A 144,179-nucleotide genomic window follows, 5' to 3' on the forward strand; every position below is an offset into this window, starting at 1 on the left:
CTTAAAGCTACAAGAAGCCTCCCCAAGAAGAAATCAACCGGTCGGCCAGCAGTGAGGGAAGAAACGGTTGACCACGTGTGGGCGAGTTTCGCACGTAGCGCACAGAATTCGACGAACAGAGGAAAGGGGAGCTGAACACACCACAGCCGTCAGTTCAGAAGAGTAGAAGAAAACGACTGACGCTGAAGCCTCACCATTTGCCATTTCTCTCGTTGACCAAGTCTGACGCTCTGAATTTTCGGCGCATTTGCAACACCTTATGGAAGAGGATGGGTTTTGTGATAAACTTGTCTTGAGAGATGAAGTAACGCGTTTTTACATCTACATCTACATTTATACTCCGCAAGCCACCCAACGGTGTGTGGCGGAGGGCACCTTACGTGCCACTGTCATTACCTCCCTTTCCTGTTCCAGTCGCGTATGGTTCGTGGGAAGAACGACTGCCGGAAAGCCTCCGTGCGCGCTCGAATATCTCTAATTTTACGTTCGTGATCTCCTCGGGAGGTTTAAGTAGGGGGAAGCAATATATTCGATACCTCATCCAGAAACGCACCCTCTCGAAACCTGGACAGCAAGCTACACCGCGATGCAGAGCGCCTCTCTTGCAGAGTCTGCCACTTGAGTTTACTAAACATCTCCGTAACGCTATCACGCTTACCAAATAACCCTGTGACGATACGCGCCGCTCTTCTTTGGATCTTCTCTATCTCCTCCGTCAACCCGACCTGGCACGGATCCCACACTGATGAGCAATACTCAAGTATAGGCCGAACGAGTGTTTTGTAAGCCACCTCCTTTGTTGATGGACTACATTTTCTAAGGACTCTCCCAATGAATCTCAACCTGGTACCCGCCTTACCAACAATTAATTTTATATGATCATTCCATTTCAAATCGTTCCGTACGCATACTCCCTGCACCAAGTACCTATCCGCTGCAGATCTTCCTGCATTTCGCTGCAATTTTTCTAATGCTGTAACTTCTCTGTATGCTACAGCATCATCTGCGAAAAGCCGCATGGAACTTCCGACATTATCTACTAGGTCATTTATATAAATTGTGAAAAGCAATGGTCCCATAACACTCCCCTGTGGTACGCCAGAGGTTACTTTAACGTCTGTAAACGTCTCTCCATTGAGAACTACATGCTGTGTTCTATTTGCTAAAAACTCTTCAATCCAGCCACACAGCTGGTCTGATATTCCGTAGGCTCTTACTTTGTTTATCAGGCACCAGTGCGGAACTGCATCGAACGCCTTCCGGAAGTCAAGGAAAATTGCATCTACCTGGGAGCCTGTATGTAATATTTTGTGGGTCTCATGAACAAATAAAGCGAGTTGGGTCTCACACGATTGCTGTTTCCAGAATCAATGTTGATTCCTACAGAATAGATTCTGGGCTTCCAGAAATGACACGATACGCGAACAAACAACATGTTCTAAAATTCAAGGGCACAGACAGATAATTCCCACACTACCGTGCAGCACATTCGAGATTCATCAAAACTTAATGTGTTCAGTGCTGCCTCACGGTTTAAAGTTTGCGCCAAATATACAGCACTTGTAATGTCAAAAACAACTTTTTGAGTTTTTCTGTGTATGAGAAAAATACTGTGACACTATTTCAAATATTACACCTATAGAAGACCTGTGAAATCGCTTCACTCATTTACATACTGAAGAGCCAAAGAAATTGGTACACCTGCCTTATATCGTGTGGGGCCCCGACGAGCACTCAGAACTGCCGCAACACGACCTGGCATTGACTCGACTAATGTCTAAAGTAGTGCTGGATGGAACTCACACCATGAATCCTGCAGGGCTGTCCATAAATCCGTAAGAATATTAGAGGCGCTGGAGATCTCTTCTGAACAGAACGTTGCAAGGCATCCCAGATATAATCAATAATGTACACGCCTGGGCAGTTTGGTGGCCAGCGGAAGTGTTTAATGATAATTAAATAGACACCCTAGCTGCAAACAGGCGTTGATATACTTCACTGGGGACATGTTGAAAATGTGTGCCCCAACCGGGACTCGAACCCGGGTCCCCTGCTTACATGGCAGATGCTCTATCCATCTGAGCCACCGAGGGCACAGAGGATAGTGCGTCTGCAGGGACTTATCCCTTGCACGCTCCCGGTGAGATCCACATTCCCAACATGTCCACACCACTACATTCGTGGTGCGCCTAATAGATGTTTAAACTCAGAAGGGTGTCGCTGGAGCCACTATATAGCAATTCTGGGCGTGTGGGATGTCGCTTTGTCCTGCTGGAATTTCCCAAGTCCGTCGGAATACACAATGGACATGCATGGATGGTGATCAGACAGGATGCTTACGTACTTGTCACCTGTCAGAGTCGTATCTAGACGTATCAGGGATCCCATATCACTCCAACTGCCCATACCGTACACCGTTACAGAGCCTCCACCACCTTCAACAGTCCCGTGCCATGGATTCATGACGTTGTCTCCATACCCGTGCAAATCCATCTGCTCGATTCAATATGAAACGAGACTCGTCGGAACATGTAACATGTTTCCAGTCATCAACAGTCCAATGTCGGTGTTGTCGGGCCCAGGCGAGGTGTAAAGCTTCGTGCGTGCAGTCGTCAAGGATACGCGAATGGTCCCTCGGCTGCAAAGCCCCTTTTTGATTATGCTCTGTTGAATGGTTCGCACGCTCACACTTGTTGATGCCCAGCGTTGAAATCTGCAGCAGTTTGCGTAAGAGTTACAGTTCTATCACGCTGAACGATTCTCTTCAGTCGTCGTTAGTCCCGCTCTTGCATGATCTTTTTTCCGGCAGAATTGATTTGGAGATTTGATGTTTTACTGGTTTCCTGCTATTCATGGTACACTCGTGAAAAGGTTGTAAGGGAAAATCCTCACTTCATCGTTACTTTGGAGATGCTATGCCGCATTGCTCGTGCGCCGACTATAACACGACGTTCAGACTCCCTTAAATCTTGATAACCTGCCATTGTAGCAGCAGTAACCGATCGAACAACTGCGCCAGGCACTTGTTCTCTTATATAGACGTTGCCGACCCCATTGCCGCGTTCTGTCTGTTTACAAGTCTCTGTATTTGAATACGAATGCCTATACCAATTTGTTTGGCACTTCAGTGTAACACTGGTCGAGAAGGATATCTTCACAAGAAAGATGATTAGTGATTCCAGTGCACCTTGGTATACTGAATTCAAGAATGTAGTCAGAATTTTTCCTTCAGACACTGTTTTTTGGTGATAGCTCCTTCTTAATGTTTCATTCTATCGTTGTCTTTGACCTATCATAGGAACCTGTATCTCATATATAGCGGTTTTATTCCTGCTATATTAAAGGAAATGATATGTAATAAATATCATGCCAAAGGACCAAACGACAAGCCTGGGCAGGTTAATGCATGTTTTGACAGAGGCAGACATATGCAGACATGTTAATCTGGCATTGCGGCGTGTCAGTATTGAGCTAACTGTGAGCGTTCTGGCATGAATAACACTAGTGGAATATTATTTGCTTCCTCTCTGTGTAGAATGTGTTGCGTATGTTCTCTTTTAGTGTTTTGTTGTTTCGTCATGCCAAGAAAGTGTGTAAATGATGCAGACAACTTCTGTTATATTTTTGGTGAGCTGACCTTCAAGTCTCAAAGGCGACACTTAATGCGACTTGTGGAAGAGTATTATGAACTTTACTTTGACTGGATAAGAGCTGGGCCCAAATGCATGCTGTGTTTCGGGTAGGTGTGAAACAGGACAGTAAATTTGTAATACTCCACATAATATCAGTAAACACGTGTAGCAAATATTTCATTTATTCTGGTAGATGATAGAAGGATAATGAATGTAAGCATATGAATTGTTCTTCCAGAGCCTATGTGTCCAAAAGTGGCTAATATGCTACTTGCAGTTCCCATGATTTGGAGGAAAGCGACGGATCATCTAACGGACTGTTATTTTTTTAACAAATATTAAAGCAGTCACATGAAAAACGTGCAGTTAAGTATCCGAATCTACCATCTATAATGCGGCCTGTCTTACGCAATGAAGAGTTCCCTGTACTAGTACATGCAGATACGATCTTAATCTATAACTCTGATTCTGACCTACCTCAAATTGAAAACATTCAGATGAACATAAAAATCATCCTACATGTGAAGGCAGCAAGTTTTCATCAGAACCATACCGTCGGAGCCAACAAAATCTTCACGACCTGATGCAGGACTGAAACCTGTCTAAACAGCAAGCTGAAGTTCTAACTTCCAAATTCAAAGGCTGGAATCTACTCCAAGACGATGTACAAGTATGTAGTTATCGCTGCCACCATAGCGGTTTCAAAGAGTGCTTCACTGAAGAAAATGATATTCGTCTCGCAATGAAAGTTGTTCTGTTATGGTAACTCCTGGGTGTCATCACTGGCGAGATGAGTGTTCGTACACCTAAGGCTTGCTGCTACATATTGTCAATGACCTTTCATCAATACCTGTAATGCATACTGCATGAAACTAGTTTTGGAAAAATCCATTATGAAAATATAAATCGAATATATGTGGTGATATAAAGGTCATTGCTTTATTGCTCGGTTTACAACATGGGTTCACCAAGTTTTTGCTGTTTCTTGTGCTATTGGGAAAGAAGGGATAAGAAGTCTAATTACGTTAGAAAATCATGACCTAAAAGTCAATCTTCAATCTCTGGCCAGAATGATGTATCACATGCCCCCTTACTGAATCCTGAAAAAATATATTTACCTCTATTGCACATTAAATTAGGAGTAACGAAAAATTCCGTCGAAGCTATGGATAAACTTTCTGATGGATTCTTGTATATGAAATCGAAATTACCCAAAATCAGTGATGCTAAACTGAAAGGGGAATTTTTGTAGGATCACAAATATGGTCATTAATGGCTGATGAACATTTTGAAGAGCTGTTAAATCCACTGGAAAAAGTAGCCGGCAGTCTTTCAAAAATGTATGCTGCAATTTCGTTGGGAACGATGAAGCAGGAAATTATAGTGACATAGTGGCTGTTCTTCTGTACTTTTGTAAAGCCACGAAAATATTGGGGCTGTCAATGATGAACACGGTGAGCAGTTATAATGCGTTAATTCTGAAGTAATCAGATTAGAAAATGTTATCGTTGTAAAGCAATTTCCGTCTGACATACTTGATTTTCTACTTCCCTCTCCACCTTCCCTCCTCCAAACTGCGATCTTCTGAGCTGTATATATCAATGTATGTTTCTTTAACTGAGAGTAATACCCATATTTGCTTAAACCATATGTCACGTTATTTTATGTTCTACAACTAATGCCCTTAGTGTAATATTGAGCCGGCCGGAGTGGCCGTGCGGTTCTAGGCGCTACAGTCTGGAACCGGGTGACCGCTACGGTCGCAGGTTCGAATCCTGCCTCGGGCATGGATGTGTGTGATGTCCTTAGGTTAGTTACGTTTAAGTAGTTCTAGGGGACTGATCACCACAGCAGTTAAGTCCCATAGTGCTCAGAGCCATTTGAACCATTTGAATTTGTAATATTGACAGGTTTTGCAGCAGAAATGCGGGTGAATCTGAGTTTGTGCAGGTGAATAATCGGCTTCTACGATGTCTTACCAACAATTAGTGTCATAGGGTAGCATGGAGAGCTGCATCAAACCAGTCCCAGGACTGAAGACCACAACAACAACAACGATGTCTGTTTAGTCACTATTACGGCTGTCTCACTGAGACCGCTACGAGTTGCACTCGTTATTCAGAACCCGCCTGCTTTGCTAATTTACAGAGTCCGATTTGCTAGTGCGAAAAATTTTGGCGTCTTTGAAAGATTCGAAGCCGACACTTTCGTGAAAATAAGTAACCAAGTCAGTTATTTATTCAACTTATAATATTTCGTGCATAATTAACATCTCTGTTCATCGTCTGTTTAACTCACCAGTCTGTTTAATTGCCAATATATATATGTGTGGTGTCACCGCTAGACACCACACTTGCTAGGTGGTAGCTTCTAAATCGGCCGCGGTCCGTTAGTATACGTCGGACCCGCGTGTCGCCACTGTCAGTGAAAGCAGACCGAGCGCCACCACACGGCAGGTCTAGAGAGACGTCCTAGCACTCGCCCCAGTTGTACAGCCGACGTAGCTAGCAACAGACACTGACGAAGACTCTCTCATTTGCCGAGAAGATAGTTAGCATAGCCTTCAGCTAAGTCAATTGCTACGACCTAGCAAGGCGCCGTATTCAATTGCTATAATACTTCTGTATCATCAAGAGCGATGTTCTACAATTATGAATTAAAGTTAAGTATTCCAGAAGCTACGTACTTTTCTTTATAGCATTCATTACGTATCCTGTTCCAGACCTTACGCCATCCTGCGTGAGCTTATAGCGTGCATTTCGGCTTCCTCAAACAACACGGTGTTGGCACTTCTGCCGACACTTCAATATGGTTTGTTGGTTTTTAGTTGTAAACGTGGCTTTTACATGTACATCTACATTTATACTCAGCGACCCACCCAACGGTGTGTGGCGGAGGGCACTTCACGTGCCACTGTCATTACCTCCCTTTCCTGTTCCAGTCGCGTATGGTTCGCGGGAAGAACGACTGCCGGAAAGCCTCCGTGCGCATTCGAATCTCTCTATTTTTATATTCGTGATCTCCTCGGGAGGTATAAGTAGGGGGAAGCAATATATTCGATACCTCATCCAGAAACGTACCCTCTCGAAACCTGGACAGCAAGCTACACCGCGATGCAGAGCGCCTCTCTTGCAGAGTCTGCCACTTGAGTTTATTAAACATCTCCGTAACGCTATCACGCTTACCAAATAACCCTGTGACGAAACGCGCCGCTCTTCTTTGGATCTTCTCTATCTCCTCTGTCAACCCGACCTGGTACGGATCCCACACTGATGAACAATACTCAAGTATAGGCCGAACGAGTGTTTTGTAAGCCACCTCCTTTGTTGATGGACTACATTTTCTAAGGACTCTCCCAATGAATCTCAACCTGGCACCCACCTTACCAACAATTAATTTTATATGATCGTTCCACTTCAAATCGTTCGGTATGCATACTCCCAGATATTTTACAGAAGTAACTGCTACCAGTGTTTGTTCCGCTATCATATAATCATACAATACAGGATCCTTCTTTCTATGTATTCGCAATACATTACATTTGTCTATGTTAAGGGTCAGTTGCCACGCCCTGCACCAACTGCCTACCCGCTGCAGATCTTCCTGCATTTCGCTGCAATTTTCTAATGCTGCAACTTCTCTGTATGCTACAGTATCATCCGCGAAAAGCGGCATGGACCATCCGACACTATCTACTCGGTCATTTATATATATTGTGAAAAGTAATGGTCCCATAACACGCCCCTGTGGCACGCCAGAGGTTACTTTAACGTCTGTAGACGTCTGTCCATTGAGAACAATATGCTGTGTTCTGTTTGCTAAAAACTCTTCAATCCAGCCACACAGCTGGTTTGATATTCCGCAGCCTCTTACCTTGTTTATCAGGCGACAGTGCGGAACTGTATCGAACGCCTTCCGGAAGTCAAGGAAAATGGCATCTACCGGGGAGCCTGTATGTAATATTTTGTGGGTCTCATGAACAAATAAAGCGAGTTGGGTCTCACACGATCGCTATTTCCGGAATCCATGTTGATTCCTACAGAGTAGATTCTGGGTTTGCAGAAATGACACGATACACGAGCAAAAAACCTGTTCTAAAATTCTACAACAGATCGATGTCAGAGATATAGGTCTATAGTTTTGCGCATCTGCTCGACGACCCTTCTTGAAGACTGGGACTACCTGTGCTCTCTTCCCATCATTTGGAACCTTCCGTTCGTCTAGAGATTTGCGGTACACGGCTGTTAGAAGGGGGGCAAGTTCTTTCGCGTACTCTGTGTAGAATCGAATTGGTATGCCAAAAGGGCCAATGGAGTTCCCTCTGTTGAGTGATTTCAGTTGCTTTTCTATTCCTTGGACATTTATTTCGATGTCAGCCATTTTTTCGTTTGTGCGAGGATTTAGAGAAGGAACTGCAGTGCGGTCTTCCTCTGTGAAACAGCTTTGGAAAAAGGTGTTTAGTATTTCAGCTTTACGCATGTCATCTTCTGTTTCAATGCCATCATCATCCCAGAGTGTCTGGATATGCTGTTTCGAGCCACTTACTGATTTAACGTAAGACCAGAACTGCCTAGGATTTTCTGTCAAGTCGGTACATAGAATTTTACTTTCGAATTCACTGAACAGTAACTTAGGTATTTGAATCACTTTTATAGGTCTTACGTAATTAAACGTTACTTTATAAGGTCGTGGATTAAATGTTTAGGCACATTTATGCTCAAAATTTGATTATTTCACGCACAGCCTGAATGGAAGACAAGGATGAAGTGACAGCACCTCGGCATACAAGTGGTAGTGTAGGCAGTTATTCTGATAATGACACGTAGGTATCAGATACGTACTTTCCCCGTAGTGGTCTGGCCCGTTACACCCTCAGCTGCCACCTTTGGGCCGAGAGCATAGACTCGGGTGATCCGGTGAGGATGTGGGCCCGTGGGACAGTGTGGACGTCCACCTCTAGCTGCGCACTGGTGGGTGTGGCGCGGGGCTGCCCCAAAGAAGTCCTGGGTAGTGGCCGCGGGGGCTTCCCCCTGCTGACACTGCTGCTGGCTGTCATAGTGCTCATGGTGGCAGAGGAGCGCGCGCCCTGGCGTGGCACCGTCAGGGCCGCAGCACCTGCTGGTCAGAACAACGGGGTGGTGAGGATGGGTTCACATCCACAACACCTCCTTCCCTCCGCAAGTCCCTACTAGTAAACTTTTACTGTAACTGAAGAGGTTGACTCCAAAACAATGGTAAGACACAAGTTAGTTATTTTCAAAATTTCAATAAAATCTTATAAATACACTCCTGGAAATGGAAAAAAGAACACATTGACACCGGTGTGTCAGACCCACCATACTTGCTCCGGACACTGCGAGAGGGCTGTACAAGCAATGATCACACGCACGGCACAGCGGACACACCAGGAACCGCGGTGTTGGCCGTCGAATGGCGCTAGCTGCGCAGCATTTGTGCACCGCCGCCGTCAGTGTCAGCCAGTTTGCCGTGGCATACGGAGCTCCATCGCAGTCTTTAACACTGGTAGCATGCCGCGACAGCGTGGACGTGAACCGTATGTGCAGTTGACGGACTTTGAGCGAGGGCGTATAGTGGGCATGCGGGAGGCCGGGTGGACGTACCGCCGAATTGCTCAACACGTGGGGCGTGAGGTCTCCACAGTACATCGATGTTGTCGCCAGTGGTCGGCGGAAGGTGCACGTGCCCGTCGACCTAGGACCGGACCGCAGCGACGCACGGATGCACGCCAAGACCGTAGGATCCTACGCAGTGCCGTAGGGGACCGCACCGCCACTTCCCAGCAAATTAGGGACACTGTTGCTCCTGGGGTATCGGCGAGGACCATTCGCAACCGTCTCCATGAAGCTGGGCTACGGTCCCGCACACCGTTAGGCCGTCTTCCGCTCACGCCCCAACATCGTGCAGCCCGCCTCCAGTGGTGTCGCGACAGGCGTGAATGGAGGGACGAATGGAGACGTGTCGTCTTCAGCGATGAGAGTCGCTTCTGCCATGGTGCCAATGATGGTCGTATGCGTGTTTGGCGCCGTGCAGGTGAGCGCCACAATCAGGACTGCATACGACCGAGGCACACAGGGCCAACACCCGGCATAATGGTGTGGGGAGCGATCTCCTACACTGGCCGTACACCACTGGTGATCGTCGAGGGGACACTGAATAGTGCACGGTACATCCAAACCGTCATCGAACCCATCGTTGTACCATTCCTAGACCGGCAAGGGAACTTGCTGTTCCAACAGGACAATGCACGTCCGCATGTATCCCGTGCCACCCAACGTGCTCTACAAGGTGTAAGTCAACTACCCTGGCCAGCAAGATCTCCGGATCTGTCCCCCATTGAGCATGTTTGGGACTGGATGAAGCGTCGTCTCACGCGGTCTGCACGTCCAGCACGAACGCTGGTCCAACTGAGGCGCCAGGTGGAAATGGCATGGCAAGCCGTTCCACAGGACTACATCCAGCATCTCTACGATCGTCTCCATGGGAGAATAGCAGCCTGCATTGCTGCGAAAGGTGGATATACACTGTACTAGTGCCGACATTGTGCATGCTCTGTTGCCTGTGTCTATGTGCCTGTGGTTCTGTCAGTGTGATCAAGTGATGTATCTGACCCCAGGAATGTGTCAATAAAGTTTCCCCTTCCTGGGACAATGAATTCACGGTGTTCTTATTTCAATTTCCAGGAGTGTAAAATGGTGATTTTTTTATTCATATAAAACATTGTTTACAAATATTTATAGAATAGCGACATATTTTTGAAACTGTAAATTCTATCCAGTATTTAATTTTTAAAAGTACATCAGTGGGTACTTCGATTGTATACTTGCAACCTGAGTGCATAAACTTACCACTATTTCATTCTGGGCATTTAATGAAACTTTACTGGGAAACCTCACAAAAACACAAACTGAAAAGACATTGTAAGTAAGGTTCCAGAATCAGTGCGTAAAACATCTATTGACTGTCACGACAGCTGATTTGGAAGATTTCCATGTTCAGGTACCTGTGTGTTCAAAGTTTGAAATTTACAGCATGTTATACCTCTATAGGAATTGTAGAGCTAATTTTTTATACGTGAAAAATTTCATACGTTATTGAGGTATAATTGAAATTACAATCATAATTTTCACTGTCACGAATTACACAAACAACTATGTTGTAATTAAGTGTTTCATATTTCTAAATTATGTAAATAAAAGGCAGACTTATATCTATGTTGTCCTGGGATACATATAACAGGGTGTGACTGTATCTGTTACCTATTTTCGTTATATTTCACACGAAATTCAAAATATCGATATCAAGTCGATTTTGTGCTGCTTTAAACTATGTAGCGTAATATTTTAGTATAATATTGTAGCTATTTTCTGTAATATTTTCGACAGATCACACCATAGATATTTTATATTTGCATATTAACAGACTGTGGTCAGAGATGATTATACCTTTTCTTTCCTTTTTATTGGCTTCTAGCATACAATCTTTTTAGCCATCACAAATAAATGTACTGACACACATAACAAGGTAACATTTTTTCTTCGTCATTGTTGTTGTTGTGGTCTTCAGTCCTGAGACTGGTTTGATGCAGCTCTCCATGCTACTCTATCCTGTGCAAGCTTCTTCATCTCCCAGTACCTACTGCAACCTACATCCTTCTGAATCTGCTTAGTGTATTGATCTCTTGGTCTCCCTCTACGATTTTTACCCTCCACGCTGCCCTCCAATGCTAAATTTGTGATCCCTTGATGCCTCAAAACATGTCCTACCAACCGATCCCTTCTTCTAGTCAAGTTGTGCCACAAACTTCTCTTCTCCCCAATCCTATTCTTCGTCATACATACTGTTTAGGGCATACATTCATATATTTTCAGATGAAAATTATGGTTACTAAGTAAAAGTGATTATACCATTATGTATATGAAGTACGTGTATCCTATCCTTGGTTATGTCAACGCTGATCTGACGTATGAATAACATCTTCTGTGACTGTTCCTACCACGTTTGATGCGAAATTCAGTAGATTATGGTGTCTCGTTGATCTTATGCAGTTAGGTTCCACACAGCATAGCGTGATATTTTAGTGTAAAATCGTAAAATATTTAGGGTAATTTATGGCAGTTGATACCACAGATGCATTACATTTGCGTGAGAACAGACTTTGGTCAGAGATGAAGATGTCTTTAGCCATCTCTGGCACGTGCATCCACTCTTTCTCTCTGCGCTCACGGTTAGCACACCATACGATGTTAGCACCAGATACGATGGGAAAGGCTTGGTCGTGGCACCAAGATACGACACCTTAAGATGGGCTTATAACAGTCCGAAACCAGTCGTGTTCTAAATAAAGGATTCTTAGAACTGTAGCCCTGTTTTCAACCTCTGCTATCAAGAGAAAATAAAAGTGACTGCGTATGAGTAGGGCTCACGCACACAAGGTTATGTACAAACTTAATTACGTGTACAGACACTTCATCCATCCCAGAAATCGAGAATCTCGATTATTTTTGCCTTTTAGCGACATTACTATTGGCAAGATGTCGGTCCTGAGAATTTCAAGACTTTCGGAAATGTTTTACGTTTGAAGTCTAATCACAAAAGATAAAAGAAATATTTTTTCATGTGATATAATGGCAAATTAAGAATTTTCTAATTTTTTTCCTTTACTTGTACTGTTAAACATTGTTTCTTGCCGAATTTCATGATTCTAAGTCTACTGAAAGCATCCTTTGAGTGAGTACTCTATAATGAGTGGGGCTGCGAGTGTAAAAATATGTGACATAAATGACGGTATCTAATGATTGCACTGACTTAGAAGCTTTAATTTTTGACGCCGGCAAGGGACCATAGGCCGTAGCGTGTCACATAAATTTCACCTCGGTAGGTCTACGCGTTCCTGAGAAAAAGGGCTTTTAATTTTGTGGTAGAAATTACATGTTGAGAGTAAGAAAGCAATAACACAATATAATTATCACCTATCTTTTGAGGGAGAATCCATTATTAATATGAAGAAAAAGTAAATTATAGTAATTCAAAAATATTTCTGCACAGTTTTCGCGCAAACAGTAATTTCTGTCCTTATCAACAGCTGAGTACTGTTTTTGCATACTTGATTATTAACTCAGGGCTGGAAACTATTTCTGGAAATTAGCAGTCCCACCCTTCCTAGCCATTTTCGTGTCCCTATTAAAATTATTATTTCTGTCATACACCTCAAATGCTATGTGTTGTAAATTCTTAACTACAGAGCCACGCACTGATGTTCCCAACAAAAAGAGATCTTTTTCTTCTTTTTAGGTAAAAGTGATTGCGACCCTCTAAGTACCTTCTCATTTAAATCCCCTCCTTGTTGCAGTATTCAATATTTGTTGATATTAATAACCTTAAAACCGGAAGAAAGAGTTTTGATTCGGTCCACATACAGAGTCCCCACAGAATACCAAGGCAAGTAGATGCGCAGCTGGCGGGACACACGGGCGTGTGGAGACCATTAGTGGTGGGGAATGCTGGCAGGGACTGCAGGGTAAATGCTGAGCACTCGAAGGGAAGTGTCGTTCTAAATTGAAGCCTAAGCTCACATTTTTTATAAATATTAAGTAGAGCCCCTCAATGCCCACACTTGCGTGATGACCATTCAAAGAGATCTGTCACCGCTGCTTCGGTTAGTATCTAAAAAGAACTCCTCTCAAAATGGAGCAAAAGCAGCGATTTATTTTCGCCTGGCTTGTTAACCAGCTGCAACTTTCAGAGAAGCGTCATGAGTGGTGAATTTTGAGTAAAACATACATGTTCCTCTTGTTGCCATGTTAAAATTTACTGCTCTTGCCAAAACACAACGGAGTTTACACACTGTCACCTCACTATCATGTACACACGTGAGAGTATTCTGGAACAGTGGTTAATTATGTTCGTTAAGTGAGGAACTGAGGAAAAGTAAGAACAGTAGCTCATAAAGAAAAGCACATCCTTAGTACAAAAATAAACGTATAATATCTTCGCTTGTGTTGTACCTAAACCCATGGCACTTCTTGATTCACCAGCCATTAAAAAATTACATTCTTTCACCGAAAAAGTCTGTAGTTCATGGAATAACATGGTAGATAATGAATTTTTACATAATAACCATATGGTAGAATACTCTGCTCTTTGTGTGCTATCATTTGCCGAAATGTAACTTCAATACCTTAAACCGTTTATGAAATATGAAGAATGTTGTGGATACTTCACTCTGGTTTTATCGCTAGCGCGCGCGATCGCAAATGAATGTATTACATTAGATTCATTTTGCTGAAGATAGGTGGCAGGTAAAGATCTCCAACCGAGTCTAAAGAAAAATTCAATATTTTACACATTATGGAAACTGCACCAAACGCAAAGTCATAGCGACTCCAATTTTTCATTGCAAACTTTTTCGAATTTCGTGCAATGTTGTACTTCAATGCAAATTAATAACAACTTGACAATTAATGACATGATGGGCACATCATCATAAAGCCGACATATAAACCAATAAGTAACGCAAAAACGAAATTTTTTCTCTGAATACTTTCTCTAAAATCATTTGAGGGAGATTTCATGGCGTGCGGCTCTATTCTGTCGTCGCCGACCGGACGAAGGGGGCGAACACTTGTTGGCCTATCCTTCTGAGCAAACGAACGAACTCGCCCAGTGCTTCGGACGAGAATTGGCCTCTGCGCATCGGTCACAGTATCCTGCACGGAGTCTACTCCCCACGCACTCCCCGTAGTGCCTGCCTCGACGCCATTCCACACATGTTATTCTCAGTTGGCTACAGTCTCCAATGAAGCAGGTGTCACATTGCAGTTTGTTACAAAGCAGGCTCTCTTTAAACAAAATTATGTTATAAAGTCTAGTCTGTTGCATAAACTTTTAATAATTACATGAAATGAGAACTTACGTAGAGCTGAGAGTCGCAAAGGAATACAAACTGCGACTGCGATGTGATATCTTGGTTCCTTCAAATGCCTACGTGTAACTGAGGCGTTTCAAATGACACCATTGTGCAGTTTTCTTATGGGCATGCAAACTGAAATGCCTGTTGTGCCCACATTGGTCAGTATGCCCACCCTTTCCACCCACCCTTTCCATACAATTACTGGCTGAGAAAATACTGAATAACAACAACAGTCTTCTGATGAACAAAAGAAATGAGTCAGGGCTGTAGCCTATCCACCATATCATCCAGTCTCATCAGGGGTTACTCAGTAAAGGAACCAAAAACAAATTTGGACAGGTAATTAAAGTTCAAGGAGAAGAAATAAAAATTGTAAGGTTTGCCAATCACAATGTAATTTTATCACAGGATGAGGAAGATAAGCTGAAAGGAATGGATAGTGTCATGAAAGGAGATGATGAGACGAACACGAACAAAAGTAAAGCAAAGTAGAATATAATCAGGTGATGGTATGCAAGAAAATTATAATAAAAGCCTTCAGCCTTCAACAGCTCTCTCTTCAGTATCCTCAACCAGCCGAACATTACCTGCAACTGAACAGCTACCTTCAGCCAGCACAACAGAATTATTAAAACAGGTATCACAACTTTCTGCCACATCAAAGCAAATTGCTTCATAATCCAGTCATAAAACCCAAAATTTAGAGAACAGGCAGAAAAGAACAATAAAAAAAAGACAAACTAAAGAAATAAAAATGTCAAGGCACTAGAAAGATTTTGAAGACAAAGGCAAATATTCAGTGTCTCTGTGAAGAAGATTGTGGAAAGGAGACTGAATACAGTATATTGGAGAAATTACAATACCTAGGTATTACAATTACGAACAACTTAAATTGGAAAGAACACATAGAAAATGTTGTGGGGAAGGCTAACCAAAGGCTGGACACTTAGAAAATGTAACAGACCGACTAAGAAGACTGCCTACACTACGCTTGTCCATCCTCTTTTAGAATACTGCTGCGTTGTATGGGATCCTTACCAGATAGGACTGACGGAGTGCATCGAAAAAGTTCAAAGAAAGGCAGCACGTTTTGCATTATCGCGAAATATGGGAGAGAGTGTCACAGAAATGAAGGATTTGAGCTGGAAATCATTAAGAGAAAGGCGTTTTTCGTTGCGACGGAATCTTCTCACGAAATTCCAATCACCATCTTTCTCCTCCGAATGCGAAAATATTTTGTTGACACCGATATACATAGGGAGAAACGATCACCACTATAAAATAAGGGAAATCAGAGCTCGTATGGAAAGATATAGGTGTTCGTTCTTTCCGCGCGCTATACGAGATTGGAATAATAGAGAATTGTGAAGGTGGTTCGATGAACCCTCTGCCAGGCACTTAATTGTGATTTGCAGAGTATCCATGTAGATGTAGATGTAGATGTAGATGTAGATGTAGAAATTTTTGAAGACTAGATTCAGTGCTATGAATGTGAAAACAGGCCCACAGAGGTCCTGTGTATATAAATTCTTCAGATATTTATTTCCACTGCGATGTTTGTAAGGCTGAGAAGTAACATTATGTCCAAAGGGCTACACACCATATTTGTGTTGCCAAAAAACTGCTGCCAGAGTACTAATATAATTCATTAAAATTATTTATGACTGCTAAGTTCTTAATCAGTTGATTAAAGTAAAAACACAGTATTTCTTTATTGTATTCTTATTTGCAATTTATTTAAATACCTGGGCTGTCTAGCCTTCCCCTAATTTACTGTCAATATTTGATCTGTATTCAGTGAAATCTGCACAGAATAATATTTTGTGGTAAAATAATAGAAAACAGTTGGGTTCTAAACATTGAGCTTAGGCTTATGTTCTGCTTTTCCAGTTGGCTTCTATGTGTAATGTCTCTTTGGGGCTGATTGTCACAAAACTTCAGTGATGTTTGTCACTTGTCAGTCTATCCCAGCAGGGCTTTCAGTAGTTTTTCATGATTGTTTGAGATAAAGAAGATGAGAACACATAAGAAAGACAAACCAAAGAGGAGCTGCCCCACACATCATGGTTGCAGCAGTAAGGAGGATAAAAAAGATGAGAGTATGAATCTGTAAAGTTGTGGCTGACTATGAAATCAGTTACCACTTACTGAACTTCAACAAGATATTATAAGGCAATTTCCTAAGATGAAATGGATAATGAAAAGAGAGCAAACAGCAGTTGGAAGGTCAAACCATTTTCTGATTAGTATGTTATTTTCTGAATACATTGGGAAGGAATTAAAGCAATGTGTTCTTCTAGCAGCTGAAGTTTACTACAGTTTTACACCAAGAGAAACCAAAACTTTGGCTTTTGGTCTTTATGTATATAAATTTTGACAGGCAAATGGTTCTTCCAGACATGGTTGGTTTACAGGTTTCATAATGAATGTGATGAGTGTCTTTTTAAAAACGAAAAGCAACCTACCAGTTTAATAAAGGTTTCTACCTTCAAACAAACAAATGTAATTTTTGTTTTTCAATAGCTGGCAGCAATTCTCAGAAGACATTATTTCCAACTCATGAAATTTGGAACCTGAAATCGGTGTTACTTCAGTGCAGAGATGAGATGGCACTGTTACTCATAAATTATATGTACAAATCAGTGGAATAGTTTCTGCTGCTGAAAGGGATACTCTCTACTCTAGTGTCATTGGTTTCTGCTCTGTCTGCTTGTGTAAACCAGATTCTTTCATTTTTTGTGTGTCCAAGAGTCAAATACCGCACGCATCTTATGAATACTATAAGCGCCAGCTTTGGAGGAACTCTAAATAAATCTCAGTCGACGCAAAAAGACAATTTTATCTTTTTAAATCATTTCACGAACGCACATAAAGCACACCAGAAAACAGATGACCACCTCTTCATGATTATCATGGAACCAATCTTGGCATGGAAGGACTCAATTTTGTTAGATCCAGTAGCATCATCATGTTATTGTCCACCTCCCTCACCCTGTATTTGGGGTGTTCAAGAAATTTTTCCAACCTTATTTGTGATGATTGGGTGATGAACCAGCCATGTAGAACAATGGCAATTTACAATATACCACAAATCATGTTTCATGCATATGCTCTTGCAGTGATTCTGTGTAATATTTCTTCAGGATTTCAGTATACAGGAATATATCCATTGACTGGAGAACTACTCACAGATGTGGACTTTGCACTATGTTATGTGACTGAAGCAGCTTACAAAGCAACTTACAGGGCAACCAAATAAACAGATTCCAGAATTTTGAGACAATTCAGTTCAACCTCAAACTTGCACAAATGAATTAATCCCTTTAGCAAAAACTGGCAATAGAAAAATACAGGAAGAAATAACTACTAAAAGAAAGATAAAGCTTTATTTTTAATTGGTTAATCTGCTAAATTGTCTAAGATAAGTATTGAAAGTGAAACTAAAAATATAAATGTAATATCTATCTAGGAGAACAACACAAAGCAGCGAGAATGCAAAAAATGTTAAGGGAAATAAAGAGAAGAAGCAACGAAAGATTTCCCGTAGTGAGGAAGAGGATGATGGCGACCAGTTTTTTAGTGGGTCTCTAAGGTAAAATGGTTTAAGTGTATATAACGCAACAAGTGGGCTCATTGTTTTCATATTTGTGGTCAAAAGAACTTTTATGCATGTGATAACTGTGAGAGTACACTCAAAAGTGACTGAACCACTAAGTGATATTTGTTAAATATGTCACAAAAACTTGCTCCTTAGGAGCCAAAAGCTGCTATGGCACTGAACTAGTGAGAAAATGTAGTTACAGGTACATACTATGAGGCGCATGTATGACAATAGGGGGAACTGTAAACACTTCCTCAACAAAAATGAAAAATCAAATTGTACAACCTCCTATGGTCAACCCAGCCAGTCTCCAGATACTAATCCAGTAGAAACCACTGAACACAGACGCTGTTGGAATCACATTATGGAAAGGAAGGGTGCAACCTAAAATATAGTTTTTACAGAAAGACCCTGTCACTGTTCGTTTGTACCAAACGGGTGAAGTTGTTGCCTTTGCACACCAACATCCTTCAGAGTGCAGGCATCATGACTGTCCTTTGGCTTCTCTTTTCTCTCTGGTTCTACTATTCATTCACAAGTGATACCAAACAATAGATCCAGTAACTTGCTGCTTTGCAACAGATGAGAATCAGGGGTCCTTTCACATGGGACCAACCTACTGTAATATGTCATGCACTTTCTGTATTGATATGCAATAGAATTGTGAGGGCGCAAGTGGGGTGCCAGGAGTATATTGCATTTATTTGAGCCATGCAGAGAAGTTATATCAACAGTCAGTGTAGACATTCCGTGCTGCTAATGGCATCCACCCACTGTTTCTTTTACACATTATAAATTAGAATGTGAAACAACTTGAGAACCCATTTCTTCATTCATCTTAAGCTCATTTGTTCTCAGTACTTTTTAATCTTAACTGACTGCATTGTAACTATTCAGTTATGATATTCTGAAGATATAATAAAATATGACGTCTTATGTGTGTTCTTATCGAGTAATATAAAGTGAGCCATGATCCCTATTCTAAAGACTGAGTTTTAATATCATCTTCTGCTATATATGAAAATATGCAAATAGCCTTCACCTATTCAAATATAATTCAATTAACGAGCCTTCAGCTCTATTTGAATTTTATTTATTTATTTTTTATTTGTTCAAATTTTTCCTTTTATCTGGTGTCCACCACTAACACTAAAATTAATTTATCCGATTGTTTTTCATGACACAAATTGTAAGCTGCATTCCTTATGAAATGTGACAGCCAAAGATTATTTGCACTATTGTGAGGTTTAACGTTATTAGCACCAAATACGATGGGAAAGGCAGATTGGAGCTATAAATTTGGCATCCATTTAAGGATTTATTTTAAAAAAGATTTTGACATTAATTGTTTTATTCTAACATCAATTCATTTTCTGTTGTACACAATTGATGCAAGTATTTCTCTAGTGGGAAGCAGGAAAGAAATTCTAAAAAACACAAAGAACTGTTAAGTTCAAGCTGTGGCTCAGCAGACAACATCACAAAAATACAATTACACCTTTTCAGTTGTTTTCTGAATCAAACAATAGAAAGCCTCACTGTTCAATGCAGTGCAGTTATTTTTTTAAAGCTGTGCACAGACAAATTCAATACATCTACATGGACACTCTGCAAATCACATTTAAGTGCCTGGCAGAGGGTTCCTCGAACCATGTATAGAAATCTCTACTATTTCAGTCTCGTATAGCGTACAGAAAGAACAAACACCTATATCTTTCCATACAATCTCTTATTTCCCTTATTTTATCGTGGTGATTGTTTCTCCCTGTGTAGGTCGGTGTCAACAAAATATTTTCGCATTCGGAGGAAAAACTTGGTGATTGGAATTTAGTGAGAAGATCTGCCGCCACAAAAAGCTCCTTTGTTTTAATGATGTCCATCCCAAATCCTGTATCGTTTCAGTGACACTCTCTCCCCTATTTCGTGATAATACAAAACGTGCTGCCCTTCTTTGAACTTTTTCGATGTACTCCATCAATTCTATCTGGTTAAGATCCCTCACCGTGCAGCAGCATTCTAAAAGAGGACAGACAAGCATGGTGTAGGCAGTCTCCTTAGTAGATGTGTTACATTTTCTAAGTGTCCTGCCAATAAAACGTAATCTTTGGTTAGCCTTCCCCACAACATTTTCTTTCTGTTTCTTCCAACTTATATTGTTCATAATAGTAATTCCTAGGTATTTAGTTGAATTTACGGCCTTTAGATTTGACTAATTTGTTGTGTAACTGAAGTTTAACGGATTTTTTTAGCACACATGTGGAAGACCTCACACTTTTCCTCATTTAGGGTCAATTGCCAATTTTCGCAACATACCAATATATTTTCTAAATAGTTTTGCAATATGTTTTGGTTCTTTTGATGACTTTATTAGTCGATAAACGACAGCGTCATCTGCAAACAACCTAAGATGGCTGCTCAGATTGTGTTCCAAATCGTTTACATAGATAAGAGCTGCAAAGGGCCTATAACACTACCTTGGGGAATGCCAGAAATCACTTCTCTTTAACTCGATGACTTTACATCAGTTACTACGAACTGTGTCCTCTCTGACAGGAAATCATGAATCCAGTCACATAACAGAGACGATATTCCATACGCACGCAACTTCACTACAAGCTGCTCATGTGGTACAATGTCAAAACACTTCCAGGAATTCAGAAATGGGGAGTCAATCTGAAATCCCTTGTCCGTGGCACTCACCATTTAATGCAAGTAAAGAGCTAGTTGCATTTCACAAGAACGATGTTTTCTAAATCCAATTTGTCTGTACGTCAATGGACCGTTTTGTTTGAGGTAATTCATAATGTTTGGACACAATATAGGTTCCAAAATCCTACTGCATATCGACGTTAACGATATGGGCTTGTAATTTAGTGGATTTCTCCTACTAGCTTTCTTGAATATTGGTGTAACCTGACCTACTTTCCAGTTTTTGGGTACGGATCTTCTGTCCAACAGTTGTATATAATTGTTAAGTATGGAGATATTGCATTGGCATACTCTGAAAGGAACCTAACTGGAATACAGTCTGGACCAGAAGACTTGCGTTTATTAAGTAATTTAAGCTGCTTCACTGCTCCAAGGACGTCTGATTCTACATTACTCATGTTGATTCGAACACAACATGTATCAAGGGGGCAGTGACATATTTTGCGGATATGAAGTTACAAGAAAAGCTAATTATGCTTCGCCAATTCCACTCTTTTATTCTGAACAAAAATGTGCATTTAATCATGTTCATAAAAGCAATCCAAGGAGTTAACCCATGTTTGTGGATGAATGCACAAGAAATTATTGATATGTAGTGCTAGAGGAGAATGCCAAAGATGAGATGGGTAGATTGGACGACTAATGAAGAGACAGCAGATCAAATTGAGGACAAAATAAATGTATAGCATAACTTTACTAAAAGAACGGATGAGCTGATGGTGTACTTCATGAGGAATCAAGGAATGTGAATTTGGTAAATGAGGGAACAGGTAGATGGCAAAAATTGGTGAGGGAGACCAATGTTTGACTACAGTAAGCAGGTTAAGTGAATTTAGATTGCAATAGCAACTACAAGGTAAAGAGACTCGTGGAGGTAGAACTATCATAGAGAGCTGCATCAAACCAGTCTTCAGACTGATTACCACACAATCAACAATAATTAGTTTAATTCTGTCTATTTCTGACAGTGTCATCACCATGACTACTATTTTCGTGAAAACAAACAGTGAACAGTCAACAACCATGATTTTGTTGCAGCAGTGGGGTGTTGCTTGGCCTATCCATAAGATAGTGTAAGTCTGCTCCCTCGTTACCTACAGAGGAAGCAAGCTCCCCATAAAATTATAAAAATTTATCCCAACCAATGTCACGCATCAGGAACGTCTTATTGAATGAAAACTGTTAGGAGTACTCCAATCAAGCATAAAAGTACAGATACCACACCACACATGAATATATCAATCAATGGAATACATAACTACGAAGGAAACTAGCAATAATTTGTTTTTGCATCATAAAACATCGAATAAATGGATTACCCTCTGAAATAAGTATATAAATAATTAATATGTGGACAAAAGGGTTATACTTCTGAAATCTAGCCTTGGCACAAGTTGATGGACACATGAAAGCAGAACGTGGAACAGGTATCATGGTTATGTCCAGTGACTGTGAGAATGGTCAGTAGTTACAGAAATAAAATGTAAACATAAGAATAAATACCAGAATGGCTGATGGAAGCAAGTTAGGAACGTTAAAACGGTTCAGTTAAACAATGATGAAAGTTAAATTGTCTTACATCCTCAATTTCGTGACTGCCATGCCACCTCATTCTGAATCCAGGTCGCCCTCTTTAGTCGGGTCCAATACAGAGACATCCTTTTGTGCAGTATCTCAGCAGCAGCGTACACTCGCCTACCATTACGTGGCAGCATGTGCCAGTTAACTTAATTCTCTGAAACCAGCCTGTTTCTGCCAGTGTAAGAGTCTCTCTGGACAACTGCAGCAAACTTCGACAGTTTCAGGCGATAATAAATTTGTAAATAAGTTTATAAAACACCTACTCTGGCTTATTTTGTTATGGTTAGCCAATAATGTTTTCTACCACTATGTCACAGACCCTACCCAACTCTAGAGCTTACATGCAGACATGTGTAGGTAAGTGCACCTTCTACAGAAATAATTACTAGGATTTTAAATGAACTTTATTTCGTGGAATGGCCACAGAAGCTTGACTGCTATGGTGTCTACATAGGCATATTATCTTTAGAAAAGGTCTCCCTCAGTCATCTCACACAGTAGAGTTTTACAGCACATGGACCACCCCAAGCCACCCACTATGTTGAGATGTGACATGGAAAACAGCAGCTCCTACCTGCTCAGGCAGACAGCTTTCAGACCTGAACACGTTTATGACCCTTCCTGGTCCTTATAAGTAAACTTGCATGTTATGTGAGCCAGCTGGTAAGGGCTCTTCGAGGTTGCAGAAAATAACAGTTCCCCCCTTAATGTAATAAAGAGAGAAAGAGAAGACGTATTTAGCTGAGCAGTCATTGAGAGTACTGAATACTGTCTGAAGTTATGATGCAGCGTCAAAATATTGAGTAAGCTGAGTATCAGGATGTGCATATTACATTATGAATATATGTTGCATGACAGTTTGGAGACAAACTGGGACTTAGCACAATGCACGACCCATATGATTAATTTTGAGTTCTATGACACCAGTTCTACATCTTTGTTTGAAACAGGTTACCACTGGTTGTATTAAGGGTAGATAGGTGCAAGGTGATAAAATAATGCGCCAAAAATTATGACCACCTGCTTAACAGCTTGTTTCTCCATTTTTGGAACTAAATACATCACTGATTCTGCAACTGCACAGTGTAGCCGCCCGGTCTGGGGCGCCTTGCCATGGTTCGCACGGCATCCCCCATGGGATGTTCGTGTCCTCCCTCGGGCTTGAGTGTGTGTATTGACCTTATCGTAAGTTAGTATAATTTAAATTAAGTAGTGTGTAAGCCTAGGGACCAATGACCTCAGCAGTTTCGTCACATTGGAATTTAAACTCTCTCCTCCTGAACAGGCCATGAAGGCCCAAAGGGACCGACCGGCCGCCGTGTCATCCTCAGGCCACAAGCGTCACTGGATGCGGATATGGAGGGGCATGTGGTCAGCACACCGCTCTCCCGGCCGTATGTCAATTTCCGAGAGCGGAGGCGCTACTTCTGAATCAAGTAGCTCCTCAGTTTGCCTCACAAGGGCTGAGTGCAGCCCACCTGCCAACAGTGCTTGTCAGACTGGATGGTCACCCATGCAAGTACTAGCCCAGCCCGACAGCGCTTAACTTCGGTGTTCTGACGGGAACCGGTGTTACCACTGCAGCAAGGCCGTTGGCCCATTGGAACTTACCACCACTAATTGGTTCTGCATATCAGGTATCCGACAGTTTATTGGTAAGTATGTGAAGGTATGTGGCATTAGATGTCTATGCACAGATCATTTGATTCATGCAAATAACGAGCGCTGATTTTGCGTATGCAGTGATGGCACCCAGTAGCGGCCAAGGTGGGTACCATAGGATTAACAACAGGCGAATTTGATCGCCGAGATATCGACGTGAGTTCACTATAATACCTGTCAAACAACAGTAGCAAATCTCTGTTTCCGAAACATGGGAAACTCTACTCCTGAAAAGTGACATGGCCGTCGGGGAAGATATGACGAGATGCAGGTGGTTCACAGCTGTCAACGTGTCTTCGATTACGACCGCAGTTCGCATTCAAGTAAGGAGGATGTCTCCCACAGCACAATACAGCTCCCACCAGCCAGCGTCCCTGGTGCACTGCACGTTTCGGGCCGCCGTTCACCTCGATGATGGCGTTTGTGGTGACGCCCATTGATTTAGTGCAGGAAACATGTGATACAACTCAAGAGTCGACACGTTTCCATTGATCGACAGTCGAATTCCAATTGTCCCGTGCCCACGACAATGTCGTGGGGTCAACAAGTGAACACATAGGGGTGGTCTGCTGTGGAGTTCCATGTTCAACAATGTACTATAAACGGTGTGCTCCGAAATACTCGTGCATGCACCAAAATTATGTTCTCTCTATCCTACTTTACATAGCAGACAAGCCTCTGAACCCCACGTTCTGTGAAGAGTCATGGACGTAGAACCATTTGGCCCTTTTTCACTGTCTTTCTACCTCTTTCCTTAGATGCTCACGACACATGAACATCCGACCATTGTGGTGTGCGTACTGTAAGGCCTTCGGTACACACACCATTAGATTATTTGAGTTGTCGCTCTAGCGAAGTAAGAGAGTGTCAGCAATATGTCTCGTGGTCTTAGCAGCTCGTGGTCGTGGCCCGGGTTCCCGGGTTCGATTCCCGGCGGGGTCAGGGATTTTCTCTGCCTCGTGATGACTGGGTGTTGTGTGATGTCCTTAGGTTAGTTAGGTTTAAGTAATTCTAAGTTCTAGGGAACTGATGACCAAGTCCCATAGTGCTCAGAGCCATTTGAACCATTTTTTTCGTGGTCTTATCGTGGCGTGTTTATCTTCTGCCACTAGGTCAGACGATAGAAATGCCACTTGCACGCTTAGAGTAGCAGATTGACGGTGACCAACTTTAAACAGAACTTGATTAATTTTCACACACATTTATTAAAATAATAAAAAGCATAGATATTACGTAACTTGATTCTCGATGCTGTTTACAATTGACAATCTGAAGTTCCTTTGGTATTGGTACGTTACTCTTATTCTCACATATCTCTGATACCTGACAAAGTGTCTATACATTTCTCTTCATGGCTATGTACAGGAATATGGTAATCTTATTAGGCGCAGACTGAAACTTGACTATAGACTGGTACAGACTAATGCAGACTCGTACAGACTGGTGCAGATGGTACAGACAAATGCGGACTGACTAATCGGTCTGTACACTCGTTATAATACCTCATGCATTCAGGTATCACTGTGCGAGTGTAATCCGTGAGGAGAAAAGGTTCTACGTTAGCAGCAATCTCATTGGCTGCGTTACATATTAATACGCGGATCGGCGGAAGCAGAATTTGGTCCGTCTCTAAGGCAGCGCCATCTCGTAGTGCGGAGACGGACGAGCGCTGCGCCTGCGCTGTTGTGCTTAGTGGGGCGCGCTCTATTGCGAAAGTTGTGTACGCGCTGTCTACGCGGAACTATGTACACAACAACCATCTTCTCCATTTTCGAGATACTCTGTGTAATAATAATCTGCCCTTTATGAAATTCGCTTATCTCAATGGATTTCCTCATTTGTAGCCCATATCTTGATTAGGGCAATCCCCCGTCTATGTCTGCTCAGCTTACATACTTTTGTTACGCACGTGCCTGCAATCCCATCATGCAGCATGTAACACGGTGATGGGCAGTGATCATAATGTTTTGGTTTATGGGTGCACTTTGTATCGCACTGGAGCTATAATGTCTACAAAAGTAGGAGAAGACAAAATTACTTACTGTTTCAAGCAATGGATACATAGTGTTAGGTACAGCATGTAATTATGTGCATACAAACAGTTTTAACATGTTGGACTCGCATTAAGGAGTTTTTGATAAAAAACAAATAATTATTTTTATTTCAATTTAACCATCCGAGAGCTAGGTCTAGAAATCTGCAGCCAAGACCGTCACAGAGTCGAAGAAGACTTTGGTTGGGAGTCTCTGCCAGCTGCTGTGGCCAAACGGGTCTAGGCGCTTCAGTCTGGAACCGCGCGACCGCCACAGCCGCAGTTTCGAATACTGCCTCGGGCATGGATGTGTGTCATGTCTTTAGATTAGTTAGGTTGGGCATGGATGTGTGTCATGTCTTTAGATTAGTTAGGTTTAAGTAGTTCTAAGTTCTAGGGGACTGTGACCTCGGATGTAAAGTCCCATAGTGAAATTGTTCAAATGTGTGTGAAATCTTATGGGACTTAACTGCTAAGGTCATCAGTCCCTAAGCTTACACACGACTTAACCTAAATTATCCTAAGGACAAACAAACACACCCATGCCCGAGGGAGGACTCGAACCTCTGCTGGGACCAGCTGCACAGTCCATGACTGCAGCACCTGAGACCACTCGGCTAATCCCGCGTGTTGGTCCCATAGTCTTCAGAGCCATTTGAACCATTTGAGTCTCTCTACTCGGCTCCAGAGCAAAGGAACCTGATCAACACTGGCAACAATGCAGCAAATTGCGAGCTCTGCTTGCACCCTGAGTGCAAGGTTAGCAGTCTTCACCACCTTCATGGGTCGCCTGTACGATCACCTCAGAACACATGCAAGAGGCGTCGTGAGCGAACGTGAGCCACAATATGCACACAACTGCACCAGGCACGCTCGGTAGCCGCAGGAAAGGCTGCCTCCACATCTCTGATGAGGCCCTCCTAAGCAGACATATTGAGTGCACATTGGCTTTCTTTCAAGCCCTGAAAGCTGTCTGTCTAGGGGGCTCCATGATGTGTCTAACAGTGGAGGTCCCAGGAGCTAGTTTACACCAGCCCCCGTTTGCCTGCTTGGACCCTGCTGAAGGAATGGCCATCTGTCCACTCTCAGGGTGAATGGGCAAGACCAGGTGACCAGTCTCCACATTGGGCCTCAGCCTCGAGTGACACGAATGCTAATGCTTTAACACCCCCCATGGCTGCGAGGACAGATTGCCATGTCAGGTGCACCAGGAGGTGCCTCGGAAGCAGAGCCTGTCGTCAAAACAAGCAACACCTGAGGTGTCCTATTCTGATGCACCAGTTTCTGCGCCACCACTACACCCCAAGGTTGCAGCCTGAAGATGACTGACTGTAGCTCCCCCTGTCGGAGGTTTGAGTCCTCCCTCAGGAATGAGTTAGTTTAAGTTAGATTAAGTAGTGTGTAAGACTAGGGACCGACGACCGCAGCAGTTTGGTCCCACAGCAACTTACAACCACTGACCATAGCCAAAAGCGCATTCTGTTGTTCGCAAAGTGCAGCAAGCTCGTCCTGCCTCTGGACACAGTGTGCACACATCCTAGTCATCCTAGAAATACTAACTGAAGAAGAAAACTATAGAAGTAAACAGAATTCTAGGTATGAAACTTGATACCCTGCTGATGTGCCACCAATGGACACATATGCGCTACTGTGTTATGTAGTGGCTGTTCGGTGAGCAAAAACTGTGCTATTCACTGAACGTATTTACACTTTCAAAATGGCGTGATTAAACCTCTTAATCAGAAGAACACACACGAAATTTAATAAATACACTACGATGAAAAACACAGAAAAGGATGAACACTTAATTTGCCACTGTGTAGTAGTATAGCAGCTGCGCGCTGCAGTCTGAATGCTGTGTTCGGTGAGGACAGGACAATCAACAGAGGCACCTTGGTCTCCTAGCCACTTTGATCTCCCGATCTCTCTCCAGCTGTGGCGCAAATTGGAGGGTCAGATCTACATCTACATCTACATCCGTAATCTGCAAGCCACCTGACGATGTGTGGCGGAGGGTATCTTGAGTACCTCTATCGGTTCTTCCTTCTATTCCAGTCTCGTACTGTTCGTGGAAAGAAAGATTGTCGGTATGCCTCTGTGTTGCTCTAATCTCTCTGATTTTATCCTCATGGTCTCTTCGCGAGATATACGTAGGAGGGAGCCATATACTGCTTGACTCCTCGATGAAGGTATGTTCTCGAAACTTTAACAAAAGACCGTACCAAGCTACTGTGCGTCTCTCCTGCAGAGTCTTCCACTGGAGTTGATCTATCATCTCCGTAACACTTTCGCGATTACTAAATTATCCTGTAATGAACCACGCTGCTCTCCATTGGATCTTCTCTATCTCTTCTATCAACCATATCTGGTACGGATCCCACACTGGTGAACAGTACTCAAGCAGTGGGCGAACAAGTGTACTGTAACCTACTTCCTTTGTTTTCGGATTGCATTTCCTTAGGATTCTTCCAATGAATTTCAGTCTGGCATCTGCTTTACCGACGATTAATTTTATATGGTCATTCCATCTTAAATCTCTCCTAATACCTACTGCCAGATAATTTATGGAATTAACTGCTTCAAGCTGCTGACCTGCCACATTGTAGCTAAATGATAAGGGATCTTTCTTTCTATGTATTCGCAGCACATTACACTTGTCTACATTGAGATTCAATTGCCATTCCCTGCACCATGCGTCAATTCATTGCAGATCCTCCTGCATTTCTGTACAATTTTCCATTGCTACAACCTCTCCATATACTACAGCATCATCCGCAAAAAGCCTCAGTGTACTTCCGATGTTATCCACAAGGTCATTTATATATACTGTGAATAGCAACGGTCCTACGACACTCCCCTGCGGCACACCTGAAATCACTCTTACTTCGGAAGACTTCTCTCCATTGAGAATGACATGCTGCGTTCTGTTATCTAGGAACTCTTCAATCCAATCACACAATTGGTCTGATAGGCCATATGCTCTTACTTTGTTCATTAAACGACTGTGGGGAACTGTATCAAACGCCGTGCGGAAATCAAGAAACACGGCATCTACCCGTGAACCCGTGTCTACAGCCGTCTGAGTCTCGTGGACGATTAGCGCTAGCTGGGTTTCACACGATCGTCTTTTTCGAAACCCGTGATGATTCCTACAGAGTAGATTCCTAGTCTCCAGAAAAGTCATTATACTCGAACAAAATACGTGTTCCAAAATTCTACAACTGATCGACGTTAGAGATACAGGTCTATAGTTCTCCACATCTGTTCGACGTCCCTTCTTGAAAACGGGGATGACCTGTGCCATTTCCAATCTACGATGTTCTAGAGACCTACGGTACACCGCGTACTCTGTGTAAAATCGAACTGGTATCCCATCAGGTCCAGCGGCCTTTCCTTTCTATCCCTCTCTTGTCTATTATGTAGACAAATAATCATCAAACACTGGGAAAGCTGCAGTGTATCATTGCTACTGACCCTCAGGCAGGACTGCTAGGTGTGTCTCACTGTCTGGTAAACCGAGCACAATGCTGGAACGACATCACTAGTGGCCACTGCCAGCATCTTCTGTGATGTTCATTAACAAGGATCACTCCTGCATCATGGTCACTGTACATACTTTCCTGGTTATTTTCAGGCTGCCTACTCTGTACTACTGATGCGCCCTTTTAGTTTATTGGACACTTTGAAAAATGATTTTACTGGATTGCAGTTGTTTTGATGACTGATGAATGAGGAAACATTCTGGGAAACACACGGCCAGACGTCTCACCTGATTCCCTGCTGAGTCGCAGTGGGTGGCGCTGTAGTGAGTGAACTCCCCCGGAGCCAGCCCTCGGTTCTTCTGGCGGTTTCACCCATGGCAGGCCACCTGGAGGGTACGTGGAACACTCAGACGTCTCCCCCTCCCAGTGAGCGTGCTGGCCCAGGTGGGCGGCTGGCAGCTCCCCACCACGAGGTGGACTCTCACGCTGTATGGGTGTGACGAACCCCGTGGGCACCGGTACCACATCCTCGTATTCGTGCTCTTCAGCACTGGTCCTGCTCCGTCCGAGGCTCCAAAAAGGTCTGAAGTGGTGGTGGCTGGCACGTGGGGGCACAAGCTTCGCACCCTGGGGAATGCGCTGCAGCTCTCCAGCCCCCACCTGTAGGCCACACTACTACTTCAGTCGTCTGCATGCTTTTGTGGTCCTTGTCGCTGAAGGGAAAACCTTCTAGGTAGTTAGGCCAAGTCGTGCTGCTCTTTTGTTTCTTGCTATACAACTGACGTTTCGGCCTCTCTGCAGGGGTTGCCTTCAGGATCTGCTGGTGTTCCACATTAGCTCATGTGGAATTGAATTTCTTCTTAGACAATCGATGTTTGAGTCCTCTGCTGGGATCTTGTTGGGAATCTCCTGCTGTTCTTCATTAAGAGCTGAAGATCCTGAAGATGACCAGAGCTGAGAGGGGGAAACGTCGACTAAGTAGGAATAAAAAGACCAGCATTATGTGGGCCAACATCGAAGAAGGTTTTACCTCCAATGCTGCCAGCAATTTCTGTGAAGTATCAACACTTAATGTGCAGGGTGGCTATAAATAAACTTTTGCTACTTGAGCCAGTGTGCAAGGGGCATTCAAATGAAACTCGGTCACTGAAGTAACAGTAACGATTTTATTAACTCAAAAAAGTAGTTATACTAAAATGTAGACTTTCACGGCCGGAAATGTCATGTCCATTATAATTATCCATGCTGTTATGCTGTGGTCAGTTGATGAATTCTGTGTTAATTCCCAACGTTTCGTCCCCGTCTGCAGGAGATATCTTCAAGTGGGTCTCTAGCTCGATGGAAGTTCCAACACACCCACTGGCTCGCTACTGACTGAGTCAGCTACAGATCCCCTTGGATATGTCTCCCACAGACGGGTTCAAATGGCTCTGAGCACTATGGGACTTAACTTCTGAGGTCATCAGTCCCCTAGAACTTAGAACTACTTAAACCTAACTAACCTAAGGACATCACACACAGCCATGCCTGAGACTGTAGCGCCTATAACCGCTCGGCCACCCTGGCCAGCCCACAGACGGGGACGAAACGTTGGGAATTAACACAGAATTCATCAACCGAAAACGGTATAACAGCCATGATAATTATAATGGACACAAATGTATTTATACACAGGACACATACTCAAAAGTAATCGCCAAAAATGTTGGTGCAATGATCCCATTGAGACACTATCCGGTCAATTCCATCCTTGAAGAAGCTAGTAGGCTGCTGTCGGATCCAGGGATCCAGGCGTGGATCCAGCCACACACTTCGTCGTCCATTGCGAATCGATGTCTGTGAATAGCTTGTTTCAGAGGTCCAAACACATGAAAGTCACACTGTGAAAGGTCAGGACTGTACAGTGTATGTTCCAACGTTTTGCATCGGAACTGCTGCAATGTCGTCTTCACCGCATTGGCTGTGTGTGGGCTGGCATTATCGTGATGGAGGATATCACCATTGGACAACATGCCTCGTCGTTTCGACTTTATGGATCCTCTAAGGTCCTGTAAAGTGGCTTGATAACGCTGGACAGTGATTGTGGTTCCCCATTCCAGGAACTCGACAAGCAGTGGGCCTTTGTGGTCAAAAAAGAAGGACGTGATGACCTTACCAGAACTGGTGTGTATGGCTTTTAATTTCTTTGGAGGTGGAGAAGTCGCATGTTTCAACTGCTTGCTCTGGCGCTTTCCGGTTCAAAATGGTGACACCATGTTTCGCCACCTGTGACAGAAAGCCGTATTCCTCCTCACAATAACGTTGCAGATGATTCCAAGACAGCGCCAATCGAGTATTACACTGTTCGTCTGTCAGTTGGTGGGGAACCCTCTGTGCACAGATTTTTCGAAAGTTCAAGCGTTGATGCACTATGGTGTGGGCGGTCCCCACGCTAATACCCAGTATCCGATGGGTCTCGTCCACGGTTGTCCAAGACAAAACCATTCACTTCCACAACCATTTCCGGTGTGATGACACGATGAGCCTGTTCAGGAAGAGCATCGTCTTCCAGTGGCTGGCGCCCCTCAAGGAATCGTCTGCGCCATTCCACAGCACTTGAACGACGCAGACCGTCCTCACCGCACACAGCCGTCATCTGTCGATACATTTCCCAGCGTCCGACTCCCCCCGCCGCCAAAAATCGAATCACTCCTCGTCGTTCCTGCTTACTCGCCTACATGTACGGTAGTGGACGATAACTTCTCTTTGGTGTGAAACCACATTGGCGCTATGCAACATCAAATGGTGCAGAGGTGTCAGTCTCTCAACCAATAGATGGCTCCACCATACCCGCAGTTACGTGTAAGGGAAAGGTAGACGCACTGAGCGAGGTGGCGCAGTGGTTAGACACTGGACTCGCATTCGGGAGAACGACGGTTCAATCCCGCGTCTGGCCATCCTGATTTAGGTTTTTCGTGTTTTCTCTTAATCGCTCCAGGCAAATGCCAGGATGGTTCCTTTGAAAGGGCACGGCCGACTTCCATCCCCATCCTTCTCTAATCCAATGAGAACGATGACCTCGCTGTCTGATCTCCTTCCCAAAAACAACCCCAACCCGTAGACGCACTGACCAAGTTTCATTTGAATGAACCTCATAGATGGCAAACTATTTACTGTGTGGATATCCAACTTTATTGGAATGATGTTCAGACTGTGTGCTGCAGGATTTTTTTGTTAGTAGCGATAATGTCGGGACTTGCCATTATGCACCAGTACTGGTATGGTGACGTAGGGCTTCAACACACGAGTGTCAGTGTACATTACAGTTACATACACTAAACATGGGTCTGGACAAGATGAGCAGGTCCTTACTCATAAAGCAGTCTCATCAAAGCAACCGCAATGGTGCTGTTGCTCTTCTGGGGTATCGACGCAACAAAGGAATACGGAGACGTCCTCTTTGTACTCTGGGCTTGGAAAACATGATTTGGAAGTTAGAATCAACTGGCGATTTCCGACTAGCTCCTGGGAGAAGCTGACAGTCAATTGCTTAAAGAATTGTTGAAGACGCTACGGTTGTCAGGGGTGAGTGAGCTGCACGCAATGTGCAATCTTGAAACACTGTACACGCTGTGTCTCTTTCTTCTTTCAGTGCCTTTCCGGTTCGGATGTTGGTAATCATGATGGCTATTCTTCTCTTGCTCGTAACGACACGCAATAGTTCTGTTGAAGACATATCGAACCAATTTCTAAGGTTGTCAAACCAAGACATTCATCTTGTTTCAGAACATATTTTACTGTAGTTTCTCTCATGAACAATTTTTTGTAGTAAATCATATCTATTTGTATTCTTCATTATATGTCCTAGATACTGCAACTTTCGGCATTTCACTACCTTTATTAATTCAGGTGTTGTGTTCACTATTCTCAAAACTTCTACGTTTGGCACCCTCTGGATTCAAGGTGTTCTCACGATCCGCCCATAAAACCAAAATTCAAAGGCGTCCAGCTTCTTCTCCATGTTTTTATTTAAGGTTCATGTCACTACTTCGTGTAGGACAGAATATACACAGCCGTGTAAAAGTCTGAGTTTTGTCCTCATACTTAGGTTATGGCATTTGAAGACAGCACTTCTCGCTTTCCCGATGCGACTATTGATTTCTTCTGAGTTACCCCAATTTCCATTTATTATGGTTCGAAAGTACGTATATTGTTGGATGTAAGGTCCGGCAGTTATGCAAAACACCGTTTTTTCCAAGTTCCCAAACATGTTTCAGCACCTCTGTGTCATCATCAGTGGATTTCTGTTTTATTTAATCTCTAATGTGAACATTTTTACTAAATGATTACGAAATTACGGGAATATACACTCCTGGAAATGGAAAAAAGAACACATTGACACCGGTGTGTCAGACCCACCATACTTGCTCCGGACACTGCGAGAGGCCTGTACAAGCAATGATCACACGCACGGCACAGCGGACAAACCAGGAACCGCGGTGTTGGCCGTCGAATGGCGCTAGCTGCGCAGCATTTGTGCACCGCCGCCGTCAGTGTCAGCCAGTTTGCCGTGGCATACGGAGCTCCATCGCAGTCTTTAACACTGGTAGCATGCCGCGACAGCGTGGACGTGAACCGTATGTGCAGTTGACGGACTTTGAGCGAGGGCGTATAGTGGGCATGCGGGAGGCCGGGTGGACGTACCGCCGAATTGCTCAACACGTGGGGCGTGAGGTCTCCACAGTACATCGATGTTGTCGCCAGTGGTCGGCGGAAGGTGCACGTGCCCGTCGACCTGGGACCGGACCGCAGCGACGCACGGATGCACGCCAAGACCGTAGGATCCTACGCAGTGCCGTATGGGACCGCACCGCCACTTCCCAGCAAATTAGGGACACTGTTGCTCCTGGGGTATCGCCGAGGACCATTCGCAACCGTCTCCATGAAGCTGGGCTACGGTCCCGCACACCGTTAGGCCATCTTCCGCTCACGCCCCAACATCGTGCAACCCGCCTCCAGTGGTGTCGCGACAGGCGTGAATGGAGGGACGAATGGAGACGTGTCGTCTTCAGCGATGAGAGTCGCTTCTGCCTTGGTGCCAATGATGGTCGTATGCGTGTTTGGCGCCGTGCAGGTGAGCGCCACAATCAGGACTGCATACGACCGAGGCACACAGGGCCAACACCCGGCATCATGGTGTGGGGAGCGATCTCCTACACTGGCCGTACACCACTGGTGATCGTCGAGGGGACACTGAATAGTGCACGGTACATCCAAACCGTCATCGAACCCATCGTTCTACCATTCCTAGACCGGCAAGGGAACTTGCTGTTCCAACAGGACAATGCACGTCCGCATGTATCCCGTGCCACCCAACGTGCTCTAGAAGGTGTAAGTCAACTACCCTGGCCAGCAAGATCTCCGGATCTGTCCCCATTGAGCATGTTTGGGACTGGATGAAGCGTCGTCTCACGCGGTCTGCACGTCCGGCACGAACGCTGGTTCAACTGAGGCGCCAGGTGGAAATGGCATGGCAAGCCGTTCCACAGGACTACATCCAGCATCTCTACGATCGTCTCCATGGGAGAATAGCAGCCTGCATTGCTGCGAAAGGTGGATATACACTGTACTAGTGCCGACATTGTGCATGCTCTGTTGCCTGTGTCTATGTGCCTGTGGTTCTGTCAGTGTGATCATGTGATGTATCTGACCCCAGGAATGTGTCAATAAAGTTTCCCCTTCCTGGGACAATGAATTCACGGTGTTCTTATTTCAATTTCCAGGAGTGTAGTTCAAACAACAATTTGTTCCGTTTAGTTAATATGTTTACACTCGGTCTGCATAGTTTTTCTGGACGACTCGTGTATTATTTATTACAGGTAGCTTGTCATTTGTAACCAAACGGTGTTGATGAGCAATTTTGTTGGGAGTTAACCTATGCTTTAAACGCAATTTAGTTTGTCGCGTTATTTCGCGCCCATATTCGTTTTTACTTACGTTTTTGTGTGGGAAGCCCTTGTTTCTCAGAATCCTGATGAGGTTTTGTGAAGCACACGCAAATACAGGGTGTTTCAAAAATGACCGGTATATTTGAAACGGCAATAAAAACTAAACGAGCAGCGATAGAAATACACCGTTTGTTGCAATATGCTTGGGACAACAGTACATTTTCAGGCAGACAAACTTTCGAAATTACAGTAGTTACAATTTTCAACAACAGATGGCGCTGCGGTCTGGGAAACTCTATAGTACGATATTTTCCACATATCCACCATGCGTAGCAATAATATGGCGTAGTCTCTGAATGAAATTACCCGAAACCTTTGACAACGTGTCTGGCGGAATGGCTTCACATGCAGATGAGATGTACTGCTTCAGCTGTTCAATTGTTTCTGGATTCTGGCGGTACACCTGGTCTTTCAAGTGTCCCCACAGAGAGAAGTCACAGGGGTTCATGTCTGGCGAATAGGGAGGCCAATCCACGCCGCCTCCTGTATGTTTCGGATAGCCCAAAGCGATCACACGATCATCGAAATATTCATTCAGGAAATTAAAGACGTCGGCCGTGCGATGTGGCCGGGCACCATATTGCATAAACCACGAGGTGTTCGCAGTGTCGTCTAAGGCAGTTTGTACCGCCACAAATTCACGAAGAATGTCTAGATAGCGTGATGCAGTAATCGTTTCGGATCTGAAAAATGGGCCAATGATTCCTTTGGAAGAAATGGCGGCCCAGACCAGTACTTTTTGATGATGCAGGGACGATGGGACTGCAACATGGGGCTTTTCGGTTCCCCATATGCGCCAGTTCTGTTTATTGACGAAGCCGTCCAGGTAAAAATAAGCTTCGTCAGTAAACCAAATGCTGCCCACATGCATATCGCCGTCATCAATCCTGTGCACTATATCGTTAGCGAAAGTCTCTTGTGCAGCAATGGTAGCGGCGCTGAGGGGTTGCCGCGTTTGAATTTTGTATGGATAGAGGTGTAAACTCTGGCGCATGAGACGATACGTGGACGTTGGCGTCATTTGGACCGCAGCTGCAACACGGCGAACGGAAACCCGAGGCCGCTGTTGGATCACCTGCTGCACTAGCTGCGCGTTGCCCTCTGTGGTTGCCGTACGCGGTCGCCCTACCTTTCCAGCACGTTCATCCGTCACGTTCCCAGTCAGTTGACATTTTTCAAACAGATCCTTTATTGTATCGCTTTTCGGTCCTTTGGTTACATTAAACCTCCGTTGAAAACTTCGTCTTGTTGCAACAACACTGTGTTCTAGGCGGTGGAATTCCAACACCAGAAAAATCCTCTGTTCTAAGGAATAAACCATGTTGTCTACAGCACACTTGCACGTTGTGAACAGCACACGCTTACAGCAGAAAGACGACGTACAGAATGGCGCACCCACAGACTGCGTTGTCTTCTATATCTTTCCCATCACTTTCAGCGCCATCTGTTGTTGAAAATTGTAACTACTGTAATTTCGAAAGTTTGTCCGCCTGAAAATGTACTGTTGTCCCAAGCATATTGCAACAAACGGTGTATTTCTATCGCTGCTCGTTTAGTTTTTATTGCCGTTTCAAATATACCGGTCATTTTTGAAACACCCTGTATAACACATATTTTCCAAAATATGGTAGTAAAAGCACTGCACTTCACCAAAACACACTGCAGTCGTGATTGTTGTGTGTCCCAGCCCAGTCAGTGTTCATTTGTTCACCAGTTAGCGCTAAATTTGAAATTTGTTTACAAACACAAAAACACACACACATATACATATATATACATATGTGTGTGTATGTGTGTGTGTGTGTGTGTGTGTGTCTGTGTGTGTACGCTTCTTAGCTGTTTGTGTTGTCTTTTACGTGGTGTTCCTTTACTTTAGTGTGTAAAATGGTGTGACCTTGCATAGTGCAGTGTATTCATTGTTTAAGAACGTGGAAAAAACGGTGTTATGCGTAACTGGCGGACCTTACATCCAACAATTTTAACTCCTAACGCGAAAAACGCAAGGAGCTGCAAATCCAAATGATGGGGATGTATATTGTTTTACCCTTTCTATAGTTCTTTGGATTATGACTAACTTTACTCTTGTAATATTTTCGTTATTTACGACCATGAGTTTTGTTCTTGTGGTGTTTATTTCAAGCCCATACTGACTGCTGACTCTTACAATTCTACCCATTAGTAATTGTAACCCCTTGATAGTGTCAGCAACTACAATAGTATCATCAGCCTGTCACATGTTGTTTAATCTTATTCCGTTTATGACAATTCCTTGTTCTACTTCTTCCAGGGATTCTCTGAATATGAATTGTGAGTATATATTAAACAGTATGGATGACAAGATACATCCATGTCTTACTCCTCTGAGAATGTTGACTGCATCGGTGTGTTCTCCATCAAGACACAACGCCATTGTTTTCTAGTACAGGTTCTTGATGATTCTTTTCCATTTCTCCATTCCAATATTTCTCAAAATCTCCATCAATCTGTAGTGTTTTACTGTATCAAGTGACACTGTGTCACTACAGAGAAATATTCCATGGTCCACCATTCGAAAAATGCCGAGAACAATTGTGAAATGGTATCTCTAGTGCGGTTCCAGGCTGTCGTGGATGTAGATGATCATCAGATTGAGCAATGTTTGTAGGTTTGTAACATGGAACGTAAGCATGGTACACAAGCTTAAGAAATGTTACCTTATGATGTGGAAACTAAAAGTGTTTCTTCCAATGGTTTATTCGTTATTTCTCTTCTGTGTGTCATTGCAAATTCTTCCACAAAGTTCCATTGCCCTATGAACACACTTTTTCGTAGGGGGTCTTCAAGTAGCGAAAGTTTAATTATAATTTTCCTGAATTAAGTGCAGAATACGAAGAGTATGTCAAAGAGCACATGCATTCTTTTAAACAAAACTTTTATGGGAAAATAGAAGTAACAACATTTCTGTAATCTCTTTTAACATCTACGCCCTTGATCTATGTACATGTACGTCGACACTCCACAACCAACTGTTAAGTGTGTGGTAGAGGATACTTCCTATTGTACCACTTATGGTGGCTTCTTTCCATTCCATTCGCCATTCCAGTGCTCCCAATCCATACTGAAGGGGTATATAGGGTGTTGTACTGTAGAGCATGTCCATAAATTAAGTATATATTTTGTAGAAATACATACTCTATGAGCAGGTTGTATACGGTAGATCACTGCAAGTACATTTAACATATTTTGTGTGTACCTTATTGCCTGATATCACCTATTAATATCATGCTAACAATTAAACCTGTGTTTCATTGTTTACAGTATGAACGTGCATGAAATTTACCATAGAAAAGGTGGCTATTGTGACGTGGAGGCAATAGAAGTCATCATACGATGACATTCGTATATCACCGCAAATTCCATCACAACGGTCCCACTGATAAAAAACCCACACACTGGTAAACAAGTTCAGGAGCACTAAATTGCTGGCAAGGGAGACCAAACAATGACGTTAGTCAACCTCCAAAGAAAAGATTCAAGCCATCAGGACATCCTTTGTAAGGAGTCCAAAATTAGTGTGGCTTCTGTGAGTGAAAATGAACATACCACATTCGACTGTACACAATGTGTTAAGGTTTACCCTTCAGAAAGGATGTACCACTTGCACGTTCTCCACAATCTGCATGAAGAAGACTTTGCAGAGTGTGTAGCCATCAACCTGCTCATTGCACATGGATGATGATGACGATGATGATGTTTGGTTTGTGGGGCACTCAACTGCACGGTCATCACCGCCTGTACAAAGTCTCACTTTTACACAGTCCAATTTTTTTCACAGTCCAATCAAGCCACTCTCACAACGATGATGATGATGAAGTCCACAGGCAGAGAAAATACCCAATCAAGCCGGGAATCGAACCCGGGACCCTGTGATCCAGCAGCAACGCTAGCCACTACACCCCGAGCTGCAGACATTGCACATGGAGAGCGCAACATCCTGAATCACGTGTTATTCAGCGATGAAGAGACTTTCCACTTTTGTGGAAAGGTTAACAGGCATAACAGCATTATCTGTGCTAACACACCACCAGTGGTAAATATTGATGTCATGCAAGACTCTCCTAAGGTTAATGTTTGGATGGTCCTCACGTGTGACAAGGTTTACTGAAAGTTTTTCTTTGCTGAAAAAACCATAAATGGAGCAGGGTACCTAGACATGCTCATAAATGTTCTGCTGCCACAGCCTATCCAGGATGGGTGTAGGGATACTGTTTACTTTCAGCTAAATGGGACAGCATGTCATTATGCTATAGATGTTCACAGATTTCTGAGTTCGCATTTGCCTGCGAGATGGGTTGGATATGCAGGTCCTTTGGGGTGGGCAATACATTCCCTGATCTTACGCTGTTGGACTTTTTTGTGTGGGGTTTTATCAAAGGGCATGTGCTCACCTGGCACATCGCCACACTTCAGGAGCTCATGAACTGCATTGCACAAGCTGCTCGTGCCATAGCACCAGAATTGTTTCAGAAGGTGTTTCGCAACACTGCTAAAAATGGGAAGTGTGTCATGACATTGATAGTAAACATGTTGTAGGTAATCACTTATGAACTGATACCATAGCATCATTCCAAATACCATCAGTGTTTTTAGAAAATAGATATTTAATTTCTGGACACCCAGTACATCTAGATTCCTCACTTAGAGCTTGTTCTTGAATTTCGTACACAGGTTTTTAAGAAGATAGTTTGCGTCTTGAGTGTGTGTGTGTGTTGGGGTTTATGGGCGCTCAACATCGAGGTCATCAGCGCCCTGACACACATGAAAAGGAACGAATGTGGAGAGACCTAATAAAACTGAAAAAACACACTCAAAGAAAGCAGAAAAAGAGGGAAAATACTACTGCGTCTTGAGGTGTCCGTCAGTGCAGTTCTGTCAGCATGTGTGTGACACACTTTCATGGGCCAAACAAACCTGTGACGGTTCATACTGCCCTTCTCTGTATACGCTCAATATCCCATGTTAGTCATGTCTGGAATGGTTCCCACACATTTAAGAAATATTCTAGGATGGTTCAGGCTAGTGATTTGTGAGGAATGTCCTCTGTAGACTGGTTTTATTTCCCTAGTATTTTACCAATAAAAAATGAGCGTATGGCATTGGTGGCCGGGAGACCTCTCGCGGGGCAGTTCAGCTGCCGCTCCACAAGTTCTTTAACGCCACTATGGCGACTTGCGAGTGAATGAGGGTGAAATGATGATGAAAGACACACAACACCCAGTCATCTCGAGGCAGAGAAAATCCCTGACCCTACCGGGAATCAAACCGGGGACCCCGTGCACGGGAAGCGAGAACGCTACCACAAGACCACGAGCTGCGGACATTTTACCAACGAGTCAAAGTCTTTCACCAGCTTTACCTAGAGCTAAGCTTAAGTGTTCTATTGCATATCCCTACAAATTTACATACACTCCTACAAATTTACACATAACTTTCAAACTATTGCCCACAAGAACATGAAACACACATATTAACATGGATCTCATGAGCAACACGTATCTCCTCAACTGCTGTGGCTACACATTCTGTGTTAATGACCAAATAGACGTCGTATCCTCACAACACTTATGTATTTCTCTGAATCTGTGCAGATTCGTTCTGAGGTTCTTGGTTTCATCATAAAACATCGTAATTTTAAAGCTTAAGATACTCTCTAGCATGCTTCAACAGTGCCTCATTTACTCTGTAATAGCACACTCCTAGGCAAGAGGGCTCGATACCATGAGAGGAACACATGCCACGTTATGCTGGTGCAGCACTATGCTACAGTACTGAGTCAGCATTGCTGTCCACCTTCCGGTCAGTGCCTATCTCGATACGAAAACCACGCACACTTCAGCCTGTGGAGTACGTGACATGTATGGCGATACTAAACTCCTCCTGAACAGGCCATGAAGGCCCAACGTTACTGACCGGCCGCCGTGTCATCCTCAGCTCATAGGCGTCACTGGACGCAGATATGGAGGGTCATGTGGTCAACACACCACTCTCCCGGCCGAATGTCAGTTTACGACACCAGAGCCGTTACTTCAAGCAACTCCTCAGTTTTGCCTCACATGGGGCTGAGTGCATCCGGCTTGCCTCAGCACTCGGCAGACCAGATCGTTACCCATCCAAGTGCTAGCCCAGCCCGACAGCGCTTAACTTCGGTGATATGATGGGAACTGGCGTTACGACGTATATGACAATACCACCACATATAACCCAATTACGGCCATATAAATACTACCATCCAACCAGGCAGGCCATCAAAGCATTAAGTCATGCAGTTGGTGTCTGTCCATGTGTCAGCCTACCGAGCAAGAACGCTACTGCTCCACTATATTTCCTACAAGGCTGTCTGCTGGGAGTCCAGCCACAGCACTGATGGGCTGAGAGTTGAAATGAGGCCCTTCTGGCCACTGGGTGTAGGCAGCCCCAGATGCTGCTAGCTAGGCACTGGACTGGAATTTGCTCCCTCAAACGTCTTTGCCTTGTGTCACACACCATGGGTGGGGCAGATTGCAAACCCATCATGCATTCAACTGCACTGTGCCACTCTGCCTTATCAGCTCCTGATGTAGCTCGGCTGCCAGAACTGTTTACTATGCAAGGTCGCACTTCACCTCGTAGTAGTTGCAGGTGTCTTCATGACAGACCCTTGCCGCTGAGGTCTGTGGGTCAGACCACCTTCTGGCGCCCAACAGATGTGGGCTTCTACAGCTAATACGAACTATTGGAAAGTAATAAAGAACTAGTTTTGTCTCCTCTGACCCACCACACTTATCAAATCAGTGCTGCCTCACCACGTTCTCCGCAGAGGGCACAGAAGCAAATATCCAGCACATGAATTGTTCATCTCACTCCACAAGGTGTGGTGATTAGGAAGAGCATATGGACTGCCTGATTAGACGCTCAAAGGACAGAGAGAGACTGTGTGGACAGGTGAACCATGGTATGCATTTGTCAGTGCTGATGGCAAGTTCCAGATATGTCAGAAACCACATGGGATGACAGAACTCACATACCACCAGGGACCATTTTATGGCAGATGGTAGCCTGATATGGAGGATTATTAAGTGGGATAAATTGACCACTTCCATCTCTGTCAGTCTCTGGCAAACGGGATAAAAGCCTATATCAAGTCATATGCTACTGTTTCTTCACTTATAGAACTGCACATGCACCTGCCCTATGCATGATTTATAGTAGACTGATTTGGAGAAGAGTCGACAGATATTATCATGCGTTGTGTTTGCTTATATCGGTTTTGCTTTTATTGAGCACTTCTGGGACACATTAAGTGAGAATTGCATGTCTTCTACCCTGTCGCAGATCTCTATGAGTTGCGAGCAGTGCTTCAAGGTTCCCTTGCCAATTATGGTGACTTCACAACAGTGGTAGAGTCTTGCAAAGTCTTCTATGCAACCAAATTTCTCGTGAGGTTCTTTGCATCTTGAACTCATCATTTCTTTTTGGTACGGATACAATTATGACATTTTAATGATGAAAAGAGGGGAAACTTATTTTAAGTCAAAAATGTAAAATTCTCCAATCAGAACTACAAAAAAATCTAATGTTCCCTGACTACAATATCAGCGATGCACAACTAGATTCTGTCAAGTCACAGAAACACCTGGGTGTAAGTACCTGTAGGGATTCTTTTTGGTACGGATACAATTATGACATTTTAATGATGAAAAGAGGGGAAACTTATTTTAAGTCAAAAATGTAAAATTCTCCAATCAGAACTACAAAAAAATCTAATGTTCCCTGACTACAATATCAGCGATGCACAACTAGATTCTGTCAAGTCACAGAAACACCTGGGTGTAAGTACCTGTAGGGATACAAAATGGAAAGATCACATGTGGCCAGCCATTGGTAAAGCAGAAGGCAGGCTTCAATTCATTGACATAATATAAGAGAAACAATATCACTTATCGTGGCGCCAGTGATGTCTGCTGGAGGTAGGATGCTTCGAAGAGCTGTGGGCAAATCGATGACAGTTAAAACGTTTGTCCTGTAGGACGTCCTGTATTGAGGTTCAAAGACTCCTGTAAATGAGATATGGAGAGCTTTGGAATCGACACAAACAGATGGGAGGCATGGGCTAGCATGAGACCAGAGTGGCGCGATGATATATCATCTGGAATGTCGAAGCATGATGAAGGCTTGTCAGACAGATTAAGGCAGAAAAAGCTTCGCAATGCTACCACTGCTCCTGCCTCAGCAGCCAGATACACTTGTGACAATTGCGGCAAGAGATGCCGTGCAGCAATTGGCTTGACAAGTCATATGAAAAAATGCAATCCATAAACACACAGACACTGCAACAATCATTTACCAAGATGTCGTGGCCAATATATATAGTACTTTATCACAAAAGACTCTTGCCCACATCTGGAAGGTGCTGATAGGTGTGCATCGAATACATAGGCCATAGCACATGGTGTAGGCCCCAGGTATAGCGGACAGTCGCTATGCCCAACTCGGCACTGCAGCGAGACAAGCTTGAGACACTGGCTCAGCTATGAACCAGGCGTCTTAGCCAGGTCTATCTGCAGGTGTGGCCTGCTGGCAAATAGAAGCAGAGTGTAGCGGCAGAAGCATTTGCGTACGAATTCAGACTTTCATCTTTCTGGGAGAGTCTGGCTCTGGCAGATGTCCCACGGCTGAGTAGCTAGGAGGCCCTCACTTTGACACGGCCCATCAGCACTGTTGTTGGACGTGAAGGCAGATAGTGCTGTAAGGATGCCATGTGAACAATTTGGGCCCCATAGCGGAAACCCACACTACAGAAGATGTCAACTTGTTGACCCTCTCACTCTATCCCAACCTGGCCAGATGGTCCGTATTTATACACACAGGGATAGCTTGTTGAGGAGTGGCCACACCAGATGTTACATGTACCACTTGCCACTAGGCAGCTGAAGCCTCCCAGTTTCCTACAACTTCATCTGTCACTGACCAGATGAATGAAGTTGCAGTATGACAGGAAACTATACGATCCCAGAGACCTTTTCAAATCTCAGAAATCTATAATGTATGTTAATGGATGTATGCAGACTCAAGCGACGAATGAAAACTTGTACCAAGGTTACAGTAAGCTGGGAGGTTTCAGCAGCATTGTATCAAGTGGTGTATGTGACTCCTGTGGCAGGTAGGAAGGTGATGTGCCGGAATATTGTGACAGCATGTTCCGACAAGTAGTGCGATTATAGCAACAGGCTATTGTGTTGACTGGAGCTGATACACAGTATACAGAGGAGTTTGCATACAAAACTCATGGGCAACACACCCTAGAACATAGTTCAAATGTGTGAGACCTGTACCTGGTTGGTCTGACAGCAGATATTGAACTGATACAGAGAAGGACAGCATGAATCATCACATGTTTATTTAAGCCTTTGGAGAGTGTGACTGTGTTCATGAAAGACCCGAATTGAAATATGATTGAACATAGACAGCATCTATCCCAGGAATGCCTCTTACGATGTTTCACGAAACAAACTAGAACTTCATAAATATAATAAAAACTCCTAGGTATTGCTCCCATGATACTGAAAAAACAAGAATTGATTTATTACAGTGCTGAGACATGCATTCCAGCTACTGTTCTTCCCATAGGCCATATGTGAATGGAATGAGAAGAGACCCTATTATGTGGTGCAGTGAGAAGTACCCTTTACCGTACACCTGAGAGTGGTTTTTCAGAGTATAGCCACAGTCTAACATAACAGTCGCAACACTTCGCCTCGATTTTGTTGTCTACAGCGACAGCAGCGCCCCAAGCGGCCAGTAACTGTGAGTTCGGCGCGAATAGTGGTTGTTTATTTTGATATCTATAATGATTTTTACAGGCGGGAGCGTTTGAAGCGTAATAAATTGCAGGAACAACAGGAAGAAGACACCACAGCTGTCTTTTTTAGGTTTCCTAAGGATCCTGAGAGGTACATACCATGTTACTAAACTTTATCGTCAGGATTCACTTGCAAACTACATGTGTATTAATGTTTCGTTTTATGAGCAGAAAATGGCTAGTTAATAGCAGACGAGAAGACGTTATGAAATAAGACCCAGTTTACCTGTATAATAATATTAGGTTTTGTTCGCTACATTTCGAACAAAACCAGTTCATGAACGCAGACAATAATAAACTCGTGTGGAATGCAGTAAGTACCCACACTGTTTGACATGCCAAATAAGCCACCTCAAGTGATGATGAAGAGGAAACTGCCACAAAGATTCGACAATCCATCTAAAGCTGTAACACAGTCATATTACACAGAAGCAGCCGGATCAACTCTCCATTTATCAGTGCCAGATTCGCGTGAATCGTCAACACAGACAAGAGGTTAGATTAAGTGCAGTTATTCTCGTGTCTTACAAAAGCGTAATGTTTGGTATGTATTTCATTCATTTCTGTTGTTAGTCACTTAATTTTCCTTGCTTCGTTCGTGTGATGACATTATTTCGTTAGCTCCTTGTTCACTGACGGATTGTTCGAAAATTATTCAAATATTTGGTTTTGCGTGAAATGTAATGTAGTCAGCTCATTATAATGTTTTCGGCATATTTCTCCCACTACTTGGCAGTTGCTTGTCCCACTTAGAATAATATAAAGATGAAGGGTGTACTTGTGGCAACAGCCGACGACAATGACAAACACAGTAGGCCTACAGAACGATAAATGACTGTCGATCGCTTTTGCGTGTAGAGGTACATGTATGTGCTTCTTACGTGTGAATCTGTGTGTTTATATTCTTTTGATATCAACGTGGTAAGCTGCAGTTCTATCCAACATCACAAGTGTTTCTTCACGAATGTGTTGCAGCTTGCCAATCGATTCACGGTTTTTGTCCATGCTTGCGCCTATTTTAGAATCATTTTTAGAAACATATATGCCTTCTGATTGACAGATGTGAAAATTACCGAATTATCAGTTTAATAAGTCACGGCTGCAAAATACTAACGCGAATTCTTTACAGACGAATGGAAAAACTGGTAGAATCTGACCTTGGGGAAGATCAGTTTGGATTCCGTAGAAATATGGGAACACGTGAGGCAATACTGACCCTACGACTTATTTTAGAAGCTAGATTAAGAAAAGGCAAACCTACGTTTCTAGCATTTGTAGACTTAGAGAAAACTTTTGACAATGTTGACTGCAATACTCTCTTTCAAATTCTGAAGGTGGCAGGGGTAAAATACAGGGAGCGAAAGGCTATTTACAGTTTGTACAGAAACCAGATGGCAGTTATAAGAGTCGAGGGACATGAAAGGGAAGCAGTGGTTGGGAAGGGAGCAAAATAACTGATGATGGTCGAAGTAGAGAGGATATAAAATGTAGACTGGCAATGGTAAGGAAAGCGTTTCTGAAGAAGAGAAATTTGTTAACATCGAGTATAGATTTAAGTGACAGGAAGTCGTTTCTGAAAGTATTTGTATGGAGTGCAGCCATGTAAAAGTGAAACGTGGACGATAACTAGTTTGGACAAGAAGAGAATAGAAACTTTCGAAATGTGGTGCTACAGAAGAATGCTGAAGATTAGATGGGTAGATCACATAACTAATGAGGAGGTACTGAATAGGATTGGGGAGAAGAGGAGTTTGTGGCACAACTTGACTAGAAGAAGGGATCAGTTGGTAGGACATGTTCTGAGGCATCAAGTGGTCACCAATTTACTATTGGAGGGCACTGTGGAGGGTAAAAATCATAGAGGGAGACTAAGAGATGAATACACTAAGCAGATTCAGAGGGATGTAGGCTGCAGTACGTACTGGGAGATGAAGAAGCTTGCACAGGATAGAGTAGCGTGGAGAGCTGCATCAAACCAGTCTCAGGACTGAGGACCACAACAACAATGCCTTCTGATACTGCACAAACCCTTGGAGGTAAGAAAATAACTCAAATATTTCGTAAATTACGTAGGAAATTGATGCAAAACAAACATTATGCTTACGACACGACTGACGTTCACCATACTCGCCGCTTGGAGCGCTAGTGTCGCTCGATCTGTCAAATGGTAACAAGTGAGTGTCGCGACTGTCACGTTAGGCTGTGGTATAGCTGTAGTTGGTGACGCAGGATCAGAGCACAAATACCTCCCAGTTACGACGCGCCGGTGTGGCCTCACGTAGGCTTCTGTCCCCCTCTCTCCCCAGCGGGAGGCCGGCCCTCTGGGATGGCCCAGCTGGACGCCTGGATCCCCTGGCCGCCCTCTCCAGGCTGTCAGACTCTGGAGAGCTGCCGCAAGAGGACTGCGGTGTGGACGTGGCGACCGGCTCAGCACAAAACACCTGCGTCCCGTCTGTCGGCTGACCGGGGAACGGCTGTGTCCCAGTCAGTGGTGGACTTCCTGCATGTAGCTGGTGACTCTGAGTACCACAAGCCCAGACAGTCAGCAAAATGGATCAGCGACGTAAACACAGCTTGCGCCATTCAGATTACCACATACATTTTGCATCGTTTGGCACACACAAATGGAACTGGTGTAGATTGTTTTTTAATTGCACAACGTCCTCTAGCAGAGGAGCAGAATGGAACTCTGTCAAATTAACATACAGATGATGTTTCTGTTGATGAGATTTTGGGTTTGTTATGTTGATATTTGCAAAATTCCGTGAGTAATACCGATGCTGACGATACAATAGCGATGAAATACAATATGAACATCTTTGATCTAACAGAGTTTATGGAACATTAAAAATAGTAGTCTTTAACTTGAAAAAAACAATAAATTCTACCTCGTTTCCTTGAAGAATCGAAACCCCATGTATTGAGGCAGTAGGACGTCAAACGGTCCAACTTGGAGCAGGAGAGGCACCACAGGACATTTTAATTTCCAATGCCTATACTTTTACAAATAAGTTCATAAAACCTTGCCAACATGACCAGGAACCATTCAGGATTCACACTCGTAGCAGTGGAAGTTCCAAAACGTAACAAAACAACTATTTCTACATGTGCAATGTCATCATTTTTTCACTTACTATCGGCTGCATTTGTTGCTATAGGTACACTTTTCTTCATAAGTAAGAGAGATACGTCGACGAATTTTGCACAGCATACAAAACATACTTACAGATGTGTAAAACTCTATAATTCATTTAATTTACGAAAAAATGAATGAGCTGTTACATTTTAAACTTCATGTTTAGAAAAAACTCAAATTTTACAGTTAATTATCTCAACTTTTACCACACTTTTTAGTAGATTTGAAAAATTCTATAGTTTCATACACCAGTAAGTATGGTTTGTATGCTGTGCAAAATTCTTCGAAGAATCTCTCTTACTTATGAAGAAAATTACTTTTGAATACATTGTGGGAGCCAACAGTGATCAATTTTATTACTAATATTTACTACCAAAAACAGTCTTGATCACAAGTTATTTATTCCAGTGACCGGCTTCGACCACAACTGTGGTCATCTTCAGACCAACGAGCAAGAACCACCAGAAGGAGGTTCTTGTTCATTGGTCTGAAGATGACCACAGTTGTGGTCGAAACCGGTCACCGGAATAAATAACTTGCGATCAAGACTGTTTTTGATAGTAAATATTATGAAGAAAAGTGTAGCTATAGTAACAAATGCAGCGAATAGTAAGCGAAAAAATGATGAAATTTGACATGTAAAAAAAGTTATTTTGCTATGTTTTTGAACTTTTACTGCTACGAATGTGAATCCTGAATCCTTCCTGGTCATGTTGGCAAAGATTTATGAATTTATTTATAAAAGTACAGGCAGTGGAAATTAAAATGTCCTGTGCTGCCTCTCCTGCTCCAAGTCGGCATGTTTGACGTCCTACTTCTCTTAAGCAGGTTCTAACGTATGGTTACTTTATAAACGAGATAATACATTAAATATTTGACCCTAATTATGCCACTTTTATTAATTTCGGATTATTCAACCATAGACTGATGAAAAAGTTTAGAAAAGGTTTCAAATAATGTTAAAGGTTTGTTGGATATAATTAAGTGGTCTCATTCTCAAATACTGGGCGAAACTAGTCTGATAATTTGCGCACTGTGTGTTACAAATATTCAATATATACACTCAGTTTCTAACGCTGATACCTGACCTGTTGTGTTATACCACTGAGGTAAGAATATACCACCCAATGAGCAGATTATGATGGCAAGTTTTAATTTTGGTCACTAACTGTATTAAATGCAACTATAAATGTGTAAGCATTTTAGGCATTTAGTAATACAGATGTAGATAACCTAATAGCTTTGTTTCAACGTCGACATCATTTACACATAGTATCTGTATTTTTAATATCAAGGTACAATAGACGATAGAAATAAAGTAAATAAACTCTTTATATTTCTAAAGTAATCTCCATAACTGTCAATACATTTATCTTCCTGTGAGACAAGACAGTGAATGCCTCCATGAAAAAACGTTTGCAGTTGCCTATAGAACCACGATTGAATCCAGGCATGCATCTCTTCGAGTGAGGCAAATCAGTGTCTACAAACGTCTTTCTTCCAGGCTCAAATATATGGAAATCGCTTTGGGAGAGATCAGGACTGTATAGAGCATATGGAGGATGCAGCTAGGCACACATGTGGCCAAGGTTGTCTTGATTACATCGTAGAGGTTTTATAGGGAAGAAAAAACCACCATACAGCCTTGGTCTCTCCCCATGCTATATTTATACACTCCTGGAAATTGAAATAAGAATACCGTGAATTCATTGTCCCAGGAAGGGGAAACTTTATTGACACATTCCTGGGGTCAGATACATCACATGATCACACTGACAGAACCACAGGCACATAGACACAGGCAACAGAGCATGCACAATGTCGGCACTAGTACAGTGTATATCCACCTTTCGCAGCAATGCAGGCTGCTATTCTCCCATGGAGACGATCGTAGAGATGCTGGATGTAGTCCTGTGGAACGGCTTGCCATGCCATTTCCACCTGGCGCCTCAGTTGGACCAGCGTTCGTGCTGGACGTGCAGACCGCGTGAGACGACGCTTCATCCAGTCCCAAACATGCTCAATGGGGGACAGATCCGGAGATCTTGCTGGCCAGGGTAGTTGACTTACACCTTCTAGAGCACGTTGGGTGGCACGGGATACATGCGGACGTGCATTGTCCTGTTGGAACAGCAAGTTCCCTTGCCGGTCTAGGAATGGTAGAACGATGGGTTCGATGACGGTTTGGATGTACCGTGCACTATTCAGTGTCCCCTCGACGATCACCAGTGGTGTACAGCCAGTGTAGGAGATCGCTCCCCACACCATGATGCCGGGTGTTGGCCCTGTGTGCCTCGGTCGTATGCAGTCCTGATTGTGGCGCTCACCTGCACGGCGCCAAACACGCATACGACCATCATTGGCACCAAGGCAGAAGCGACTCTCATCGTTGAAGACGACACGTCTCCATTCGTCCCTCCATTCACGCCTGTCGCGACACCACTGGAGGCGGGCTGCACGATGTTGGGGCGTGAGCGGAAGACGGCCTAACGGTGTGCGGAATCGTAGCCCAGCTTCATGGAGACGGTTGCGAATGGTCCTCGCCGATACCCCAGGAGCAACAGTGTCCCTAATTTGCTGGGAAGTAGCGGTGCGGTCCCCTACGGCACTGCGTAGGATCCTACGGTCTTGGCGTGCATCCGTGCGTCGCTGCGGTCCGGTCCCAGGTCGACGGGCACGTGCACCTTCCGCCGACCACTGGCGACAACATCGATGTACTGTGGAGACCTCACGCCCCACGTGTTGAGCAATTCGGCGGTACGTCCACCCGGCCTCCCGCATGCCCACTATACGCCCTCGCTCAAAGTCCGTCAACTGCACATACGGTTCACGTCCACGCTGTCGCGGCATGCTACCAGTGTTAAAGACTGCGATGGAGCTCCGTATGCCACGGCAAACTGGCTGACACTGACGGCGGCGGTGCACGAATACTGCGCAGCTAGCGCCATTCGACGGCCAACACCGCGGTTCCTGGTGTGTCCGCTGTGCCGTGCGTGTGATCATCGCTTGTACAGCCCTCTCGCAGTGTCCGGAGCAAGTATGGTGGGTCTGACACACCGGTGTCAATGTGTTCTTTTTTACCATTTCCAGGAGTGTATTTTTGGACCCTGAAGAAAGACATTTGAGGCCATCGATTTCCTTCAAGTGAAGAGGTGCACACTTGAGTGCAATCATTGTTCTGTAGGCAACCGAAAATTTATTTCCATGATGCCACTGACCATCTTCTCTGACTACCCCTTATACATCAATATCCCATTGCTATCAGCACTCAGGAAGGAGTCACATGCGACATCTAGTGCCTGCACGACAGCCTGGTCACAGTCATGTGCCTGCCCATCTCTGTCCCAACTTCCACTTGTCACATTGATGGTCACCACAACAAATGGTGACACCCCGGTCGTGTGACATGGGAAACTACCTTGTGCACTGTGATTCTATCTCTAACACAATAGTTTTGTCTTGTCTAATTCCTACGAGAGTGGTTAGTACTTCATATACGGCAGTTGACAAGCGAGTGAGGCAGAGTTGTAGCCTATCCGTTGTGCTACTTAATCTGTACATCGAGCAAGCTGTCAATCAAACCAAGGAAAAAATCTGGAATAGGAATTAAATTCCAAGGGAAAGAAAGAAATCTTGTTGATGTGATGATGACATTCAGGTATGTCAGAGATGGAAAATGCACTGGAAGATCAGTTGAACAGAATGGATAGTGTCTAGAAAAGAGATTATGAGATGAATATCAAGAAAAGTAAAATAAGATAATGGAATGTGTGTGAAATAAAACAGATGACGCTGAGGGAATTATATTAGGAAATGAAACACTAAAAGCAGTGAACGAATTTTGATATTTGAGCAGAAAAATAACTGATAATGGACGAAGTAGAGTGGAAATAAAATGCGATAGCATAGAGAGCGTTACTGAAAAAAACAACACTTTGTTAATATTACACACATCAAAAAAAGTTTTGCGTCACCTCGGTTCCGAGAATTACGGAACCTGTACAGAAAATTGGAATAGAGATCAACATAAACATCGTTTCCGCCCTTTTTATTGCTCATGAAAACCACACATTGCATGTTGTACCACCATACAGTGAGACCTTTAGAGGTGGTGGTCCAGATTGCTGTACACACCGGTACCCCTAATACCCAGTAGTACGTCCTCTTGCACTGATGCATGCCTGTATTCGTCGTGGCATACTATCCACAAGTTCATCAAGGCGCTGTTGGTCCAGATTGCCCCACTCCTCAACGACGATTTGGCGTACATCCCTCAGAGACGTTGGTGGGTCAAGTCGTCCATAAACAGCACTTTTCAATCTATCCGAGGGATGTTCCATAGCGTTCATATCTGGAAAACATGCAGGCCGTTCTAGTTGAGCGATGTCGTAATCCTGAAGGAAGTCATTCACAAGAGGTGCACGATGGGGGCGCGAATTGTTGTCCATGAAGGCGAATGCCACGCCGATATGCTGCCGATATGGTTGCACTATCAGTCGGAGGATGGATTTCACGTCTCGTACAGCCGTTACGGCGCCTTCCATGACCACCAGCGGCATACGTCAGCCCCACATAATGCCACCCCAAAGTAACAGCGAACCTCCACCTTGCTACACTTGCTGGACAGTGTGTTTAAGGCGTTCAGCCTGACAAGGTTGCCTCCAAAGAGGTCTCAGACGGCTGTCTGGTTGAAGGCATATGCGACACTTATCGGTGAAGAAAACGTGATGCCAATCCTGAGCAGTCCATTCTTCATCTCGCTGGGCCCATCTGTACAGCGCTGCATGGTGTCGTGGTTTCAAAGATAGATCTCCCCATGGACGTCAGGAGCGAAGTTGCGCATCGTGCAGCCTATTGCGCACAGTTTGAGTCGTAACACGATGTCCTGTGGCTGCACGAAAAGCATCATTCAAAATGGTGGCACTGCTGTCAGGGTTCCTCCGAGCCATAATCCATAGGTAGCGGTCATCCACTGCAGTAGTAGCCCTTGCGCTGCCTGAGTGAGGCATGTCATCGACAGTTCCTGTCTCTCTGTATCTCCTGCATTTCCTCATAATATCGCTTTGGTTAGCTCCGAGATGCCTGGACACTTCCCTTGTTGAGAGCCCTTCCTGGCACAAAGTAACGATGCAGACGCGATCGAACCGCGGTATTGACCGTCTAGGCATGGTTGAACTGCAGACAACATGAGCCGTGTACCTCCTTTCCTGGTGGAATGACTGGAACTGATCGGCTGTCGGACCCCATCCCTCTAATAGGTGTTCCTCATGCATGGTTGTTTACATCTTTGGGCGGGTTTAGTGACATCTCTGAACAGTCAAAGGCACTGTGTGTGTGATACAATATCCAGTCAACGTCTATCTTCAGGAGTTCTGTAAACTCGGATGATACAAAACTTTTTTTGATGTGTGCAAATATGAAATTAAGTGTTAGGAAGTCTTTTTTGAAAGTATTTGGCTTGTTTGACTGTAGTGTAATGTTGTATGGAAGTGAAATGGAGTCGACGAACAGTTCGTAGAAGAACAGTACAGAAGCTTTCGAAATGTAATGATAGAGAAGAATGATTAAGACTAAAATGAACCGAGAAGTAATGAACCTAACTGGAGAGAAAAGAGAGTTATGATACATGTTGAATAAAAAAATAGTTGCCTTTGAGAAACTGCCAATTTATGCGTGCATTTTTTTTTTCAATGGCTAATTGGTTGCAGAAAGGAAAACAGTGAAAATCTGAAAGGTTTTATTTGGAACATTTAGCTACACCTTCCAGCTACTTCTCCGCATGGTTGATGCTGCCACTTATGTATTTGTCGTAGCAAGGTCCCATCTTTCCAATACTTTGTCATAAGTTTCCACCAATCCATTACGATGAGCTGCAGCTCCTTGTCTGTGCCACAGTGCTTCATGTGAACGAAGAGCCGAAAATCAGAGGGAGCCAAGACTGGGCTGTATGGTGGGTGATCCAACACTTCCCATAGAAAACACTGCACGAGCATCTTCATTGCACTTGCACTGTGCTACTGAGAATTGCTACGAAGAAGGAAACGCATGACAGTTATGTTATGTGGGCTGCATGAAATTAGGCGAAGCCCCTCAGCAGTCACTTCATATTTGGTGAGAGACACTAATGCTCTAGGCATCTTTACATATTCACTGTGTGCTCAGAACCAAAAAGTGTGACGTGACGTGACAGACAGGGATATGAGAGACACCGCGCAAAGTTTCGCCAGATTTTTACTGTGTTTTAATTTCTGGACAGATCGGAGGTTCTCACAGTAATGAAGACAAGCGTCAGTAATATGGACTGGGGGATTGTAAAGAGAGACGAAGTCTTAAATAAAGTACCCAGGTTTAAATAAATGTGCAGTGCAGAAGTTACAAAAATTTGAAGAGTCTTGCATAAGATACGAAACAATCGTATGATGTTACAGACACCCATTTATTTCCAGAATGAGATTTTCACTCTGCAGCGGAGTGTGCGCTGATATGCAACTTCCTGGCAGATTAAAACTGTGTGCCGGGCCGAGACTCGAAATCGGGACCTTTGCCTTTCGCGGGCAAGTGCTCTACCAACTGAGCTACCCAAGCACGACTCACGCCCCGTCCTCACAGCTTTACTTCTGCCAGTACCTCGTCTCCTACTTTCCAAACTTTACAGAAGCTCTCCTGGTTACGAGATACTGGCAGAAGTAATGCTGCAAGGACGGGGCGTAAGTCGTACTTGGGTAGATCAGTTGGTAGATCACTTCCCCGCGAAAGGCAAAGGTCCCGAGTTCGAGTCTCGGTCCAGCAGACAGTTTTAATATGCCAGGAAGTTTCAAAAGAACCATTTGTTGTTGTTCCACTACCTGCCACAAGTCTTCCTGTTTGACGCCACTTCAGCGTCTTGCGCATCGATAATGATGAAATGAAATGACGAGGACACCACAAACATCCAGTCCTCAAGCGAAGAAAATTATCGATCCGACCAGGAATCGAACCTGGAACCCACGATCTAGAGCTAACAGCTAGACCTCGAGCTGCAGACATCTCAAGGTAGAGCTGCGTGGAAAGACTTGAGATCACAGCAACAGCGTCTCAGACTTGTACTGATGGTGGCAACTTACCTTCTGCTGTTCCAGACCAGCGCGGTTCTCTGCCTGAGGGTAGGGGTTCGATGCCTGTACCGCATTCCGAGACGCAGAAGTTCGTGGCGGGGGCCTCGGAACCTGCAGTTTATAACAGACCATAACAAGGTGGCAACCGATCAAGTGAATCAAGTTTTATATTAGATTTCAAGCGAAGGACACGATACACGAAGCTAAATTTCAATTTGCGTACATTTCAGTTTTGTTAATGAGTGTAAGCACAGACTTCCGTGGCATTGTCACAGCCCATAAAATTCTTCTGACTATGTGTCTACATTATCAATGTGTAAAAGTGTTTTTGCTAACTAGTTTTACACATTGACAATAAGGTCACAAACATAGAACGAATTTTATCGACTGTTTGTTTAAGACGTACGACAACAGAACATGAAGGCACAGGATACTAACCATCCCGTTAATCACACATTAGAGCAGTTCAGGAACATAATTTTAGAGAACAGTAACATGCCACAAACGCGTAATGTACCTTCAATTTAATAATGTTTAGTTCCAAAGAAACCACCTGTAATTACAAATTTCCAGATCCCATCCACGATGTAATCAGAAATATTTCATAATTCGCAAACTAACTTCTGATTATCAGATTACAAAAAAGTCTATAACTTCGCTCAAAACTTTGTCACCTGCCTGAAAAACGCAATTTCATAAAACACAAACAACTTCGTCGGGTCAAATAAATTGTACACTTTTAATGACACTCTGGTATTGTGTATACTTTTTACCATTACGAGTATGATTTACAGACTTTTTTAAACACCAACCATTCACTTCGTTTATACTTTTTCACTGTTTCTTATTACTGGATGTTAAATATCTAAATCAGTTTAATACCACTGTTCTATATATTATAGAAAAATGCAATTTTTTATTGATACCAGCGCTTGGAGACAAAATTATCTCAGAAGTACTTTTCACTTATCAGAGCTATAACCTACAAGTACATTACATTGTTCTGTTGTCATACGTTCTTCATTCTGCATTTGTTTTTTCTGTTGGAGAGTTTTGAAATGCTTTAGCAAAAGGGAGATTCTCTAGCGAAATGTAAAGTACTGTTTTGAGTGTGTTTATCTGTGTAATTCACTAATTTCTGAAAACGATCAGCTGCAAATTTTCTCTGTCGCTATTAAATCAAAGCGAGGACACAAAGAATCTCGTTGCAGACAACAACTGCCAGAAATGTGTATAGAAAAGACGAGTATTTTATTTCCTACATTAAAACGGTGCTCTCCAGCACATTAATAAATGCACACAATTTAGTTATTACTCTAAGAACGGGATCAACAAGAGGACTTATTTCATTTCATTTAAACAGATGGTAGAAGCTCATTTAAAACTGTGATACACTCAATCTGAGTAACTTTGAACCAGTTTTTACCATTTCTTGGAAATACTGAACACATAACAACAGACATTGTAACATTTTACATCTATAGTTACTGAGTGCTTGGAAAGTGAAAATAACTAACTATGCCCCATTAGATTAAAATTTCAGTTTAATACTAGTTGCGCTGTCATTCAGGATAATTATAGATCAGTTTTAAAGTACAAAGAATATTTCCTGTATCTAATGCTCTGGGTGAATTTAAATCGTCCCAGATGGAATTCAGATGTTAATGAGAAGTAAAAACAAACAGTGTTAATTCAGAATTGCAGGTTTACTTTGAAATCTCGAGATATTTGTATCACCTGACATTGTTAACTCACTGTCAGCAGACGCTCTCTTCACAGCCAACGTAATTAAAGGCTAATCACAAGCCTAAGGCCTTATAGGGAGTTAGAAAGACAACTGAAATACTAACTAGAAATCACAGAGGTAATAAACTGTTACTTTTAGTACAAAATAATACATGTAGCTGGAACAGCAGCCATTTGAAACAAAATGTGGTAAGTGGTACAAAGTCAGACTGACTGATAAAAAGTTACCCTGATTGACTGCAATGAAATTACAGTCTGGTTCGATTCTAAGGGTTTCTAAACTACGCTATTTTTTAAATAAGTGAAATAGTATTAAAGTAGCAATAATCCCACATCTACAGCACACAAATCACTTTATGGTACGGTTTGGGTAGTTTTAGATCTTACCTCCTCCTACTGTTCCATTCCTGAATGATTCATGGCAAGAATGTTAGTCACTGTGACTATGCATGAGCTCAAAACTGTCTATATTTGAAGCTAGCCCAACTGAAGAACATGACAAGACTTTCGACCACGCATCTCTATGCTAGTACTGAAAGATTGCGCACTTACACTGAAGAGCCAAAATACACTCCTGGAAATTGAAATAAGAACACCGTGAATTCATTGTCCCAGGAAGGGGAAACTTTATTGACACATTCCTGGGGTCAGATACATCACATGATCACACTGACAGAACCACAGGCACATAGACACAGGCAACAGAGCATGCACAATGTCGGCACTAGTACAGTGTATATCCACCTTTCGCAGCAATGCAGGCTGCTATTCTCCCATGGAGACGATCGTAGAGATGCTGGATGTAGTCCTGTGGAACGGCTTGCCATGCCATTTCCACTGGCGCCGCAGTTGGACCAGCGTTCGTGCTGGACGTGCAGACCGCGTGAGACGACGCTTCATCCAGCCCCAAACATGCTCAATGGGGGACAGATCCGGAGATCTTGCTGGCCAGGGTAGTTGACTTACACCTTGTACAGCACGTTGGGTGGCACGGGATACATGCGGACGTGCATTGTCCTGTTGGAACAGCAAGTTCCCTTGCCGGTCTAGGAATGGTAGAACGATGGGTTCGATGACGGTTTGGATGTACCGTGCACTATTCAGTGTCCCCTCGACGATCACCAGTGGTGTACGGCCAGTGTAGGAGATCGCTCCCCACACCATGATGCCGGGTGTTGGCCCTGTGTGCCTCGGTCGTATGCAGTCCTGATTGTGGCGCTCACCTGCACGGCGCCAAACACGCATACGACCATCATTGGCACCAAGGCAGAAGCGACTCTCATCGCTGAAGACGACACGTCTCCATTCGTCCCTCCATTCACGCCTGTCGCGACACCACTGGAGGCGGGCTGCACGATGTTGGGGCGTGAGCGGAAGACGGCCTAACGGTGTGCGGGACCGTAGCCCAGCTTCATGGAGACGGTTGCGAATGGTCCTCGCCGATACCCCAGGAGCAACAGTGTCCCTAATTTGCTGGGAAGTGGCGGTGCGGTCCCCTACGGCACTGCGTAGGATCCTACGGTCTTGGCGTGCATCCGTGCGTCGCTGCGGTCCGGTCCCAGGTCGACGGGCACGTGCACCTTCCGCCGACCACTGGCGACAACATCGATGTACTGTGGAGACCTCACGCCCCACGTGTTGAGCAATTCGGCGGTACGTCCACCCGGCCTCCCGCATGCCCACTATACGCCCTCGCTCAAAGTCCGTCAACTGCACATACGGTTCACGTCCACGCTGTCGCGGCATGCTACCAGTGTTAAAGACTGCGATGGAGCTCCGTATGCCACGGCAAACTGGCTGACACTGACGGCGGCGGTGCACAAATGCTGCGCAGCTAGCGCCATTCGACGGCCAACACCGCGGTTCCTGGTGTGCCCGCTGTGCCGTGCGTGTGATCATTGCTTGTACAGCCCTCTCGCAGTGTCCGGAGCAAGTATGGTGGGTCTGACACACCGGTGTCAATGTGTTCTTTTTTCCATTTCCAGGAGTGTATTATGACCACTTACTTAATGGTGTGGTGATCCATGTCTGGATCTTAATACAGCGGTGTATGGCATGGCATGTCTTCAAAGTGTCTTTGGTTTCTGAAGGTTTGTGGCACCAGATGTCTACACACAGGTAATGAAAGACTCGTAAATAACAGCAGATGGGGCCCAATACCATCCCCGATGTGTTCCAACGGGTTCAGATCAGACATGTTAGTTTGCCACGATATTAAAGAGAGCTTGCTATCATTCTCCTCACACCACTGTAGCACATTTCCGACCTTGAGGCAGGGACATTTATCCTGTTGGAATATGCCATTACCGTCAGGGAAGACATCAACGGATGCAAGTAGTCTCCAATAATGTTCACAGACTCCACAGTAATCATGATGCCTTTAGCAGTCCATATCTCAACAGGTATCGATTCCAGGATATACTGCACAAAACTTTTTTTCTAGCTTTGACAGTGCATAGGAAAATGTGACTCCTTATTTTTAAACACCCTATGTACAGCGTCTGAACAAAGTGCATTTACACTGAAGAGCTAAAGAAACTGGTACACCAGCCTAATATCGTGTAGGGCCCCCGCGAGCACGCAGAAGTGCCGCAACACGATATGGCATGGACTCGACTAATGTCTCAAGTTGTGCTGGAGGGAACTGCCACCATCAATCCTGCAGAGCTGTCCATAAATCCATAGGAGTACGAGAGGGTGGAGATCTCTTCTGAACAGCACGTTGCAAGGCTTCCCAGATATGATCAATAATGTTCATGTCTCGCGTGTTTGGTGGCTAGCGGAAGTGTTTAAACTCGGAAGAGTGATCCTGGAGCGACTCTATAGCAATTTTGGACGTGGGGGTGTCGCATTGTCCTGTTGGAATTGCCCAAATCCGTCGGAATGCACAATGGAGATGAGTGGATGCAGGCGATCAGACAGGATGCTTACGTATGTGTCACCTGTGAGAGTCGGATCTAGATGTATCATGAGTCCCGTATCACTCCAACTGCAGCTTCCTACATCATTACAGAGTCTCCACCAGCTTGAACAGTCCCCTTCTGACATGCAGGGTCCATGGACTCATCAGGTTGTCTCTATACCAATACACATCCATCCGCTCGATAAAATTTGAAAGGAGACTCGTCCGATCAGGCAACATGTTTCCAGTCATCAACACCCCATTGTCGGTGTTGATGGGCCCATAGCACTCCAACTGCAGCTTCCTACACCATTACAGAGTCTCCACCAGCTTGAACTGCTGACATGCAAGAAAGGAGACTCGTCGGACCAGGCAACATGTTTCCAGTCATCAACACCCCATTGTCAGTGTTGATGGGCCCATATCACTCCAACTGCAGCTTCCTACACCATTACAGAATCTCCACCAGCTTGAACAGTCCCCTTCTGGCATGCAGGGTCCATGGACTCATGAGGTTGTCTCTATGCCAATACACATCCATCCGCTCGATAAAATCTGAAAGGAGACTCGTCCGACCAGGTAACATGTTTCCAGTCATCAACACCCCATTGTCGGTGTTGATGGGCCCATATCACTCCAACTGGAGCTTCCTACACCATTACAGAATCTCCACCAGCTTGAACAGTCCCCTTCTGGCATGCAGGGTCCATGGACTCATGAGGTTGTCTCTATACCAATACACATCCATCCGCTCGATAAAATTTGAAAGGAGACTCGTCCGACCAGGCAACATGTTTTCAGTCATCAACACCCCATTGGGCCCCATTGGGCCCGGGCGAGGCGTAAAGCTTTGTGTCATGCAGTCATGAATGGTACATAAGTGGGCCTTCGGCTACGAAAGCCCATATCAATGATGTTTCGTTGAGTGGTTCTCACGCTGAGACTTGTTGATGGCGCAGCACTGAAATTTGCATCAATTTGCGGAAGAGTTGTACTTCCGTCACATTGAACGATTGTCTTCAGTCATTGTTGATCCCGTTCTTGCAGGATGTTTTTCCAGCCACAGCGATGTCAGAGATTTGATGTTGATTCCTGATATTCACGGTACACTCATGAAATGGTCAGAAGGTGGAATTCCCACTTCATCGCTATCTCAGAGATGCAGTGTCCGATCGTTCGTTTGCCGACTGTAACGCCACGTTCAGACTGACTTAAATCTTGATAACCTGCCACTGTAGCAGCAGTAACCGATCTAACAACTGCACACGATACTGTTGTCTTATATAGGGGTTGCTGACCACAGCGTCATATTGTGCCCTTTTCCGTATCTCTGTATTTGAATACACACGCCTATACTAGTTTCCTTTGCGCTTCAGTGTAAAACCCGTGTCAAGTTTCAGGCACAAGACAATCCATCTTCAGGTGCACAATCTCACACACTAACCATTCTACGAGCGTGTCTGCATACCGATCGTCCCAAGTGATGGCTGCAGCTACATGGTGGCGCACTAAATGTGTTACCATTTTGTTTTTGAATATAAACTTTATTGTCAATACAATCTGAAAGGAACATATACTACAATGAAGAGCCGTCCATGGAGATTTGTTCTAACTTAGCACATGCTCAGTATGTCCACCATTTAGTTTCCTAACTTCCTTCAAACGAAGACTGAAGTTAGTGATTACCCTACGGCACATCTCTTCCCTAATTTCACTGCAACCATGAAGAATAACTCTTCTGAGCTCCATTAAACCACATGGACGTTTCGGGAATTTTTTTCCTTTAGGTACCCCCAAAGAAAAAACATGGATTGAGGTCTGGACTATTGGGGGGTGGGGGGGGGGGGCAATTTTGTCCGTCATTGAAGCGACCTGGAAACCTGAGTGAAATGATCCGCATATAAAAAATGCTCGTGTAAAAACTCCAACACGGTGTTTGCAGTATGTGGCCTTGCTCCATCTTGCATGAACCACTGCATGTTGAAGGGCAAGGCAGTAGCAAGAAGCTGTGGAATGAAGCCATTGCGAAGCATGCTCAAATAACGCTCGCTGTTCACAGTTTCTTCAAAGAAAAAGGGTCCAATAAGTCCGTGACTGGAAATTGCTGCCCACGCTCTAATCCTCGGAGCATAATGTTGTCGTTCATGAAGCACTTGTGGGATTTCAATGGCCCAAAAGCGTACATTTTGTTTGTTAACCACACCGTCTAAATGAAAATGCGCCTCGTCTGAAAACCAAACGTTGTTGAGAGTTTCTTCCCTATCCTCCGCCCACTGAGCAAACAGTAGTCTCTGCTTGCTGCTTGTGTTCTTCAGAGAGCTTCTGTGCACAGGTCATCTTGTATGGGTAAATATGGAGGTCACTTTAAAGAATGCGTTGAACGGAGCGTCTGTATATTCCCAGTTGCACTGCTGCCTTTCTACACGATTTCCCGGGACTTCTCTGTACAGCAACTCGTACCGCTTCAATATTCTCCGGCGAACAAACAGGCTTAGGCTGAGGTCGCTTCGCTTCCAATACTGTTCCCTCCTGTACAAATTTATCGTACAACCTGTGGATGGTCTTCTTGCAAGGGACCCATCGTGTTGTCGAAAACGCCTCTGAGTCACAACAAGGCTTTTCGTTTCATGAAAAAGTAACACAATTGCCGATCGTTGCTGTGTCGTCAGTCTTCCACTGTCAGCCATTGCTGCTTACTAGTCTCCTAGCGGCAGTACCGTGAATTATACGTCATTTCGTAACTCATTTGTTTTTCCAAGCTCTGCTGGTACTGCTGTAGAGATCACAGCGGGATATCTAATGTGCGTCGTAAATTGTGAAAGGAACAATTGGTAGCACATTTCGTGCGCCATCCTGTATATTGTGCCGGCCGCGAAATTCACCCATTTCCCCACAGAGTGCTAACGAATGAGGCCGTAGGGTGGTGGTGTCGTGATATTGTGCGCCTGAGGATGAGTATTTTATTTCCGAAACGTATTGTGTTCTTTTTAATGGTTCTTTTGTAAATGTGGCGCATCGTTTTCACAAATGAGTATGTGCAGAGACCAACCTGTAGCCCTCGGCGAGCGTTTAAGAAGAGCGGCTGCAACCAGGATGGGATGTTGTGCATGTTCTCGTACTCTGGAAGACCCGGATCACGAGAACATGGAAGACCCTGGTCCGACGCCTGAGACCGAAAACAAAACAAAGAACAGGCTTATAGACAGGTAAATGTCACATGGAAGAAGGTGGTTGGCTGTCATTAGAGCAAAGTATGAAGCCTTGAAGAACTACGGTAGTCTCGAGATAATATGTACACTACTGGCCATTAAAATTGCAACACAACGAAGATGACGTGCTACAGACGCAAAATATAACAGAGAGGAAGAAGATGCTGTAATTTGCAAATGATTAGCTTTTCAGAGCATTCACACAAGGTGGGCGCCTGTAGCGACACCTACATCGTGCTGACAGCAGGAAAGTTTCCAACCGATTTCTCATACACAAACAGCAGTTGACCGGCGTTGCCTGGTGAAACGTTGTTGTGATGCCTCGTGTAAGGAGGAGAAATGCGTACCATCACGTTTCCGACTTTGATAAAGGTCGGATTGTAGACTATCGCGATTGCGGTTTATCGGAATTGCTGCTCACGTTGGTCGAGATCCAATGACTGTTAGCAGAATATGGAATCGGTGAGTTCAGGGGGGTAATACGGAACGCCGTGCTGGATCCCAACGGCCTCGTATCACTAGCAGTCGATATGACAGGCATCTTATCCGCATGGCTGTAACGGATCGTGCAGCCACTTCTCGATCCCTGAGTCAACAGATGGGAACGTTTGCAAGACAACAACCATCTGCACGAACAGTTCGACGACGTTCGCAGCAGCATGGACTATCAGCTCGGAGACCACGGCTGCGGTTACCCTTGACACTGCATCAGAGACAGGAGCGCCTGCGATGGTGTAATCGACGACGAACCTGGGTTCACGAATGGCAAAACGTCGTTTTTTCGGATGAATCCAGGTTCTGTTTACAGCATCATGATGGTCGCATCCGTGTTTGGCGACATCGCGGTAAACGCACATTGGAAGCGTGTATGCGTCAACGCCATACTGGCGTATCACCCGGCGTTGTGGTATGGGGTGCCACTGGTTACACGTATCGGTCACCTCTTGTTCGCATTGGCTGCACTTTGAACAGTGGACGTTACATTTGAGATGTGTTACGACCCGTGGTTCTAGCCTTCATTCGATCCCTGCGAAACCCTACATTTCAGCACGATAATGCACGACCGTATGTTGCAGGTCCTTTCTGGATGCAGGAAACGTTCGACTGCTGCCCTGGCCAGCACATTCTCCAGATCTCTCACCAACTGAAAACGTCTGGTCAATGGTGGCCGAGCAACTGGCTCGTCACAATACGCCAGTCACTACTCTTGATGAACTGTGATACCGTGTTGAAGCTGCATGGGCAGCTGTACCTGCACATGCCATCCAAGCTCTGTTTGACTCAATGCCCAGGCGTATCAAGGCCGTTATTACAGGCAGAGGTGGTTGTTCTGGGTACTGATTTCTCAGGATGTAAGCACCCAAATTGCGTGAAAATGTAATCAAATGTCAGTTCTAGTATAATATATTTGTCCAATGAATACCGGTTTATCATCTGCATTTCTTCTTGGTGTAGCAATTTTAATGGACAGTAGTGTAATTCCACCTTTTACGCAACGACACAAGCTCAGCACAATAGGCTGTAGGGTGGTAGGACTAGACCAAAGTCACACATCAGGCAAGCACCGTCGACAGCTGCACCGAACGTTTCATTTGGTACCTTTAAACAAGAGAACTTGACAAATAAAAGCATCACATGTTTAAAACTACCACACATCTTTAAAATTACCATTCCCGTGAAAATAAATTACTTCAATTTTAAACGGTCATAAAAACGCGCCACTTATGTCCTATTACACACTTACTGAAATGAGTTAAATTTTATGTACTCTAAATTGTAATCAAGCTGAAGCACAATATACTAAAATTTAAATAATGTAATGTTTCATTACGACAGTGATTGTTATAACCAAAATACACTCCTGGAAATTGAAATAAGAAGACCGTGAATTCATTGTCCCAGGAAGGGGAAACTTTATTGACACATTCCTGGGGTCAGATACATCACATGATCACACTGACAGAACCACAGGCACATAGACACAGGCAACAGAGCGTGCACAATGTCGGCACTAGTACACTGTATATCCACCTTTCGCAGCAATGCAGGCTGCTATTCTCCCATGGAGACGATCGTAGAGATGCTGGATGTAGTCCTGTGGAACGGCTTGCCATGCCATTTCCACCTGGCGCCTCAGTTGGACCAGCGTTCGTGCTGGACGTGCAGACCGCGTGAGACGACGCTTCATCCAGTCCCAAACATGCTCAATGGGGGACAGATCCGGAGATCTTGCTGGCCAGGGTAGTTGACTTACACCTTCTAGAGCACGTTGGGTGGCACGGGATACATGCGGACGTGCATTGTCCTGTTGGAACAGCAAGTTCCCTTGCCGGTCTAGGAATGGTAGAACGATGGGTTCGATGACGGTTTGGATGTACCGTGCACTATTCAGTGTCCCCTCGACGATCACCAGTGGTGTACGGCCAGTGTAGGAGATCGCTCCCCACACCATGATGCCGGGTGTTGGCCCTGTGTGCCTCGGTCGTATGCAGTCCTGATTGTGGCGCTCACCTGCACGGCGCCAAACACGCATACGACCATCATTGGCACCAAGGCAGAAGCTACTCTCATCGCTGAAGACGACACGTCTCCATTCGTCCCTCCATTCACGCCTGTCGCGACACCACTGGAGGCGGGCTGCACGATGTTGGGGCGTGAGCGGAAGACGGCCTAACGGTGTGCGGGACCGTTGCCCAGCTTCAGGGAGACGGTTGCGAATGGTCCACGCCGATACCCCAGGAGCAACAGTGTCCCTAATTTGCTGGGAAGTGGCGGTGCGGTCCCCTACGGCACTGCGTAGGATCCTACGGTCTTGTCGTGCATCCGTGCGTCGCTGCGGTCCGGTCCCAGGTCGACGGGCACGTGCACCTTCCGCCGACCACTGGCGACAACATCGATGTACTGTGGAGACCTCCCGCCCCACGTGTTGAGCAATTCGGCGGTACGTCCACCCGGCCTCCCGCATGCCCACTATACGCCCTCGCTCAAAGTCCGTCAACTGCACATACGGTTCACGTCCACGCTGTCGCGGCATGCTACCAGTGTTAAAGACTGCGATGGAGCTCCGTATGCCACGGCAAACTGGCTGACACTGACGGCGGCGGTGCACAAATGCTGCGCAGCTAGCGCCAGTCGACGGCCAACACCGCGGTTCCTGGTGTGTCCGCTGTGCCGTGCGTGTGATCATTGCTTGTACAGCCCTCTCGCAGTGTCCGGAGCAAGTATGGTGGGTCTGACACACCGGTGTCAATGTGTTCCTTTTTCCATTTCCAAGAGTGTAATTCAGAGTTCAGGCAACAATCAGAGACCATGGCACGCAACAGGTTACTTAAATGGTAGGCACCACACAATTTAGCATATAAAATTTCATGTGAGCAAACAAGCTCGTGTGATTCAACAACTACGCTCAGAAAACGGACGCCCTGCCGCTCAGCTGTTTTCGACAAATGAAATGATCGTATGGCATTGTTGGCCGGGAGGCTCCATACGGGGAAGTTTGGCCGCCGTATTGCAAGTCGTTTTTAGTTGACGCCACTTCGGCGACTTGCGAGTCAATGATGATGAAATGATGATGAAGGACACACATCACCCAGTCATCACGAGGCAGGGAAAACCTGACTCCCGCCGGGAATCGAACACGGGGCCCCTTGCGCAGGAACCGAGAGCGCTACCGTCAGACCACGGGCTGTTTCCGATAGAGGCTCGACATAGACCCCCAGATTGGAGGAGCAACGGTCACGAATGGGCACGAGAAAATACCATAACTAGTGGGTATCTACAGCGGACTGACATCTGCCTTAAATAACTAGGAACACAGTAACTCGTTACAACACATCATCAGTAGAATTAATACATGAAATTAATTACAATATCGATCTGCCGTCATTGAAGGAATTCTAGTTCCACCATCAATAGAATCTGTTTCAGGCTATTAAACACACAATAACAACTGGCCTCTCAATAACCGGTAAGAAATTAGGAAACTACTGATTTCAAAATCATGCACGTGTCTGAGAGACACACTATTAGTTCAAACAGGAACGTAGCAGTAATGTTATTACAATTCAGAGATAAATATATCCAGGGCAAATATCTCAGGAAATAAGCGCCAAACGAAAAAACTACAAAGAACGAAACTTGTCTAGCATGAAGGGGGAAACCAGATGGCGCTATGGTTGGCCTGCTAGATGGCGCTTCCATAGGTCAAACGTATATCAACTGCGCTTTTTAAATTGGAACCGCCACTTTTTATTAAATATTCGTGTAGTACGTGAAGAAATATGAATGTTTTAGTTGGACCACTTTTTCGCTTTGTGATAGATGGCGCTTCATAGTCACAAACATATGGCTCACAATTTTAGACGTACAGTTGGTAACAGGTAGGTTTTTTAAATTAAAATAAAGAACGTAGGTACGTTTGAACATTTTATTTCGGTTGTTCCATTGTGATACATGTACCTCTGCGAACTTATCATTTCTGAGAACGCATGCTGTTACAGCGTGATTACCTGTAAATACCACATTAATGCAATAAATGCTCAAAATGATGTCCGTCAACCTCAATGTATTTGGCAATACGTGTAACGACATTCCTCTCAACAGCGAGTAGTTCGCCTTCCGTAATGTTCGCACATGCATGGACAATGCGCTGACGCATTTTGTCAGGTGTTGTCCGTGGATCACGGTAGCAAATATCCTTCACCTTTCCCCACAGAAAGAAATCCGCGGAACGTGCGGGCGATGGTATGGTGCTTCGACGACCAATCCACCTGTCATGAAATATGGTATTCAATACCGCTTCAACCGCACGCGAGCTGTGTGCCGGACATCCATCATGTTGGAAGTACATCGTCATTCTGTCATGCACTGAAACATCTTGTAGTAACATCGGTGGAGCATTACGTAGGAAATCAGAATACATTGCACCAATTAGATTGCCATCGATAAAATGGGGTCCAATTATCCTGCCTCCTAAAATGCCGCACCATACATTAACCCGCCAAGGTCGCTGATGTTCCACTTGTCGCAACCATCGTGGATTTTCCGTTGTGCAATAGTGCATATAATGCCGGTATACGTTACCGCTGTTGGTGAATGACGCTTCGTCGCTAAATAGAACGCGTGCAGAAAATCTGACATCGTCCCGTAAATTCTCTTGTGCCCAGTGGCAGAACTGTACACGACGTTCAAAGTCGTCGCCATACAATCCCTGGTGCATAGAAATATGGTACGGGTGCAATCGATGTTGATGTAGCATTCTCAACACCGATGTTTTTGAGATTCTAGATTCTCGAGCAATTTGTCTGCTACTGATGTGCGTATTAGCCGCGACAGCAGCTAAAACATCTACTTGGGCATCATCATTTGTTGCAGGTCGTGGTTGACGTTTCACATGTGGCTCAACACTTCTTGTTTCCTTAAATAACGTAACTATCCGGCGAACGGTCCGGACACTTGGATGATGTCGTCCAGGATACCGAGCAGCATACATAGTACACGCCCGTTGGGCATTTTGAATACAACAGCCATACATCAACACGATATCGACCTTTTCCGCAATTGGTAAGCGGTCCATTTTAACACGCGTAATGTATCACGAAGCAAATACCGTCCGCACTGGCGGAATGTTACGTGATACCACGTACTTATACGTTTGTGACTATTACAGCGCCATCTATCACAAAGCGAAGGAAGTGGTCCAACTAAAACATTCATATTTCTTTACGTACTACAGGAATATGTAATAAAAATGGAGGTTTCTATTTTAAAAACTCAGTTGATATCCGTTTGACCTATGGCCTCACGGCTTTCTGCCAGTATCTCGTCTCCTAAGAGAAGACAGAAGTAAAGCTGTGAGGACCGGCCGTGATTCGTGCTTCGGTAGCTCAGATGGTAGAGCACTTGCCCGCGAAAGGCAAAGGTCCCGAGTTCGAACCTCGGTCGGGCACACAGTTTTAATCTGCCAGGAAGTTTCATATCAGCGCACACTCCGCTGCAGAGTGAAAATCTCATTCTGGAAACATCCCCCAGGCTGTGGCTAAGCCATGTCTCCGCAGTATCCTTTCTTTCAGGAGTGCTAGTTCTGCAAGGTTGGCAGGAGAGCTTCTGTGAAGTTTGGAAGGTAGGAGACGAGATACTGTCAGAAGTAAAGCTGTGAGGACGGGGCGTGAGTCGTGCTTGGGTAGCGCAGATGGTAGAGCACTTGCCCGCGAAAGGCAAAGGTCCCGAGTGCGAGTCTCGGTCGGGCACAGAGTTTTAATCTGCCAGAAAGTTTGATATTGTTATGTGCTTGAATCGAGAAGTATCGCTAAAATGGTATGATATTCTAGGAAAAAAAAAAGGTTCAAATGGCTCTAACCACTACGGGACTTAACATCTGAGGTCATCAGTCCCCTAGAACTTAGAACTACTTAAACCTAACTAACCTGAGGGCAACACACTCATCCATGCCCGAGGCAGAATTCGAACCTGCGACCATAGTGGTAGCCCGGTTCCAGACTGTAGCGCCTAGAACCGCTCGGCCACTCCGGCCGGCCTACTACATTGTGATCTGAGTCTACATCTGCTCCTGGGTACGCGTTACAATCGAGTATCTGATTTCGGAATCTTTGTCTGACCATGATGTAATCTAACTGAAAACTTCCCATATCACCCGACCTTTTCCATTTATACTTCCTGCTATTGTGATTCGCTGTCACTAGTTGAAATTTGTTACAGAGCTCAATTAGTCTCTCTACTCTTCATTCCTTGGCGCAATCCCCTATTCTCCTGTAACCTCACCTTCTACTCCTTCTTCTACAACAGCATTCCAGTCCCCCTTGACTATTAGGTTTTCCTCTCCCTTTACGTACTACATTATCTTTATCCCACTTTGATTCTTCCTGACTAATCTCTTAAACTTTAGCCTACTCTTCATCACTACTACATTGTGGCTGTGAGCACTATGGGACTTAACTTCTGAGGTCATCAGTCCCCTATAACTTAGAACTACTTAAACCTAACTAACCTAAGGACATCACACACATCCATGCCCGAGGCACGATTCGAACCTGCGACCGTGTCAGCAGTGCGGTTCCGTATTGAAGCTAGTAGAACCGCTCGGCCACAGCGGCCGGCATATTCTAGCAAACCATGTGAAAATTCATATTTTCTTGTAATCCCAGAGTCTGGAGATGGCTGTAGAAAGCAAACAAGCAAGCAGGTCGGGGTCAGAAACAGTAACGTCTTTGTACCAAGGGAGACGGACCCAGCTTTTCTACAACATTTCGGAGAGTGACCTCGGTCCGCTGAGGGCGCTCTGGTCATGTGTCGGGCCAGTGGGTGTGACTCGATGACTTGGTGACTTGTGACTATCGTCTGCAGTGGATGACCTTCCGAGCTCACGGGAAATATCTAGTGCTGCGAGGACTATATACGGTCCATGTACTTATCCTGTCTTTCTTTGCAGTATATGTACAAGTGTCTGGTGGTCGATAGCTAAATGTAGGATGCAGAAGTGATGATTTTGTTTGGTACAGGATATGAATTGTGTGTTCACTACATGGATATGGTATGTGGTGATATATGTGAGTTGGCGATCGGTTTTACGTTGAAATATTCAAGGTTTCCTCGACAGTAGCAGAACAGTGTAATTGAGGAAGTGTGTTCCCATATTTCATAATCTGTAGATCACTTTTGTAGGATTTAACTATCAGTACAATATTGCGATGTGTACAAAATACACCCACGCTCATAAATTAAGGATGATCCTGATACATGGTGAAACAAAACTCTGGTGGGCGGTTTGCGAGTTTAAATCACCTCCGGGTATGACCATGCGGTGCATTTGACCTGCGGTCGTCGCACGGTGGCGCTGGCAGCAGTCCACATACGCAGAGGGGTGTTAGTGCATGTCAGAGTACGACGCAGCGAGTAAGTGTGCAGACTTTTTCAGACATTCCAATGGTGACTGTGTGTTGAAAATGGCTCAAAGAACACACATTGATGACGTTATGAGGGTAGAATACTAGGGCGACTGGAGAATGCCGTTCTAGGAACTACAGTCTGAAACCGCGCGACCGCTACGGTCACAGGTTCGAATCCTGCCTCGGGCATGGATATGTGTGATGTCCTTAGGTTGGCTAGGTTTAAGTACTTATTTCTAGGGGACTGATGACCTTAGAAGTTAAGTCCCATAGTGCTCAGAGCCATTTGACTGGAGGATGGTCAAACATAGCAAGTCGTACCACAGACCCCTCCGTGTGCCACAAAGTGTGATCTCAATATTATGGCACCGATGCCAGCAGACAAGAAATGTGTCCAGGCGCTACAGTACGGGACGTCCACAGTGTACAACACCACAAGAAGACCGATATCTCACCATCAGTGCCTGCAGACGGCCACGGAGTATTGCAGGTAGCTTTACTCGGGACTTTACCGCAGCCACTGCAAGAGTTGTCTCAGACACACAGTCTACAGGCAACTGAACAGACACGGTTTATTCGCCCGGAGACCTGCACGGTGCATCCCACTGACCCCTGGTCACAGGAGAGCCCGTAAAGCCTGGTGTCAAGAACACAGCTCATGGTCAGGTTAAGGACGAGTCCAGGTATAGTCTGAACAGTGATTCTCGCCGCGTTTTCATCTGGCGTGAACCAGCAACCAGATATCAACCCCTTAATGTCCTTGAAAGGGAACTGTATGGAGGTCATGGTTTGATGGTGTGGGGTGGGATTATGATTGGTGCACGTACACCCCTGCATGTCTTTGACAGAGGAACTGTAAGAGGTCAGGTGTATCGGGACGTCATTTTGCACCAGTATGTCCGCCTTTTCAGAGATGCAGTGGGTCCCACCTTCCTCCTGATGGATGATAACGCACGGCCCCACCGAGCTGCCTTTGTGGTGGAGTACCGTGAAACAGAAGATATCAGGCGAATGGAGTGGCCTGCCTGTTCTCCAGACCTAAACCCCATCGAGCACGTCTGGGATGTTCTCGGTCGACGTATCGCTGCACGTCTTCAAACCCCTAGGACACTTTTGGAGCTCCGACAGTCACTGGTGCAAGAATGGGAGGCTATGCCCCAGCAGCTGCTCGACCACGTGATCCAGAGTGTGCCAACCCGTTGTGCGGCCTGTGTACGTGTGCATGGTAATCATACCCCATATTGATGTCGGAGAACACGGGCAGGAAACAGTGGCGTTTTGTAGCACATGTGTTTCGGGACGGTTTTCTCAACTTATCACCAATACCGTGGACTTACAGATCTGTGTCGTGTGTGTTCCCTATGTGGCTATGCTATTAGCGCCAGTTTTGTGTAGTAGCACGTTGTAGCACCACATTCTGCAATTATTCTTAATTTATGAGCATGAGTTTTGCCACTGAAAGTCTTGTCCGCAGAAAAAAATGGTGGACAGTGCTTCCACACAGTTAGCATCACTCATTTGGTGGGTAAGTTCAGTAAGAGCCAGTCAGAAAGCTCCTTTCATTCACAAAACTTTCCTTTGTGCTGTGACCCTACAGACTGGTTTGAACAACATTGGGGCGAGGTATCTATGGAAAGTTGTGAGAGTAATGTGATGTCTTCTTTGCTCAAATGTTCAAAGACAAGCTGAAGCAGATCATCCATTTTTGGCGGGATGCTGTCCCTCATCTGCCATTGTGGCATTAGGACACCTCCAGACTAGCAGCTGCAGGACGCCGAAAATTCCAGCCTTTTATCTTCTGTAGGACAGTGCTTCGAATTCTGTTTACATAATCGTTCTGATTTTCCGGGCCGTGCTTAGACAGTGCTCTCTTTCCAAACAACAAGAATGCTTTTATGATTACCGGTGTTTTTGCAACCATGCACAGACATGATGAAGGCTCATGAGCGGACGTTTACCATTTCCGAGACGTATGTTCAAAGCAGGACATTACGATTTCTCGGAAGGGTAACATATGATGGAAGAGGTGCTTTTTACTAGTGGCTTTGCCCACATTCACACGTGCCGTAAATATTTCGTATATGTTTATGACGTCGTATCTCCTGAAATGTAAATCGTACAATGATACAATTTTCTAAGTACATTCAGCGGCATATGTAGGTGCTCTCTGCCAAATGTGTTGGGAATGGAATCAGTAGTGAAGAAGTAATAACTTTAAAAGCCATGCATGATGGGGCAGTTCTTCACGGATCTCAGTTATCATTACGTTACGACTCCTGATTGTTGTTGTTGTGGTCTTCAGTCCCGAGACTGGTTTGATGCAGCTTTCCATGCCACTCTATCCTGTGCAAGCTTCTTCATCTCCCAGTACCTACTGCAACCTACATCCTTCTGAATCTGCATTCATCTCTTGGTCTCCCTCTACGATTTTTACCCTCCACGCTGCCCTCCAATGCTAAATTTGCGATCCCTTGATGCCTCAGAACATGTCCTACCAATCGGTCCCTTCTTCTTGTCAAGTTGTGCCACAAACTTCTCTTCTCCCCCATCCTATTCAATACTTCCTCATTAGTTACGTGATCTACCCACCTTATCTTCAGCATTCTTCTGTAGCACCACATTTTGAAAGCTTCTATTCTCTTCTTGTCCAAACCATTTATCGTCCATCTTTCACTTCCATACATCGCTACACTCCATACAAATACTTTCAGAAACAACTTCCTGACACTTTAATCTATACTCGATGTTAACAAATTTCTCTTCTTCAGAAACGCTTTCGTTGCCATTGCCAGTCTACATTTTATATCTTCTCTACTTCGACCATCATCGGTTATTTTGCTTCCCAAATAGCAAAACTCCTTTACTACTTTAAGTGTCTCATTTCCTAATCTAATCCCCTCAGCATCATCCAACTTAATTCGACTACATTGCATTGTCCTCGTTGAACTCCTGATACAACGATATAATTTTGCAAGTAAATTTAGTGGTTTGCGTGAATAGCCTCTGTAAATTATGTCACAAATACATTTAATAGTGAAGGAGTAATAAAACGTCATGGCTGATGTAGTAAGCGATAAACCTATTTTCTTTAACCATTTTGTGGGGTTGTCAGTGAAAATAAGTTTCGTAAAGCTTTTGAACATGTATAAAGATTGATGTTAAAATCTTCTGGGTTATTAGGCCGCGTCATATTTCTACTAAAATGGTCGGAGTTTCGACCCCTCTGCTGGGATCTTCCTCAGGATCTTCTGGTGTCCACTACTGCTAGAACAGCAGATCCTGAGGAAGATCCCAGCAGAGGGGTCGAAACGTCGATCATTTTAGTGGAAATATGATGCGGCCTAATAACCCGGAAGGTTTTAACTTCAGGGACAACAGCCACAAAACCCTGCAGAATTACATGTATAAAGATTGTTCCAGATCACTAAGTGCTCCCGGTCTCAAACACTGGATGAATAAAGTCTGGTTATTTGGGCGTTCTTTTTCGTCCCTACCACCACCCCTTCGATATGTAGGTTCTTATCTCCAATAGCTATTCTTCTCAGACGGTTAATGGTATGTGTTCACCAAGTCTTGTTGAAAACTGCGAGTGGATTAGGAGGGGATGTCTGAGGTGCTAAAAGTAATATGGTAGCGATATGCACACACACAGTTGGCGGTAGTATCACGTACACAGGGTATAAAGGGACACTACTTTGTAGAGCTGCAGCGCCTCTCTTGCACTCGTGACCATATTGGTCGGATCACACATGACTGGAAAACTGTGGCCTGGTCAGATGTCCTGAATTTGGGAAGAGCAGAACACAGGCTTTGCGTGGAGTGGGGCGCACACCCCACTAAGCCGTGGATCCAGATTCTCAACGAGGCCCTATGAAAGCTGGTGATGGATCCATAATCGTTTGGACTGCTTTTACCTGGAATGGACTGGGTCTTCTGGTCCTACTGAACCGATGATAGACTGGAAACGGCTATGTTCTACTACTGGGAGACCATTTGTAGCCATTAACAGACTTCCCAAACAGCAATGTCAAGTCACTGGGCCACAATGGTTCACAATTCTGGAGAATTCGAGTGAATGATCTGACCAGCCAGATAGCCTGATGTGAATCCCATCAAACATTTGTGGGCCATGTTCGAGAGGTCAGCTAGTGCACGAAATCCTGCACCTGAGTTATGGATGGCTGTAGAGCCAGCATGGCTCATGCAGGGGACTTCCAACGATTTGTTGAATCCATGCCATGTCGAGATGCTGCACTACACTGGTAAATGGGAGATCTGATACAATACTAGGTGGTTCAAATGGTTCAAATGGCTCTGAGCACTATGGGACTTAACATCTGTGGTCATCAGTCCCCTAGAACTTAGAACAAACCTAACTAACCTAAGGACATCACACATCCATGCTCGAGGCAGGATTCGAACCTGCGACCGTAGCGGTCACGTGGTTCCAGACTGAAGCGCCTAGAATGGCACGGCCACACCGGCCGGCAATACTGGGTGGGTTCCTAGAGTTTTTGTCCCCTGAGTGTGTAGATAGCCTGACTGCAGATGCAACCTAGACCATACCTGGACGTCCCACAGGGCTTGGGTGTCCCAGCCAACTCTCAGCTCGGCCGCAAGGCATTTGCATCTGGTATCAGTTACCCCCAAGTCCCCCTATAGCACACACACGATTCAGCCGGCCTCCCTTCTGCCCCTGCACACTCGACCGAGAGAGTAGGGTAACGCAGATCATGTGTGGCCACTTGCCTGTGTGTACGTCAGCTGCTTACCCACCCCTGTGCACCTGTGGTCCGTGGGCTGCCTGCTGGCCGTCGGTAGGCGCTGGCTCAGCTTACAGTAGTGAGTCAGGGTGGGAGAATGGCTGCAACACACAGACTGACCCCAGATGACTGGAAAACTGTGGCCTCGTCGTATGTCCTGAATTTGGTAAGAGCAGATCACAAGCTTTGTGTGGTTTGGGGCGTACACCCCACAAAGCCATGGATCCAGGTTCTCAACGAGGCTCTATGAAAGCTGGTGATGGATCCATAATCGTTTGGACTGTTTTTACCTGGAATGGTCTTCTGGTCCTAACCAATGACAGACTGGAAATGGCTGTGTTCTAGTACTTGGAGACCATTTGTAGCCATTAACAGACTTTATGTTCCCAAACAGCAATGTGATGTCACTGGGCCACAATGGTTCGCAACTGGTTTGAAGAAGATTCTGGACAATTCGAGTGAATGATCTGACTAGCCAGATAGCCTGATGTGAATCCCATCAAACATTTGTGGGTCAATTATAACTGGGACATCTCCTGACTGGCTAAAATATGCAGATGTTAAGCCTCTATTCGAGAAAGGGGATAAAGAGGTACCATCAAACTACAGACCGATTTCACTTTTGCCAGCATTCTCAAAAATTTTAGAAAACGTACAGGCTCCTTCTCAACCATCTAACCATAAATAACATATTATCAAGAACACAGTTTGGATTTCTGAAGGATTCTAATACCGAGAAGGCTATTTACACCTACAATGAAAATGTACATAATTCATTAAATAACAAATTACAAGCAGCATGCATTTTCTGTGATTTGTCAAAGGCATTTGATTGTGTGAACCACGACATCCTTTTAAATAAATTAGAATTCTATGGTGTCACGGGCAGTGCTGCAAAATGGTTCAAGTCATACCTCGCAAACAGGAAACAAAGGGTGTCAGTGCAAGGGACTAGTGAATTAAGTCATCACTCATCATCAGAATGGGAATAAATTACATGTGGTGTCCCACAATGATCCATCTTAGGGCCATTGCTTTTTCTTGTGTACATTAATGATCTTTCATCAGTTACTCTGCCAGAAGCAGAGTTCGTTTTGTTTGCAGATGACACAAGTATTGCAATAAATAGTATGTCAAGTATAGTTCTAGAAAGATCTGATAATGATGTTTTCATGGATATTAATAAATGGTTTAAAGCCAACTCACTGACATTAAACTTCGAAAAGACTCACTATATGCAATTCAGGACCTGTAAGAGGTTTCCACCCAGTATATGCATTAAGTATGAAGAAGAGCAGATAGAAGAGGTTGACAGTCTTAAATTCCTGAGATTACAACTTGATAATAAATTCAGTTAGGAGGAGCACACCACAGAACTGCAGCAACGCCTTAACAAATCTGTATTTGCAATTCGAGTGATAGCAGACATAGGCGACATAAAAATGAAAAGGCTTGGATACTTTGCCTACTTTCGTTCTATAATGTCATATGGTATATTTTGGGGTAACTCTTCAAGTGAAACAAAAGTTTTCAGAGTCCAAAAGCGTGTAATACGTATTATTTGTGGAGTAAATTCACGGACGTCCTGTAGAAACCTCTTCAAAGAACTGGGTATACTAACTACTGCCTCTCAGTATATTTACTCCTTAATGAAATTTGTCCTAAATAATATATCTCTTTTTCCAACAAACAGCTCAGTTCATACATATGATACACAGAACAAAAATGATCTGCACAAGGACTTGAAAGCACTTACTTTAGTTCAAAAAGGGGTCCACTACTCAGGAACACTCATCTTCAATAATTTGCCAGCAAACATAAAAATTTTTGTTACAAATAAAGATCAGTTTAAAAGGAGCCTGAAAGACTCACTAGTGGCCAACTCCTTCTAGTCCATTGACGAATTTTTTAATAGAAACAAATGATGTATTGTATATCTCATACTATTTGTATTGTTATTTGAGCATAAAAAAATTGCCATGTTCCACATCCACGAAGATCTCCTCAGCACGGATCTATGGAACGAAAAACTAATCTAATCTAATCTATTCGAGAGGTCAGTTAGTGCACGAAATCCTGCACCTCAGTTATGGACGGCTGTAGCGGCAGCATGGTTCAGAATTTCTGCAGGGGACTTCCAGCGATTTGTTGGGTCCATGACATGTCGAGATGCTGCACTACACTGGTAAATAGGAGATCTGACACTAGGTGGGTCCCAAGACTTTTTGTCTCCTGAGTGCGTAGATAGCCTGACTGCAGATGCAACCTGGACCATATCTGGACGTCCCACAAGGCTTGGGTGTCCCAGACAACACTCAGCTCGGCCGCAAGGCATTTGCATCTGGTATCAGTTACGCCCAAGTGCCCCTATAGCACACACACGATCCAGCCGGCCTCCCTTCTGCCCCTGCACACTCGACCGAGAGAGTAGGGTAACGCAGATCATGTGTGGCCACTTGCCTGTGTGTACTTCAGCTGCTTACCCACCCCTGTGCACCTGTGGTCCGGGGGCTACCTGCTGGCCGTCGGTGGGCACTGGCTCAGCCTACAGGATGGGAGAATGGCTGCAACACACAGACTGACCCCAGATGACTGGAAAACTGTGGCCTCATCAGAAGTCCTGAATTTGGTAAGAGCAGATCACAGGCTTTGTGTGAGTTGGGGCGCACACCCCACAAAGCCATGGATCCAGGTTCTCAACGAGGCCCTATGAAAGCTGGTGATGGATCCATAATCATTTGGGCTGTTTTTACCTGGAATGGACTGGGTCTTCTGGTCCTACTGAACCGATGATAGACTGGAAACGGCTGTGTTCTACTACTTGGAGACCATTTGTAGCCATTAACAGACTTTATGTTCCCAAACAGCAATGTGATGTCACTGGGCCACAATGGTTATGGATGGCTGTTATGGGTGGCTGTAGAGAGCATGGCTCAGAATTTCTGCAAGGGACTTCCAACGATTTGTTGAGTCCATGCCATGTCGAGATGCTGTACTACACTGGTAAATAGGAGATCCGATACAATACTAGGTGGTTCAAATGGTTCAAATGGCTCAGAGCACTATGGGACTAAACTTATGAGGTCATCAGTCCCCTAGAACTACTTAAACCGAACTAACCTAAGGACATCACACATATCGATGCCCGAGGCAGGATTCGAACCTGCGAATGTAGCGGTCACGCGGTTCCCGACTGAAGTGCCTAGAACCGCACGGCCACTTCGGCCGGCAATACTAGGTGGGTCCCAAGACTTTTTGTCTCCTGAGTGCGTAGATAGCCTGACTGCAGATGCAACCTAGACCATATCTGGACGTCCCACAAGGCTTGGGTGTCCCAGACAACACTCAGCTCGGCCGCAAGGCATTTCCATCTGGTATCAGTTACGCCCAAGTGCCCCTATAGCACACACACGATCCAGCCGGCCTCCCTTCTGCCCCTGCACACTCGACCGAGAGAGTAGGGTAACGCAGATCATGTGTGGCCACTTGCCTGTGTGTACTTCAGCTGCTTACCCACCCCTGTGCACCTGTGGTCCGGGGGCTACCTGCTGGCCGTCGGTGGGCACTGGCTCAGCCTACGGGATGGGAGAATGGCTGCAACACACAGACTGACCCCAGATGACTGGAAAACTGTGGCCTCATCAGAAGTCCTGAATTTGGTAAGAGCAGATCACAGGCTTTGTGTGAGTTGGGGCGCACACCCCACAAAGCCATGGATCCAGGTTCTCAACGAGGCCCTATGAAAGCTGGTGATGGATCCATAATCATTTGGGCTGTTTTTACCTGGAATGGACTGGGTCTTCTGGTCCTACTGAACCGATGATAGACTGGAAACGGCTGTGTTCTACTACTTGGAGACCATTTGTAGCCATTAACAGACTTTATGTTCCCAAACAGCAATGTGATGTCACTGGGCCACAATGGTTATGGATGGCTGTTATGGGTGGCTGTAGAGACAGCATGGCTCAGAATTTCTGCAAGGGACTTCCAACGATTTGTTGAGTCCATGCCATGTCGAGATGCTGTACTACACTGGTAAATAGGAGATCCGATACAATACTAGGTGGTTCAAATGGTTCAAATGGCTCAGAGCACTATGGGACTTAACATCTGTGGTCATCAGTCCCCTAGAATATAGAACACACCTAACTAACCTAAGGACATCACACACATCCATGCTCGAGGCAGGATTCGAACCTGCGACCGTAGCGGTCACGTGGTTCCAGACTGAAGCGCATAGAATGGCACGGCCACTTCGGCCGGCAATACTAGGTGGGTTCCTAGAGTTTTTGTCCCCTGAGTGTGTAGATAGCCTGACTGCAGATGCAACCTAGACCATACCTGGACGTCCCACAGGGCTTGGGTGTCCCAGCCAACTCTCAGCTCGGCCGCAAGGCATTTGCATCTGGTATCAGTTACCCCCAAGTGCCCATATAGCACACACACACGATCCAGCCGGCCTCCCTTCTGCCCCTGCACACTCGACCGAAAGAGTAAGGTAACGCAGATCATGTGTGGCCACTTGCCTGTGTGTACTTCAGCTGCTTACCCACCCCTGTGCACCTGTGGTCCGGGGGCTACCTGCTGGCCGTCGGTGGGCGCTGGCTCAGCCTACAGTAGCGTGTCAGGATGGGAGTATGGCTGCCAGGCACAGACTGACCAGGTTCTCGTAGGGGTGGTTCGGCGGGGTCGGCGGCGGCCGGCACAGCATGGCGCCACCCACGTCGACCACGCCGCTGCTCTCCACCAGCTCGCTCTCCTCGTCGGCCGACAGCGGCTCCTGCTGCTGCCTCGTGGGGGCGCCACGACTCCGCGCGTCCCTCTTGGGGGCGTTGCGCCTGGTGGACATGCAGTTGCGCCACATCCAGCAGGCCAGCGCCACCACTATGGCCGCCACCAACACCGACACTCCCAGCACCACTGACAGCTCCCAGGGGTCTGCTACAGGGGCTGCGGCGGGGGCGGTGTCGTGGATGCGCTCCTCCCGCCCATCTGTTGACAGAGAGTGTGCTACATCAGTGCTGCTGATAGTGCAATCTTCTCCACATTTACACTTCTCCATTGAGCTGCGCTCGTATCAATTGATCGATCGGGTTGGCATGGTGTGATCTTTGGGCTCGGCCGTTTGACGTGGCCTTTGGCCACGACGGGCATGGGGACTAGAAAGGGGACAGCCGGAGAGCCGCACGGCGCGTGAGAGTCGGAGGCGAGCGTGGTTGAGCAGGCCGGGGCACGACGCAGAGGTTATGGTGTGTTTGACACGTTTGCAAGACTGAACCTGGCTTGTAGTGTGTGGGAACTGGACTCGGCCACATTACCCGAATCGAGTCGTGCGGCCATGATTTGGATCTGGATGAAGAAGCTTGCACAGGATAGAGTGGCATGGAGAGCTGCATCAAACCAGTCTCAGGACTGAAGAGAACAACAAGAATTTCATAAAAGATTTGTGTGTTACAGTGTACTGTGTGTGGCACCCTGTCCAGCTCGCCCGCTTGCTGTTGGTTCCGGGTCTGGCCGCCTCTGGTCTGGGTCCAGTGGGCCCTCCTTCTGCTACTTGAATTTGCCTGTGCCTATGTGATGTCAGGGGCAACGGCCTTGCCGCAGTGGCTACACCGGTTCCCGTGAGATCAACGAAGTTAAGCGCTGTTGGGCGTGGCCGGCACTTGTATGGGTGACCATCCATCCGCCATGCGCTGTTGCCACTTTTCGGGGTGCACTCAGCCTCGTGATGGCAACTGAGGAGCTACTCGACCGAATAGTAGCGGCTTCGGTCAAGAATACCATCGTAACGACCGGGAAAGCGGTGTGCTGACCCCACGCCCCTCCTATCCGCATCCTCCTCTGAGGATAACACGGCAGTCGGATGGTCCTGGTAGGCCACTCGTGGCCTGTAGACAGAGTGTGAGTGCTATGTGATGTCACCTGTTTTGAAAATGTGTCACGAATGGTTGTAACTGTTGGCATTTTCTTTTGTGTTAAAAACATTTTGTGATATCCATCATTGGTTAAACTTTATCTCATTATTGTAGTCTCCTTTTGGGAGAGACTGTGTGTAGAATTTAATTAACTTGCAAGTCACTTAATGCTTGGTTTTTAAAAGGGCAGTTGCCCGTGCTTGTAAGGATTTTGAATTTTAAAGATAAAATTTTTATATGGCCAAAGAAAAGTTAATAAAAGTGTTGTTGATATAAACTGTGAAGGTTGCTTATGTGGTCCAGCCCTGCCGCTCTACAGCAATTGGCTGATTAGGGTGGATTATCCACCACATCGTCCGCCCCCGGTAGCTGAGTGGTCAGCGTGACAGGCTGTCAATCCTAAGGGCCCGGGTTCGATTCCCGGCTGGGTCGGACATTTTCTCCGCTCAGGGACTGGGTGTTGTGTTGTCCTAATCATCATCATTTCATCCCCATCGACGCGCAGGTCGCCGAAGTGGCGTCAACTCGAAAGACTTGCACCAGGCGAACGGTCTACCCGACGGGAGGCCCTAGCCACACGACATTTCATTTCATCCACCACATCCATCACCCCTGACCATTTCTAACATCACCAAGGAACCGTTGGTAATCAGCGACCTCGTACGATGCGAAGACTGGACGGTCAGTTCTAATGTTATACTCGACAGCGGAAGAGAGATTCGAGAAAAGTCGAGAGCTGTTCGTGGGATCTGCCTGTCCAGGTAAAACTTTCGACAGTGTAAAATGGTGCACATTGGCGACTGTGCCGATAGTCTAGTACCATTCGCTTTTGTGGAATGCCAATACCCATTTTCAAGTTTCTGAGGAACCGGGGCTGTTTCCCGGCTTGGAGATAATGGTGGTGATCTGGACTGAGTGTGCTGTTTTCAAAATAGAATGGTTATCACAGAATTGATGGTGTCCCCCGGTAACTTTCCACATGGCTGATAGGAGGCAAGTGCTACGAGTGTTAACTGCAAATGGCCAATTGATTTGGCTACAGTCTGCTGTAGAAGCCGTCTGGCCGAAAGATCTAGGTGTTAAAATAACTTTGGTTGGTTGGTTGTTTCGGGGAAGGAGACCAGACAGCGAGGTCATCGGTCTCATCGGATTAGGGAAGGACGGGGAAGGAACCATCCCGGCATTTGCCTGGAGCGATTTAGGGAAATGACGGAAAACCTAAATCAGGATGGCCGGACGCGGGATTGAACCGTCGTCCTCCCGAATGCGAGTCCAGTGTCTAACCACTGCGCCACCTCGCTCGGTCTAAAATAACTTTGTCGAGCAGTTTTGTAGCTCACAAAAGTGGGACTAACCAGCAGCCTTCGTGTGGTGCAGGAGCCTGCTTACGCGTCCTCTGGTGCATAGCCAGTCACGGGGTCCCGGGTTCGATTCCCGGCCGGGTTGGGGAGTTTGTCTCCCTGGGGAGAGGGTATATGTGTTGTGCTCATCATTTCATCATCATCACCAACATTCGTGACAGTGGCTAGATTGGACTTTGAAAAACAAAATTGGACTGTGTAAAAATTGGGACTTTGTGCAGGCACTATGACTGCTCAGTTGAGTGCCCCAGAAACCAAACATCTGGGGTGGAGGCAAAGTAGTGGAGTGTATTTTGCAGCACAGTAGGCTGTGCATGGGTGAGCTGACTTAACAGTAGCTGTTGCTGTCAACTGAGCATGCAGATATCCTGGATAGCAGAGTGTGCCTGGCTGCAGGTGTTGTTTAAGAGGCCAGTTGTTTTTGTAAGGATAAATAGAAGATGACAAATCCTATATATCTCCAATGGAAATTTGAAGTGGGGAGTTCTAGTGCGAGTCGTTACCTTTCTGACTTTAGACTGTTCTCCTGTTTTGTGTGTAGAGGAGATACTAGAAACTGGTAGATTTTCCAATCTAGAAGACAGATCTTTATGTCTTGTGACAGTAGTTGGATTGCTACAGGGATTTAACTGTGACACTGGTAATGTGAGGCTTGCGGTCTTTATTTAAACTTATTGGAAGTGTGATAGAGCAAGTGCCGTCAATACAAGTTTCCGAGGAAATCGACAGAGCACTACGTTGCGTAATTCGTCACGCATCACCAAGGACGTTGACTTGGCGTTACACCACGAAAGCTCAGAGGCGAGAACGAAAGTGAAGTTTCAAAATATGTTCCAAGTTGTTGGAAAATACGTGTGAACTATAGGAAAAGGCAGGTAATGTTCAATATATTCACGAAACTAAAGAGAATAATAAGAGTGGAGGACCAGGAGAGAATATCTTGGACTAATTAGGGTGTAGAGCAGAGATCCACTCTTTCTTCCCTACTGTCCAATGTACAGGCTGATTCCATGGTGATGTCACAAACGGTCAGGGATGATGGAGAAGTTTAGATGTATCAATATGAGGTAAGAGACCCTGATTCGGAAACGATCGGAATCGAACGTCATAAAGAAAAATCGTTCTGATAGCTCTGACAGTTGAATTCCTTTATTGCAAGCTCTTTGCTTTCCATATGTTGGGAGGAGATGGGAATGACCAAAACAAATGCTCTGAAGGCATACATGAAGACGTATGAACACTTGTTAACAGTAGCAAAGATGAATTATTGCTCACAGCTCTTAAGGTATAAGCCTTAGAGTCCATGTTTACTGGAGAGTTTTCCTTCTTTTGGTCCACAGTACCTCCTTCCAGAATATGCAAAGAACTTGCAGTAGAAGCTGTCAACTGTCAGAGATATGAGAACGGTGTTTGCTTATAACTTTCCATGTTGTCGCTACCGAATCAACGTCCCTTACCTCATATTGATACTTTTACCCTTATCTATCATTCCTGAATATTTGCAACATCATCAGGGAACCACCCTATATACACGGTGCAAATTTTAAGTTGACAAACCAGAATAACTCGAAAAACAAGCTTCACACGGAAAAAGTGTAGAATCCAAAATTGATTATTTTCGAGGGGGACATCTGCTGGCGCTAAAATTAGCCTGCCACCCCAGCCGCCTCGGGTTGGGACCGGAGGCAACTTTAAAATTTCAAATGGGAACCCCCATTTTTTTATAGCAGAATCAGATTCTACATAAAAAATTATGTACATTTTGTGTTAAACATTTGTTTTGTTTCTTGATAGTTGGCGCTATAATTCAAGAAAATCCATGTTCTCATTTTTGGGTGGAAAATGGTTACAGATAAATAAAAAATACTTATTTACTTCATAAATTTTGATTCGCTAAAAACAAAACTCTCCCTCTCTCCCAATAGGGTGGGTTTCTGTCACTTGGGTAAAATGTGTAGTAACACATGAGTATGGTAAATGGGCTGAGGTTTGGACTATGAAGTTTCTTTTCTCTGGTGGGCTGGTTTATACCACGTCATATTTCAGCTCCTCTCTGCTGTAGAATTGCACTGCAGGTTAAAAGGATATTTAGTGTCTGACGACTCGTATTTATTGGTTTCTCTTCGATGTCTATTTCACCACACAGTATGTCTACCCCTCCCGATTCTTCAGCTGTAGATTTGTTCCTCCTGAACTGCCACAAATTGCTGGCTGTCAGCCAGCCCCAGTTTCAGGTGAATCTGACATAACTTTGAGAAAAGTGGGAAAAGTGTTTTAATATTTGATGGAGCATTTTCTTAACAGGATACTTAACTGTAGAAAGGTGCAAAGTGCCAAATTTATGAACTGAAGTTATTATAAACAAACTGTCTGTAGTGCAGTGTTTGAATTATTTGTTCCTCAAACCTTCCCTTGTTACAAATGAGAGTATCTTATCATATATTAGTGGTGGTTTCATGACACAGTTGGAATTGTTTGGTGCTGAAGACAGTTCAAACATAAACATTTACGAAAGGTGCTAAGTCCCATCAAATTATTCTAGGTGCTATGTTCTTAGTCTCTCTCCACAGATCTACATATAATAATTTTTATGCTCATTCTTTTCCAGTGTCGGCTACAGTGGCTGAGAGGTTCTAGGCGCTTTAGTCCGGAACCGCGCTGCTGCTACAGTCGCAGGTTCGATTCCTGCCTCGGGCATGCATGTGTGTGTTGCCCTTAGGTTAGTTACGTTTAAGTAGTTCTAAGTCTAGGGGACTGACGACCTCCTATGCTAAATCCCATAGTGCTTACAGCCATTTGAACCATTTTTCTTTTCCAGTTAAGGTATCATAGCCTTTAAATATTTCTTCTTTTCATCTGTAATTGAATGTATTGAGGATATAGATTCAAAGGTTGCAGTTTGAATGGTTCTTGCATGTTCCCCTTTTGGAGCACATTCACCTTACGGATCCTTCCCATGTCGGTGTAACATTCTTTTATTAATACATGTGCTACATCTGTTGAATCTGTAAGGTGTCAGACAAATCCAACACCTTCCATGAAAACCGTGACATGATAGCAAATCCGACAATATGTCACATAGCTCCGAATAAATCCTGACATTAAATTAACCAAAGAAATACGATCAATGAGTGAGCAAATGGAATACCACAGACTAACACAAGAATGCCTAAATGCATGTCATACCTTCCCACCGTGAAACAGACGCAGTTCCGAGGGGAGAAATGAGAACAGAAGCTGAGAACAGAGCTGTGTAAGCTAGAAGGCCCTACGATAAGGGACGGACACCTACGTCGCCAGCCGACCGCCAAGACCACCCCCAGTCCATGTTAAAAGATAGAGCCCTCCAGAAGAACAGTATAGATCTTACGATAACGCTAAAAGGGCCACACCAGCTGCAAGTTTTAGCGTGAGACTATACGCGTCTCTGTTACGTAGCAAACATTAAAAACATTGCCCCAACACGAAAAGTATAACGTTTCTCATTGGATAGACAGAATTTTCGTAGGTGGAGATTAAGGTTAACATTGAGATGCTGATTGGTACGTTGAAAACACAGCCAGATACCTTTTTCTTAAACCAGCTTCGGTAAACAGTAGAAGTTAGGAGAGAGTTCCTACCGAGACTGCGAGGTGTGTGGAGCTGCGCCGCCCGCCGCCCCTGCCGCTGCCTAACCACCGACAAGGTAATGAATGCACGCGATGATGCATAAGAGCGCATAAGGCTTCACTCAGAACTGCAAAAGTCTCATCTGTTACACCTCCTTTTTACGTAATACTAGTGTCGATCGTCAATTAAACTTCGTGGTATTCACATTTGTTACGTGAAGTTAAAATCTGAAACGCGATGATTTTTCTGTTATATAATTATTGAGAAGCCGCATCAGCCACTGTAATTTAAGACAAGTTAAATAACTAATTAAAGATAATTGAGGGTCACTGTAGACCATTTTTGATAGTTTTCTCTTCTATGAAACTTAATTTAAAACTAGATTATAGATGTGATATGGCATAGGTCATCCTTCGATCCGTTATACGACTTGGAAACCCATTCAGGGAATATTCGTTCACATTTTTGTTGAACGCGGTTGGTTTTTATCATCCTGTATTAAAATAATTCCTTTTATCAACAGTGCAATTTATAAACAATGTTTTGTGAGTAGAATAAAAATTCCAATGGTAAACTTAACTGCTTTTTCCATGTTATTTTACCAGCTAACTAAAAAAATGAAAGCCTTGAACCTCTTAGTTAGTATTAAGATTCTTTTACAGGGAGTGCAGTGGAGCTGACCCTGAAATCATTAAGTATTTGATTATATCATCGCTAGTCTCACTGAACTCTTCTGAACTCTACATGTCATGTGTGGTCTGGCGTCTCCTTACCAGCAACAGGTCCCAGGTTCAAACTAGTCAATTCCCTAAAAAACACGCTCAGAGCGTCGTTGCGCGAAAGTGGTATGGAGACATGACTTAGAACAAACATACACCACGCAGAATGTTAGAAACCATATGTGACGCTGACAGTTTTTGAAATGTTCAGGTTTTTTTCTGAACGCATGACGCGATTTCATTTCCACCCCTACCAGCGATACTTCATCCCGAATGTCCGCAGCTCGTGGTCTAGTGGCTAGCGTAGCTGCCTCTGGATCATGGGGTCATGGGTTCGATTCCCGACCGGGTTGGGGATTTTCTCCGCCCGGGCACTGGGCATGAATGTGGCGAGGTTGGAGTGAGCAAGGATTGGAAATTTTGTACGGGCGCTGATAACTGCACAGACGAGCACCCCACAAACCAAACATCATCGTGATCATCATCATCATCATCATCCCACATGCACATATCAGACTGAAGGATGTAACCTACAGATACTGCCAAGTTGTAACAAGATAACCAGTGGCGATAAGACAGAGTGCGTTAGTGTGGATCAATCGACATGCAGCAAATGTCACTGTCAAAAAAAAAAAAAAAAATGGTTCATATGGCTCTGAGCACTAAGGGACTTCACATCTATGGTCATCAGTCCCCTAGAACTTAGAACTACTTAAACCTAACTAACCTAAGGACATCACACAACACTCAGTCATCACGAGGCAAAATGTCACTGTCAGTGAACTGAGAAGAACTGATACCCGAGCGAGGTGGCGCAGTGGTTAGCACACTGGACTCGCATTCGGGAGGACGACGGTTCAATCTCGCGTCCGGCCATCCTGATTTAGGTTTTCCGTAATTTCCCTAAATCGCTCCAGGCAAATGCCGGGATGGTTCCTCTGAAAGGGCACGGCCGACTTCCTTCCCTAATCCGATGAGACCGATGACCTCGCTGTTTGGTCTCTTCCCCCAAAAAAACCAACCAACCAAAAAACCAACTGATATCTTCAGAAGACTCTGTGCCATCTCAGCCTACCTACGGTGAATCTCTAAACACACCTGTGACCGTGGTGAATCTGCTTTTGCTCCAATGTTCAGTAGGTCACATGTCTTGCAGGTATCTTTCCTAGGTCTGGAGAAGGGAAGGTTGGGAAATTCTTTCAGAAAGACGCTACAGTAAAAACTGGAACTTATGCTGTTCTCAGGAAACGCCTTTTAAAGTGGAGTACATCGTTGAAATATTCAGGTCAGGACTGAGGTATTCCTTGCTTGATCTTACTCGGCTGTAATGGCTAACTTCCCAGGGAAAGAAATGCATTGACTGGTTAGACGCCGTAGCACACGTACACAGGTGTTGTTACGCTCTTGGAAGTAGGCCCTACTTACGTATGACTCCATCGTCAGGCCACGAGTGGCCTACCGGGACCATCCGACCGCCGTGTCATCCTCAGTGGAGGATGGGGATAGGAGGGGCGTGGGGTCAGCACACCGCTCTCCCGGTCGTTATGATGGTATTCTTGACCGAAGCCGCTAGTATTCGGTCGAGTAGCTCCTCAATTGGCATCACGAGGCTGAGTGCACCCCGCAAAATGGCAACAGCGCATGGCGGGTCACCCATCCAAGTGCCGACCACGCCCGACAGCGCTTAACTTCGGTGACCTCACGGGAACCGGTGTAACCACTGCATCAAAGGCGTTGCCACCCTACTTACGTATGAGATATATTACTACTAAGTTACGTTAGCTGAAGAAACTGCAAAAAGGTGGGAATTTAAGGAGATGGGACCTGGATAAACTGAAAGAACCAGAGGTTGTACAGAGTTTCAGGGAGAGCATAAGGGAACAATTGACAGGAATGGGGGAAAGAAATACAGTAGAAGAAGAATGGATAGCTTTGAGGGATGAAGTAGTGAACGCAGCAGAGGATCAAGTAGGTAAAAAGACGAGGGCTAGTAGAAATCCTTGGGTAACAGAAGAAATACTGAATTTAATTGATGAATTCAGATGGCAGTTATAAGAGTCGAGGGACATGAAAGGGAAGCAGTGGTTGGGAAGGGAGTAAGACAGGGTTGTAGCCTCTCCCCGATGTTATTCAATCTGTATATTGAGCAAGCAGTAAAGGAAACAAAAGAAAAATTCGGAGTAGGTATTAAAATGCATGGAGAAGAAATAAAAACTTTGAGGTTCGCCGATGACATTGTAATTCTGTCAGAGACAGCAAAGGACTTGGAAGAGCAGTTGAACGGAATGGACAGTGTCTTGAAGGGAGGATATAAGATGAACATCAACAAAAGCAAAACGAGGATAATGGAATGTAGTCGAATTAAGTCGGGTGATGTTGGGGGTATTAGATTAGGAAATGATACACTTAAAGTAGTAAAGGAGTTTTGCTATTTGGGGAGCAAAATAACTGATGATGGTCGAAGTAGAGAGGATATAAAATGTAGACTGGCAATGGCAACGAAAGCGTTTCTGAAGAAGAGAAATTTGTTAACATCGAGTATAGATTTAAGTGTCAGGAAGTCATTTCTGAAAGTATTTGTATGGAGTGTAGCCATGTGTGGAAGTGAAACATGGACGGTAAATAGTTTGGACAACAAGAGAATAGAAGCTTTTGAAATGTGGTGCTACAGAAGAATGCTGAAGATTAGATGGGTAGATCACATAACTAATGAGGAGGTACTGAATAGGATTGGGGAGAAGAGGAGTTTGTGGCACAACTTGACCAGAAGAAGGGATCGGTTGGTAGGACACGTTCTGAGGCATCAAAAGATCACCAATTTAGTATTGGAGGGCAGCGTGGAGGGTAAAAATCGTAGGGGGAGACCAAGAGATGAATACACTAATCAGATTCAGAAGGATGTAGGTTGCAGTAGGTACTGGGAGATGAAGAAGCTTGCACAGGATAGAGTAGCATGGAGAGCTGCATCAAACCGGTCTCAGGACTGAAGACCACAACAACAACAACAAGTTACGTTAAATGAAACTTTAAGATTTACAAATGTATTAACAGTCATCAACGTTTTCGTTAATCACTCTTTAGCTACGTAGTTTTTATTTCAAAAATCGTGTACAGTCACTTCCTCTGCACTGTTGCGATCTGATTGTCGCTCTGTTAGTGCGCAGTATGGAGATGGCTGAGGCTGCTTTGCGTTCCGTTGTGAAACACGCGTGTGGAATACGGTTAAAAAGCGCCGGGAAGTATCCTGTCCTTAATGTTTTTCATAAATTTACAGAAATGATCGGCTTTGGCGTTTTCCCAGACCATATATTTAACACAGTTCATAACTAAAACAATATCGTACGTGTAGCGCAGCCGGTAGCATAAAGGAGTGTGACTCAATGGTTCGTTGATTCAAATCTCCCCACAATATTTTTTTTTCTCGTTCGATCTGGAATACCTACATCTCGTAATTATAAAACTCATGACCATTTTTTATGAATAATGAACGTCTTCTTGTTTCTAATTACCTACTGGACGCGAAATTCCTGTTTTTCTTCAAATACAAATACTTAATTATCGATGTTTTATGATAGACTGTTCAAAAAAGCTGCACAAATTAAGAAAACGTAACAATTTAACTTTGTAGGGCAAAAATGAAAAACCAAATCCTCTTTATGTGGAATACGTCCAATGTTTTATGCTACAGAAGTGCATAAGTATCGTAGAGAAATGGAAAACAATCATTTTCACAGCACCGAGCACAACATACATATGCTGGATTCTTACATTTGCCACTGTACTATTACAATATGAACCCAACAAAACTGATCTGGAGCCAAGTTAGGGGATTGGGCTCGAGAAGCAACAAGACTTTTGGTTCAAAAAATCGATTTTTTTAAATTGCATTTTTTTTATCCATAAAAGTTTTTAAAATCCACCCCTGAAACAGTTTTTGGGTTCAATTGCTTCAAATGGCTCTGAGCAATATGGGACTTAACTTCTAAGGTCATCAGTCCCCTAGAACTTATAACTACTTAAACCTAACTAACCTACGGACATCACACACATCCATGCCCGGGGCAGGATTCGAACCTGCGACCGTAGCCGTCGCGCGGTTCTAGACTGTAGCGCCTAAAACCGCTCGGCCACCTCGACCAGCAAAAGGGTTTTTCCGAATAAGTAACAGAAATATTTGTTATTCGCGGTTGAACAAAAAAATGCACCTGCCTGCAGTCGGCTTTTCTCATGCACAAGTTTTTTTCGGGAATTTCGACTTAATAGCAGCGAAAAATTATTCTGTGTGCTTGCCCATGATTAAAACTGACTCGAGCGATCGCTAGATGGCGCTGCGTGTCTACTTCATTTACCGACCGTCGGTAAATATTGCGATATAGGTTCCTGCGTAAGATTCGCTTCTTGGATCAAAAATGGTTCAAATGGCTCTAAGCACTATGCGACTTAACTTCTGAGGTCATCAATCGCCTAGAACTTAGAACTAATTAAACCTAACTAACCTAAGGACATCACACACATCCTTGCCCGAGGCAGGATTCGAACCTGCGACCGTAGCGGTCACGCGGTTCCAAACTGAAGCGCCTTTAATCGCACGGCCACACCGGCCGGGCTTCTTGGATCAATTTAGTCTGTGTTTCCGGCGTGTAAACAAGCACACGTGTGACAAGTGCGACGAAAATGCCGCGAAAACCCTGCTAAGGCCGTCGATCGAGTGAGAGGCCGAGGAAAGTCAAAGGGAACCAGCACTCGGCTGAGCACATCCGCGAAAAAGTTGAAATTCACTGACTACGATGACATCGAGACTTATCCTGGATTTTCCTACGTGATGCTGGACTTTTTGGCAGTCTTCAACTTACTATCAACAATATTAAAGTACAAGACCTGGAACGGTGATGTCAAATTCACCCGGACCAGTGAACTAGGCCTCGGTTTCAAGCTGACTATACGATGCAAGTGTCCCGTACGTCACGACAAATCATCTCCGATAGTGGACCAGTCGTATGAAATTAATCGTCGCCTTACGTACGTTATGGGTCTGTTTGTAATTCTGTCAGAGACAGCAAAGGGAAGATGGTTCAAATGGCTCTGAGCACTATGGGACTTAACATCTGAGATCATCAGTCCCCTAGAACTTAGAACTACTTAAACCTAACTAACCTAAGGACATCACACACATGCATGCCCGAGGCAGGATTCGAACCTGCGACCGTAGCGGTCGCGCGGTTCCAGACGGAAGCGCCTAGAACCGTTCGGCCACACCGGCTGGCTTGTACTTGGAAGAGCAGTTGAACATAATGGACAGCGTCTTGAAAAGAGGATATAAGACGAACATCAACAAAAGCAAAACGAGGATAATGGAATGTAGTCGAAAAAAGTCGGGTGATGCTGAGGGAATTAGATTAGGAAATGAGACACTTAAACTAGTAAAGAAGTTTTGCTATTTGGGGAGCAAAATAACTCATGATGGTCGAAGTAGAGAGGATTAAAATGTAGACCTGCAATGGCAAGGAAAGCATTTCCGAAGAAGTGAAGTTATCATCGAGTACAGATTTTAAGTGCCAGGAAGTCGTTTCTCAAAGTATTTGTATGGAGTGTAGCCATGTGTGGAAGTGAAACATGGACGATAAATACACTCCTGGAAATGGAAAAAAGAACACATTGACACCGGTGTGTCAGACCCACCATACTTGCTCCGGACACTGCGAGAGGGCTGTACAAGCAATGATCACACGCACGGCACAGCGGACACACCAGGAACCGCGGTGTTGGCCGTCGAATGGCGCTAGCTGCGCAGCATTTGTGCACCGCCGCCGTCAGTGTCAGCCGGTTTGCCGTGGCATACGGAGCTCCATCGCAGTCTTTAACACTGGTAGCATGCCGCGACAGCGTGGACGTGAACCGTATGTGCAGTTGACGGACTTTGAGCGAGGGCGTATAGTGGGCATGCGGGAGGCCGGGTGGACGTACCGCCGAATTGCTCAACACGTGGGGCGTGAGGTCTCCACAGTACATCGATGTTGTCGCCAGTGGTCGGCGGAAGGTGCACGTGCCCGTCGACCTGGGACCGGACCGCAGCGACGCACGGATGCACGCCAAGATCGTAGGATCCTACGCAGTGCCGTAGGGGACCGCGCCGCCACTTCCCAGCAAATTAGGGACACTGTTGCTCCTGGGGTATCGGCGAGGACCATTCGCAACCGTCTCCATGAAGCTGGGCTACGGTCCCGCACACCGTTAGGCCGTCTTCCGCTCACGCCCCAACATCGTGCAGCCCGCCTCCAGTGGTGTCGCGACAGGCGTGAATGGAGGGACGAATGGAGACGTGTCGTCTTCAGCGATGAGAGTCCCTTCTGCCTTGGTGCCAATGATGGTCGTATGCGTGTTTGGCGCCGTGCAGGTGAGCGCCACAATCAGGACTGCATACGACCGAGGCACACAGGGCCAACACCCGGCATCATGGTGTGGGGAGCGATCTCCTACACTGGCCGTACACCACTGGTGATCGTCGAGGGGACACTGAATAGTGCACGGTACATCCAAACCGTCATCGAACCCATCGTTCTACCATTCCTAGACCGGCAAGGGAACTTGCTGTTCCAACAGGACAATGCACGTCCGCATGTATCCCGTGCCACCCAACGTGCTCTAGAAGGTGTAAGTCAACTACCCTGGCCAGCAAGATCTCCGGATCTGTCGCCCATTGAGCATGTTTGGGACTGGATGAAGCGTCGTCTCACGCGGTCTGCACGTCCAGCACGAACGCTGGTCCAACTGAGGCGCCAGGTGGAAATGGCATGGCAAGCCGTTCCACAGGACTACATCCAGCATCTCTACGATCGTCTCCATGGGAGAATAGCAGCCTGCATTGCTGCGAAAGGTGGATATACACTGTACTAGTGCCGACATTGTGCATGCTCTGTTGCCTGTGTCTATGTGCCTGTGGTTCTGTCAGTGTGATCATGTGATGTATCTGACCCCAGGAATGTGTCAATAAAGTTTCCCCTTCCTGGGACAATGAATTCACGGTGTTCTTATTTCAATTTCCAGGAGTGTAGTTTGGACAAGAAGAGAATAGAAGCTTTCGAAATGTAGTGCTACAGAAGAATGCTGAAGATTAGTTGGGTAGATCACATAACTAATGAGGAGGTATTGAATAGGATTGGGGAGAAGAGGAGTTTGTGGCACAACTTGACTAGAAGAAGAGATCGGTTGGTAGGACATATTCTGAGGCATCAAGGAATCACCAATTTAGTACTGGAGGACAGGGTGGAGGGTAAAAATTGTAGAGGGAGACCAAGAGATGAATACACTAAGCAGATTCAGAAGGATGTCGGTTGCAGTAGGTACTGGGAGATGAAGAAGCTTGTACAGGATAGAGTAGCATGGAGAGCTGCATCAAACCAGTCTCAGGACTGCAGACCACAATAACAACAACAACAAAAGGCAAGGTATCCGTGGAGCGAACTTATTTTGTGGGTTCATGGATGTGTCAGTTGGCTTCTCTACTACTCTGTACTGCAATTGCCTGGAAAATGTGTACGTTGCTGCGAAGGCTGTATCTGAGGTCGTTCGGACGAGAGCAGTATCTGAGGAAGTTGAACTAAGCGCACAGACGGGTTAGGAACGAACGCATTTATCAGTCTCAGGAGATGGATCATGGAAGAAGCGCGGCTTTTCCTCATTGTTCGGAGTAACTTCGCTGATCCCCAAATATTCCAAGGAAGAGATAGATTGTCAAGTAAAGTCATCGTCCTGTCAGAGTTGCTGTGATAAGAGAGCGTCCCTAGATTCCGCGGAGTATGAACCATGGTACGAGTCTCGTGAAGAACAATGCAGCGCGAATCATTCCGGAAGCGTGGGCAAAATGGAGGCCGACGCCGTGAAGGAGATGATTCGTCGTTCGGTAGAGTTATTCGGCGTGAAGTACTATACTGGGAACGGCGATGCAAAAACTTTCAAAGACCTCGTCGATTTCAACCCGTACCCAGATGTGATCATCGAGAAGAAAGAATGCGTAGGACACGTAGAGAAAAGCATGACCACGCGGCTTAGAAATGCGAAGAAACAAAACAAAGGCATCGCAGGAAAAGGCCAAGGGAAGCTTACTGATAAAGTGATTAAGGATATTACGACGTACTACGGCTTGGCAATCCGACAGCATTCCAGTTCGGTGGAACAGATGAAGAAGGCAATTTGGGCAACGTATTTCCACGAGTGTTCGACGGATGACCACCCTCAACAAAATTGTCCGGCTGAGGAAACTAGTTGGTGCAAGAGGCGCATTGCAGAGGCTACCGGACATCTGGACGAATATCAACAGGACCAGCCTCTCTCCAAAGAAGTTCAAAAAGTGATTCATCCGATCTACGAGGCCCTTTCGGAGGACGAGTTATTGTACCGGTGCTTGGGAGGAAACACAAAATTCGAATGAAAATTTGAACCGCTTGTCTCCGGCCGTACGAGCGGCTCTGGAGCATCGCAGGATGGCCCAGATACAGCAGAACGCCCTCTATGAGGAAGAGGAAGGACTAGTTTATGGACCCGGAGTAGCAGATTCGACGTAAGTTGCATAATATTGCATTTATATGTAGTCAAAACTTCAAAAGCGTTTTTCTCGAAATGACTTTTTTTATCGCGCGGTATGGTAACTTCAAATCTACTGAACCGATTGGCATGATTCTTTTTTTCCGACGAAGCTAACTAAATTGTCTAGCTGTTGTACCACTTTTATTCCGATCCATCAACTATAAATATTTTTACTTGGCCGACGAAGTCGAAAAATCGATGACAAAACCCTATTTTTTTCAAATGACCGCCATTTTGTTTCCTATGGTCCAAATAACTTAAGCGAGGTACAACTCCTAAAGAATCTCATATACACTCCTGGAAATGGAAAAAAGAACACATCGACACCGGTGTGTCAGACCCACCATACTTGCTCCGGACACTGCGAGAGGGCTGTACAAGCAATGATCACACGCACGGCACAGCGGACACACCAGGAACCGCGGTGTTGGCCGTCGAATGGCGCTAGCTGCGCAGCATTTGTGCACCGCCGCCGTCAGTGTCAGCCAGTTTGCCGTGGCATACGGAGCTCCATCGCAGTCTTTAACACTCGTAGCATGCCGCGACAGCGCGGACGTGAACCGTATGTGCAGTTGACGGACTTTGAGCGAGGGCGTATAGTGGGCATGCGGGAGGCCGGGTGGACGTACCGCCGAATTGCTCAACACGTGGGGCGTGAGGTCTCCACAGTACATCGATGTTGTCGCCAGTGGTCGGCGGAAGGTGCACGTGCCCGTCGACCTGGGACCGGACCGCAGCGACGCACGGATGCACGCCTAGACCGTAGGATCCTACGCAGTGCCGTAGGGGACCGCACCGCCACTTCCCAGCAAATTAGGGACACTGTTGCTCCTGGGGTATCGGCGAGGACCATTCGCAACCGTCTCCATGAAGCTGGGCTACGGTCCCGCACACCGTTAGGCCGTCTTCCGCTCACGCCCCAACATCGTGCAGCCCGCCTCCAGTGGTGTCGCGACAGGCGTGAATGGAGGGACGAATGGAGACGTGTCGTCTTCAGCGATGAAAGTCGCTTCTGCCTTGGTGCCAATGATGGTCGTATGCGTGTTTGGCGCCGTGCAGGTGAGCGCCACAATCAGGACTGCATACGACCGAGGCACACAGGGCCAACACCCGGCATCATGGTGTGGGGAGCGATCTCCTACACTGGCCGTACACCACTGGTGATCGTCGAGGGGACACTGAATAGTGCACGGTACATCCAAACCGTCATCGAACCCATCGTTCTACCATTCCTAGACCGGCAAGGGAACTTACTGTTCCAACAGGACAATGGACGTCCGCATGTATCCCGTGCCACCCAACGTGCTCTAGAAGGTGTAAGTCAACTACCCTGGCCAGCAAGATCTCCGGATCTGTCCCCCATTGAGCATCTTTGGGACTGGATGAAGCGTCGTCTCACGCGGTCTGCACGTCCAGCACGAACGCTGGTCCAACTGAGGCGCCAGGTGGAAATGGCATGGCAAGCCGTTCCACAGGACTACATCCAGCATCTCTACGATCGTCTCCATGGGAGAATAGCAGCCTGCATTGCTGCGAAAGGTGGATATACACTGTACTAGTGCCGACATTGTGCATGCTCTGTTGCCTGTGTCTATGTGCCTGTGGTTCTGTCAGTGTGATCATGTGATGTATCTGACCCCAGGAATGTGTCAATAAAGTTTCCCCTTCCTGGGACAATGAATTCACGGTGTTCTTATTTCAATTTCCAGGAGTGTACTTCGCTAACGTCAACTCAGTTTTGATTTCAGACGAACCGGCTGACTTGTGACATACCGCGCGTGGAGGTCTACACCGAAAGTTGTTTCGTTCCGACGGCACTTCTGCCTTTGCTCTTCGACATTGGCCGGCAGCGGTGACCCAGCGGTTCTAGGCGCTTCAGTCCGGAACTGCGCGACTGCTACGGTCGCAGGTTCGAATCCTGCCTCGGGCATGGCTGTGTGTGATGTCCTTAGGTTAGTTAGGTTTAAGTAGTTCTAAGTTCTAGGGGACTGATGACCCCCGATGTTAAGTCCCATAGTGATCAGAGCCATTTGAACCATTTTCTTCCACACTTCCGGTCGAAAAAATTCCAATTTGTAGAGGAAACATCAATAAACATAATGACCAAATTTGACATTGATATCTATAACACATCCCAAAAAAAAATTCTCAAAGAACATGCTTTTTTCGGGCCAAAAGTAGTAAACCTCCCCTTAAGCTGCCACACGTACTAGAACGAACGCACGCAGCTTCTACACATCTCACTGCCGAACACTGGCGGGATATAGAGCGGCTCGTCATAAAAGAAGAAGAGAAAATGCGGCGCCTGATTGGCTTCGTGGATTCTGGGGTTCATTATCAACGTAGCAGATGACACTTTCACAACTGAAATGTATTTCTCGGATTCGTATAAGGAAGTAGGAAAGAGATAACCAGACGACTGACTGTAATTAATACCTTCAGCGGCTTCAGTATTCAACAGTACGATGAAACGCGTGCAGAATGCTTTTGCATTACACACAGCTCGCTCAGAAAAATTATCCTTTGTTTGAGTTAGAAATTTTCATCACTCTTGTTTGTAATTAGAATACTAGGTGAGAACGAGAGTGCCGGCCGCTGGTGGCCGAGCGGTTCTGGCGCTACAGTCTCGAACCGCGCGACCGCTACGGTCGCAGGTTCGAATCCTGCCTCGGGCATGGATGTGTGTGTTGTCCTTAGGTTAGTTAGGTTTAAGTAGTTCTAAGTTCTAGGGGACTTATGACCTCAGCAGTTGAGTCCCACAGTGCTCAGAGCCATTTGAACCATTTTTGAAGAACGAGAGCATTTTACGGTTTCCGTCTGGTCACCAAAGAAACGCGCGTTAGTGCTGGAGTTTTGCCGAATATTATTTCATTCTCTTTAAAAAGTAAATGACATTCGAAGCTACACTCCTGGAAATTGAAATAAGAACACCGTGAATTCATTGTCCCAGGAAGGGGAAACTTTATTGACACATTCCTGGGGTCAGATACATCACATGATCACACTGACAGAACCACAGGCACATAGACACAGGCAACAGAGCATGCACAATGTCGGCACTAGTACAGTGTACATCCACCTTTCGCAGCAATGCAGGCTGCTATTCTCCCATGGAGACGATCGTAGAGATGCTGGATGTAGTCCTGTGGAACGGCTTGCCATGCCATTTCCACCTGGCGCCTCAGTTGGACCAGCGTTCGTGCTGGACGTGCAGACCGCGTGAGACGACGCTTCATCCAGTCCCAAACATGCTCAATGGGGGACAGATCCGGAGATCTTGCTGGCCAGGGTAGTTGACTTACACCTTCTAGAGCACGTTGGGTGGCACGGGATACATGCGGACGTGCACTGTCCTGTTGGAACAGCAAGTTCCCTTGCCGGTCTAGGAATGGTAGAACGATGGGTTCGATGACGGTTTGGATGTACCGTGCACTATTCAGTGTCCCCTCGACGATCACCAGTGGTGTACGGCCAGTGTAGGAGATCGCTCCCCACACCATGATGCCGGGTGTTGGCCCTATGTGCCTCGGTCGTATGCAGTCCTGATTGTGGCGCCAAACACGCATACGACCATCATTGGCACCAAGGCAGAAGCGACTCTCATCGCTGAAGACGACACGTCTCCATTCGTCCCTCCATTCACGCCTGTCGCGACACCACTGGAGGCGAGCTGCACGATGTTGGGGCGTGAGTGGAAGACGGCCTAACGGTGTGCGGGAACGTAGCCCAGCTTCATGGAGACGGTTGCGAATGGTCCTCGCCGATACCCCAGGAGCAACAGTGTCCCTAATTTGCTGGGAAGTGCGGTGCGGTCCCCTACGGCACTGCGTAGGTCCTACGGTCTTGGCGTGCATCCGTGCGTCGCTGCGGTCCGGTCCCAGGTCGACGGGCACGTGCACCTTCCGCCGACCACTGGCGACAACATCGATGTACTGTGGAGACCTCACGCCCCACGTGTTGAGCAATTCGGCGGTACGTCCACCCGGCCTCCCGCATGCCCACTATACGCCCTCGCTCAAAGTCCGTCAACTGCACATACGGTTCACGTCCACGCTGTCGCGGCATGCTACCAGTGTTAAAGACTGCGATGGAGCTCCGTATGCCACGGCAAACTGGCTGACACTGACGGCGGCGGTGCACGAATGCTGCGCAGCTAGCGCCATTCGACGGCCAACACCGCGGTTCCTGGTGTGTCCGCTGTGCCGTGCGTGTGATCATTGCTTGTACAGCCCTCTCGCAGTGTCCGGAGCAAGTATGGTGGGTCTGACACACCGGTGTCAATGTGTACTTTTTTCCATTTCCAGGAGTGTATATTGCATCTCTGCCTGTTTCTTTTTACGTCTGAACTGCAGCTGCTCACATCATTGCAGGTTAGTTGGACTGCTGGCTGTCCAGTGCTGTCCAAGTTTAATGAGCCGGTAAGGCTGTTGTCCCGCATTATTGCTCAGTCTATGTGCGTGTAAACAGCATAAAACGTACTTGACTGTGCTGGACACACAGCATAAAACGTATCCTTATGATCGTACTTTACTGTTCACAGCTTGGCTTCCGCTCCACGTGAAACGAAATCCAATGAGATTCAAGGAAACGCGGATGAATACATGGCTTAATGTTTACATTAGGCTTATTCTTATGATGAACGAAGTATAGATGTGGAGCAATTTGTTGACCGTACATTGCGCACTTGCATTTTCAGGGAGAACGTTGCCGCCCTAACACTGCGAGTGCCTTAAGGCGTCGGCACACGGACCGTGCTGTCGAACGTTATCGTTGAGCGTGCCAAGTTCAACGTGCTGCCGAACGCTCAGGAGCGATGCGACTTGTGCATACGGTACGTGGGCCCCAACGTGGTATACGCGATCGCAACGCACTCCAGCGGCTGTTGAGGGATGCTTCTAGTTCGTAAAATGAAATGAAATGCCGTGTGGCTAGGGCCTCCCGTCGGGTAGACCGTTCGCCTGGTGCAGGTCTTTCGATTTGACGCCACTTCGGCGACCTGCGCGTCGACGGGGATGAAATGATGATGATTAGGACAACACAACACACAGTCCCTGAGAGGAGAAAATCTCCGACCCAGCCGGGAAGCGAACCCGGGCCCTTAGGATTGACATTCCGTCACGCTGACCACTTAGCTACCGGCGGCGGACTCTAGTTCGTAAATCTCACCGTTTACTCAACTGGTGCGCGTAAAATTCCCACGCTACCTCTATTAAAACGCACATTTCCTCCATCGTCCACGAAAAGGAAAGTACCATGTCCAATCAATAAGGACACAGGCTTATAAAAGTTCCATTACAAGCAGTACGTTACAAATTTGGAGTACTTCTCCGCGTAAGATAAACATTATTTCATCATTCTCACATTTTAGTAAAACCCCAAGGTCAGTCTTACTTGGTCACTGTTCCTACCCAGTAGCAGAGTCTTTGCAACATGTGAATTGCGAAGTGTAAAAGAAAAAGGAGAAAAATATCGTTATACAAGTAGCGCAAGCTGTCCTGTAGATTAAGCCAATCGAACAAAGTCACCCCTCAAAAAAAGGTGAACTTATATTTACGTAACATCAAATATTATAGTATATATTTATATTAAAGTTATAATAAAGCATCAGAACCTAATAAAAACGCGAATGTTAGGAAAAAAAATTGGGAGTGTCGAGTCGCGAACCACCGCCCCTAACTGACAACTCTTTTCAGAACAGTGACGGTACCTCATGACGCTGAACCAACATCACACATTTTCTGTCTAATCATATTATGTTACCCCTTGCTGGAAACCTTAATTGTGGATGTGCTACTAATTGAAATTTAATTATAACAAATTGTACCAAGAACAATACGTTTTGGGTGGTTCTTCAGTATGTCGCTGCCTTCAAATTGCCTACTCTCACAATACGCAATTTAAATTCTTTTGCCACGAATATGATGTTTCTCATTATTTTATTGGAACGAATCACAGAGTTAACAACGGGTTTTCCAGCGATTCTCAATTTGCTGATGCTCAGAAACGGCATATATACATATAGGCTTAAAATGAATGCCAATATGGCGCCTCACAACTCTGTACTGAAAGGAGACGGCGTGTTTGTGACGTAGGTGGCGTTGTGCCATCTCATTGGTCAACGCTCAGACGCACGCTCAGAATATCTGACATGCCATATATTGCTCTGCACGTTAGGAAAGGCTCCCGAACGTGCTATTCCACGCTATGACGTCAGAAACTCGGCACGCTCAACTCTCAACGTTCGGATGCACGGTCCGTGTGCCGACGGCTTTAACGACTCCACTGTGCGCAGTTGTCTATCAGCTGGACTTCGCCCTCGGACGCTGGACTGGTTTTATCACTGCTCCCGTGTCTGATTACTGCGCGGCCGCAAGTAGGGAATTCCCCTGCTTTCTGTGCAACAGAGATCAGTTAAGTGTAACCTACTGTGTATAACAAAGAGAAAATCCCCATGAATGTACGATTACAAAATAAACGCCCAGTCTTTGGAAGCGGTAACATCCGTCAAGTATCTGGGTGTGACTTTTCAAATGATCTTAGATGGAATGGTCAGATTACACAAGTAACGGGTAAGGCGAACTCTAGATTGCAGTTTATTGATAGAATCCTGAAGCGATACAATCCTTCAACAAATGAAATTGCTTGCAGTACGTTATTTCGTCCAGTCTTAAAGTATTGTTCGTCTGTATGGGACCCTTACCAGTTGGGTCTGATTGAAGAGATTGAGAAGGTCCAAAGAAGAGCGGCAAGATTCGTGACTAGTACATTTAGCCATCGCGAGAGCGCTATAAATCTCATAGAAAGTTTGAAGTGAGACACACTTGCAGATAGACAACGCGCTAAACGGAAGAAGCTGCTCACTAAATTCCGAAATCCGATCTTCTTCGAGGATGTAGAGCATATATTATTACCACCAACTTTAAAATGCAAGGGCAACAGTCTGGATGATTGACTGATCTGGCCTTGTAACAATAACCAAAACGGCCTTGCTGTGCTGGTACTGCGAACGGCAGAAAGCAAGGGGAAACTACAGCCGTAATTTTTCCCGAGGGCATGCAGCTTTACTGTATAGTTAAATGATGATGGCGTCCTCTTGGGTAAAATATTCCGGAGGTAAAATAGTCCCCCATTCGGATCTCTGGGCGGGGACTACTCAAGAGGATGTCGTTATCAGGAGAAAGAAAACTGGCGTTCTACGGATCGGAGCGTGGAATGTCAGATCACTTAATCGGGCAGGTAGGATAGAAAATTTAAAAAGGGAAATGGATAGGTTAAAGTTAGATATAGTGGGAATTAGTGAAGTTCGGTGGCAGGAGGAACAAGACTTCTGGTCAGATGACTACAGGGTTATAAACACAAAATCAAATAGGAGTAATGCAGGAGTAGGTTTAATAATGAATAGCAAAATAGGAATGCGGGTAAGCTACTACAAACAGCATAGTGAACGCATTATTGTGGCCAAGATAGATACGAAGCCCACACCTACTACAGTAGTACAAGTTTATATGCCAACTAGCTCTGCAGATGACGAAGAAATTGAAGAAATGTATGATGAAATAAAAGAAATTATTCAGATAGTGAAGGGTGACGAAAATTTAATAGTCATGGGTGACTGGAATTTGGTAGTAGGAAAAGGGAGAGAAGGAAACTTAGTAAGTGAATATGGAGTGGAGCTACGAAATGAAAGAGGAAGCCGCCTGGTATAATTCTGCACAGAGCACAACTTAATCATAGCTAACACTTGGTTTAAGAATCATGAAAGAACCCAGGAGATACTAAAAGGTATCAGATAGATTATATAATGGTAAGAGAGAGATTTAGGAACCAGGTTTTAAATTGTAAGACATTTCCAGAAGCAGATGTGGACTCTGACCACAATCTATTGGTTATGACCTGTAGATTAAAACTGAAGAAACTGCAAAAAGGTGGGAACTTAAGGAGATGGGACCTGGATAAACTGAAAGAACCAGAGAATGTACAGAGTTTCAGCGAGAGCATAAGGGAACAATTGACAGGAATGGGGGAAAGAAATACAGTAGAAGAAGAATGGGTAGCTTTGAGGGATGAAGTAGTGAAGGTAGCAGAGGATCAAGTAGGTAAAAAGACGAGGGCTAGTAGAAATCCTTGGGTAACAGAAGAAATATTGAATTTAATTGATGAAAGGAGAAAATATAAAAATGCTGTAAATGAAGCAGGCAAAAAGGAATACAAACGTCTCAGAAATGAGATAGACAGGAAGTGCAAAATGGCTAAGCAGGGATGGCTAGAGGACAAATGTAAGGATGTAGAGGCTTATCTCACTAGGGGTAAGATAGATACTGCCTACAGGAAAATTAAAGAGACCTTTGGAGATAAGAGAACCACTTGTATGAACATCAAGAGCTCAGATGGAAACCCAGTTCCAAGCAAAGAAGGGAAAGCAGAAAGGTGGAAGGAGTATATAGAGGGTCTATACAAGGGCGATGTACTTGAGGACAATATTATGGAAATGGAAGAGGATGTAGATGAAGATGAAATGGGAGATACGATACTGCGTGAAGAGTTTGACACAGCACTGAAAGACCTGAGTCGAAACAAGGCCCCGGGAGTAGACAACATTCCATTGGAACTACTGGCGGCCTCGGGAGAGCCAGTCCTGACAAAACTCTACCACCTGGTGAGCAAGATGTACGAAACAGGCGAAATACCCTCAGACTTCAAGAAGAATATAATAATTCCAATCCCAAAGAAAGCAGGTGTTGACAGATGTGAAAATTACCGAACTATCAGTTTAATAAGCCACAGCTGCAAAATACTAACACGAATTCTTTACAGGCGAATGGAAAAACTAGTAGAAGCCGACCTCAGGGAAGATCAGTTTGGATTCCGTAGAAATACTGGAACACGTGAGGCAATACTGACCTTACGACTTATCTTAGAAGAAAGATTAAGGAAAGGCAAACCTACGTCTCTAGCATTTGTAGACTTAGAGAAAGCTTTTGACAATGTTGACTGGAATACTCTCTTTCAAATTCTAAAGGTGGCAGGGGTAAAATACAGGGAGCGAAAGGCTATTTACAATTTGTACAGAAACCAGATGGCAGTTATAAGAGTCGAGGGACATAAAAGGGAAGCAGTTGTTGGGAAGGGAGTGAGACAGGGTTGTAGACTCTCCCCGATGTTATTCAATCTGTATATTGAGCAAGCAGTAAAGCAAACAAAAGAAAAATTCGGAGTAGGTATTAAAATCCATGGAGAAGAAATAAAAACTTTGAGGTTCGCCGATGACATGGTAATTCTGTCACAGACAGCAAAGGACTTGGAAGAGCAGTTGAATGGAATGGATAGTGTCTTGAAAGGAGGATATAAGATGAACATCAACAAAAGCAAAACGAGGATAATGGAATGTAGTCGAATTAAGTCGGGTGATGCTGAGGGAATTAGATTAGGAAATGAGACACTTAAAGTAGTAAAGGAGTTTTGCTATTTGGAGAGCAAAATAACTCATGATGGTCGAAGTAGAGAGGATATAAAATGTAGACTGGCAATGGCAAGGAAAGCGTTTCTGAAGAAGAGAAATTTGTTAACATCGAGTATAGATTTAAGTGTCAGGAAGTCGTTTCTGAAAGTATTTGTATGGAGTGTAGCCATGTATGGGAGTGAAACATGGACGATAAATAGTTTGGACAAGATGAGAATAGAAGCTTTCGAAATGTGGTGCTATAGAAGAATGCTGAAGATTAGATGGGTAGATCACATAACTAATGAGGAAGTATTGAATAGGATTGGGGAGAAGAGAAGTTTGTGGCAAAACTTGACCAGAAGAAGGGATCGGTTGGTAGGACATGTTCTGAGGCATCAAGGGATCACCAATTTAGTATTAGAGGGCAGCGTGGAGGGTAAAAATCGTAGAGGGAGACCAAGAGATGAATACACTAAGCAGATTCAGAAGGATGTAGGTTACAGTAGGTTCTGGGAGATGAAGAAGCTTGCACAGGATAGAGTAGCATGGAGAGCTGCATCAAAACAGTCTCAGGACTGAAGACAACAACAACAACAACTTTAAAATCGCGTAATGATCATAATTCAAAGATAAGGGAGATTAGAGCTCGTACTGAGGCGTTCAGTCGTTTTTCCCTCGCGCGATCCGCGAGTAGAAAAGAGTGGGGGAAATATGACTTTGGCGCGAATTGTGCCCTCCGCCACACACCGTTTGGTGGCTAGCGGTGTATGTATGCAAAAATGGTGTCAGGACAACAGAAAGCGTTTCGTGTTCTACGATTCGCGTAGTGCGGATCGGTAATAGCTGTTCAGGGTGACTTTCGTACCAGGTATGGTGTGGATCCTCCTACAGTACAGAGCGTTAGACGATGCACCGAACAAATCCGAGAAACAGGTTGTGTGTATAAAGGCAAATCGCCGGGCCGTCCCCGAGTGTCTGACACAGACGTCGAACGCATCCGCTATAGTTTCACAAGGAATCCGCACAAATCCGTTCGCCGTGCACCTCGACAGCTCAAAATGCCCCCGTTGTCCGTCTGGCGTGTGTTGCGTCGACGTTTACACACGAAACCATACAAAATTCACCTACTGCAAGCTCTTCGCGAAGGTAACAAACAACAACGTTTGGAGTTCTGTAATTTCGTTTTTGGCAAGATGGAGGACGACAGTTTTCTTGCAAAAATGGTTCAAATGGCTCTGAACACTATGGGACTCAACAACTGTGGTCATCAGTCCCCTAGAACTTAGAACTACTTAAACCTAACTAATCTAAGGACATCACACACATCCATGCCCGAGGCAGGATTCGAACCTGCGACCGTAGCAGTAGCACGGTTCCGGACTGCGCGCCTAGAACCGCGAGACCACCGCGGCCGGCGTTTTCTTGCACGCTTAGTGTTTAGTGACGAGGCAACATTCCATTAAAATGAAAAGGGAAGTGTAATAATGTGAGAATATGGTGTGTGGAACAACCCCATGAAGTTGTACAACATGAGAGGGACTCTCCAAAATTTAATGTTTTTTGTGCAGTTTCGCGCAAAAAGGTGTACGGTCCATTTTTCTTTCCCGAGAACACAGTTACAGGAAGCACATATTTCGATGTGCTTGAGAACTTTCTGTTCCCACAGATGGAGACTGATTCGAACGACTTCGTTTACCAATAGGATGGGGCACCGCCACACTGGCTTCTGCAGGTGCAGGAGTTTTAAAATCAAAATATTACTGATCGATGGATCGGTCGCACTGGACCAAATGATTCAGCCTTACATTACTGGCCCCCGTGGTCACCGGACCTGACTGCATGTGATTATGTCTTGTGGGGGTTTGTAAAAGACTCTGTTTACGTACCTCCGTTACCAGCAACAATGAATGAACTGAGACATCGCATAACAGCAGCTGTGGAAGCTGGAATTCAAAACATGCTCGGTGCAGTGTGGGAACAATTTCAATATTGCATTGACATATGCCGTGCATCTAATGGGGAGCACATTGAACACCTATGAAAAAAAAAAAAACTTTTTGAGTTTTCCGTTCATTAAAAAACAGAATTCATTGTACACGTTTATTACTTTCAGAAATATTGACGCATCAAATCGGTGATTCTTTTTGATACACCCTCTATAAAGAGAGCTTAATGTCTTATTTCAAAATACCCGGTATCCAAGCAGATTAAGTATAACAGAGCCATCTGTCAGGCGTTACAGAAATGTAAAGAACGTAAAGAACAGAATGACACAGAAAATTTTTACCAAACGGCTGTACAATCGAGTAAATATTCTCATGAAAGTAACTTCAGCAGTACGTATCTGTGAAACTAGAAGAAAATAATGTTTCAAAACCAGAAGAAGGTTCAAATGGCTCTGAGCACTATGGGACTCAACTGCTGAGGTCATTAGTCCCCTAGAACTTAGAACTAGTTAAACCTAACTAACCTAAGGACATCACAAACATCCATGCCCGAGGCAGGATCCGAACCTGCGACCGTAGCGGTCTTGCGGTTCCAGACTGCAGCGCCTTTAACCGCACGGCCACATCGGCCGGCGAAACCAGAAGAAGGAAAAATAAAGTAAAAAATAGAGGAATCAAAGTTCCGTGAGCAGTGGACTGAAACCATTGAAAAAGTTTTTTTACGTAGTTGTAACGGTTTATTGAGGATGAGGCCACCGTTCTTAGAAAGACGATAGAAATTCTCTAGCTCTCTAAGTACATCAAGCCCTTGCCCTTTCCTTTCTTTACGTAAAATGGAAATTTCTTCGAAGCGTTTCGGTTTTCGGTTTGTGTCCGGAAATTAGCAGATGATAAGCGAAAGGGGAATTTTTTACATTAGTGCCTCTTTCTCCCAACAAATGTTCCCTGCACCTAACACTAAAAGACCTTCCAGTTTGTCCTATATATTAAACAGGACACTTATCACAAGTGGTTTTATACACCCCTGTATTCTGTTTCGGAGCAACTGTGGACTTGAGATTGTCGATGAGAGTCTTTTGCAAGTTATTGTTCGTGGACAACGCGATTTTTAATCCATATTTTTTAGTCAGAAGACGACGTCTTTTGTGCGAAATAGGGTCTAAAAACGTAGTCGAGAAAACATTTTTACACTCGCTACTGTAAGGAATAACACTGCTGCTTAAAGTGGTCAATTCCTGATTTCCCAAAACCATTTGACTCAGTGAGATATGCGTATTAGCGAAAATACGATCGTGTGGTGTATCAGGCGAAATCTGCGACTGGACTGAGGGCGCAGAAAGTTGCCATCGATGGACAGTCATCGACAGATCGATACACGTAGAAGTAATGTGAATTGTTTCCTAGGGAGGTATGTTGGATCCCTTGCTGTGCGTCTTCTGTATTAATGGCCTAGCAGACGTTATTAATAGTAACTCCACACTTTTCACATATCACACCCTTCTGTGTAATGAATTACTGCGAGAAATAAACTCCAGATACACTGAACAGCCAAAGAAATTGGTACACTCCTGGAAATGGAAAAAAGAACACATTGACACCGGTGTGTCAGACCCACCATACTTGCTCCGGGCACTGCGAGAGGGCTGTACAAGCAATGATCACACGCACGGCACAGCGGACACACCAGGAACCGCGGTGGTGGCCGTCGAATGGCGCTAGCTGCGCAGCATTTGTGCACCGCCGCCGTCAGTGTCAGCCAGTTTGCCGTGGCATACGGAGCTCCATCGCAGTCTTTAACACTCGTAGCATGCCGCGACAGCGTGGACGTGAACCGTATGTGCAGTTGACGGACTTTGACCGAGGGCGTATAGTGGGCATGCGGGAGGCCGGGTGGACGTACCGCCGAATTGCTCAACACGTGGGGCGTGAGGTCTCCACAGTACATCGATGTTGTCGCCAGTGGTCGGCGGAAGGTGCACGTGCCCGTCGACCTGGGACCGGACCGCAGCGACGCACGGATGCACGCCAAGACCGTAGGATCCTACGCAGTGCCGTAGGGGACCGCACCGCCACTTCCCAGCAAATTAGGGACACTGTTGCTCCTGGGGTATCGGCGAGGACCATTCGCAACCGTCTCCATGAAGCTGGGCTACGGTCCCGCACACCGTTAGGCCGTCTTCCGCTCACGCCCCAACATCGTGCAGCCCGCCTCCAGTGGTGTCGCGACAGGCGTGAATGGAGGGACGAATGGAGACGTGTCGTCTTCAGCGATGAGAGTCGCTTCTGCCTTGGTGCCAATGATGGTCGTATGCGTGTTTGGCGCCGTGCAGGTGAGCGCCACAATCAGGACTGCATACGACCGAGGCACACAGGGCCAACACCCGGCATCATGGTGTGGGGAGCGATCTCCTACACTGGCCGTACACCACTGGTGATCGTCGAGGGGACACTGAATAGTGCACGGTACATCCAAACCGTCATCGAACCCATCGTTCTACCATTCCTAGACCGGCAAGGGAACTTGCTGTTCCAACAGGACAATGCACGTCCGCATGTATCCCGTGCCACCCAACGTGCTCTAGAAGGTGTAAGTCAACTACCCTGGCCAGCAAGATCTCCGGATCTGTCCCCCATTGAGCATGTTTGGGACTGGATGAAGCGTCGTCTCACGCGGTCTGCACGTCCAGCACGAACGCTGGTCCAACTGAGGCGCCAGGTGGAAATGGCACGGCAAGCCGTTCCACAGGACTACATCCAGCATCTCTACGATCGTCTCCATGGGAGAATAGCAGCCTGCATTGCTGCGAAAGGTGGATATACACTGTACTAGTGCCGACATTGTGCATGCTCTGTTGCCTGTGTCTATGTGCCTGTGGTTCTGTCAGTGTGATCATGTGATGTATCTGACCCCAGGAATGTGTCAATAAAGTTTCCCCTTCCTGGGACAATGAATTCACGGTGTTCTTATTTCAATTTCCAGGAGTGTATGTAGGACCCCAGCGAGCACGCAGAAGTGCCGCAAAACGACGTGGCATGGATTTGGCTGATGTCTGAAGTAGTGCTGTAGGGAACTGACACCACGAATCCTGCAGGGCTGTTCATAAATCTGTAAGAGTACGAGGGGGGGGGGGGGGAGATCTCTTCTGAACAGCACGTTGCAAGGCATCCCAGATATGTTCAATATGTTGACGTCTGGGGAGTTTGGTTGCCAGCGGAAGTGTTTAAATTCAGAAGTGTATTCCTGGAGCCACTCTGTAGCTATTCTGGACGTGTGGGGTGTCGCATTGTCCTGCTGGAATTGCCCCAAGTCCGTCGGAATGCACAATTGACATGGATGGATGCATGTGATCAGACAGGATGCTTACGTAAGTGTCACCTGTCAGAGTCGTATCTAGACGTATCGGTGGTCCCATATCACTCCAGATGCACACGCCACACACCATTACAGAGCCTCCGCCAACTTTAACAGTCCCCTGCTGACATGCACAGTCCATGGATTCATGAGGCTGTCTCCATATACACTCTATACAATTTGAAACAAGAATCGTCCGACCAAGCAACATGTTTCTAGTCATCAACAGTAAAATGTCGGTGTTGACGGGACCAGGCGAGGTGTAAAGCTTTGTGTAGTGCAGTCATCAAGGGTACAGGAGTAGGCCTTCGACTCCGAAAGTCCATATCGATGGTGTTTCGTTGAATAGTTTGCACGCTGACTCTTGCTGGTGGCCCAGCATTGAAATCTACAGCAATTTGCTGACGGGGTTGCAGTTATGTGACGTTGAACGATTCTCTTCAGTCTGATAATTGCATCAGACACTTGTTTGCCGGCTGTTGTGGCCGAGCGGTTCTAGGCGCTACAGTCTGGAACCGCGCGACCCCTACGTCGCAGGTTCGAATCCTGTCTCGGGCATGGTTGTGTGTAATGTCCTTAGGTTTTTTTTGATTTTTATATATATATATATATATATATATATATATATATATATATATATATATATATATGTGTGTGTATATATATATATATATTTTTTTTTTTTTTTTTTTTTTTTTTTTTTGCCATCAGTCTACTGACTGGTTTGATGCGGCCCGCCACGAATTCCTTTCCTGTGCTAACCTCTTCATTTCAGAGTAGCACTTGCAACCTACGTCCTCAATTATTTGCTTGACGTATTCCAATCTCTGTCTTCCTCTACAGTTTTTGCCCTCTACAGCTCCCTCTAGTACCATGGAAGTCGTTCCCTCATGTCTTAGCAGATGTCCTATCATCCTGTCCTTCTCCTTATCAGTGTTTTCCACATATTCCTTTCCTGTCAGATTCTGCGTAGAACCTCCTCATTCCTTACCTTATCAGTCAACCTAATTTTCAACATTCGTCTATAGCACCACATCTCAAATGCTTCGATTCTCTTCTGTTCCGGTTTTCCCACAGTCCATGTTTCACTAGCATACAATGCTGTACTCCAGACGTACATCCTCAGAAATTTCTTCCTCAAATTAAGGCCGGTATTTGATATTAGTAGACTTCTCTTGGCCAGAAATGCCTTTTTTGCCATAACGAGTCTGCTTTTGATGTCCTCCTTGCTCCGTCCGTCAGTGGTTATTTTACTGCCTAGGTAGCAGAATTCCTTAACTTCATTGACGTCGTGACCATCAATCCCGATGTTAAGTTTCTCGCTGTTCTCATTTCTGCTACTTCTCATTACCTTCGTCTTTCTCCGATTTACTCTCAAACCATACTGTGTACTCATTAGACTGTTCATTCCGTTCGGCAGATCATTTAATTCTTCTTCACTCTCACTCAGGATAGCAATGTCATCAGCGAATCGTATCATTGATATCCTTTCACCTTGTATTTTAATTCCACTCCTGAACCTTTCTTTTATTTCCATCATTGCTTCCTCGATGTACAGATTGAAGAGTAGGGGCGAAAGGCTACAGCCTTGTCTTACACCCTTCTTAATACGAGCACTTCGTTCTTGATCGTCCACTCTTATGATTCCCTCTTGGTTGTTGTACATATTGTATATGACCCGTCTCTCCCTATAGCTTACCCCTACCTTCTTCAGAATCTCGAACAGCTTGTACCATTTTATATTGTCGAACGCTTTTTCCAGGTCGACAAATCCTATGAAAGTGTCTTGATTTTTCTTAGGTTAGTTAAGTTTAAGTAGTTTTAAGTTCTAGGGGACTGATGACCTCAGCAGTTAAGTCCCATAGTGCTCAGAGACATTTTTTAGACACTTGTTGTCTTACATAGGCGTTACCGACCGCAGCGCCGTATTCTGCCTGTTTACATATCTCTGTATTTTAATACGCATGCCTCTACCAGTTGCTTTGGCGCTTCAGTATGTGTTGAAGCATGCATTCCACACAGGGTTCCCATATTTTTATCTAACCCCTGAATTTCAATACTCCCCCGCCAACCTGACGGAGTGTGGCGGAGGTTACTTATGCCCCGCGTTCCCTGTGGCATTCGCGAATGGCGCATGATTGTTGTTAAACCACTGTATCCGCTCTAATTTCTCTTATTTCCTCGCTATTAACACTTAGCTTGTGGGAGGAAGTGACGTGTATCCCCGACTCTCCCTGAAACGTACTCTCTCGGAATTGGAACATCAAGCCTGTCCGTGATGCGTAACGCCTCTTCTATGGCATCTGCCAATGGCTTTCTTTAGCATCTCCGTAACGCTCTCGCGCGGGAATCGCTCGTTTCACACTACTTCCCACAGACGTGACGTCACTTTGACGTCACGCGCAATATCGACGACCGCAGAAACTGCTACCGACTTTTGTTAGTGTTCGATACTGCGATATCACAAGACTTCATGTATGCGTGCTGGTTATTTTTTAATTGATTATAATTATTGTTATAATTCAACATCACATAATGATATACCGACGGTTAATGCGTTCATATAAGAGTGGTCTCTCAGGGGTGAGTTGATATCGTCAATAACTCGCAAATTAAGCAAGAAACAAGCTTGTTCTACACTACTGGCCATTAAAATTGCTACACCACGAAGATGACGTGTTACAGACGCGAAATTTAACCGACAGGAAGAAGATGCTGTGATATGCAAATGATTAGCTTTTCAGAGCATTCACACAAGGTTGGCGCCGGTGGCGACATCTACAACGTGCTGACATGAGGAAAGTTTCAAGCCGATTTCTCATACACAAACAGCAGTTGACTGGCCTTGCCTGGTGAAACGTTGTTGCCATGCCTCGTGTAAGGAGGAGAAATCCGTACCACCACGTTTCCGACTTTAGTAAAGGTCGGATTGTAGCCTATCGCGATTGCGGTTTATCGTATCGTGACATTGCTGCTCGCGTTGGTCGAGATCCAATGACTGTTAGCAGAATATGCAATCGGTGGGTTCAGGAGGGTAATACGGAACGCCGTGCTGGATCTCAACGGCCTCGTATCACTAGCAGTCGAGATGACAGGCATCTTATCTGCACGGCTGTAACGGATCGTGCAGCCACGTCTCGATCCCTGAGTCAATAGATGGGGCGTTTGCAAGACAACAACCATCTGCACGAACAGTTCGACGACGTTTGCAGCAGCACGGACTATCAGCTCGGAGACCACAGCTGCGGTTACCCTTGACGCTGCATCACAGACAGGAGCGCCTGCGATGGTGTACTCTACGACGAACCTGGGTGCACGAATGGCAAAACGTCATTTTTTGGATGAATCCAGGTTCTGTTTACAACATCATGTTGGTCGCATCCGTGTTTAGCGACATCGCGGTGAACGCACATTGGAAGCGTGTATTCGTCATCGCCATATTGGCGTATCACCCAGCGTGATGGTATGGGATGCCATTGGTTACACGTCTCGGTCACCTCTTGTTCGCACTGACGGCATTTCGGACAGTGGACGTTACATTTCAGATGTGTTACGACCCGTGGCTCTACCCTTCATTCGATCCCTGCAAAACCCTACATTTCAGCAGGATAATGCACGACCGCATGTTGCAGGTCCTGTACAGGCCTTTCTGGATACAGAAAATGTTCGACTGCTGCCCTGGCCAGCACATTCTCCAGATCCCTTACCAATTGAAAACGTCTGGTCAATGGTGGCCGAGCAACTGGCTCGTCACAATACGCCAGTCATTACTCTTGATGAACTGTGGTATCGTGTTGAAGCTGTATGGGCAGCTGTACCTGTACACGCGATCCAAGCTCTGTTTGCCTCAATGCCCAGACGTATCGAGGCCGTTATTACGGCCAGAGGTGGTTGTTCTGGGTACTGGTTTCTCAGGATCTATGCAACCAAATTGCGTGAAAATGTAATTACATGTCAGTTCTAGTTTAATATATTTGTCCATTGAATATCCGTTTATCATCTGCATTTCTTCTTGGTGTAGCAATTTTAATGTCCAGTAGTGTCTACTACTACTACTATTACAACAACTACCTTTTTTATCCCCTCAGTGTATACTCCTTATTTCATCCGTCACGTGTTATTTTGCTTCCGAGGCAGCAGAATACCTCCTCAAATATCACTTTTATGTCAAGTTCATCCCTAATCACATTTCTGCTACTCCTCAATGTGTCCTTCTTTCTCTGGATTGCTCCAAATCTCTACTGCATGTTCATTATATAGTTCACTCCATTCACTGTGTCCTCCCATTTTTCTTTCCTCTAACTGAATACACAACATTAACAATCAATTCTATCTATAATCTTGCAGTTGTCAGAAGAACAAGCCTAGGTCTACCATGAGGGGTGCTTTCTATGCCTTCTCTTACTCAACACACTTATGACCGACCTGTGTGAAGTGACAGGCTGACATAGGAGTTTGGCACCACACACAGCTGACTTGATTCGACGAATGCCGCAGAGGCGGTGTGACTGTGAACGTACAACCAGTTTTCCTTGCTGTGGGGTTTCCTCGTCCTATGATAATTCTCTTTCCAACCATGCCAATTTTACATCAAAATACACTACCTTCCATAAGTTTGGCAACACCTCGTAATTATAGACAATGGAAAGGAACTACAGTATAAAAATGCATTTTGTTGTTTTCCAAATGTTTATTAAGCTCAAATAATACACAGAAAGATGCAACAATTAAATTGTCACCCTTTGCTTTCATCACTGCCTCGCACACTCTCGACATGGGCTGCGTCAGTTTGGCCAAGGTTTCAGTTGGAACTAATCTCCATTCGTGCTCCAGGACCTCCCACAATTGTGACCCACTCGTGATTTCCCGTTTTCGGATCCTCCTGTCCAATTCGTCCCATAGCAGCTCGATTGTGTTACAATCAGGGGATTGGGGCGGCCATTCCTTCTTTTTCAATATTTTACGAACCTCTACAGACTTCCCACAGTTCTGACACAAGCGAGACGTATGTTTCGGGTCGTTGTCTTGCTGCAATACAAACCCTTTCCCAATCAGACGCAAACCAGTTATCTTAACATGTCGCTGGAGAATGGCATGAAAATCCTTTTGGTTCAGATTACCATCTATTTTCACCAAATCTCCGACTTTATTCCCTCCAAAGGATCCCCACACCATCACAGAACCCCCTCCATGCTTTACAGTTGGAATTACGCATTGAGGATTCAAGCGTTCATGGGGTAAATGGTGTACAAATTGACGGCGTTTACTTCCAAATATTTCGAACTTGGATTCATCAGTGAATAAGACCCTTTCCCAATCCCCTGCTGTCCAATGTTGGTATGTCTTAGCCCACTGAAGCCTTTTCTTCTTGTTAACAGGGCGCAACAGTGGTTTCCTTGTTGCTACGTAAGCTCGAAGGCTGTTGTCTGCCAGGCGTTGTCTCACTGTTGACTCAGTCACTGGTGTATCCCTCGTTGCGTTTAGGTCAGCAGTCAATTCACGGACAGTTTTTAATCTGTTACGTTTACTGGTCGCTGACAAATACTTTTCCTGGCGTTCTGATATTTCCTGTGTGCTCATGAGTGAGGACGATCTGCATAGAAGCCTGTTTCTCGATGCCGCTATATGGTTTTGACAACTCCGCTGATGGAAATCATCAGTTTCTTTCCTATTTGTCGGACACTAGTGCCTTCTTTGTGCAAAGTGATTATCATAACCCGTGATTCATAAGGAATATGGCACTTTGGGGCGATTTTCAGTTACTTCCGCGGCGTGTTATGCCTTCATGCAAACGCCGTTACAAGTGAACAGAAATGTAAACAACGTACCTCTATGTACGATGCGGTCTACTCGCGTAACCTGGCGTGTTTAGTAGAACTGCTTGGACAGGTAACCTTGGTTTACATAAAACGGAGCAATACTAGTATGTTCCAATATGTATGTATAAGTACAATAATTAAGTGTACAATACTGTACGTGTCATTATTAACCGCTATTTGAGCTTGCTATTCCGTATTCTAATCAATAACTCAGATCGATCACTTCCATCTTGCTCCGTTGTAATACGCAGTATGGTGTTTGGTTCAAATGGCTCTGAGCACTATGGGACTTAACAAAATGGTTCAAATGGCTCTGAAGACTATGGGACTTAACTGCTGTGGTCATCAGTCCCCTAGAACATAGAACTACTTAAACCTAACTAACCTAAGGACATAACACACATGCATGCCCGAGGCAGGATTCGAACCTCCGACCGTAGCGGTCACGCGGTTCCAGACTGAAGCGCCTTTAACCGCACGGCCACACCGGCCGGCGGGACTTAACATCTGAGGTCATCAGTCCCCTAGAATTTAGAACTACTTAAACCTAACTAACCTAAGGACATCACACACATCCATGCCCGAGGCAGGATTCGAACCTGCGACCGTAGCGGTCGCGCGGTTCCAGACTGAGGCGCCTGGAACCGCTCGGCCAAATCGGCCGGCAGCATGTTGTTTCCAAACTTATGGATGGCAGTGTATCAAAACATCGTGTGTGAGCTCAAAACAGGGTGAAATGTTTTGATTTATCTATTATCAGACAATGAGGAATAAGATACTGGTCCCTCACTGATTGTACTTCATAAAAACGTCCATATCAGTCAGAAACTGATAATGACACATGATCCATGTTCAGGGACAGTTTCTTATCACCAGCTGTAACACAGCCTGTGAACTCGTCAAAATGTTACTTGGAAGCAGCGGGGAGCTTGTACACTCTGTGACACGCAAGAAGCGAGACTGGATCACAAAAAATTGTTTACCTGACATATCTGTTCAATTAGTGGACGTCGCCTTCATAAGCCCCTTTTCCATTTTCGAAGCAACCAACACGAAGCATATCGCTTGTCGCGCGGTACTCTGACACGAATATCTTGCAAAATCTAAATTTGAATATACGTAGTCGGTCAAACAGTGTAGTCGATGATATTAAGTTCTTAGGACTGAGAATAGATGGAAAGTTTTTTTTTTCTTTTATTGGAAGTATCACGTTCAGGATCTTCTGCAGAGAGTAAATGCTGATACCTCACTATACAGGGTGGTCCACTGATCGTGACCGGGCCAAATATCTCACGAAATAAGCGTCGAACGAAAAAACTACAAAGGACGAAACTCGTCTACCTTGAAGGGGGAAACCAGATGGCGCTATGGTCGGCCCACTAGATGGCGCTGCCATAGGTCCAACGGATATAAAATTTTCTTTGAAAATAACACGCCAGCGTATAATGGCAAGATGTGCTTTTCCCACTTTCTTTTTTGCTATGCGTTTTTTAGTGTACAATTTTAAATTTGAAATATTCAATTAATGATTTGCAAGTGCACTTTGGTATTTTGTAGTAATCTCTTGCCAAATGAAGTAATGTTAAGTCTTCATGTGACACATGTCACATAGAGGGCGTTCCAAGAACCTGTCACACCGAGGTCTGCTGTATAGGTGGATGTAAACAGCGGCTTCAGTTATTGTGATCGTTACATAGCTTTGGTTACTGATAATAACTTGATACCAGTGCGTATGAGTTTAATTTGTACACTACAGGTATGTTCTTTCCAACAGTTGGTTTATACTCAGGTGTATTTGTGGTCTTTTGTTTCTTATTCACTGGTCGCTATGTGAAAATTTTTAACTTGCAGCACTGAAGATGATCACTATGTAATTGAAAATCGATTTTGCAGTCAATAAACAATCAAAATTACGGCCAACGCTGACCTTCCTTCTAATTTTTGTTTCATATTTTTTTCGCAATTTTTGCTAAATATTTGAAATTGTTCTTTTGAAATTGTCGTAGAACATGATTTTACTTTCACTGTGTCAAGGAGTCTTACTACGTTTTGAGCTTTCACCGCGCCCTCACTTTATCTCTGAATGGTGAAGCAAGTATATGTGGCACCAAAGAATTCAAATGGCTCTGAGCGCTATGGGACTTAACATCTGAGGTCATCAGTCCCCTAGACTTAGAACTACGTAAACCTAACTAACCTAAGGACATCACACACATCCATGCACGAGGCAGGAATCGAGCCTGCGACCGTAGCAGCCGCGTGGTTCCGGACTGAAGCGCCTAGAACCGCTCGGTCGCAGCGGCCGGCTGGACACTTTTTATTGTGCCACTTACATAGAGTTACCACTGTTAGCAAAGTGGTTATCGCCAAGGTATGTACATGCAACGTTTTCGTTTCAATTTTTGCTCTAAGGGGGGTAAGTACGCTGCTATTTTGTTGACGTACAGAATATACAATAATAAATCAATACTTGAATATACAGCTCCAAAACCAGCATAATATTTACAACGTGCAGCCGATATTTTTAGGCCGGTACGTCGACATGATCGACGTCGTTATATCGACAATCAGTTCGACATACTGAGGGCCGATGATGTTTTTTAACTATCGAAGTATCGGATTCCCGATATTTTTAAAAGTATCAATAGTCCTAGTGCCTATACTGGCAGCCCAACAGTGGGTTGTCATTTCTGACCAATCGAACGCAAGGACAACACAATACTCGGTCCCCGAGCCCAGAAAATCTCCGACCCGGCCGGGAATCGAACCGGAACCCCTTCGGTAAGCAATACAGCCGCACTGACCACGCAGTCACCCAGGCGGACAACGCCAAAGTTTTACTGCGTGAAATGCGAAAATGTGCTAGACGATAATCTTTCTTCCTTTCAACATTTTTTGCGGAGCGTTAGAGAGAGAAAGTTTCTTAACGATTTGAAACTATCTTTGTTAGCGAGAGTGAAGTCCAAAACTCCACCGCAAAACACCGACGGACCATGCAAGATGGCTTGGGCGCCTACGTAATCCTTGGTAGTAATAGAAATGTTGTCTATTGCTTTAGAAACTGTAAGACGCGAACGCCTACGCCTTCTAAAATTTTACTGCGTGAAATGCGAAAATGTGCTAAACGATAATTTTTTTCCTTTCATCATTTTTGTGGCGCGCTAGCGAGAGAAAGTTTCTTAAAGATTTGAAATTATGTGTAATGCTGGTTAGAAGTCGGTTAGTTCTCCCATTCTCAGACACTGGATGTATAAAGTTCCTGTATTTGCGCGCAGTGAGTCAAGCCATATCGAGACGAACACACGGTTCCTTATCGTAGTACTGGTCTTAAACTGAAGAGCCAATGAAACTGGTACACCTGCCTAATATCGTGTAGAGCCCCCGCGAGCACGCAGAAGCGCCGCGACTCGACGAACGTCTGAAGTATTGCTGGTGGGAACTGATGCAGTGAATCCTGCAGGGCTGTCCATAAATCCGTAAGAGTACGATGGGGTGGAGATCTCTTCTGAACAGCACGCTACAAGACATCGCAGATATTCTCAATAATGTTCATGTCTGGGGAGTCTGATGGCAAGAGGAAGTGTTTAAACTCAGAAGAGTGTTCCTGAGCCACTCTCTAGCCATTCTGGACGTGTGGGGTGTCGCATTGTGCTCCTGGAATTGCCCAAGTCCGTGGGAATGCACAGTGGACACGAATGGATGCAGGTGATCAGAGAGGATGCTTACGTACGTGTCACCCCTCAAGAGGCGTATCTGGACCAATCTGGAGTCCCATATCACTCCAACTGCACACGCCCCACCCCATTCACCAGCTTCAAAAGTCCCCTGCTAACATGCAAAGTCGAGGGATTCATGAGGTTTCTCCATACCCGAACACGTCCATCCGCTCGATACAATTTGAAACGAAACCCATACCCGAACACGTCCATCCGCTCGATACAATTTGAAACGAAACCCATATCCGAACACGTCCATCCGCTCGATACAATTTGAAACGAAACACGTGCAACCAGGCAACATGTTTGCAGTAATCAAACAGTCCAATGTCAGTTTTGATGGGACCAGGTGAGGCATGAAGCTTTTTGTCGTGGAGTCATCAAGGGTACACGGGTGGGTCTTCGGCTCCGAAAGCCCATTTCGATGATGTTTCGTTGAATGGTTCGCACGCTGACCCTTGTTAATGGCCCAGAACTGAAATCTGCAGGAATATGCGGAAGGGTGGCACTTCTGTCACGTTGAACGATTCTCTTCAGTCGTCGTTGGTCCCGTTCTTCCAGGACCTTTTTCCGGCCATAGCGATGTCAGAGATTTGATGTTTTACCGGATTCCCGATATTCATGGTACACTCGTGAAATGGTCGTACGGGAAAATCCCCACTTCATCGCTACCTCGCAGATGCTGTGTCCCGTCGCTCGTGATGTGCCAAAGGCTTGTTGTGTTATACGGGCGTTGCCGACCGTAGCGCCGTATTCTGCCTGTTTACGTATCTCTGTATTTGAATACGCATTCCCATACTAGATACTTTGGCGCTTCAGTGTGCGTTGTTAAACTTTTCTCGTAAGAGTTGTAAGACGTGTATATTTCTATTGTCTATTGTCAAACCACAAAGATGTTTATATTTTATTAATAGGATTAGGTAGGAATAATTAATATTTGTCATGTTGGAAATAATTGTGGTAGTAGGGAATATCTGCACCAAAGTATTGTTGATATAATTTTAAAAAGGGCGGGAGAAACCGCGTACGGGTACATTTTAAGAAAAGAGCGGGAAAGACCGCGCATTGATACATTTTGTAATGGTAGCAGGGATTGTCTGCACCAGAAAGCATTGTTGGCGGGAGAGACCGCACTTTAACGTTCGTAGGAAGTCAGTTGTGAGCGAGAAGTGAAGCGAGTCGGTAGTAGGTCTGAAGCGAGAGGTTGAGAGGAGCGGTGTGCCTGCCAACCACCAGCTACGATTTACAAGAGATTATAAACGGATGTACAGAGACATCAGCTAACTATTATCATAAGAGGAACTAATATTATTGTATTATTTTTTTGAGAAACTCAAGACTACTGAAGGTATGTTTGCGCAATGCTAGTTGTAAGATTATTGTAAGAAGTAAGTCCCATTTGAACGTTTGTAAAACCATTTCATTACCAACAGTAAATATTTGAAGCGTTTTCAGACTATAATTAATTTTTGCCAGCAATGTTGCATTACTGATTATAATCCAACCCAAAAAACCATCAACATAAAACTTTGCAAAAATTTTATTGTTGTCAGGAAAAGTGTAACTATGAATTACGTAACTTCAGTCAAATTAATTAAAGAATAACGTTAGCTTTGCTATTAAAGAATAACGTCAGCTTTGGTAATAAATACATCCACTTATTATGACAGCCCACCAGCAGTTAATAGAGTATAGTAAAAGAGAGAAAGTATATTCATGTCGCAGTTCGTTGTAGCAGTCAGATGGCAATCCAGTAACAGTAAAAAAGGTAAGGAACAGTTTTAGGTTATTGCAGGTTAACGACTAAGGGCCACGACGACGACACATTCTACAGGGTGTCCAGAAAAGGACTCCCTCGTTTCAAAATTAAATATCTCGAAAACAAAGATCGATAGAGGAATGCAGTAAACGGTATGTTTATTATGAAAGCTGTAAGAAGTTTATACAGCAGTTTGAAATAATAGTTACAAAAGCTGCTAACAGATTGCGCTGTACGCTGTACAGCTCATATCAGCATACATACAAGTGAAATAATCGTATGAAAACAATCTTTGCAAGCAATCACATCACAATGTTTTCAAAATGTTCACCATTGGCACTACAGAGGTGGCGCAAACGAATAATGAAATTCGCCATCACTTTTCGTAGTGTCTCAACCGAAATGGATTCACATGCCACAGAGATCGCCGATTCAAGCTCGTCCAGCGTGGCGGGATGCTTCGGGTAGACCATGTCATTCACTGTACCCCACAAAAAAAAAAGTCACAGGGAGTCAAATCCGGCGAATATGGAGGCCAATCCATGCCTGCACCAGTAAATTTGGGATATTCCAAAGCAATGACTCGATTCCCGAAGTATTCCTCAAGAAAGCGAAACACTTGTTCGGTCCGATGTGGTCGGGCTCCATCTTGCTTAAACCATTCAGTACCTGGTCGATCCTCTAACGCTTCCTGTGTGGCGACAAATTGTTCCAAAATTGCAACGTAACGTGCACCAGTGACCGTTTCTCGAATGAAAAAAGGGCCAATAATGCCTCTGCTGCATACTGCAGCCCACACAGTAACTTTAGGAGAATACAGAGGTTTCGCTTCATATCAATATGGCTTTTCGGAACCCCAAAATCGCCAGTTCTGCTTATTCACGTATCCATTCAGGTGGAAGTGTGCTTCATCTGTAAACCAGATGCAGCCAACATCAAATCCTTCACTATAAGTCATTGTGAGCATCTGATTAGCAAAGGCAACCCTTTGTTGTACAGCTCGTACGGGTATGGCCTGGTGCGTTTGAATTTTGAATGGAAACATGTGTAGGCTCTTTCTCAGTATTTTCTGCGTGCTGGAGCGCTTCAAACCAGTCTCAGATGCAATTCTACGGACGGATGACATTGGATTTCGCTGAATAATTCCAGAAACTGTGGCGATATTTTCAGGCGTAACTGCGGTTTGCTTGCCGCCAACATGCCCCACTAGATCATCAGTTACGCTGCCTGTTCGTTGAAATTTTGCGAAGAGCGTACGAATGGTTTTCGCATCGGGTCCTTTTGGAACATTAAATCGTGCTTGAAAACTTCGCCTTGTTGCCGTAGGACTCTCTTCTAAGCTGTGGTACTCTAGCATCAGAAAAACGCGTTGTTCAATGGTGTACATGGTTTTAATCCCTTCCTTCGGTACGCTAACCTCCTTTCACGTTTCAATAGTGGATCTGATCGCTGTGGGCTTCGGATCACTATTTATACTAGGCATTACGTATGGCGTTTACAGCGCCATCTGTTAGCAGCTTTTGTAACTTATTATTTCAAACTGCTGTATAAACTTCTTACAGCTTTCACAATAAACATACCGTTTACTGCATTCCTCTATCGATCTTTGTTTTCGAGATATTTAATTTTGAAATCAGGGAGTATTTTTCTGGCCACCCTGTATGTTTCGTCGAAATAATCGGAAAATCACTTTTAAAAAGCAGCAATTAAGTTTGTATGTGAAGATTGAGAAAGAGAATAAATTTCAAAGGGAAGATTTCATTTGTTACTATTAAGCAAGAGATAGAAATCCTAAGGAAAGGTTACATAGGTTATTGTAAAAGGAAAGGTTATCATTAACAAAAGAGGTATAGAGGAGACGGGAAGGTTTCAGAGTATGTCTCTCAGAATGACTACACTATGATAGCATTCCAAATTTTTAAACTCGGCCAATAATTACGCGAAACATTGAAAACCATGTTTTTGCTGCCGCTGAAGCTGTTAGTGTGGTGTCACCGCCAGACACCACACTTGCTAAGTGGTAGCTTTAAATCGGCCGCGGTCCATTAGTACATGTCGGACCCGCGTGTCGCCACTGACTGTGATCGCAGACCGAGCGCCACCACACGGCAGGTCTCGAGAGACTGACTAGCACTCGCCCCAGTTGTACGGACGACGTAGCTAGCGATGCACACTGACGAAGCCTCGCTCATTTGCAGAGCAGATAGTTAGATTAGCCTTCAGCTAAGTCAATGGCTACGACCTAGCAAGGCGCCATAGCAATTGATAGTTATCGTAAGAAGCATGTCTCATCAAGAACGATGTATACAAATGATGGATTAAAGTTAAGTATTCCAGCAGCTAAGTACTTTTCTTTATAGCATTCATTACGTATCCTGTTTCAGACCTATCTCTAGCCTGCGCGAGTTAACGCGTGCATTCGGCCTCCTCAACCAAGTAGTGTGCCTAGTGTTGGCTAACTGCTAACACTACAGTTAGATAGGCATTCGGCTACTGATAGCCGGTTCAGGTTTCGCGCTTGCGGGACAGTAGCTAATTGCAGGAGTGTCGGCGCGCGTAAACAGCAGGTAAACAAGAGGTAAACAGCTGGGCGCAGCTCGCGGTACGGTACCTGCGTTCATCGTTGCTCGCGCTGGTCGGGCATCGGTGTTGAACTCGATAGCGACGCCGCTGGAGTCTAAGACGGTGAGGTGACAGGTACGGGCGTATCGCTTCTTCAAGAGGCAGAAAGTAGTCGGCATAATCTTATCAAACGCTGCCGCTGCCGACCCAATCGCAGACAGGATGTGCCTGTTTTCCTTATGCGCACACACACACATACACACACACACAGATTGTCAGCGAGTAAGGCGTCAAACACTCTGGCACTTCTGTTATCTACCGTCGTTTCTGATTTCTCCGAACTGCAATAATTCATTTCGACCCGAAAAAAACGTAATGTTATTCATTTTAGTTATCGATCCATTGACAATAAACATCATATGGATGTTATCCAAATGTAGACTTACATATACAGGGTGTTTCAAAAATGACCGGTATATTTGAAACGGCAATAAAAACTAAACGAGCAGCGATAGAAATACACCGTTTGTTGCAATATGCGTGGGACAACAGTACATTTTCAGGCGGACAAACTTTCGAAATTACAGTAGTTACAATTTTCAACAACAGATGGCGCTGCAAGTGATGTGAAAGATATAGAAGACAACGCAGTCTGTGGGTGCGCTATTCTGTACGTCGTCTTTCTGCTGTAAGCGTGTGCTGTTCACAACGTGCAAGTGTGCTGTAGACAACATGGTTTATTCCTTACAACAGAGGAATTTTCTGGTGTTGGAATTCCACCGCCTAGAACACAGTGTTGTTGCAACAAGACGAAGTTTTCAACGGAGGTTTAATGTAACCAAAGGACCGAAAAGCGATACAATAAAGGATCTGTTTGAAAAATTTCAACGGACTGGGAACGTGACGGATGAACGTGCTGGAAAGGTAGGGCGACCGCGTACGGCAACCACAGAGGGCAACGCGCAGCTAGTGCAGCAGGTGATCCGACAGCGGCCTCGGGTTTCCGTTCGCCGTGTTGCAGCTGCGGTCCAAATGACGCCAGCGTCCACGTATCGTCTCATGCGCCAGAGTTTACACCTCTATCCATACAAAATTCAAACGCGGCAACCCTTCAGCGCCGCTACCATTGCTGCACGAGAGACATTCGCTAACGATATAGTGCACAGGATTGATGACGGCGATATGCATGTGGGCACCACTTGGTTTACTGACGAAGCTTATTTTTACCTGGACGGCGTCGTCAATAAACAGAACTGGCGCATATGGGGAACCGAAAAGCCCCATGTTGCAGTCCCATCGTCCCTGCATCCTCAAAAAGTACTGGTCTGGGCCGCTATTTCTTCCAAAGGAATCATTGGCCCATTTTTCGGATCCGAAACGATTACTGCATCACGCTATCTGGACATTCTTCGTGAATTTGTGGCGGTACAAACTGCCTTAGACGACACTGCGAACACCTCGTGGTTTATGCAAGATGGTGCCCGGCCACATCGCACGGTCGACGTCTTTAACTTCCTGAATGAATATTTCGATGATCGTGTGATTGCTTTGGGCTATCCGAAACATACAGGAGGCGGCGTGGATTGGCCTCCCTATTCGCCAGACATGAACCCCTGTGACTTCTTTCTGTGGGGACACTTGAAAGACCAGGTGTACCGCCAGAATCCAGAAACAATTGAACAGCTGAAGCAGTACATCTCATCTGCATGTGAAGCCACTCCGCCAGACACGTTGTCAAAGGTTTCGGGTAATTTCATTCAGAGACTACGCCATATTATTGCTACGCATGGTGGATATGTGGAAAATATCGTACTATAGAGTTTCCCAGACCGCAGCGCCATCTGTTGTTGAAAATTGTAACTACTGTAATTTCGAAAGTTTGTCTGCCTGAAAATGTACTGTTGTCCCAAGCATATTGCAACAAACGGTGTATTTCTATCGCTGCTCGTTTAGTTTTTATTGCCGTTTCAAATATACCGGTCATTTTTGAAACACCCTGTATCTACAACTATACTCCAGAAACGGTGTGTGACCGAGGGCACTTCTAGACAGATTAAAATATGCAGTTCTTAAACTTCGTTAGAAGACACGTGACAAGAATGACGTAAATACACTGGAGCTCCAAAGAAACGGGTATGGGCATGCGTATTCGAATACAGAGGTACACTCAGTCGGAACAGTATTCGGACAGCACGTAACGGCGCATAATTTTGCAGTTTGCCGCATGAACAAATACAGAAATTGCACTTTTTAATGTATTTGGGACTCTGGGTACGATGTCACAACGTGAAACACGCGTCAAATACGAAGAACTGTCGTTGGACATGTGTGTGTTACGTAATATTTCCTGAAAACGGCATGGGAAGGTGCAACAAAAGTATTCGGACAATGTGAGAGAATAGTTCATTCCGAGACGCACAGAGGGTGCAGCGACTGCAGTGTGTCCGACATTTCCGCGAGACGTTAGCGATTACTAGTAAACACGTATCGCGAGCCTGTGCAGGTCGACGATGGGACGCAGAGGGAAGTGTTCTACGTTCGAGCAAAGGCAACTTGTCGTCTATCATCACGCGAAGGGGAAAACCTGCAGGGAAATTGCCGCAATAGTGAACATGAAGAAAAGTACAGTTCACATTATTAAACGGTTTGAAGAACGATTGGAATTCCGTTGCAGTACAGGACGGCCACGGACATTTTCACAGAGAGATGAACGTGTGATTGTGCGAAAGGTACAAAAGGATCCGAAAATATCTGCCACACGAATTGCAAGCGAGGTGGAGGGAGACTGTGGTGTCACCGCCAGACACCACACTTGCTAGGTGGTAGCTTTAAATCGGCCGTGGTCCATTAGTACATGTCGGACCCGCGTGTCGCCACTGTCAGTGATCGCAGACCGAGCGCCACCACACGGCAGGTCTCGAGAGACGGACTAGCACTCGCCCAGTTGTACGGACGACGTAGCTAGCGATGCACACTGACGAAGCCTCGCTCATTTGCAGAGCTGATAGTTAGAATAGCCTTCAGCTAAGTCAATGGCTACGACCTAGCAAGGCGCCATTAGCCTTACATAGCTTGTATCTAAAGAGTCTCACTTGTATCGCCACAATCTCCAGATGTAACCCAAGGATGGATTAAAGTTAAGTATTCCAGGAGCTACATACTTTTCTTTATAGCATTCATTACGTATCCTGTTTCAGACCTATCTACTAGCCTGCGTGAGTTAACGCGTGCCTTTCGGCTACTTCAGAGTGGCGTGGCTGTCTTGTTACGCCACAACAGAGACCTTGGTATAAAAGTGCATCCCGAAACCGTGCGGAGAGTACGACGATCGCAGTACCATGGCCGAGTGGCACGGCGAAAGCCATTCCTAAATGCAGTGAGCCATAAGAAACGTATGCAGTTTGCGAGGGAATACGCCGAATACGATTAGGTTTGGTGGAATCTGGTGATATTTTGCGACGAATGTAAATTTACATTATGGCAAAGCGACGGAAAGGCAAACGTGTGGCGAAACACCAATGAAGAGCTGAATCCCAGGAACCTCAAACCAACAGTAAAGTTTGGAGATGGGAGCATCACGGTGTGGGGATGCATGTCCGGCAGTGGTGTGGGTGATTTAGTGTTCATTGATGATACGATGAACAAGGAAGCGTATTTGAATATACTGCGAGGACATTTGAAGCAGAGTGCACGACATCTAGGTATTGCGAACAACTTTCATTTTCCAGAATGAGATTTTCACTCTGCAGCGGAGTGAGCGCTGATATGAAACTTCCTGGCAGATTAAAACTGTGTGCCCGACCGAGACTCGAACTCGGGACCTTTGCCTTTCGCGGGCAAGTGCTCTACCATCTGAGCTACCGAAGCACGACTCACGCCCGGTACTCACAGCTTTACTCCTGCCAGTATCTCGTCTCCTACCTTCCAAACTTTACAGAAGCTCTCCTGCGAACCTTCTGGAAACATCCCTCAGGCTGTGGCTAAGCCATGTCTCCGCAATATCCTTTCTTTCAGGAGTGCTAGTTCTGCAAGGTTCGCAGGAGAGCTTCTGTAAAGTTTGGAAGGTAGGAGACGAGACACTGGCAGAAGTAAAGCTGTGAGACCGGGCGTGAGTCTTGCTTCGGTAGCTCAGATGGTAGAGCACTTGCCCGCGAAAGGCAAAGGTCCCGAGTTCGAGTCTCGGTCCGGCACACAGTTTTAATCTGCCAGGAAGTTTCAACTTTCATTTTTATCAGGATAATGATCCCAAGCATAGCGCGCATATTGTACAAATGTGGCTGCTCTTCAATTGCCCGAAAGTATTGCACCCCTCTGCCCAGTCACCAGACCTTAACCCAATCGAACATTTGTGGGATGAATTGAAACGGACCCACCGCGCGGACAACATCTATACGAAGGAGACCTTGAAAGAGAAACTGCGCCAAGAACGGGCAAATATAGGCCCAGATTTCACGAAAAAACTCGTAGAAAGTATGCCTAGTAGATTGGAGGAGGTATTGAAAATGAAAGGTGGACCCACAAGGTACTATCATTTTCGTCGTACAACTTACGAATACTTTTGTAGCAGCAGGGTGTGCAGGATGTTTCATTTTTGTTGTTAATTTTTCTGTTATTTGTGTTTTGGAAACGAAATAATACAATAATTCTTTTGTAATTAATGTTGTTACGCATATATATTGCTAATGTTTGGGTTTCATAGTCAGTGTTACTCGAGTACTCATTGTGAAACTTCCCACTGTCCGAATACTTTCGCGACTGAGTGTATGTAAACAGGCAGAATATGGCGATGCGATCGGCAACGCCTACATAAGACACCCATTGTCTGACGCAGTTGTTAGATGGCACGTTGTCAAGATTTAAGGGAGTTTGAACGTGGTGTTATAGTCGGTGCACGAGCGATGGGACACAGCGTCTCCGAAGTAGCGATGAAGTGAGGATTTTCCCGTACGACCATTTCACGAACGTACCGTGAATATCAAGAACCTGGTAAAACGTCAAATCTCCGACATCGCTGCGGCCGAAAAAGATCCTGCAAGAACGGGACCAACGACAACTGAACAGAATCGTTCAACGTGACAGAAGTGCAACCCTTGCGCAGATTGCTGCAGATCTCAATGCTGGGCCATCAACAACTGCCAGCGTGCGAACTATTCAACGAAACACCATCGATATGGGCTATTGGAGCCGAAGACATAATCGTGTATCGTTGATGACTGCACGACACTAAGCTTTACGCATCACCTGGTCTCGTCAACACCGACATTGCGCGGTTGATGCCTGGAAACATCTTGCCTGATCGGACGAGTCTCGTTTCAAATTGTATCGAGTGGATGGACGTGTACGGGTATGGAGACAACCTCATGAAGCCATGGATCTTGCATGTCAGCAGCAGACTGTTGAAGCTAGTGATGGCTCTGTAATGGTGTGGGGCGTGTGCAGTTGGAGCGATATGGGACCCCCGATATCTTCCAGCAGGACAATGCGAAAACCCAAACTTCCAGCATTGCTATAGAGTGGCTTCAGGAACACTCTTCTTAGTTTAAACACTTCCATTGCCCTCCATACTTCCCAGACACGAACATTATTGAGGATATCTGGGCCGGTCGGTGTGGCTGAACAGTTCTAGGCGCTTCAGTCTGGAAACGCGCGACCGCTACCGTCGCAGGTTCGAATCCTGCCTCGGGCATGGATGTGTGTGATGTCCTTAGTTACTTAGATTTAAGTCGTTTGAAGTTGTAGGGGGCTGATGACCTCAGATGTTAAGTCCCATAGTGCTCAGAGCCATTTGAACCACTTTTGAGGATATCTGGAATGCTTTGCAATGTGCTGTTCAAAAGAGATCTCCACCCCATCGTACTGTTACGGATTTATGGGCAGCCCTGCAGAATTCATGGCGTCAGTTCCACCCAGCACTACTTCAGACATTAATAGAGTCCATGCCACGTCGTTTTGCGGCACTTCTGCGCGCTCGTGGGGGCCCTACACGATAATAGGCAGGTGTACCACTTTCTTTAGCTCTTCCGTTTAATTTTCGTCCTCTTTGCTCAATGACATCTCTTTGTAAAATATACGAACAAATAATGTTCTCAAGAGTAGTGTCACGCTTAAGTAGAAACAGCTTAGTATTTGAAGTGACGTTAACATGTTGAATAAAATGTGTGCACGCCGTAGTTAGTAAATACTTTAAGTTTTTTTTCATATAGTTCATTACAGGCATCCAGCGGGCTGTGACAAATGAACTTACAAGCAATGCAGTTGAAAATTTCCCTGTTTCCTTCCACGACCAGCAGTAACTGTGTGTAGATAGCCAAGGAAATTATTTCGATAGGAGAATCATTACTTCATAAGTGCAATTTTCTATTTTTTTAAAAAAACCTGTTCTTTGATTTTCTGTCAGAGGTCTGTACTAGTGTTATAATAAATGTCATTAGAAAGAAAAAAGAAACTGATTGAATCATTTGAAGGAAGTACAGAGGAGATATATGACTATATAAAAGCTAATGTGAAAATCATAGCAACGGAGGTGTTGGGTAAAAAAGATAGCGACCACAACCGTGCAGCAGAGTGGTGGTCAGAGGAACTAGAGGTCCTCATTAGAGAAAAACGAAATGCGTTCCTTCAGTGGTTGAATGATAAATCAGAAGAAACAAGATCAATATACAAGGAAAAGAAGAATGAAGTGATGAAAAAAATAAGGATGGCAAAAAATGAAGCATGGGAAAGAACATGTGCCAAGGTGAATAGCAAATTAGGATTTGGGAGAGCAAAAGAAGTATGGTCAGTATTGAAAGGGCTTCGACAGGATACAAAAAGCAAAACTAATCTCCAACTGATAACACAAAAGGAATGGGAAGAGTATTTCCAAAAATTATTAAATGAGGACAGAGAAGAATATCTAGAAGAAGGAACAGGGGAAGATAAAGGACATGAAGATGATGAGATCCAGATTTTAGAAAGTGAAGTACTTCAGACGTTGAGAACATGAAAGAATGGTAAATCACTGGGACCAGGCAATATCAATCTGGAGTGTCTGAAATATGGTGGTGACAACATTGTGAAACTGATAACACAGCTCTTCAACAAAATGATACATGGAGATTCAATACCCAACGAGATGAAGCTAGGTTACATTAATACAATATTTAAGAAAGGGGATCGCAAAATTTGTTCAAACTATCGCGGAATTTGTGTTACAAACACATTAATGAGAGTTTTTGCTAAAGTAATTAAAAACAAACTGGAAACAAATTTTAGAACCCAAGAAGAACAATGTGGATTCACGGCTGGGAGATCATGTGTAGACCATATTTTCACATTACGACAGATTTTGGAGAAACATAGGGAAAAATCAAAAAATATAGGATTAATTTTCATAGATCTAGAAAAAGCGTATGATACTGTTCCAAGAAAATTACTTTGGAGAGCACTACATATGGCAAACATAAACCCTTCCTTGATTAAAATAATACAACAGATGTATAAAGATAACATTTGCCAAGTGAAAGTTGGTAATAAACTTTCACAGAAATTTAGAACAAACAAAGGCCTTTTACAAGCCTGTCCTATGTCACCATCATTATTTACAACCTATATAGATATTAGCCTTGGAACATGGTCTCGTAAATGTAATAGTATGGGATTAGAAATAAGAGATGGAGTTTACCTACATCGTTTATTGTTTGCTGATGATCAAGTAGTCATAGCACAAGATGGGGAAGATGCTAAATATACAGGGTTATTACAAATGATTGAAGTGATTTCACAGCTCTACAATAACTTTATTATTTGATATATTTTCACAATGCTTTGCACACACATACAAAAACTCAAAACGTTTTTTTAGGCATTCACAAATGTTCGATATGTGCCCCTTTAGTGATTCGGCAGACATCAAGCCGATAATCAAGTTCCTCCCACACTCGGCGCAGCATGTCCCCATCAATGAGTTCGAAAGCATCGTTGATGCGAGCTCGCAGTTCTGGCACGTTTCTTGGTAGAGGATGTTTAAACACTGAATCTTTCACATAACCCCACAGAAAGAAATCGCATGGGGTTAAGTCGGGTTGAGCGTGGAGGCCATGACATGAATTGCTGATCATGATCTCCACCACGACCGATCCATCGGTTTTCCAATCTCCTGTTTAAGAAATGCCGAACATCATGATGGAAGTGCGGTGGAGCACCATCCTGTTGAAAGATGAAGTCGGCGCTGTCGGTCTCCAGTTGTGGCATGAGCCAATTTCCGCGGGCTACGCGTGAAACTTGCCCGCACGCGTTCAGCCGTTTCTTCGCTCACTGCAGGCCGACCCGTTGATTTCCCCTTACAGGGGCATCCAGAAGCTTTAAACTGCGCATACCATTGCCGAATGGAGTTAGCAGTTGGTGGATCTTTGTTGAACTTCGTCCTGAAGTGTCGTTGCATTGTTATGACAGTGATGTGAGTGCATTTCAAGCACGACATACGCTTTCTCGGCTCCTGTCGCCATTTTGTCTCACTGCGCTCTCGAGCGCTCTGGCGGCAGAAACCTGAAGTGCGGCTTCAGCCGAACAAAACTTTATGAGTTTTTCTACGTATTGTAGTGTGTCGTGACCATATGTCAATGAATGGAGCTACAGTGAATTTATGAAATCGCTTCAATCATTTGTAATAGCCCTGTATGTGCAATCAACTAGCAGTAGCATACAAAACTTGGGTTTGAAGATTAATTACCAGAAAACAGAATACATGACTAATGATTCAGATGAGCTATACATTGAAGGAAAGAAAATCAAAAAGATAAACACTTTCTGTTATTTGGGATCCATTTTAGAAATCGAGGGAAAATCAGTCAGAAATCAATAAAAGAATTAGTAGCGGACGGAAGGTCATTGGGATGCTTAACTCAGTCTTATGGAGCAGGAATGTAATGAGCAGAACCAAAAAAATTAATATAGAAATCCATATTAGAGAGTGTGGTTCTGTATGGAACGGAGACCTGGACAATTAACATGAAGCACATTAAAAAATTACAAGCTCTAGAGGTGGACTTTTGGAGAAGATCGGCAAGAATCTCCAGGAAAGAAAAGATAAGGAACACCGAAGTAATAAGGAGAATGGAAATAAAAGAAAGAATATATGACGTAATGGATAGGAAGAAATTACAGTGGTACGGGCATGTACGACGAATGGAGAAAACCAGAATACCAAAATTGATAATGGAGTGGGAACCGGAGGGGAGAAGAAGAAGAAGGCTCCAAAATGTACAGCACAGAATGAGGAGATTGGGCGCAGAGGAAGAAGACACACAAGAGCAAAACACCTGGAGGAATATTTTGAAAATATAGTTTAAGAACGTTTATTCTTTGTATTGTAATTTCCAAGTAAATTATTATGTTGGGGATAAGCCTCTGTAATGAGGAAAAGCTCAAAATAATAAATAATAGCCGGCCGAAGTGGCCGTGCGGTTAAAGGCGCTGCAGTCTGGAACCGCAAGACCGCTACGGTCGCAGGTTCGAATCCTGCCTCAGGCATGGATGTTTGTGATGTCCTTAGGTTAGTTAGGTTTAACTAGTTCTAAGTTCTAGGGGACTAATGACCTCAGCAGTTGAGTCCCATAGTGCTCAGAGCCATTTGAACCAGTTTTAAATAAATAATAAATAAAGAAAAAACAGGACACATGACAGGTTACTAATGACGTTTTACAAAGAATTATTAAGTGTTCCATAAAATTTCGGGCGTGCAGGCGCATAAATTCAACTTCTAATATTTCGGCTGAATAACGTCGAGTCATCTTCACAGTAAGCCGAGGTGACTAACGTTCCAACACGTGCTCCGTCCTTTTAAACCCGAGGACCGAACCATGGCGTATGCGGCCAAAGACATACAAGGCGCAAAAGACGTTGACACACGGCAAAGAGGTGTAACATATGCATGGAAATTAAATCTATGGCTGCGCAGTCGCTCCACACGGTGATATCGATGTGTCACCGCGAGCTGCACCGTCGTGATGTGTTCGTGATTTAATTACAGAAACCACCGGATTCCATGATTTGTCCAAGCTGAAGCTGCTATCTCTATTAACTAAATTCGTCGCCAACCGAATTTCAATTGCTTCTTTCACTACTGAGTCCCAGAAAAAATGAAGTCGAGGCTAAAATTTCGACATTCGCTTTCTGTCACGGGTGACTCCAGCTACACATTGTAAAACTGAAGCTGCAGATATCTGACGGAACAGAAGATAAAACATGCATGGAAACAGTACTGTACACATGGTACCGTTCTCGTAAATTTATAGTCTGCTGTTCGTAAGCGTGTACTTGTAAATATTGTTAGATTATATTAATATAGGCTACAGGGTGTCACAGGAGGAATCGTTAATATTCAGGGATATGGCAGGAATAATCAGTGAAAGAAAAGAAGTCTAATAGACATGGGCTCTAAAATGCAGCTATGAGCCAGGCCCCCACAACCGCACGAGTGGTCGACTGTGAAGAGCGGACAAATTGAATAGCTGGGCGGCGACCATTAGAGTGGTAAACTGACGCGCAGAGTTCGAATGTTTATACATCGCCTTTGGTTATAAAATGCCTTCCCTTGACTTAGGTCACAAACATAATGCCTCATTTAAATACGTTACTACAATATACTTTTTAATTTATGAACAAACAGCAACTAGTCACTGTTTATGAATTTATCTTACGTATTACATGGAATCTGCCGTAGCTAAAAGTTACGTCCTGGACCCCTAGCATTTTTCGTAGTTCATTTACGATAGATGTACGCAAAGTGCATCAAAATACTCGAAGATTTGCCCACTATTTTAATAGATATTTCCTGACTCTACCTTGCTTTAGATTTTATGACGAGAAGTGCGTTATATACGGCATAGTGCTTTGGCAACTCATGACCAAATTATCAAGTTTCAACCTAACCTAGACCATGAAAACACCACCGATCAGCCAACTTTCTTCAAAATGATCAGAACATATAAAATGGTATCTTGCCTCCTGACAGCGTGTAACCATTTTTGTAACAGTTGTGGTTTTGAGAAAGGAAACCTGCAAATAGATGCACAGGCATTATGCTAATACCGAGTTACAAAAACATTTATTAAGCAAGTGCACCGACATACAAAACAACTTAAAATATCCACATACCTGTGAAATGTAATATTCGTTCCTTTCTCGAATTTATTTGTACAATTAATCGCTGCACAACTCTTCACCATTGTACTTCTTTTGATTGGAACGTACAGACAGTAGAATTACGAGTAACAAATACCTATGTACGCCCCAACAAATATACAACGTTGAATCTGGGTCTTCATAAACAACAATACTACACAACACATCAGACTACAACCACTATAATGGCGTCCAGCCGAAGGTTCAAATTATCCCGCGACTGCAACGCCATCAGTGAGTCTAGTTATTTTTTACAAGGTCTTTGCTATGAGCACTTGTTCATCTTTGATACAGTGAAACACTTCTACCGCAAGATCTTTGCTTTATACACGGAAGAGCCGAAGAAACTGGCACACCTGCCTAATATCGTGTGGGCCCCTGTGAGCAAGCGGAAGTGCCGCAACACGATATGGCATCGACTCGACTAACGTCTGAAGTAGTGCTGTAGAGAATTGACACCATGTATCCTGCAGGGCTGTCAATAAATCCGTAAGAGTACGAGGGGGTGGAGGTATCTTCTGAATAGCACGTTGCAAGGCATCCCAGATATGCTCAATATGTTCGTGTCTGGAGAGTTTGGTGGCCACCGCAAGCATTTAAACTCAGCGTTCCTAGGGCCACTCTGTAGCAATTGTAGACGTGTGGGGCGTCGCATTGTGCTGCTGGAATTGCCCAAGTCCGACAGAATGCAAAATGGACACGAATGGATGCAGGTGATCAGACAGGATACTCGCGTACGTGTCACCTGTCGAGAGTCGTATCTAGACGTATGAGGAGTACCATATCACTCCAACTGCACACGCCCCACAGCATTACAGAGTCTCCGCGAGTTTGAACAGTCCCTTGCTGACGCGCAGGCTCCATGGATTCATGAGATTGTCTCCACCAACGAGTTAAAATTTCATAGAGTGGCTATAGGTCCGCCATGTTTGAAGTAAATTGAAGTTCTGGCCGCCATGTTTTCTTTAGTCAAGGCATTCGTCTGCTGTGTCCCGCCCCCTTGTAACTGCGTTTGACTTACTTGAAATAGCCCATACTACATTTATTTTTTCTAAAACAAGCAATAGACAGCAGTGATTTCCGTGTACACTGACAGCAAAAAGGGATGTTTTTGTCGAAATATGGCTAAACTTTTCGATGTAGATAACACTACAAGACAACTCAAATAAGTCTGTCCATCCGCTATAACGTTACTTGTTGCCCATAAATTAATGCAATTAGAGCAGGTACCACCAGAATATTACGGTGAAACTTCTAAACATGCTGTGGTTAACTATTAGAAACAGTAACGGGCGCAGAAATGCGATATTTTTGTCGCTATTTCAAAGTAAACAGTCAAAGCCTCAAAAACCAGTACACAGTGAACGAGAATTTATTTGAAATATGTGTTACAAGTAGTTAACACAAGCATAGTAATTCAATAACAAAGTCGAAGCGTTCTTGGGTGGGGTAATTTCACAAATTTTCGTAAGTAGCTGTATGCCTTGGCAGAATAAAAGTGTAGGGTCAGGGCAAATTTCCTTATTTGCTGAGAATAATGGCATACTTTAGCACACTACATGTTCACTGTTTAACATATCAGAAACTGAACTACATAGCCTTTTTCTCAAACCAGCAACTAAAGTCTGTAACTGCACTATTCTTCTTTTGTGTCGTACACTAAGTTGCTTCATTTGCTTTATCCGCTTCTTTAGTCGCACATTCTCCGTTTGTACTCTGTTATATTGTGTTTTCAACTTCTTAGGGCTTGGTAGACAGTAATTGTGGTCAGCAGAAACAGATATGGGTCCGACAGGCACTGAAAGAATGCAGTTACATCATAAGTTTATAACAGAGTTACACCATAAGATTATAATAGAAAGTATGTAATTCAAAGTAATAAGGACACCGAGTAAAATTAAATTATTGACTTACTTTGTGCTAATGATGTCACTGTAACAGCACTATCTTGCAAATTGTCGCAAGATCGCTTTCTGGGTTGTGGTCGTAATACTTTATCTTGCTTTTGTAAATGTGGTGGAAAGTTAATGATAGTAGGTATTGGTTTTGACAAAAGGCGCCTCTGGACATTTGTGTGGTACATATATTTCTCTTCAAAATGAGCTGAACAGAGGTAACTGGCTGTAGTAGGAAACCAGTTTTCTCGCTTCATATTTATAACCCATCTTTTTGTAATTTCCTTATCTTTTAAAGGAAATCTGTAATCAACGATAAATAAATTGCTTCCTGCATTTGTCTTAAGCATAATTACAGTTCCAATGCAAATGACTCTTTAATAAACATTAAAAAACGTGTGTCGTATTTCGGTACTAACATACTTACTTATAATATGAAATATTTGTTGTTTTATCGCTGCGATTTGTGCAGTTGAACGCTAAACACACTGCAGGCATGTTGACTTTATATTCTGTAACAAAAAAGTCAACTAGAAAAGTTAAATATTGCAGTAATATCACAACAGCTGACACACTTCCAACACAAACAACAGTAACGCTTTCCTAATGTTTTGACTAAGGAGAACATGGCGGCCGAGTTAGCGTTGGTTGCCGCTAGGAGCGTTGTAACTAGTATCTCAGCCACTCTATGAAATTTTAACTCGTTGGTCTCCACACCCGTACACGTCCATCCGCTCTATACAATTTGAAACGAGACTCGTCCGACCAGACAACATGTTCCAGTCATCAACAGTCCAATGTCGGTACTAATGGGCCCAGGCGAGTCGTAAAGCTTTGTGTCGTGCAGTCATCGAGGGTCCACGAGTGGGTCTTCGGCTCCGAAAGCCCGTATCGACGATGTTTCGTTGAATGGTTCATATGCTCATCCTTGTTGATGGCCCAGCATTGAAATCTGACGCAATTTGCTGGAGGTTTGCACTTTTGTGACGTTGAACGATGCTCTTCAGTCGTCGTTGGTCGCGTTGTTGCAGGTTTTCGGGCAGCACCGATGTCGGAGACTTGATGTTTTACCGGACTCCTGATATTCACGGTATACTCGTGAAATGTCGTACGGGAAAATCCCCTTTTCATCGCAACCTCGCAGATTCAGTCTCCCATCGCTCGTGCGCCAACTAACTCCACGTTCAAACTCACTTAAATCTTGATAACCTGCCACTGTAGCTGCAGTAACCGATCTAACAACTGCGCCAGACACTTGTCATCTTACACACCTGGAAATTGAAATAAGAACACCGTGAATTCATTGTCCCAGGAAGGGGAAACTTGATTGACACATTCCTGGGGTCAGATACACCACATGATCACACTGACAGAACCACAGGCACATAGACACAGGCAACAGAGCATGCACAATGTCGGCACTAGTACAGTGTATATCCACCTTTCGCAGCAATGCAGGCTGCTATTCTCCCATGGAGACGATCGTAGAGATGCTGGATGTAGTCCTGTGGAACGGCTTGCCATGCCATTTCCACCTGGCGCCTCAGTTGGACCAGCGTTCGTGCCGGACGTGCAGACCGCGTGAGACGACACTTCATCCAGTCCCAAACATGCTCAATGGGGGACAGATCCGGAGATCTTGCTGGCCAGGGTAGTTGACTTACACCTTCTAGAGCACGTTGGGTGGCACGGGATACATGCGGACGTGCATTGTCCTGTTGGAACAGCAAGTTCCCTTGCCGGTCTAGGAATGGTAGAACGATGGGTTCGATGACGGTTTGGATGTACCGTGCACTATTCAGTGTCCCCTCGAGGATCACCAGTGGTGTACGGCCAGTGTAGGAGATCGCTCCCCACACCATGATGCCGGGTGTTGGCCCTGTGTGCCTCGGTCGTATGCAGTCCTGATTGTGGCGCTCACCTGCACGGCGCCAAACACGCATACGACCATCATTGGCACCAAGGCAGAAGCGACTCTCATCGCTGAAGACGACATGTCTCCATTCGTCCCTCCATTCACGCCTGTCGCGACACCACTGGAGGCGGGCTGCACGATGTTGGGGCGTGAGCGGAAGACGGCCTAACGGTGTGCGGGACCGTAGCCCAGCTTCATGGAGACAGTTGCGAATGGTCCTCGCCGATACCCCAGGAGCAACAGTGTCCCTAATTTGCTGGGAAGTGGCGGTGCGGTCCCCTACGGCACTGCGTAGGATCCTACGGTCTTGGCGTGCATCCGTGCGTCGCTGCGGTCCGGTCCCAGGTCGACGGGCACGTGCACCTTCCGCCGACCACTGGCGACAACATCGATGTACTGTGGAGACCTCACGCTCCACGTGTTGAGCAGTTCGGCGGTACGTCCACCCGGCCTCCCGCATGCCCACTATACGCCCTCGCTCAAAGTCCGTCAACTGCACATACGGTTCACGTCCACGCTGTCGCGGCATGCTACCAGTGTTAAAGACTGCGATGGAGCTCCGTATGCCACGGCAAACTGGCTGACACTGACGGCGGCGGTGCACAAATGCTGCGCAGCTAGCGCCATTCGACGGCCAACACCGCGGTTCCTGGTGTGTCCGCTGTGCCGTGCGTGCGATCATTGCTTGTACAGCCCTCTCGCAGTGTCCGGAGCAAGTATGGTGGGTCTGACACACCGGTGTCAATGTGTTCTTTTATTTCCAGGAGTGTATATAGGCGTTTCCGGCCGGAGCGCCGTATTCTTTTTCAAGATTTTTCCTGTGCGCCTTAATGGACGGCAGGAAAACTTCCGATTTCACCAGCGCTTGAGCATCGCTGTTATTTCTACGCAGTGGTCTTAACGCGCTTTTCACTTCGGCGAACGAATAACCATTCTTGAGCAGTGCATTGTTGAGATGTTTTAATTCTGCGTCAAGCAGCTCTGGTTCACAGATTTTCCGTGCTCCATCCGCCAATGTTTTTATGATACCTCACTTTTGTTGTGGGTGGTGGTTCGAATCCCGGTGTAGGTAACGGTCAGTGTGCGTGACTTTCGGCAAGCCGTGTGGCCCAAGCTACTATCTTCTTTCTTGAAAACTAACACATCAAGAAAATTTAACATTCCGCCCGCCTCCTCGTCTGTGGTAAACCGAATGTTCGCGCCGGCCGCAGTGGCCGAGCGGTTCTAGGCGCTTCAGTCCGGAACCGCGCTGCTGCTACGGTCGCAGGCTCGAATCCTGCCTCAGGCATGGATGTGCGTGATGCCCTTAGGTTAGTTAGGTTCAAAATGGCTCTGAGCACTATGGGACTTAACTTCTGAGGACATCAGTCCCCTAGAACTTAGAACTAAACCTAACTAACCTAAGGACATCACACACATCCATGCCCGAGGCAGGATTCGAACCTGCAACCGTAGCGGTCGCGGGGTTCCAGACTGTAGCGCCTAGAACCGCTCGGCCACTCCAGCCGGCGGTTAGTTAGGTTTAAATAGTTCTAAGTCTAGAGGACTGATGACCTCAGATGTTGTCCCATAGTGCTTAGTGCCTTTTTCTTTTTATCTTCGGATTCATCCCGTTCAGATGTTTCTGAAAACTATCCAGTTCCCTCCTGCGATGCCGCCACCAAACAAACATATCATCCATGTAGCGGAACCAGATATTCGGTTTCTTCGTCGCAGCTTCCAATGCCTGTTCCTCGAATTTTTGCGTAAAGAAGCTCGCTATAACCGGTCTTAGCGGCTCCCTATAGCGACATCATCCGTCTATTCATAGAACTCGTCGTTCAATTTGAAGTACGTGGTTGTGAGGCAGTATTTAAACAGTTCTGCAACATCAGGAGGAAAAATCCGATTCAGCTAGTCTCGTAAACTGACGCACGGCCGGCAGAGCGGTGTGCTGACCACATGCCCCTCCATATCCGCATCCAGTGATGCCTGTAAACTGAGGATGACACGGCGGCCGATCGGTACCATTGGACGGAGTTTAGTTTGTACCGCTATGCTGTTTAATTTACTGATAACATGTGCCGACTTGTTGATATACTAATCCGATCGGCCCACATACGGTCGTAATAACGTTGTCAAGAACTTGGCAATGGAATAGGTGGGCGAAGCAGTAGCACACACTATAAGTCTTACAAGGGGAGGCCGCCAGTTGTGAAACTCAGATTCGATTCATACTGCGCATAATAAAAGCTCATGGCCAGAGGTGTAATGTGGCGAAGCACCAAGATGCACTTCTTAACCGTTGTCGAGAAAATCGACAGTTAAAAGAAAGCGTTGCGGTGAAATACTCTCTACGATTAACAATTTTCTACAGCGTCGTGGCGCAGCGGTAAGCGCTCGGGTTTGTAATACAAAGGTCGCCGGATCGAATCTCGCGCCATACAATTTTTTTTTATAATTAGTATGGCGCGAGATTCGATCCGGCGACCTTTGTATACTATTAATGAATTGTTTATGCATGTTGGTGAAGGCGGATCGCTCTCCAATTGTACCGCCTCCACTTTTCCGTTTGTTTAACAGGGTGTACCAAAGCTCTCACGTCCGCACTGATTTTCGACGATGTTATAAGTTGCGCTAGGGACCGCATCTACCTTCTTTCGAAGTTAGCAGGCAACTACGCTGTTATGCGGCGGCTCGTTTCGGCCCCTTCAGCATCTGTCCTTCAAGTGTAACGAGCGAGTAACGGAGTTTATATTTCATACCTGCCACAGCAAATTTGTGTTCGTGGGGTCTCTATTCCAATTCGAACGTTTGACTTACGCTATACGTATTCGTTTCGGAATATCGTTTCTACGTCTTTCGTTAACTATACATGGTTAACATTATGAAGACAATTAATAACATTTGTGAAATACAACTTTGTTTGCGGAAAACATAATGATGTTCGAAGTCGCCAGTTTTTCCACGACAAACGACTTTTAACAACTTATTATATGCATAATTGTTACAACTGATTGCCGGGAATTATATATACATGTGTGTGTATATATATACACATTTGAATTACAAAAAACAAATACTAAAAAAAAAAGAAAGGTTGCATGGCGCGAGATTCGATCCGGTGACTGAGAAGTGCATCTTGGTGCTTTGCCACATTACACCTCTGGCCATGAGCTTTTATTATGCGCAGTATGAATCGAATCTGAATTTCACAACTGGCGGCCTTCCCTTGTTAGAGGAACACGTTCTTTGTGCACCTTTGACAATCCGTAAAGACTTGGTGGTAGCGCAGCTGAATTGAACAAACTTTTCTGAACGCCCTGTTCGGTAGAGGACTTCTTTATCAACCGAGTAACATTTCTAAGAACTTTGTCAGTAGGGACTCTACATTGTTTCCTATACGTCTGCAGATCTAATAAGTCGATAATCTAACTATAATAGTGAGTCACATTTAAAAACCAGTTGCATACCCTTGTCAGCGGATACAATGACAACACTATCGTCCTCATACAGGAGTTTTATGGCATTTCTCTTACCCAGAGTTAAACGACTCGAAGAGCAGAAGGGCAACTGTAGAAGAGGGGAGAATGAAAGATCAGCTGTTACGGAACATGCCTTATAGCCAGGACTCCACCACATTTATCTTTATAGGCCTCAAGTACTGGCAGCCACAAGCGGACAGCATGAAAGGCAATACCGCTGGGCCATAGCGATTGTGAAACACCTGAGGAATTTCGATAAGAAAGAGGAGGGCGTGAAATTGAATGACATTTGGATTCTGGTGCTGAAGACCGGTCTTCCACCATTGGGTGACAGCAGCAGCGGACGGCGGCAGTCGACAACGGCCAATTAAATTAATTCCATCTTGTTTTTTTAGAATAAATATTCATAAATTAATAACTTCTAAATTACTTAAATGTGTTAACTACACTCCTGGAAATGGAAAAAAGAACACATTGACACCGGTGTGTCAGACCCACCATACTTGCTCCGGACACTGCGAGAGGGCTGTACAAGCAATGATCACACGCACGGCACAGCGGACACACCAGGAACCGCGGTGTTGGCCGTCGAATGGCGCTAGCTGCGCAGCATTTGTGCACCGCCGCCGTCAGTGTCAGCCAGTTTGCCGTGGCATACGGAGCTCCATCGCAGTCTTTAACACTGGTAGCATGCCGCGACAGCGTGGACGTG

The 144,179-nt window shown here is 45.0% G+C and overlaps 1 protein-coding gene and 1 pseudogene across 1 annotated transcript; both read right to left on the minus strand.

Moving 5' to 3' along the window:
- Positions 1-8,496: 8,496 nt before the first annotated feature.
- On the minus strand, positions 8,497-81,309 carry LOC126214964 (uncharacterized). Its single transcript, XM_049941598.1, has 6 exons — positions 80,908-81,309; positions 63,421-63,537; positions 55,733-55,834; positions 47,740-48,012; positions 29,917-30,289; positions 8,497-8,747 (listed from the first exon to the last, which is right to left on the minus strand). Exons 1-6 carry the CDS (start codon positions 81,307-81,309, stop codon positions 8,497-8,499), a joined length of 1,518 nt encoding a protein of 505 aa, XP_049797555.1.
- On the minus strand, positions 23,933-24,050 carry LOC126215434 (5S ribosomal RNA; annotated as a pseudogene).
- Positions 81,310-144,179: the final 62,870 nt, after the last annotated feature.

Source organism: Schistocerca nitens, chromosome 12 (genome assembly GCF_023898315.1).
Source record: "Schistocerca nitens isolate TAMUIC-IGC-003100 chromosome 12, iqSchNite1.1, whole genome shotgun sequence".
NCBI lineage: Eukaryota > Metazoa > Arthropoda > Insecta > Orthoptera > Acrididae > Schistocerca > Schistocerca nitens.

Bases quoted from the DNA above. Each gene is read 5' to 3' on its own strand.
- LOC126214964 (XM_049941598.1), bottom strand. From the start codon at position 81,309: ATGGAGAAGTGTAAATGTGGAGAAGATTGCACTATCAGCAGCACTGAT. The intron at 63,538-80,907 runs GTCAGTCTGTGC...TTTCGGTCTCAG, and splicing joins ACCACCCCTACGAGAACCTG to GCGTCGGACCAGGGTCTTCC. The intron at 30,290-47,739 runs GTATTTGTGCTC...TGTGGCCTACAG, and splicing joins CGGCGCGTCGTAACTGGGAG to GTGGGGGCTGGAGAGCTGCA.